General features: G+C 36.7%; 4 protein-coding genes and 1 non-coding gene across 6 annotated transcripts; 3 read left to right on the top strand and 2 right to left on the bottom strand.

The window, feature by feature from the left end:
• Positions 1-24,346: 24,346 nt before the first annotated feature.
• On the top strand, positions 24,347-58,164 carry xrn2 (5'-3' exoribonuclease 2). Of its 2 annotated transcripts, none has more exons than XM_065256574.2 (31): positions 24,347-24,554; positions 26,232-26,359; positions 26,442-26,553; positions 26,667-26,778; positions 26,901-26,959; positions 27,233-27,322; positions 27,404-27,476; positions 27,570-27,620; positions 27,916-28,073; positions 28,161-28,235; positions 28,823-28,956; positions 29,045-29,102; positions 31,767-31,874; positions 31,962-32,006; positions 32,633-32,776; positions 32,859-32,900; positions 33,071-33,165; positions 37,840-37,975; positions 40,052-40,159; positions 40,312-40,401; positions 40,672-40,744; positions 40,843-40,926; positions 41,038-41,135; positions 41,369-41,448; positions 41,576-41,632; positions 45,192-45,260; positions 45,370-45,498; positions 45,749-45,900; positions 54,679-54,739; positions 57,704-57,825; positions 57,931-58,164. In XM_065256574.2, exons 1-31 carry the CDS (start codon positions 24,480-24,482, stop codon positions 57,936-57,938), a joined length of 2,826 nt encoding a protein of 941 aa, XP_065112646.1. In that variant the 5' UTR covers positions 24,347-24,479; the 3' UTR covers positions 57,939-58,164. The 2 variants fall into 2 exon arrangements, with proteins under 2 accessions (XP_065112646.1, XP_065112645.1); XM_065256573.2 differs by having other exon boundaries at positions 57,704-57,836.
• An 885-nt stretch (positions 58,165-59,049) lies between these two features.
• On the bottom strand, positions 59,050-61,279 carry nkx2.4b (NK2 homeobox 4b). Its single transcript, XM_065255790.1, has 2 exons — positions 60,565-61,279; positions 59,050-59,969 (listed from the first exon to the last, which is right to left on the bottom strand). Exons 1-2 carry the CDS (start codon positions 60,905-60,907, stop codon positions 59,395-59,397), a joined length of 918 nt encoding a protein of 305 aa, XP_065111862.1. The 5' UTR covers positions 60,908-61,279; the 3' UTR covers positions 59,050-59,394.
• Positions 61,280-67,870: 6,591 nt separating this feature from the next.
• On the bottom strand, positions 67,871-70,441 carry nkx2.2b (NK2 homeobox 2b). The gene is made up of 2 exons (XM_065255791.2): positions 69,460-70,441; positions 67,871-68,678 (listed from the first exon to the last, which is right to left on the bottom strand). Exons 1-2 carry the CDS (start codon positions 69,650-69,652, stop codon positions 68,182-68,184), a joined length of 690 nt encoding a protein of 229 aa, XP_065111863.1. The 5' UTR covers positions 69,653-70,441; the 3' UTR covers positions 67,871-68,181.
• A 5,107-nt stretch (positions 70,442-75,548) lies between these two features.
• Positions 75,549-78,373, top strand: pax1b (paired box 1b). Its single transcript, XM_065255799.1, has 5 exons — positions 75,549-75,558; positions 76,395-76,994; positions 77,331-77,449; positions 77,902-78,097; positions 78,288-78,373. The coding sequence occupies exons 1-5, from the start codon at positions 75,549-75,551 to the stop codon at positions 78,371-78,373; spliced, it is 1,011 nt and encodes a 336-aa protein (XP_065111871.1).
• A 27,696-nt stretch (positions 78,374-106,069) lies between these two features.
• LOC135738598 (U5 spliceosomal RNA) lies at positions 106,070-106,185 on the top strand. The gene has a single exon (XR_010528717.1). It is a non-coding gene; the product is annotated as a U5 spliceosomal RNA (small nuclear RNA).
• Positions 106,186-121,896: the final 15,711 nt, after the last annotated feature.

Genomic DNA, 121,896 nt, shown 5'->3' with positions numbered 1-121,896 from the left:
AGTGCTATAATTGGGTCTCCAGTGCTTCTATCAACCTAGAAAATGTGAAAAAGTTCAACCCAGTAACTTAGTTTTGGTAAACATTCTCTGCAAGAATGGGAAAAAATAGCTCATTGAAATTTGGCTCTCCTTGTGATGTCATAAGGGGATCTTATTATAATAATACCGCCCCTTATTCTGCACTATCCAACCACAGCACTGACATTTAGTGCAGAGATCAGCTCATTTGCATTTAAAGGACACACCCAAAAACAGCACATTTTTGCTCACACCTACAAAGTGGCAATTTTTACGTGTTATAATAAATTATCTGTTTTGAGCTTAAACTTCACATACATACTCAGGGAATACCAAAGATTTATTTTTTATTTATTCACTTAACTTAAAAAAAAGTTGTGAAATGCCCCGTTTAAATGTTGATGTTAAATCCACTACTGTATTATTACTGAGTAATCCCTTACTTTACTTTTTCAAAGAAAAAATTATTCAATTACAGTAACTAATAACTAAGTAACTAGTTACACGAAAGACTGGATTCAATACATTAATCTCATCCAAAATCCCTCAAAGTGTAGTTTAATATGTAAAATAATGTGTAGTCTAAACTGTTAAAGTCCCTGCGGGAGTGGCAAACTCAAATGAAAAAGCAGATCGCCTTCCAGAAAAATCACGGCAATTTGGCAAGCGTTCAGAGAGACAGGCAGACAGACACGTATCCCCGCTGAACTCTCCGCCCTCATGGGCCACGTGTTACTTCATACAGGGAATTTTCCACTCGGCCAAGTGGATTTCGCATCATTTGTGTCAGTTGGGTTTGTGTTACGGCACACGTTAATCTCTCTCTCATCAGTGTGACGAGTACGAGGCACTTATGGCAGATGTCCATTAGCAGTCGATCAGCAGGGTCTGTCTCTGTAGGGGCTGTCACAGCTCTGAGTCTATGTGTGAGCGCTTCTTACCGACCCGCGCTGGTCCTGTGGAGTCGTCCCTCGCCCCACGAGGGCGTCTCGGACACAAGCTGCTGTCTCCCCCCCACCATCACCTCGGAGATCAGGAACCCACTTATCCTGCCACGCCATTGTCTGTCGTGTCCACACGCATCTGTTCTGCTTGGGCGACACGCTCGCTGACAGACAGCCTATTGTTCCTGCGGCGGGGTGGAGGACGCAGTCACAGTTTGGGGTAATTGCCCAACCCAATTAGTTTAAGACACACGCACGCAATTGCTTTTTAATTAAACACAATCCTAATGAGCAATCAGGATCGACCAATAAAAAGACAAATGCAAAGAATTCAGAAAAACTCAATCTTACATTTCTGAAGATTTTTAGTGCACAGCTATGTAGTTGCACAGAGATCTGTCTCCTAGAAACGATATGACTATTAAACTAATTCATTTTAAACCTGCCATATCTCTAAAAATGTTCGGAATGTGTTCATATGTGACGAAGGCCTGTCAAAAGATTAATCCTGATTAATTGCAAACAAAATAAAAGTTTGTTTTGCATAATATATTTGTGTGTGAACTGTGTGTTATCATTTTGTAAATATGAACACACATACACATGCATGTATGTATTTAAAAAACATATATACACTGTCAGAAATAGGGATGCACCGATAGGATTTTTTTGGGCCGATACCGATTTAAGCAGACAACATCTGGCCGATACCGATGCCGATATTAAACACTTGTATACAATACTATACAGTTGGTCTATTAGCTAGTTTATTTCTGCATCAAATAATTTTTACTGAACATGGATTTGATCTAATTAACAACATAATAAGAGAGGCACAAATTAAGCTAAAACAAATATAATAAGACAGCCTGACAACCTTCAAAGGTGGTTTTTGCTATTCAGCATTTATTTTATTAACAACATTAACTCATTTTTTTTACATATAACTGATTTCTTTATGCGGTTAATTAATAAACAATCGGTATCTGCCTTTCTCGAGCTATTGCCGATATGCCGATGGTTTCAAATTCATCAAAAATCGGCCGATAAATATCGGCGGCCGATACATCGGTGCATCACTAGTCAGAAAAATAGGTACAAAGTTGTTCCTTTTTTTGTTGCTGGGGTGGTACCCTAAAAGGAACCTTTTTGTACCTTTATGGGTATAAAACACATTGAAATGTTGTACCTTATGGGGTACATTATTATACTCTAAGGACCTATTGTGTACCTTAAGAAACAATTTTGTACCAGTTAAATTTTAGGAAATTTTTTTTTTTAAAATGTACCTTAAAAGGTTCAAAATAGATCCTTAAGGAACAGTAATGTACCCCAAAAGGTACAACATTGTATTATGTTTATATACCTGTAAAGGTACAAAACGGTACCTTGGGGTACCACCCCAGTGACAAAAAACTTACAGTTTTGTACCTTTTTTCTGACAGTGTGTATATATGTCATAAATATTTTTTTAAATTTATACATGCATGCTTGTATTTATTTTTAATAGTTGCACACACAAATATATTATGCAAACACAAACTTTTATTTTGTATGTGATTATTCTTTTGACAGCCCTAGATGAGGACGTCTTGAAATAGACAGAAACACCCAAGCAATATACTGTATATGCTATCATTGAATGTCTGAGGTTTTTGATTTCTAACTATGAACAATAAAAACAAACTAAATAAGAGAAAGGACTAAAGATGGAAAAGCTGATCTTGCCTAATCCCAGAATGTGTTGCCATGGATTCTGTAACCTGATAATGTGAACAGACTGTACCATCACTGTGGGAATATGGATGGGCGTCTCAGCTCAGGTCGTCTCTGAACCCCTCTGGACCACAGACATGGACTGCTGCTGATAATGAGCACCAGAACCTGAAGACAATAAAAAAAAAAAAAATCACATATTCACCATAAAATAGTTCTTTACAGAATTTAAAAAGCAAAGGGTTGATTTACCAGACAGGGCATATTCTAGTCTAAAATGCATGAAGTGCTTGACTCTTCATTAGTTTATAATTAGTAGATGCATTAACTCAGCATTAGTGCCCGCTGAAGTAAAGAAAAAATGATTTATGGACCCTTATTATAAAGTGATAACTGATATCTGGATGACCAGCGTACATGAGAAGTGAATTTATTGGATAAAGAGTTTCTGTATCTCTCCTCGTGACAGTGAAACATCTCTTCAGTTTTTAAACTCCATTAAAACTCCATAATTCTTTGATCATCTGTGTCCATTTCCAACACATCCTCATCCCATGGATGTGTCAGGGGAAAAAAATCACAAACTTTCCATCACAATATTGCCCTTTTCACACAAAGAAACACGGAAAATGCATTCGGGATTTGTCCGGGATTGTTGATTTTTGGATCAGTCACATTGCCACTGATTTTCCAGGATTCACATACAGTAAAGATCCCATAAAGACACATGACGTATTTTTTTCCCCAGCATCTGAAGTTTGCTAATTATCTGTGATTTCTCTCTGAAGAAACCACGCGTGTGCATTAGTTTATGACAAGATCATAAGGATTTTGTTTCTGCCTCTTCACACAGAAGCGATCCCAGACCATTTACAGGACGTGTTTGTGTTCAACCTCTCTGACTATTTTACAGAAATTGTCTGGGACCATGTGATTGGGGTTTATAAAACAGGTTGTGACGGCTGTTCTCAGAGACCTGGGAAGGAAAATAATTGTAAAAAAACAAATAACACAGGTGAGCTGACGATGAGATGGCACACTACAGGTGTTGAGGTCAGTGAAGGTCCAGGTGACCATCTGCCCGTGTGAAGGCTCGCAGAGATCAGAGAGGACACGATAGGGCGTTTTCAAGCTGAATTCAGTCGAGATTAAAGCAAAACCTGCAGCGGCGTGCCAGCAGTGATGAGAACAGACAGACTGACTGACGGACAGACAGACAGACATCTAACCGAAACAGATCTCAGTTCAGTTAATGGAACCACACATCTCTGATCAAAGAGGTGTGTGTGTGTCACCAAAATCAATCTTCTGTGTTTTTTCCTCACGTATGTTACATCTGCTTAATGTCTGGACGTGTCTACTGTACCTGCACAAACAACCTGATGCCACCAACACACACACAGAGAGAGAGAGAGAGAGAGAGAGAGAGAGAGAGAGAGAGAGAGAGAGAGAGAGCGAGAGAGAGCGAGAGCGAGAGAGAGAGAGAGAGAGAGAGAGAGCGAGAGAGAGAGAGAGAGCGAGAGAGAGCGAGAGAGAGAGAGAGAGAGAGAGAGCGAGAGAGAGAGAGAGAGAGAGAGAGAGAGAGAGAGAGAGCGAGAGAGCGAGAGAGCGAGAGAGAGAGAGAGAGAGAGAGAGAGAGAGGAGAGAGAGAGAGAGCGATAGAGAGAGAGAGAGAGAGAGAGAGAGAGCGAGCGAGGAGAGCGAGAGAGAGAGAGAGAGAGAGAGGAGAGAGAGAGAGAGAGAGAGAGAGAGAGAGAGAGAGAGAGAGCGAGAGAGAGAGAGAGAGAGAGAGAGAGAGAGAGAGAGAGAGCGAGAGAGAGAGAGAGAGAGAGAGAGAGAGAGCGAGAGAGAGAGAGAGCGAGAGAGAGAGAGAGAGAGCGAGAGAGAGAGAGAGAGAGAGAGAGAGAGAGAGAGCAAGTAATGCATTAAAGCAGGGGTGTGTTTGTACATTAAGGTCTTCTGGGGTTTGTCAATACAAACTCAACCTTTAGTACTCATTAAACATCAGTCTCTCTTGTAACACTTTCCTTTGTAGTTTTTTTGCTTTGCTAAAGGTACAGAAGATCTTTTGTGTGCTGTTACATTCTTGGACAATGTGAATAAATAATATACAATATAAACGGCGACCTGGAAACAGTCTATAATAAATAATTCATTGACAGACATATTGATGCTCTAATGTTTTTTCATTGACATGATGAATACATTAACTCAAAAGAGAAGTTTTCAGTGTGATGTGAATATTAGTATATTTTTCCACATCATATATCGTACAGATGAAAGTAATTAAAAATGTTTTTAAGGCATCAGGCACTTATTCGAGGGTTATGCTAAAACCAAGCCAATTAGAATCAACCTCCTGGATGTTTTGTGTCCTAAGGGAGGATTATATTTAATCCAGGCTTTAGAGAGTGACCTACCTCAAAATAATCTCTAGATTAAAAACACAAGCGTTTCATTCAGGGCTGTTAGAAATGTCATCTATAACACACAATAAGCACTATAGACAGGGTCGTCATTAAAATGTACAGGGTCCAGGGTAACAAAATGTTTATGGGTCGCCCCCTTCTCCCCTGGGCCTAATGAGTATCTCTCCATAGTGGCCCGCCATCATTCACAAACGTAGCAGGACTTTAGACATTCTTTAGCAGAAATTCATTACAAATACATGTATATTACGCACTTAAATAATAAATACATATATACACGTTATTATAATACATTTATTTTAAGATGTGAATGTGAAGTATGTGAAGTTTTAGCTCAAAATACACCACAGATAACTTATCATAAGATGTTAAAATTGCCACTTTGTGGGTGTGGGCAAAAATGTGCTGTTTTTGGTTGTGTCCTTTAAAATGTTAATGAGCCGATCTCTGCACTAAATGGCAGTGCTGTTGTTGGATAGTGCAGATTAAGGAGCGGTATTATTATAATAAGATCCCCTTCTTACATCACAAGGGGAGGCAAATTTCAATGAGCTATTTTTCACATGCTTACAAAGAATGGTTTATTGGGTTGATCTTTTTCACATTTTCTATTGATAGACGCACTGGGGACACAATTATAGCACTTAAACATGGTAAAAGTCAGATTTTCATAATATGTCCCCTTTAAAATCAATGCATAAAACATCACCAGCTCTGCACATCAATTCACTTCTGCCTGATTTTACCTCACACTGCGACAAAGAGGAAAATAAATCCTTATCTGGTTCTGCTTTGTTTGTCCTCTATCAGCATCTGCCACGCGCCCGGGTAGTTAAAATCAGGGTAGTTAAAGACAGCACACCTTTACTACAAACTCTGTAAACCTGCTGTACACCTGCAGGAAAATCAAACCAATTTATCTACCCACATTTTAACAGCGTGCTCGGACAAAACTAACTTAGATATAAATAAATAAACAAAAACTTTAGGTCATACTAGGGATTGATAACAGCATCTGACATACAGTATGCAGAAATAGTATATCAGTATTTACTTACTTACAAATGAACGGATTTATATACTACTGTTTACATACGGTTAATGAATAGGAAAGAACAAGAATCTCTCTGTACAGGTGTGACACTCACAAAATATCTTTAAATAAACATGTGTCAACAAAGACTACATTAAAATGACATCACATGGTGAATACGGTCAGGATGAAATCAGATTTTTTTAATACACATTCCTGGATCTATCTTGCATGTTTTTCCAAAAACCAAAACTGTGTAAATAATCATTCCTAATGCAATAATCATCTACAGCTCTGAGAAAACCGTCTTGACATCACAAATCCCTCTTTTCGGTATCCAGTCAGACTAGGAAATATTCCAAATGTGCAAACAATGTGAATATAAAGAAGAAACAACAACATGTATATTATCAACCTGTCTGTTCAGAGGAAAACAAAGGCAGAATCTGGATGTGTGACGTCTCTTAAACTGGCTGAAGACTCAGTGCTAATGGTAATGAAAAGGCTGCACCTGGTTTCTTCATGTAGCCGCTCTGCAGGTTCTCATGGTACATCATGCCAAAGATCTGATCTCTGCCAAAGCCTGATAACATCAGACCGCCTGCGTCTCATCCACACTCAACCCTGTGGACATCATCATGACAATTAAATTACATTCATCAGCCATTCAAAGGTGCAGGACACTAAGACTTATAAACATCAGATCTATAAAAGTTCATCGAGAACAATAATGCCAGTGTCTGATGATTATAATTGTTGATTATTAATGATTTTGGATAAAAGCAACTGCTAAATAAGCAAATGGAAGAAAATCTAAAATAATGTTTCTAAGGGCAATTACAAAGAAAAATGACCACACTCTGCAAACATGACAAGAGTATATCATGCTGTTACTGTAGGTAAAATTCACTCCAGTGTTTTTAGTTATAGCGCCCTCTGGCTTCATAAACTCATGAAATGTGGCCAACAAACTGTTGAGGTGTTTTCTACCCATTTACATCATCAAACGCTGCATTCAGATCAGTTTATTTTTATTATGAGATTATGACATAAGCAGTTAAAGTGCAGAAACAAAAAACAATATGATATTAAATTCATAATGCTCAATAATAATAATAATAATGCATGTGCAATAATGCATTAATCACAATGCAATGCATAAATGTTTCTGTATTGTAGCATCAATAAAAATTAATTATTATTAACTAATTAATGTGGAATTGAACTGAATTTAACTTCAGCTACTTACAAATTTTTAAACAAAACTCATCAGATCAAAAACCTAGACCTACAATAAATCACAATTTCCAGTAGTCAGTCAGTATCACTCATCTGAGTCCATAGAGATAGCTGTATGTAGATCCGTAAACTTCAGTCATAAAGTAAAAATACAAAAGATAATAGATTCAAATAAAATCTTGACTCTATTTTTCATGGTTTCACATGGGATGACAGCAAAAGAAACAATTTGGGGTGGCACACAGTCAGGCAGACACATTGAGCAGCACCTGCCAGGTGCATGCTGGGATACTTTAGACAGGGTAAGAATGACACTTGCTGTTAAAGAAGGTAATCCAAGACTGAAACCAGTGAGACTGAAAACACAATCCCAGTGTGATGTAGTGACCATTAACACACTGACTGCTCTCATAACAACACTGAAGATTTGGGTCTCTAATGTGGTAAACACAACAACACACACTGAAGAAACATTATAGAAATGTGCATTACAATTAAATGCAGTGTGATTTTAATAAATGCATGAATATTAAAGAGCGTCAAAACAAAGTATATGTGATCTCGATGATTTTTGTTCAGAGCAGGTGGTTGATCTCATGTTGTTACAAACCTGTATGAATGTCTTTGTTCTGATGAACACAAAGGAAGATATTTTGAGGAATGTTTGTAATCAAACCATTCATGAGCCCCATTCACTTCCATAGTATTATTGTCCTACTATGGAGTGATATGGCTCTAGCTTGAATTTAATACAATGAACACTTTATTTGATACTCTATTTAATTGATCTCTGTTTGATTCTTCCCCTAGGCTTTCCTTATCTCTTATTTTTTTACGATTTTTTCTATTGTACTATGTACATAATTGTGTAATTGCGTTATATCAATGCTGTATTTATTGTACATCTGTACAAATTTGTATACTTTCTATGACTTCAATAAAAAGAAGGCAAAGAACTAGAACAATAGCGCCTCCAGCAGGAAAGGTCAGGAATTGCACTTATCAATATCAAAATAAAAGTCCCACCGTATAATTCTCTTTCCTCCAGCAGCCTTTTATACAACTTTGTCTTTATTAGCTTAAAGCATAAAGTATACGAAACACAAAATCACTGAGAACCTTCAATCACTGAGCATCTTTAATAAATAAAGGTTTGTTAGTCCTTGCTCTGATTAGAAACACATGGAATTGAAAGAACTGCAGAGCAAGAGTACTTTTGAGAGCTGAAGACTAGTGACTTTTTTGAAGACAGAAATGGCTTTATTCTTTTAAAAAAGGTAAGACTTTGGTAACGTGGTTAATTTTTAAACAATTACCTTTTCACTTGGTCAAAACAAAGGCGGTTGATATTTAATTTTTGTTCAGATGTCGTTGTTTGTAGGACGCGACGTAAAATAACAGATCCATCCCCTCTGTTCACATCAGAATCATCCGCGCAGAGAAAGTACCACGTGAAAATAGATCCGCGTTTTTATCATTTTATGTTTCACACAGAGATGGTGATAAAAAAAGCAAAACTGACCGATTTCAGCTTGTTTTCAGCTTCAATAAGAAGTGTTTGTTACTTTGACGTCAAACGGTGATTCTGTAAATTCGATTAGGGATGCTATGCTTCTCGATGAATTACGGTGAAATGCCGCTACATCCAAAAGCCAGAGGGCGCTCTGGTGCAGAAACTCAATATGTGCTGTAGACGAAGAACCATTTACATACGCATCTCTATTTATATCGCTGTTCTTCAAACCTTTTAATGAAAATAAACAATATGTATAATGATTATGTTAGACGAGTGTTGCTTTTTCAAATGCATGCTGTAAAAAGACTCAAAATAAAACTTTGATTTCAGATTGATAAGAACTTTATGATCAAAAGCTGTGGTACTGTGAATAAAATCGGTTGTGCGATTCAGAATCACACATGTATTGTTAGTGTATATCGGCATTTATCACATCCATAAATTCAATATCATAAGATTGCATGATTAGTCGGATGCGACTTCTGCTTAAAATGAAGACAAAAATACCTGAACAACGGATCTGTTGAACACATGCAGCTCTGCTACTACAGAAGCCGTTTATCGACTTTTCTCGATGATACCCACACTACACTACCAGTATCCACTCATTTATATAATGTGCAATGTCTATCTTTGTGACAAACTAGTAAGTAATTGCTTTTATGGTTTAGCCATCTGCAGTTTCCTTCAAAACAGACAGAATGTTAAAGAGAGGACACAACCTTTTTGGTCCTTTCAAGGTTATGCTTTAAAGGTCGATGAAAATAACATTTTGAAGGACAATTATACATTACTAAAGGGTTTTCCTGGCTGTATATTTGAAAAGGATGTCTTTGAGGTCACAGAGGTCAGAAATAAAGGCTTAATTGCTTCAGGACATCTGAAGGTCAAACTCATTAAGTTGTATTTTGCGATTTCAGGACATTAAAAATAAAAGCATGTAGTTCACTCTATTTAAATCATTTGAAAAGTTAATGACCTTTCCTTTCCTTTGTTTCGTTTTTTTTTTTTTTTTCTCAACAAAACACCTGCTCATGAGACAAAATGTTCAATGCTCACTTATTTGTAGGTCGCCTTGGATAAAATGAACAAATGTAAATGAATAAGTATTTGTCAGAAGCTTTTTATTTAAAGAAACTTACCTCTGATGAAGTTTATACCTTTGTATACACAGTAAGTTGTGTAAATAAAGGTGAGACAAATGAAGCACTAATATCACCAACTTGTATTTTTTATTCATGTCCAGGTGAAATCAGTATTTTCATCGTTTGTGTTTATCAGTTGTTGATTCTGTGATTATGTCAAATCAATAAGTGAACACAGAGCTGAGTTCAGTGTGACCACTAGGAGGCGATAGAACCTCCAAAATAAATAAACAACCCTCCATCTGTTACAATGTTACAGTTTTTCTCAGTCGCTTGGGTACATTTCTCGAATCATACTCACAATTTGCAAAACAGTAAGTGCATTTCTCAAAACAATTCGTACAAATAGCAAAACACCATGGATAACCTGCAAAAGCCACTGTTTTACTCAAAATCCTTAGTTCATCTCTCAAAATTAAATATCTGTGTCAATGAACATGTCAGTGCCATCAGAATAACAAGTCCTTGTGTCATTGTCTACGGATAAGACAGTCAAATTGTTTAGTCATGTTGTCATTATAACAGTTTACTCTGTTCTGATGTAAACTATGGCTAAAGATTTGATGACAAGTATTGTAAATTGTAAGTTATACCTTAGTCTAAGTTATGTGGGAGTTTGATTGCAAGAGACTGGACAAAATTTACATTTACGCTTTTACTGTTTGGACTGTAATTGGTTGACAGACCATGTCATAATGATACAGAAAGGAAAAGACAGCACTGCATAACATAAAAGTAGAAATGTAAACAAGGGACAATATCTTTAGGGAAAACTCTTCCACCTCCTGACCCAAGAAGCATGTTTGGCTAAAACAAGGCTAAATTTTGGCTGCCAGTAAAAGTCTAATAGACGTCTAACCATGACCTAAGAATAGACGATGTGTATACTTAAAGAAATGAAAGCAAACACCTTGAAAACCTGTTGACTTTGCTTACATGTTGTAATATCATACATCTTCAAGTTATTTTGGCAAAAATGGCATGTAACCAAATTCAAGGTTATTTAGGGTAGAAGTGGGTTACTATTGGGTCTAGTATAGTTAGCCATCATTTCAACGTCTCGGTTTTTGCTTGCTAGGGGGACATTTCTGTCTGTTAGAGAAAGTCAAGATTCACCTGCGAGCAATTTACCAATTCAGGACAGATTTAGAAAAAAAACGTCTAATGGAAATGTATGGAAATATGTTTGACCAAACCCTGTATTATGAGAACTTGTTCAACCATTTTGCATGTAAAGACTTATACTATATGAACCAATGCCTAAATGTTGTGTGGAGTGAGACTATTCAACAGAGACCCATTATAATACATTTTGATCAACATGACATAAGCAACTGATAATGTAGGAAAAAGCAGAGAATTGTACATAATCATTTGCATGGATGTACCAAAACATTTGCAACTTGTTCAAAGAAATGAGAAACTGCTTTTTTATGTGCACAAGTGACACAATGATGTGAGAATTGAACAAGCAGTTTTGAGAATTTCAATTCTGATCTGAGAATTGTACTAAAGCGACTGAGAAAAACTGTAAAATGATTTACTGCATATAAATGTTTAAGTTGAAACAACGTAGATTAATGAGTCATTTAACTTTTTGTTACAAGTTGCTATAAATTATAAAAACAAAGTTGTACGAACTTTCATACAACTTTTTTATACCAACTTCTCACTAGTCAAAAAAGTTTAAATGATTTGATAATTGAAGTTGTATGAACTTAAATTTAAGTGCAACAGGAAATGTTTATCAAACTGTCTGACTGACATAAGTGACCACTTAAATAAAACCAAACAAAATAATTTGATTATAAATTAATTATTTAAAAATATAGTTTATAGAATATAGTTTATATTTTTTTTTATGTACTGATTTTATTGTTTTAAAGAATTATAATTTTTATTGTGTTTATTGTATTTGTATGCTTCTTTTTACAGCACAAAAAGGTCATAGATTCAAACCCAGGTAATACACACGCTGATAAAAATGTATACCCAGCAACGCACGGAAAATATTTTGGATGAAAGCGTCTGCCAAAATGCATTATGTATTTTCTATAAGAAGTTTATGCTATTATTAATCTTTTTTATAGTCCATTCCTGAATAAGACTTTATTCCTGAATAAGACATTATGTGTCATTTTAACAGATAATTTGTGTTGTTTTTTTGTTTAAATAAATAAAAGGGACAACACAAGATGTGACAAAATGTGTTGTTCCAATAATAACACAGAGATGTGCCTTAACCAGACACAAAATGTGTTTTAACACAACCATTTTGACAATATTAGAAAGACTGGTATGACTTTATAATAAGGGTCCATGAATCATAATAATGTACTAATACCCAAAATGAAGTCTTACTTAAATATGAAGTAATGCTGAGTTAAGGCATGTACTAATCATAAACTAATGAAGAGTCACCATTAACTACAACATGACTCATCACTCAACGCATGAATTAATTAATACATTAACTAAAAAACATGTCATGTTGTAGTTAATGATGACTCTTCAGTAGTTTATGATTAGTACATGCATTAACTCGGCTCATGCTGAAGTAAAAATAAATGTCAGTTCATTGTGATTCATGGATGTTTATTATAAAGTGTAACCAAAAGTTCTTTACATTATGATTTTATGTAGATTATAGTCACAAAATGCCTTTGGCTGGGTATTCACAGACTGGGTCACATTTATCTAATAAATGAAAAGAAGTCTTAAAGAATAATGTGTTGTTCGTTAGAGCAGTATATCGTTTTTTTTCCAGGCTGTTGTAGTGAGAAAGTTTTGCTTGTTGTCTGAATAATGTTGTGTAGGTTTGTTTGTGTGGGATGTGAAGGTGGACACAGTTAATGAAAGAATACTTCACTAACACTTTCATCCGCGTCTCAATGACAAAGTCTTCAAATGTAAGTATCATCTTCAGCCTCAATGAATCATGACTGCATCTAATGTAATGAAAGTGTGGCCACATCAAATAGAAATGCATGTTATCACAGCATATGTCAACTAAATGTTTGAATAAATGACACCCTAATGAGGCGAAATTAATTTGCCCCTAAAGACCCTGAGCCGAAGCGCAAGTACACTTGACGTGCTCCTCAAATTTACAGTGCAGGAAATATTTCAGCTGAGAATACGAGTGTTTGTAGGATTTCAATGGATGAGCTGGAAATAATGAAGTAGAGGCTCTTCAACAAATAATGATGAATTCTGTGTTTTTAAATCGGGCAAAGATCACCGTGTCCTTTCTGTGAGGAGCTAAACTCATGAAAACAGCTCACTGTTGGGTTGAGATCTTTTGTATTACAGTATGTGTGCAAACTAAATAAATGAAAAGCCATTGCATACATAAACCTGTGTGTTTTATTTGAGAAGTGTTGAACTGAAACCGCAAGCTTTTTCACTGGCTGCCCTAAAACTATGGAAGAGTTTGCCACCAAATGTAAGGCAGGTCAAACACTTTCCATTTTTAAATCAAATCCTAAAACCATTTTTATAGTTAGCTAGCATTTGATGAGAGCTGTTCTTTTATGTTTCCTATTTTTATTGTATTGTTGTTTCTGCTTGTTGTATTGTCTATTTTATTGTTATTTTTATGTTTTCATTGTTAAAACATATTTTTATGTTTTCATACATATAAAGTGCTCTTTAAATAAACCTGAAGTTGAGAAACTGAGAATATCCAAGCAGTTTATTATTCAGATTTATACTTTTGCTGCAAATGTTCATAACCATTAAGGGCAGTTAATACTTGTTAACTTTTTTTCAAATTGCTACTAGTGCATTAGTGTTTGGTTTTGTGTTAATAATTAGTTTTTGTATTTTTAGATGTTAAGGTCAGTCCATTTCATGTCAACATTTTGCCTGGTTGTAATAGAAAAGTCTGACATGTTTGGAGCATAAAGGTAAGACTGAATATTCATCTTTATATTATAAGTAATTAATAAAATCAAATTCTGTAAAAACTTCAAATCCAACTTCAAAATCTTCTCCTCACAAAAGGAACTTGAACAAAGAACTTGAACAAATTGTTTAACAATTTTCAATATTCTAAATAAAAATGTGGGTTTTTTTTGGCTGGACTTAAAATTTCTAATCTTTTTCCAAAATGTGTCAAAATGTTTCCCAACTTTCCAAACTGTAATCTGAACAAACTGTTTTACATTTAGGCAAAAGTTCCCAGCATGCATTGCAGCATGTTCAATTATGCGATTAATGTTATTAAAACGGATTAGTGTTGAAGTGTTTGCTGTCTTTATATTTATACAGCAGAGATGTTGTTGGCAGGTTTTAGGTGAGCTTCAGTTTAATCTTATAAAGATGCAGCTGTCTCTCACTGGGATAATAAAGACGTCTCTGCTGTAACCTCCAGGTGTCCAGGATCCTTTCAGCTCTTACAAACACAGAGCTAAAAACAGGACAAAAAATGAGAAACAGTCGGGGTGGGTTCATAAAGAGCAAAAAAGATAATGAGTGGCAGATGAAACACACACACACACACACACACACACACACACACACACAACCTTCTGTTGAATGAAGACTTTTTGAAACCACAACTCTCTGTGTCTTTTTCAATAGATGTGAATCTCATTGAACTCTTATGGTAATCGTCTCCCATGCGACTCTCTTGGGATTTTGTGGCAGTCTTTTTCTATTAGCTAAAAATAGAAAGTCATAGGATGAGCTACACACTAACATCATTTTGTCAGTAAACAATCCTGTGAACAGCTTGACTTCTCATAGTGTTTCCCTGTGGGTGTTTGATTGATAATGATGTTGTGTGCTTTGTCAGTGAGATGGGATTTTCTCTTTATAAACTCTTCAGGCATATGTGATGAGATAACTTACAAACACTATGTACTTACACCCTGCTTTTTTACAGTGTTAAAAAGCAGGATTAAATATTAAAGGGGATATCATGACAATCAGACTTTTTCCATGTTTAAGTGCTATAATTGGGTCTCCAGTGCTTCTATCAACCTGGAAAATGTGATAAAGATCAACCCAGTAACTTAGTTATGGTAAACCATTCTCTGCAAGCATGTGAAAAATAGCTTATTGAAATTTGGCTCCCCTTGTGATGTCAGAAGGGGATCTTATTATAATAATACCGCCCCTGAATCTGCACTATCCAACCACAGCACTGACATTTAGTGCAGAGATCAGCTCATTTGTATTTTAAAGGACACAACCAAAAACAGCATTTTTGCCCACACCTACAAAGTGTTAATTTTAACATGTGATATTATCTGTGTGGTTTTTCGAGCTAGAACTTCACATATGTACCCTGGGGACACCCAAAGATTTATTTGACATCTTAAAGTCTTGTGAAATGTCCCCTCTAAGATTAACCGAGTTAAGGTCTGCATAAAAAAAAGAATGTGTTAATGATTTTTTTGAGTAATGCTCAACAGCAGAGCATGTTAACTCAACTAACACTATCTTTAATCGTGGACATGATAGGACATAATAATCATGATTATCTTATACTGCAAAGACGAGTGACACTGGCAGCAGTTTAATACATAAGGAATAATTGACGACGGCCGTTGAATTATAAGAAAATAATGCACACCCAAGGTGCAATGTGGCACGACGCGAAGCGGAGTTACACCGTGGGTGTGCATTATTTTTAAATAATTCAAAGGACTGGAGTCAATTATTCCTCTTATACCACGGTTACCACAAACATTGCTCTGGTGCCTATTTTTAAGACATTTGAAAAGTTAGGTGTGCGGTTATCAGCGGAACATTTCTCAGCCAATCAGAATACAGCATTCAACAGACCCGTGGTATATAAACTATTTAAAGGCATAGATGAATAATAAGAGTAACACCAACTGGGACATTACAGTCCAGATGTACACCCCAACATTAAATTAATTACAATGTTGTTACAATGCTACAAACAAAATTGTGACTGCTGAGTTAGCGCTATACTCTAGTTAATGCTAGTTAATGCTATATGCTAGCATTTAGGCTGAAGTTCTACTATTGACGTTATAGTTATGTTTTGCAGGTCCATAATGAAAAAACACAAACTTACCACTCAGAAACGTCCATTAACAATCTCCAAACAATTGATTTTTCCTCAAAATCTGATACAGACTCCAACATAAGATCTGTTTACACACACACACAGAGCTACTGAAGGAGAAACAGCCAATCAGAGCAGAGCTCAACATTATTATTCATGACCCTTTCAAATAAGATAATAATAGACCATTTCATTATAAAGGACAAATTCATGGGTTGTAAATGGCCATGAAAAACTGACTATGGGTTATTTTGCATTTAATAAAGACATAAACTTTCTGTGTAGATATCAGAGAAGAATTTACAGGTTATTACAATACATTCTTTGGCACCTTTAAAGGTAAACTACTACTGTATATAGCGAACATGTGGCTAATGTATGATACAGTTTTACAACTTATGAAAAATGTGTTTTACTTTTTGTTAACATTATATGATCTACTGAGAGGTTTATAAAAAATTCATTTTTTATTTGATCATATTCTGTTTATTTCTGTTCATAAAGTTTTAGGAAGACCTTAAAATGTTAAACATTTCACAAAATATTTTATTATTTTATGAATTGATAGAGTGCTGTTTGATTAACAATCTTCTGTGCTTAATATCTTATTTTCTAAAGGTTTAGGTCTTTACAAATGTACAGCATGTGTGTTCACGCAGCTATAGGAAGCACCTCATTCCTTACATTGGTCTTATAGATGAGTTCAAGCACACAGCACCTGCCCTTCATTTAATTTCTCTTCAAACATATGTTTTCATGAGCAGGCCTGTGGCAAACAATAAGGCGAGCATACAGGTCTCAGGGGTTGAGGGTATATCTGTCTCTAATGAGAGCGCTGGCTGGCTTGTTAAAGGGCCAGTTCAGGGTTTGTGGATGAAGGCCAACAGGAAACAGACTGGGCTAAATGAAAATCTCTCGAGTCTGACCGTACAAAGAGTTCTCCTCTGATGCCTTTGCGCTTTTGTTCGGATCTGTTTACACTGTCTGCTGGTCAGGAGCGTTGGTGGTCTGCCCCCTCGGGTTTTACAATCACACGCACGACTCAGAGAGCTCTGTTGTGATCAAGAGGAGGGCTGCATCTGCAGGTATTTCACAGTTTGTTACCGAATGACATTTCATCAGAAGAGTGAGACGTGTGTACAACTGTTTATAAAAAGTGTGTGCACTCTTAGGATAAAAGATACAAGTTGTCATTGGGATGATACCTTTTATAAAGGTCATAATATGGACCATGTTGGTACAGATATGTACCTTTAAGGTACCAGTATGCACCTTTTAAAGGTGGGGTGCACGATTTCTGAAAAACGCTTTGGAAAAGTGAGTCAGGCTGACTACCAAAACACACTTGTAGCCAATTAGCAGTAAGGGGTGTGTCTACTAAACGGCATCGTTGCCTGGGTTGCGTATGTGTGGGGAGGGTCTATCAAATAAAGGTCCAGATTCTGTTGTGGTAGGGGCGTGTTTGTTTAGGTGATTTCAAATGTCATCATTGGCTTTCAGAGATCATGCACCCTGCCTTTAAGTACAAGAGTGCCTTTTTTTAAAAGGTCCCACCCCAGTGACAACTTTTGTACCTTTTATTCTGAGACTGTGTGCATGTGTACCTCACCTGATAATCCCTACGGTGTGGGGACTATGTCCGTGCAAAATTAGTAATACTGGTAATTATTTGACATTGTGGGTCTTGCATGGGAAACAAGCTTATATCATACAGAATTATGGTTTTGATCTAAATTAGCAGAAAGTTTTCCATGTTTTGTGATCATTTTGTTCTTTGCTACAGAGAGAGCAGATGAAGCCCATTGTTTTCTTTATCTAGAGAATAGACAGAGGTTGACCCTTGTGTTAGAAAGCATGCTGCAAAACACAAACACTTTTCAGGATTTCTCAATGTCTCCATTAGCCCATCCTACTTTAATACACATGACATTTAATGAACTTTGTGTTGCCAAATACATTTCATACCAGTATGAGAATGCATACAAGACAAAGACATGATCAAATAGTTTAGTAATATAAAGTAAAGCTATATAAAATATATAACTGGTCCTAAGGTTCAATTTTCTCTTTGTGAGTTCAAACCAGTGCATAGATTAATTGTGCATTAGGTTTGTCGTTATGAACAGAATAAACACAAACCTAAAACAATAAAGCAGATGTGCATTTTTGATAATAATATTTTTGCTGCTCTGCTTGGTGATGCCGCTGGCTCAGAAGTGTCACTTGTCATCTGACACAACAGAGATCAAATGATGATAGCGCAGTAAAAAAAATGCATAATTTTTGTCAAATCAACATGTATTTTTATGCTACTTTAACTTAAAAAAGTATGAATAAATTTTTTTTTTTAAAGTTATGTCAACTATTTACAGTAAAAAAGTAGGTTGCTTGAATTGACTTGCAAAACCAAGTTGTTTTAACTTAATGCTGCATTTTTTATAGTGCATCATAGGACATTCAGAATAACACTGTCAGTGTTTATTCCTCTCAAGAATTTCTGCTTGACAAAAGAATTGCGTCCACTGAATTCCCTCTTTCAATTTTCAGGCTAAACGAGACTTCAGGACAAAAGCACAGGTACATGAGAAGGTTTTAATAAGGAAAAGCTTTTTATTAATCAATGAAACTTCTTACAGTAGACCGTATACTCACTGAAATTACAGAAATTGAGGTCCTGGTCCAAGTTTTGGTAACATTATAATGACTAATAAACTGTTTAATGGATAGTTGTACTAAGCAACAATTTTTTTTTTTTTGGTATTAAACAATTATTACTCTTTATGGAAGTATGAAGTGTTTTATATTGTAATACAACCCCAAAACAGAAAAAGTTGGGACACAGTAGAAATTGTGAGTAAAAAAGGAATGGAATAATTTACAAATCTCATAAACTTATATTTTATTCACAGTAGAATATAGATAACATATCAAATGTTGAAAGTAAGATATTTTGAAATGTCATGCAAATATTGACTCATTTTGGATTTCATGAGAGCTACACATTCCAAAAAAAGTTGGGACAGGTAGCAATAAGAGGCCAGAAAAGTTAAATGTGCATATAAAGGAACAGCTGGAGGAGGACCAATGTTTAGGAATGGGAATGTTGTCCTATTCTTGTCTAATACAGACTTCTAGTTGCTCAACTGTCTTAGGTCTTCTTTGTCGCATCTTTCGCTTTATGATGCACCAAATCTTTTCTATGGGTGAAAGATCTGGACTGCAGGCTGGCCATTTCAGTACTCCGATCCTTCTTCTATGCAGCTATGATGTTGTAATTGATGCAGTATGTGGTCTGGCATTGTCATGTTGGAAAATGCAAGGTCTTCCCTGAAAGAGACGACGTCTGAATGGGATCATATGTATCTAGAACTTGGATAAACCTTTCAGCATTGATGGTGCCTTTCCAGATGTGTAAGCTGACCATGCCACACGCAATCATGCAACCCCAAACCATCAGAGATGGAGGCTTCTGAACTGAGCGCTAATAACAACTTGGGTTGTCATTGTCCTCTTTAGTCCGGATGAAATGGCATCCCAGTTTTTCAAAAAGAACTTCAAATTTTGATTCGTTGGACCACAGAACAGTTTTCCACTTTGCCAAAGTCCATTTTAAATGAGCCTTGCCCAGGGAAAACGCCTGTGCTTCTGGATCATGTTTAGATATGGCTTCTTTTTTGACCTACAGAGTTTTAGCTGGCAACAGCGAATGACACGGTGGATTGTGTTCACTGACAATGTGTTCTGGAAGTATTCCAGAGCCCATGTTGTGATTTCCATTACAGTAGCATTCCTGTATGTGATGCAGTGCCATCTAAGAGCCCGAAGATCACGGGCATCCGGTATGGTTTTCCGGTCTTGACCCTTACGCACAGAGATTGTTCCAGATTCTCTGAATCTTTGGATGATATTTTGCACCGTAGATGATGATAACTTCAATCTCATTGCAATTTTTCTCTGAGAAACTCAGAAAACTATTTTTCGCCGCAGCATTGGGGGAATTGGTGATTCTCTGCCCATCTTGACTTCTGACAGACACAGACACTCTGACAGGCTTTTTTATACCCAATCATGTTGCCAATTGACCTAATAAGTTGCAAATTGGTCTTTCAACTGTTCCTTATTTGTACATTTAACTTTTCTGGCCTCTTATTGCTACCTGTCCCAACTTTTTTGGAATGTGTAGCTCTCATGAAATCCAAAATGAGCCAATATTTGGCATGACATTTCAAAATATCTCACTTTCAACATTTGATATGTTATCTATATTCTATTGTGAATAAAATATAAGTTTATGAGATTTGTAAATTATTCCATTCCTTTTTTACTCACAATTTCTACAGTGTCCCAACTTTTTCTGTTTTGGGGTTGTAGATGTGTGTTTCTTTTTAGGCCTATATGTATTATATAAGTATATTATTGATTGAGTATATATAAATATATATAATAGAAATCTCCTGTGTCATCTCAACAATGTCTCAAAGCAGATATGCCAAGATATCAGAAGCCTCTGATGTTATTCACATTAATACTGCATTCTTCCTGTATTTTTGTCTACAGAGTAAAATCTTGTGTGATAGCAGTAATCATGCATTCAGTTTTTTGTCTCTGTTTCCTCCATCAGACTTTGGCTAAAACTCAGTATTATAAGTGGAGGATGTAAAATGAGCTAAAGTAGCCTGTAGATGCATGATAAACGCTCTCGGAAAATGTTTGACTCCCTCTTGTGCTGAAGGCTAACGGTAAAATGTGTTTATTATTAAACTCGAGCATGGCAGATCCTCACCCCTGGCATCTCTATGCTAATGTGCAGGTAAGAGTCCTTGTTCTTTTGTGTTAGCGGGCACAACAGAGGCCGCCTGCCAATGCGGTGTCTTGCTTTTAACTGAGTGCTTTTCAATTCTCATCAATTTAGCCCAATTAAAGCGTTTAGCCTACAGGGAGAGGATTTTAGAGCCACGTTACAAAGGCACGCTTTTCAATTAAGCTAAAGGAAAAAGATCCTGGCTTGACTGCTGATCTGATATCTCCTGACATTTCTGTCCTGTATTCTATTCTTTACTCAGCAATCCAACATTTTAGGCCTTCAAAGCAAACATTACTAAAGTGACAACATTTTAAATAAATACATTAAAATCTAAGCATAAAAGTTTGTTTGTTGAAGGCATTATTTTGTCCATTATTATGTTTTCAAATGCACAGTCAGTTTGCCAAAGCACGAGCAAGGTTTATGTGACATGAGAGACCTTATATCATTTGTGTCTGATTTGCTTGACATTACTTGCAAATATTTTAATAAACACAAATCCCGACTGTTTTTAATAATCATTTATTCTGGATCCAAACAGAGGTAATTTTCCATCCCAGAATGCAAAGGCATTGTTCAAATCTGAGGCCTGGAATTGAGAGCAATTATCCTGTTGCCATAAAGTGAGCATTTACTGTGTATCTGTACTCAATGGAGCCTATTATTTCCATCATGGTTATTATCAAAATATTTTTCTCATGTTGCTGAAGACTACGAATACAGCAGGATGTTTTCATTAATATTGGTCAAACTGACCTCCAATATGCCCCTGTTATATATGTTTTTATTTCTAGTTAGCTGATGCATTGAATTTAGTTCAGCAATTAATCTGTTCTGTTGGAAATGTTTGATTTGGACAACAAATCGGTACACTGTAAAAAAAATTTGCTGAAATTATGCAGTTGGTTGCCAGTAACTTACTGTAGAGGAAAAATACTGAAAATGTTTCATGTTCAGAGATTAATGTTAAAAAAAACACTAAACCTGGATTTTTTTCAATGTGATTTGACTAGGCTTATCTGATGATGCACAATGTTATTCTTATCAAGCTCAATAAAGCTTTATTATAATGCACTTGTTCATTTAACATATCTGAGAATATGTTAATGAGGATCACTGCTAGAGGATAACAATGCTAATTGTGATTGCATATGAATGTCAGTTGTGTTGTGTTGGATTGCTTTTCATTATCTTTGCTAAACAAAATCATCTTGAGTGGGTCTCGTTTGTAAGGCGCTCTGAAAAAGGCCTGCGGTTCAAGGCCTGCTCTCAGCCTCGGGCGAATAAATTGATTAATTGTAGCGTGTGAATTAAGACCGAGCTTTTCATGTGTTTGCATTCCAACTTGTAAATGTACAAAAGAGAGAGAGAGAAGAGGATATTGGTGGAATAATCAGACACATCTCTCTGTTTGGAGTGAATTTAATGCAAATGATGTTATTCTTATCAGAAGGAGCTAAACATTACTGGATGATAAATCTTAAACCTTTCATTTGGCTGATAACGTTTTTTAGTAAACGTATTTAGATAAACATTGCTGACACTATTGTGAAATCTTTTATGAAGCTTTCCAAAATCAAAAGGAAGAAATCATCAAGTCATTATATTTTTAGTCAGGAATTGAGGCCATTAGTATGATTTTCATGAGATGTGTTGATCAGCTTAATATGAATCACATGCCAAACCCAGACTATAATGCAACTAAAACATAAAAAAATAAACCTTTTAGTTTGGGACTATAAGCCCTGTCCGGAAAACTGCCAATATTATAGGCCAGTGGTTTTCAAACTGGGGGCCGCGAGATGGTGCCAGGGGGGCCCCAGTTTTATGACATTTTATGAAATACATTAATTTATCATGAATTCTGTGTAATTAAACCTAAAAAAAATAAGGCTACGTACCAAAAGCACTTCTTTTTTATATAATTTAATGGGTTTTTTTTATTAAAATGTTGAGTTTTAGAACAGTTTTTTGTCACAAATTTTCTTTGGGGGGCCGCAAAGGAATGCACCGTACACAAGGGGGGCCGCATGCTGAAAAAGTTTGGGAACCACTGATATAGGCTACCTAATTACTGCAAGTAATATAACAAAGGCAACATCTGTGTTATTATTTTATCTAGAAAAATGTTAACAGTTACAATCATCCGTATCGGGCGATCATGAAAACAAAAATCGAGCATCCCTACTCATTAGCACATCCCTGAAGATTCAACAAACCAAGTTTCTTTTCCTGTGTTCATATCATATGTTTTTCTTCATGAATGATCCTGTGTTTTCATCTCTCAAATATTAGGAAAACATCTTTACAGAGTACAAATTTACTTTATTTCCATTAAACTACACATCATCTCTGTTGACATCTGATGTATGATCCAGCACCACACGGGGGCAGACAGACTACAGGAGGACAGATGAGATGCTGATGTACAGTGTGATGTAGACACAGAGGTTAATGTCAATAATGTTTATTGTATTGTATCATGTTTAGACAAAAGATTATTTTATTATGGGTGCATCCTCAAAATCTTTTTAGTTAAAAATATTTACCTATAAATATAGTCAACTGATTATATAAAGATGTATGCCAGATTTTCTTCAAATTGATTTATAGCAGATTAGTTGTTGGTTTTCTCCTGTTATAGGCTACTGGAAAGAATAGGGGTGAAATGAGTTATGGTCAATGTTTATGAAGATTTAAATATTGCATGTCTCTAGTAACAACATTTATAATACACCCCATATTTAATTTATAAGGAAGAATGAAAAATGTGGTTCCAGAGACTATAATAATAATAGAAAAACATGTTTGGATCATCTATAGGGCAGGCAAGATCTGACTAAAGAAGAGATTGCACATTGGACTAAATGAGGTCTTTATCAGCATCTCTATGTGATTCATTTACATAAATGTGACTCAGTGTTTGTCTGATAAGAGGAGATGTGCAGCTGGTTTCATGTATGTGGATCCTGTGAATGTGTGCATAGCTCAAGAGGAACTGAAGCACAAGGACAGCATTTACATCAAACAGCTCTTGAGAGAAATCAGCTGAATACTTCAGGTCTCTGCCGTATGTAGCCTATATATGATGCTCATTTGAATAGAGATTTACAGGTTAAAGCATAAATAAACCAACGTGTATTTACTCATCAGTTATGTAATTAGATACTTTTGCAAAATGAGCACTAGTTAAAATTCTCATCTTCACTCCGAATGTAAAGTTTTAAATTCATCCAAATTTCACTTGTTATTTTGTCATTTGAATGTTTACACGCTTATTAAAAACAAAACATTAACATAGCTTAACCTAGTTACTTTTTCCGCTTATAAATTCGACATATGCTTTTTAATTTAAAAAATTGTCAGTATTATTGTCTTATTAATGTTTTATTAACAATCCTGTGAAGTGTTTCCTGTGTCAGCCTTCGCGGCGCTGTGTTGACATCATTTCCGGATGACCCGGAAGTGACGCACTGTTAGCTGCTATTTACGAGCATCTGCGTGCTGCGTATTTGGATTCAATCACAAATCTGCGTGTTTCACTGTTTTTAATTCGTTTTTAATCCCGGGTTTTTGGTGTATTTTACGGGAGATGGGAGTCCCCGCATTTTTTCGCTGGTTGAGTCGCAAATATCCGTCGATTATTGTTCACTGTCTCGAGGAGAAGGTGAGACTTTCACTCGTTTATAATACATTTTCACTTCAAAACAAATGTGTTGTAACGTTACTCCAACTTTACTTCAGCTCTTTATATGCCTGTATTTATTTTCTCTCTCTCGGTTTGTTTGAGTTGGATGTGTGACGCTGTTAAATTGTATTTCTGTGTCTCAAACCTCTTGAACTGCATCTAGACAAATAACTGTTATTCAGAGGATAATTCAATATGCGTGTTTTTTTGTAGGGATGCAACAACTAATCGATAAAAATCGATAATGAAATTCGTTGGCAACGAATTATCAAGCACTGCTTTTCACCTCGTGACCAGCTTGATTTTAAGCAAGGCAGCGTTGCCAAGTCCTCGGCCTTTCGCGGAAATTTTTTAAAGGGGTCATATGATGACATTTTTTAAAAGATGTAAAATAACTCTTTGGTGTCCCCAGAGAGTGCATTTAAAGTTTAAGTTCAAAATACCCCACACATATTTTATTATAGCATGTTAAAATTGCCACTTTGTAGGTGTGAGCAAAAATGTGCATTTAAATGCAGCAAGTAAAGCAGTGCATGCCAGCAATCGAGGAATAAAACAAAGCCACACCGCGTTAAGATCACAAGACCGCATACTTTTTGATTGGAAAAGAAATTTTAGCAATAAGAAATCAAAGTAAAAAAATAAAAAGTAAAATCTGTAAATATTTCTCCAAATGTGCACACTTTGTACCAAGACCCCTGTAATTACAATAAATGGGAGCAGAAATAAATTAATAGGTATGTCCTATTTTATTTGAAATGTCCAGCTGTTTAACAAAAACTTAAACTTTATCTTGCTAATAAGAAATGCTAAAAAAAAGAATTTGTAACATCAACAGGCAAAATTTATTTACCAGCACATCTCTGAAGACTCAATTTAATTTATATTTTGACATTTAAAGACATTTTACTATTTTAAAACTGCACTAACTTTTATTTAAGGCTTAAAATATGAAAATCAAAAAGATTATGTTAGTAAAACTCTGTAGTAGTGTGTGGTTTTGCACCTTTAAAAGTACACTTTTACACATGAATACCCTAGTTTAGAGCCTTATTTAGCTGTAATATGGAAAAAATATAATTAAATCGTTTTTATCCGGTTAGTTGATCATTATGAATTAAGCACGTATGAAGATAATTTCATTATTTTTACAACGCAATGTAAACTTTATATTAAACATAACATGAGCATTCGTCTTGTTAACGAATTTGAAATGATGATGTGCTGACTGTGGCGTCATATAGACTACAGAGACAAGTAAGATCTGCTTAACTCAACGGTAAATTTAATTTCATCTCAAATATCAAACAGTTCGTGGTCTCTATCATTTAAAACAATCACAGCAAACAGCAAGTGCAGGGTTTATGTACTTGTCAATGCTGCTCACAAACGTGAGATGTATGTAAATTTGCAGGCGCGGATTCCGTTTGGCCCTGCTCATTAAAGCCATGTACATGGGCAGCTCTTTAGATTTGTGATATTGTATGACCAGACATGTTGCCCAGATACTGACTGTATGTGGCATTCTGTCTAGGTAAGAAGTTCATTAGGGTTTTTTTTTTTTTTGACTGTGGTGCAGGAGTCACTTTGTTTAAGTTTAAGCATTTTCCCTCATGACAGACTAATTTCATATAACTCTTTTTTTTTTTTTTTCAGGCAAAAGAGTACAATGGAGTTAAAATCCCTGTTGACACCAGCAAACCTAACCCAAATGAAGTGGAGTTTGACAACTTGTATCTTGACATGAACGGCATTATTCACCCCTGCACGCACCCTGAGGATAAGTGAGACCCTCTTTTATGATCAATCTTCATTAACCGTCTTATATTAAAAACATGTTTTAAACTCACGTTTTGTGGCTTGCAGGCCAGCACCTAAAAACGAGGATGAAATGATGGTTGCCATTTTTGAATACATTGACCGACTTTTTAACATAGTTCGACCGAGACGAGTTCTTTACATGGCAATCGACGGTGTGGTATGTATCTGTTTTTTTTTTAATAATAAATAAAAATATTAGCGCACACTTGAAGTATACACACAAAAAAGTGGACACTGAGTTCTTATGCTACTGATGTTTATTTTTTCCAGGCTCCTCGTGCCAAAATGAACCAGCAGCGATCAAGACGTTTCCGTGCGTCTAAAGAAGGCGTAGAGCTCACTGAAGAGAAAGAGAAAATGCGAGAGGAAGTTATTAAGAGAGGTTAGAGACATGACCTCTGATTAACCAACAGAAGATGAACATAAATGAAAAACATGATTTGAACTTCATCAACTTTACATTTCAAATGAAAGCTGTGTCTCATGTTCTTCTGTTTGTTTTAGGGGGTTACCTGCCGCCTGAAGAGATTAAAGAGCGTTTTGACAGCAACTGTATTACTCCAGTAAGTGTGTGATGGACCTCTCCTCTGATAGCTGCTCATTTATTTCTGTATTATCCAAACACACACTGTGTTCTCACATGTAGTTATATACTGAGATGTCAGCGTTAATCAATGCATTACATTTAGGGAAATCTGCCTGAAATCATTCAAATTCATTCTCAGCCCTACAGACAAGTATTTTTAATGGGGAACATGATTCATCATCACAGCCCTATTATTTAGCATATGTATGTATATTTATGTAAAGATTTTCTCTCTTTGTTTTGTGTATAGGGAACAGAATTCATGGATAATTTGGCCAAATGTTTGCGCTACTACGTTGCAGACAGACTGACCAATGACCCTGGATGGCATAGTGTCACAGTAGGTCTTACGACCCCTCAGTTCAATTGTTTGTTTTTTTCTACAGTACAGTAAAGTAAATCTGTGCTGTTTGTCTTGTAGGTGTTTTTGTCAGATGCAAGTGTTCCTGGAGAAGGAGAACATAAGATTATGGATTTCATCAGAAGACAAAGAGGTAAAGCAAACTCACAATAAGCTCTTGCTGTAAATAAAATCTAAATGTCTGTGTTAAAAAAAATAATGTGTCTATTGTGTTTATCTCTTTCAGCTCAGCCAAACCACGACCCAAACACACATCACTGTCTCTGTGGAGCAGATGGTAAGTTTTAGTTTTAAAATGTTATAGAAATGAAAAAAAAACACACGGTCCATCTGATTCTTTGAAAACTCCTAATAAAATAATCTACTGCCTTTGTGATTCTGTCTGTGAAATTCAGTCTGAAGTATATATCATATGTAATATAATGATAAGATGAGCATCAAAATGTGATTTCAATCTTCAATCAAATAGTGGCTCTACCTCGGTTATCTTGTTTTCATAATTGTTTGAATCAAAAATCTGAAATAATTAATTACACAGTCGAGTTTGAATTTCATGTTTTTTGTCTCTTCAGCTGATTTGATTATGTTGGGTTTGGCAACTCATGAGCCTAACTTCACCATTATAAGAGAGGAGTTTAAACCCAATAAACCCAGACCCTGTGCCCTGTGTGGACAGATGGGCCATGAGATTAAGGACTGTCAGGGTGTGGCGAGAGAGAAACAGGGCGAGGTAACAAACATGGCCTCTCATCTGCTTCATTTACACAGATCTTTACCTCTTCATGTTCGTCACCTGTCATTGTGTTTTCTTTCTCAGCACGATGAATTTGCAGACTCAATTCCAGTGTCAGAGCAGGAGTTTATCTTCATTCGACTGTGCGTCTTACGAGAGGTGTGTTTCATTAAATCAGTTTTTACACTTGTTTTTATACACTACTGTTTTACTTGATAGGGTAACTTAACTTTGGGTGAGTTAAAGTCTATTTAAGAGTGCTGTGGAAACTTTACAGGGTTCCCATGGGTCATGGAATTGTGTAATGCCTTTTTCCAGAGATTGAAAGTCAGGGAATTTTTTTGTCCAAGTCATGGAATATCAGGGATTTGTTTGTTGCTTTAAATTTTAGTTTGCATTTATCAAATTGTAATCCGCTTGTTAAGTTGTGACATAAGGAATGCTACAATTATGACTATAATTTTAAAAACCATTTATTGGCATTGTTTATTCATTTCACGCATTTAAGCAAAACCAAAAATTGTTAAAAACATTTATATACTACATTATCAGGCTCACTTCATCTTAATGAAAATTCAGCTTTTTAGTCATGGAAAAGTCTGGGAATTATACATTTGGTTTAGAGTGGGAATCCTGTTATTAAGTTTAACCTCTCAATAGATAGTCTTCCTCATCATTGTATCTCTCTTAACTTGAAAACTGGTCAGTATAGTTGTTGATGTCTAATGTCTGTTGTTTCTCTGCAGTATCTGGAGAGGGAGTTGACAATGGCCAGCCTGCCGTTCCCCTATGACTTTGAGCGGAGCGTGGATGATTGGGTGTTCATGTGCTTCTTTGTGGGAAATGACTTTCTGCCTCACTTACCGTCTCTTGAGATCAGGCACGCACACACAGAAACACATTTATTCACCTGTCGTTTAGTGTCATCTTCTGAGGTCTGACTGTAGTTTGTGTCTGTCTCCATACAGAGAGGGGGCCATCGATCGACTGGTTGGCATCTACAAAGACGTTGTGCACAAGACTGGGGTAAATACATGTCCTTGTATATTCACCCTATGTGTAAACAGTCAGCTCTGTACATTTAAAGGATTTATTAACAGCTTGCACCAGCACTGTTAAAAACTACCATACTTACAAAAACTCGCAGTGATCAGGGTTCCCACGGGTCCTTGAAATCCTTGAAAGTTTGTGAATCTGGGGGAAATAATTCAAGGCCCTTGGAAGTTTTTGAAAATATCCATACATAGATACAGGTCATTGAAAGTGCTTGAATCTATTTTATGCAAGAAGTTTTCTGGAAAAAAATCCCAATTATTCCCTGTTTAGTGTAGGATAATATCATAAAAATTCAAGACTTTTTAAGCACACGTGTTAAACTGTTCACTTTAAATGCTTATATCTTCTGTATGTGAATGTTGATTCATACTAAAATGCTTTTTTGCATAGTTGTGTTTGACACATGAAAACGTCTCGGGTTACGTATGTAACTGTTGTTATCCTGAGAAGGGAACGAGACGCTGCGTCTCTCTTGCCATACTTCCTGCGTCCCTGTAACACCGTCTTTGGCAATATTTCAGATAGCGATATACTTCCTGGCTCCCGCGTCACCCTGTCTTTGTCGTTAAGCCTCACCATTGGTTGAATTTGATATACACATTCAGACACACTTACCCCTGGAGGCGTCCCCAAAGTGTCACCGCAGTGACACAGCGTGAGTTCCCTCGAAAGGGAATTGTAACAATGTATCTTAAAAGGTAACACGATGTAACCTTGCTCTCACTTGAAATGTGTCCCCACATTTAGTCCTTGAATTTGAAGTTAACTAAGGTGTGGGAACCCTGCGTGATAGATTAGCACTGAAAAGGCATGCACACATTTATTTTGGCAACTGGCCTTACTGCATGTGCATTTGTAGGAGTTTTCCTTTCAGATGTAAACATTTATGTGAGGAGAGTAGGGTTTCACGACAAATCGCATGTGTTTGTCATGCATATCTTGTCAGTGCCGCGTCCTTGATTAGCAGTAAATCGCCATCACCTGCTTTCAGATGTAGCAGCATTTACTACACAAAGAGGAGAGTAGTTAAATGAATAACACAACGTGATTTACTAAGATTTGCGCTTGTCAGTTAACTGGTATTTGCATCATTATTTAATGCCTAAATAAAAAGCATGTCTTAAACCCCACGCTCATTTGCGCAGCTCTTGGTTCTTTTGGTTATTACGGAAATTAGATTTTTTTGCACCTTTCTTTTTTGCCTTTTATTCTTTTTCAAATATAACAAGTATATAAAGAAATAATACAGACAAAATTTAACAATTAAAATAATAAGAGGAAGGAGGGAGCAACAGACATGATAGCAAAAATATAGTTTGAATGAAAAGTAGAAAAAATAAAGAGGTAAACAAATAATCCACATAAGTGACATCTTAGTATTTACATGACCATTATATTTCTTTCATAAGATCCAATATTTTGGAAAAGGTACAATCCTTTTTTTTGTGCCTTGTCAGTAAATCATAATATTTTGACCCGTTTTAGTAAATTTGGCCCTAAATGTTTTGAGTCGATCAACTGCTCCATAAATACCATGTGACTGACTACATCCATCTTCATTTTACATTCATTTTACTTCATTTTCCCCACTGACGACTGCAGCTTGTTAACCGAACATTAACTGTTAACTAAAACATTTTAATTATAAATTATCATTGAGTTAAAAACCTTAAACCGCTGTCTGTGACCTGGTATAAACAATACAAACATTTGATTTAATTTGAACGTGCAAACAGCAGCATCAGATCAACAACAGAACCAGGATTCATACATGATCAACATGTCATTATCAAAGAGCGCGCGATCAGTCCAGAGGAATAATATTCAAAGAGCGTTGATTGAAAGCGAGACATCGACCACAGTGGCCATTTCTAAAGCAGGACATATTTCAAAATTTTTTGCTTTTGCGTCTTTCTCTTTAAGGAAAAAGGGAGCTGTTTATGTTCAGGGTCTAGGACCGAGGTGATCAGCGAAGGTCTGTCAGGACCCACGTGACAGACAGACCGGGTCATCTTGTGCTCACACATGCATCTCCATACTTAAGCACAGTCACACATGCAGTACAAATGATTTCTCATACAAATGATTACTTTACCAGACCGTCAGGACAGCAATAATTCACATCATTTACAGGACATTCACAAATTAAGGATAAAAAAGTGGCAAAATGTTTGTAGGCACGTGCCAACATGCACTCTGCGTTAACATTTTTCTCTGTTAACTGATAATAATCTGTCATAAATTCTTACCTTTGGTCAACCGGTCAATATGAACATCCCTAGTCTGACACTTTTTTTTTTTTTTTACAGTTTTACATTCAACTCCCAGTAGATCAACTGCTATAATGTAGATGATTCGCAGTTCAATGGATGTTATTTGTTTTATCTGAGTGCACATCTACTCTTGAATGATTCTCAATGGATAAAGATGCTTTCTGACAAGTCTAATGGTGTAGCTACAGGCACTTACCAGCAGGGGCTGACTGGGTCATGTTAACCAGCTTAACCTTGACCCCTCAGTTAGCCTCATTTATTGATTTAATTTGAATTGCTTATAGTTTCCTTTTATACAGATTACAGATGATCAGTTTTATTCAAAAAGGGTTTAAAATGTTCATTATTTTGTACTCTATAGGGCTACTTAACAGAGAATGGCTTTGTGAATCTGGAGCGGGTGGAGCTCATAATGCAGGCCGTCGGTGTGGCCGAGGACAACATCTTCAAAAAACGCAAAGACGATGACGTGAGAGCTCTCGAGCTGTTTAATACTTATATACATTTACAGTGAAGTGTGATTTAACGATTCATGTTGAACATTTGTTTTCTGCAGGAGAATTTTAAAAGGAGAATGAAGGACAAGAAGAAACGGATGAAAGTATGTGGAACAGATGCTGTGTTTGTTTCTAAATGCACTTCTACAGGAAACCACATTAAGAGCTTTTGCCATGAATCCTTTAAAGATGTTAACACACAGCTCATTCTGTAATCTCTTTACAAGGTCACTTAATTCAGTTTACAGCGGTTGAATAGTTTATATCTTGACCCTGTACAGAAGCAACTCGTCATCATTAGTGGTGCTGCTGAAATAGATCAGAATGCTAAAAAATAAAGTAGACATATATTTGATTTTGTGTGCATGAAACATGGAGCAACAATCAAACCTTTTTTTTATATCTGAAACATGCACAAATTGAGAGTTAAAACCTAGTTAGAAATGATAAGGATCGGATTTACACTAAATTAACTTGGTGAAAAGTAACATCTAAAAAAAAATAGTTAACAGCAATATTTTCAAGTATATAAAATATTTCCACATAGAGACCCATTTTCATTTTTTTCATTGATTGTACAAAGTATGTACGGCGATCACACTGATCAAGACAGTGAAACTAGTTTAATGACTCGTTTAGATACACGTACCCAGCACTAATAACTACTGTAGTAAAGAGTATAAATAATGTTTAAACTAATAGACGTGTCTGGTGTCTAATCTCTTGTCAGGCAGAGCAGGGTCCAGCGTTTGTTCCCAGAGGTCAGTTTGCACCTCAGGCTCTGGGTGGCCGCGGCAGACCGATGCCGGTACAGAATGCCAGACAGACAGCGTATGAGATGAGAATGCAAGGGAACCGAGATCAACGTAACCAGGTTTGTCTACACACCTTTATTATAAGAGTTTATTTTGTGTTTTGTGCTCGTGTTTAAATCTTCAGATCTGTTTGTTTTCCAGGACGCAGCACAGTCTTTGAGGGCCATGATGAGAAATGGAAAGGCATGTATAGCTCTCTCTATCTGTCTGTGTGTGTGTGTGTGTGTGTGTGTGTGTGTGTGTGCGTCTGTGTCTATCTTTTGGTATAGATTCTGTAAGAGGTGTGTGTGTGTGTGTTAAACTGCATTTTGTGATGCTTTTTAAAAATAAAATGTTATCACTGTGCATTATAGACCCCAGCTGGACCCAGTAATGACATGGACGGTCGTGGTGTGAAACGAAAGGCAGAGGACAGTGACAGTGAACCGGAACCTGAAGATAACGTCAGGTAAAATGATTGATTGTAAAGCACATCCTCCTTAATCCTCCAGGTATCTTCTGTTGATATAGTGAGGATCAGCAGATTAGACAACTCCTTTATGTAGCTTTTATCAAGAATCACAGCTAAAAAATCTCTGCTTCCCAGAACAGATACCCTAACGTTCCCTGCTAGTCTCGAGAAAGGTATTCTTCACGTTTATAGAACGTTCCATCTAGGTTAAGCGGACCTAACCATGTGCAAACATTAGGGTAACCTTGCACTACCTTATACTTCAACAAAGTATAGAGGACTTATATTGACAGATAAATAAACTACCATACTTTCCGGACTATAATCCGTACCGGAATAAAAGCCGCATCATTAAAAAATGTGTCATTAAGACGAAATAACATATATAAGTCACAGTGGACTATACTTCACATTTATTAAAAAAATTATTTGACAAAATCCAGGCCGAAAAACAGACATTTAATCTTGGAAGGCAAGTTATTCAATTAAACAATAGCAGACCGAACAGCAGGCTGAATAGATCTCTGTACGTTAAAGTAATATTATCAGTTATTTAAACAATAAACCATAACATACAGAACTTACCTGGAAGGTTGAATAGTCTAAATTAACCGAACAAGCCAACTAGCTTGAAGTTCGCATACTCGTCATTCCACATTACTGAATTGCGTTACATAAATACAGAAGCGGCTGTAGACGAAAATGAAGTCTCTTGCCTCATAAATGTCAAAATGATTTCATACTGACTTACAAACCTGACTATAAGGCGCAGCACCAGCCAAGATATGAAAAAAAAACCGTGGCTTATAGGTCGAAAAATACGGTACCACTGTTTATTTTTGATACAGCAATATAAAGCTTCTCCCTTCCATCATATTCTCTTCATAAAACATGTCAAATCAATCGGAAATGATTAGAATATATTTTTTTTCATACCCATTAAGTTAACATTACTAAATGAAGAATTCACTAAGTAAAAGTTAGTCTTTAAAGTTAAACGAAATAAAAAATATTTCACTTTAATGGGTCTTACCACATAAGTTTAGCTGCCTATCTACATTTTTTTGTCAATCAAAAGCTTCTTAACATCATATTCTCATCATATAGACGTGTCTAATAGATTGAAAACCCGAAAAATATGAAATATATATATATAACTCAAATTTTAATGTGTACATTTATAAAGTAATGCGTTACTTTACTCGTTACTTCAGAAAAGTAATATTATTACAAAATGCGTGTTACTTGTAATGTGTTACCCCCAACACTGTGTGTGTGTGTGTGTGTTACTAAATGACAAAAGAGAGAAGAAAACGCTAAAACAATGTTAGGCTTTGTCCACACAAAGCCGGTGCATTCCCTATCCGATCATTTTTTTTCCTCGTTCTACAAAAATAATCCGTAAACACGGAACCACGTTGTCTCAAGAAATATCTGCACGCACACAAAACCACTGAAAGCGGTGTAGTATATATGCCAGACCAGTATGGGGCGCTGTAATTCTGCCACAGATATACACTATACACGGAGAAGAAGACTTTGGGCATGCGCATAACCTTGTGCGCTGTATACGAACCAAGAGAAGAAAAGGCAAATGCAACAACTTCAACAGCAAAAGCGGAGTCTTTCTCCTGGTTGTCTTCCATGGTGGATCTAAGAGCATGTGGCGTATGGTGTTGTCCATTATCGCTTGTTGCTCACAACAATTGCATAGAAGCAGTAGATGTTGCTGTAATAAAGCTAGTAGGCTTATGCCTGGCTCACACTACAGGATTTTTAAAATCCTGGCAGATTTTGAAATCTGGTTGCAGCACACACATAAAGAGAATCTTGTCAGATATTCTTCTCTAAAATCTTAAACATGCTCACACTACAGGAATTTAAAATCCTAGTGCATCACACACTACAGGATATTATTAGGATTATCTTGCCAGAGCAAGCACTTCACGTCACCTCAGGAGAAGAGTATATTAAAGGAATGAAGATTATGATACATTTATTATGATTTCTTTTTAAATATTTACAAAGTAGCAGCTTTCTTTTTGAAACCTAGGTGATTTCTCCTCCTCAGCTCTTGTTTATGAGGCAACAATCATGATATGTTTTAAGGATGTGTTATGCAGGCAGTGTTTGAATGCATACTGTATAGCACCAACTCAAGTCTAATCCTAATGCAAGATTTATTTAAATTTAAATACATCTATTTAAAAACAAACATATTTTTAATATAATTGGCTAGCTTATATATCATTATTTTTTGCACATTTAAGAGTTATTATAAGTGATCTAGGCTATTTCTATTAATGCTCTGTTTTCCTGTTCCTTCCTAACAAGAATATTATTGTAGGCTAAGCGTTAAATGACTGATGCTTGGTTAAACTTGTTTTGCACTGTTGTTTGCATTATTTAATTCCACTGTATATATACTACTCTGCAGTGATATTATTTTGTAGCTATATACTATGTGGATTCTATTTTTGTTGTTTATTCTTCTGAGGCTACTGGTCTTTGAGAGCTTATAAACAAATTTTATTATAGTTTTATAATGACAGTAAAGTTTCTATTTTATTCTATTCTATTTTATCTTGCAGTGTAGGGTCTAGTGTTTAATTCGGTATTTACATTACCAATGGTTTTGGACAAATATGTCATTTAATGTAAAACGTTGTAAGTGTCGATATGAGGCGCATTAGATTCTCAAGTGTGCGGTATTTCAGCAATCAGTGCTGCACTTGGGTGAGGCTCAAGCGGATCATTTATATTTCGAACAACTAATGGCGTGATAATGTTTGTTAGTACATATCCTACATGCCGGTGAACACTGAACAGCAATGCATGCATGATGACCTTAAATTACTTTTATGGTTATATGGTCATACAGATAAAAACTTTGTGCGTCTGTAAAGTAATATTTAAAACATGATGCGCTTTCTGCCGTCTGCCCCATCGGGTTCTGTGCGTTTGTGGAGCGCGTCACAAAAAAGAACTGAAAATCGTCATATCATTTTAAATTCATTTTGTTAATAAGCTAATTATTTAAGTGCAACTTATTTCGTGTATGCCTATTTATTTTATTAAATTTCCTCTATACACATAATAGCTGCAGGTGCGTGATGTGACTGACCATCATCATGTTCTGTTGTTTTTAGGATATTTTAGATAGCCTAATGTTTATGACAACGTGAATCAAGCAAGGAATTAATTTCTATAGTTTAAATAGTCTGTCTGCCCCAACGAGCTGCAGTTGTGGCGGAATGAGTCCGGCTGCGCTGTCTACCCGTACAGCAGCTTGTTTCGCGGTCCCGAAAGCTGTCAATCATCTCCGTCTCTCAATGATTATTGTGAAAGTATGACGTAATTATGCGGATTTAAAATCCTAAATATCAAACATGTTTGATAAGATCGGGGCGGCCCCGATTTGCTTGAGAGCATATCGGAAGGTGTAAGTTTAGATTTTTAAACGTCTCACATTACAGGATAATCTGGGCCGAACTTCGGAGCCGATCAAGGTCCGTTGCCCGATTTTCCCTCGGATTCTCGGGAGGGGAAAATCGGGGTAAATTCGGCCCGATTATCCTGTGGTGTGAGCCAGGCATTAGTAGCTTCTGTAGCACGAACACAATCATGTAGTCCGCCATTATTGTTGTTGCTGTTACGTGTGATCCTGCCGACACATGATGTGATGCCGTTTTCGCTTCACAAAATTTACGGATTGGCTGTACACACGAAACCGCAAAGGGTGTCGATTTCAGATTTATCCACTTTAGGACCAGTTTCCAAAAGTAGCGGTTCCAGTCTCCCAAAATGTTGGATCTGTGTGGACGAAACGCCAATACGATAAAAAATGTATACGTATACAGTGATGCGCGTCTCCGTGTGGACAGCCCCTTAGTCTCTTAAAAATGAACGGTGGTTTAATTTTACCTGAATCCTTGCTGGAGGATAGAAGCAGAGAAGCGTGTGCTTCAGCAGTGGATCGTGCACTAATAAAGGAATATAATGGATTTAATTTCCTCAAAAAATTTGATGGATAACTTTTAGTGAATTGACATGAAGGCGAAGTATAACAATCTAAGTAGAGCACGTATAGCAGCACTAGTGAACACACACGGAGCAGTGGGCATTCACCGCGCCGCCCCGGTACCTTTACCAAGTTACCATCCATTATCTTAAATAACCTGCAGGAAACCATATAAGAGCATTATGGGAACGTTGTGTGTTTGCTGGTATGTTCTGAGACCGTAAGACTGATTGGTAGAATAATCAATCAGGCCCACTCGCCAATTGTTGACATCATCATCATCATCATCATCAATAATAATATATGTAATTTTTTTTAAACTGCACATTGCTAACAGCTACTAATACAGATAAGATTTGAGCGATTAGCTGTTGTGTTGAATTGGTATGCATGGAGGTTTTCTGTGTCCCTGGTGAGCCGCTGTAGAGGTTTACACCACACAGATGCATCTCCTCTCTGATTATGCGAGCAGGATTTCCACAGCACGTCAAAACATCCACCAAGGTGGAAAATAAGTTTCTCTTTGCCTCTTAACGCTTGTCGCTCTGGGCAATTCTCAAAGGCGTGCACATGCATAGAAGTGAGGCTGGGTCCTGTTTATTAATATATATATATTCAGTCTGAGATTGTAAAGACTGCGTGTTTCACAGGTTATGGGAGGAGGGCTGGAAACAGCGTTACTACAAAACAAAGTTTGATGTGGACGAGACGGACGACGAGTTCAGGAAGAAAGTGGTTCAGTCGTACGTGGAGGGGCTGTGCTGGGTGCTTAGGTACTATTATCAGGTCAGTAACAGGTACACACACACACACCTTTACACAGGTAACTGTGACTTAAACATCATCCAGAGGGTGTACGTGGGAATAAGTTCTTGATCCGATCAGTCACGTCTGGGATCAGACAGCTTTGTTCGGTGTTTGTCGTACTCTGTCAGCTAATTTGTCTTCAGCAGATCTCACTCTGATTAGAGATCAGTGTTGAGGGATTTGTGTGCAGTAATTGAAGATCTCACTAAATGCACGGCCTGTGTTCACGCTGTGTGTTTGGCAGATGAGAGCGTCCCACAGGGAGCACTGAACAGATTCTCTCTGCTGTGTCAGACGTGTTTCTTCCCTTCTGTTACACACACGCACGCACACACACACACGTGCACACACACAAATACACACGCACACACACTGTTGCATGGTAGATGATGGGCATTACTGCTGTGTGTGAGTGTTTAGGTGACAGATATCTGCATGACTTGTTTAGCCACATGAGTATCATTTCTGTTTCATCCTTGACAGATTTACATCTTAAACCAGGGCTCGCCAAATTTCAAAATCCCTGGTAGCCCTTCGGGCAGGGACTCAATTTTTGTTAGCCTGGAATGAATAAAAGTAGCTCAAATAAAAAACATTGTTTAATGTAGAATATTGATCAATTCTGGATTTCCATGCAAGCCAAATGTTCTTGCCCATCCACTAACTAATTTCCAAGGTTTGTTTTTGGTTAGCCAAAAAAAGTTTTCTTTAAGAAAATATTATGTTATTTTTTTGGTTAGTTTAACATTTCCCCAAGTTATTTTTAGGTTAGTTCATTACTGCTGCTCCCTACACTTTGCAAATGGAAAGTGAAAGTACATGTAAACACGCGCGCGCATTCAAACTTGATTTTAATACCCGATGCCCAAATTACATACAGGGGCGGTTTCCCGGACCAGGATTAGCTTAATCCAGGACTAGGCCTTAGTTTAATTAGGAAATATAACTAGTTTTAGCAAACATGCCTCACTAAAAACATTACCTGTGTGCATTTTGAGGTAAAACAAAGGGCCCTGATGTATTTAATATATGTAAGTGCAAGTTGTTTTCAGTTTGGAGAGCTCTTAAAAGTGTTTAAGTCTAGGACTAGTCTAATCCCTGTCCGGGAAACCGCCCCTCAATATATTACCTAATTAAATCTGAGCCCAAAATGCAAAAAACATTAAAATATTTGTCTAATGTAAAAAATTCTAAGATAGCCTGACGGGCAGGGTGGAGACACATTTTGGTAGTCCGACAGGAATTCACAATAGCCCCGGGATGTCGGGCTAGCGATTTTGTGAGCCCTGTAAACGGCTCCCATTTCAGAGCATTAAGCATGGTGGATTTTTATATCTGGGTATTTAATGTTATGCAGGGACACACAGAATATTTTTACAGTGGTAAATACATTTTATGGGAATTAGTTGGATATTTATATAATCTATCATATACAAACATGAATAAACATTTTGTTTGGTTATAAGCAGACATGCATGCAAGGGTAATAGAAATTTTGAAGCATGAACTGAATTTGCATTAAATCTTATCGTTTTAAACAAAATATACTGCAAGATTTTTTTTAACTACATTTTAAGTTGCACGTTATAGCCAACTTTGCAATTTTTTTCTAATTCCCACTTTATTCCCATTATTTTCTGTTAATTCATATATATTCCCATAATTCCTATGGAAAGTTTCCAGTCTTTTTGGCAACCCTACTATGTGACTCATACTCATGAATGCTTACACAGTGAATGGGTGCGAAAAGTGTCACTTCGAGTCGATGCAATGTTAAATGTTGATTTGATTTTTATATCATTGACAGAATTATTAATATGTTAAGAGTTAAATTCTTTGAGGTCTTCAGTAGGCTGATCTAAATGTCTTTTTGAGTGTAAACACTACATGAAATGTTGACATTGTGTCTCAAGGTTGAATGACGGGATAATGGACGACGCTTAAAATGACTTTGATTGATGGTCTTTGGGAATCAAGCTGTAATGGAAGATGTGTTTAATGTCTTTGTGAGATACAATAGATGCACTGAATGTGTGTCTTTTTTTCCTCTCACAGGGTTGTGCGTCCTGGAAGTGGTATTTTCCATTTCATTATGCACCATTTGCCTCTGACTTCAAAGACATCAAGGGGATGTTCACCGATTTTGAGAAAGGGACTAAACCGGTAATTTCAGAAACACTGATGACAAACTCACTTTACTTGACATTGTTTTGGGGCAACAATAATATACTTATTTTATATATTCTTATTTAAAATGATTTATGTGTTTTGTGTTGACACTTTATTTAGTTTTATACTGATGTCTTTATGTACAGTTTAAGCCTCTGGAGCAGCTGATGGGAGTTTTTCCTGCCGCCAGTGGAAACTTCTTGCCGACAACATGGCGAGCGTTGATGTCAAACCCTGTAAGTTTACGTCAAACCAATGAAATTAGTTCAGCTCACATTTGCAACTAGTTTGACTTGATTATGTCAGTTTGGGAAATAATGTATGTGAATTAGACATGACAGGTTATGTTTGATTTTGGAATAACATTAGAGCCACTATAAATATGACTATGTTATCAGTTTAGACAATTCAAATTAAGTAAAGAATTATTTGATATGATTTAGTTTAATAAATTTAAATTGATATTGTGTGTGTGGCTGACATGATTCTCTCTTCATCTATTTTAGGAATCTTCCATCATTGACTTTTACCCTGATGATTTTGCCATTGATTTAAATGGGAAGAAGTACGCCTGGCAGGGTAACCGATCAGATTTACCCATCACAGTCTGATAAACAACACTTCACCGTTTATACTTCTGTTTGAATTATGATTTGCTCGACTCCTCATTTTTTTAGGTGTTGCTTTGCTGCCATTTGTTGATGAGCGGAGGTTACGGGCAGCGTTAGAGGACGTTTATCCTGATTTGACCTCGGAGGAGGGTGAGAAGAGACAAATACTTTGATATTCACATTAAGTGTGTAGTCCTTTCAGAATGGAGTGTGATTTAAAGACACATTATCAGTGTTGATGTGATCTGTGGTTGTTTTCAGAGCGGAGGAACAGTTTAGGAAGTGATGTCATGTTTGTGGGTAAGGCCCACCCACTCTGTGACTTCATATGGGAACTGTACCGTGCAGAATCTCATGAGGTAAATAAAGTTTTTTTGTCTCTTTTTCTTATTTTTCCAACAGTCATAGTTCACTTTACATTTGACATGTGTACTTGAGTAGCCAAACAAACAAACCAAACTCATGACTCGGATCAGCACCAAAACCTCTAGCGTGTTATAAACTGGATTAAAATCTTCAGATTCAGTTTATGAGAAGAAATGGAGCGGACTGTCTCATTCAAACTCTCTTATTCTTGAATCTTTTCTTTTAGGACACTGAGATCCCTGCAGAATTTTGCCATGGAATCCAAGGTATATTAAATCTAGATGAGGCCCCTATTCTACCAGATAAGTAAGGAGACCATCTCTGTTTTTCTTCATGTGTTTTGTGTCTTGTCTTTACCTGGCCCGTGACTATAAAGACACTTGAGACTAAAGCTTAGCAAATCATGTCAACCTTGATTTTTCCTTTTTTCCAGACCGGTGCAGTCGCCCATCCCAACACTGAGAGACATCGCCACCAATTCTGCCATTGGGTAAGACTTACATTTACAGTACATATTTTCTGCGGTGATTTAAATGAAAATAAAAATTTCTGTAGGGCTGCATAACAATTAATAGCAAGTAATCGTTTGCAGAATAAAAGTTTTTGTTTACATCATATGTGTGAGTGTGTGTATAATGTATAATAATTATGTAACACACACGCGCACACACACACACATATATATATGAAGAGTTTGGTTCCAAAACGCAATAAATCCATTTTTACTAATTTGGATAAAAATGTGTTTTCTATACCAAGAAAGTGACAAGATGAAAACCACTATTTTCTGTTCTAAACTTTCACATAGCATCTTTAGATTATGAAAACATAAAATATTTAAATCCATAATTTGATTTTTAAAGATTTAGTATAAAAACAAATTATTTTTTTCCACAAAATGCAATAAATCCATGACAAGTTTTTTTCAAACTGCTATAAATCTATTGAATCAATATATAAGTGTGCATTCATCTTTACCGTGTTATATTCATTTAGTTGACTAGTGGTATACACTGATTGAAAAAAAAACATTAATGGCATTAATCAAAACGCTTAATTTGTCTATATAGTCATTGCTGCGGTTATACTTGACGTCATCACTTAACATTTTTTACAGCAATAAGCTGTAAAATGTTTTGGTCCTGCTCGATTTTCGTTGACTTTGAGTAAAATAATGAAAAGTTTTTCATAAGATCCTCTGAGGTCAATGTGTTACCATGAGAGAATCTTGATGCTGTCGGAAGAAACAAGCCCCCATTTCCCGAGTGCCTCTTGCGTAAATTATTAGATGTTGATGGCTTACGTTTCTTTCCCGTCACAGAAAACAACCACAGGTTTATCAATGCCATCAAAGTATTATTTTGTTTTTGTTTGTTTGTTGATCACAAAGTACAATTTAGTAGATGAGGAAAACTATCATTCTGTGTACTCAACGCGCCACCATTGTTTGTTTACAATGCGTGGAATTGTGCGCTGTGATTGGTTGAGCGGATTTATTGCATTCTGTAGAAAAGGAGGAATGGCGTTTATTGCGTTTTGGGGAAAAAGGTAGAAAAGATGACAGAATAACACGGCTAAGATGGGATTTTGCGTAAAATTAGGAATTTACTTTTAAATACTGACCTGATATAATACTGATTTTGGCAGTAACTCATTTAAAAAAAATGCAGTTTATCACGTTTTGGAACCAAACTCTTCAAATATAGACATGAGAAATAAGTATGTTTGTAATATAAATGATATATAAACATTAAATGTATATACACATGTAAATATATTAATGTAAATATTTCTTACATTTTGTTTTTAAGTGTGTGGATCCTGCTGGATTCTTTACATTTCCCACTGTGATGAATAAATTATAGGGATGTAACGATTCAACCGTGTGTCCCATTAAAAATGCCTGTCTGAAATTGATTCTGATTCGCAAGGCTGCGATTCTTTGTTTCCAGGCTTTCCGCGGAGTCATAAAAAGTCATAAAATGTCTTAAATTCAATAATAAAAATTTTAGGCCATAAAAAGTCATAAAAACATCCGGATTTTCCATACAAGGTCATAAATTACATTTAGCCACGTCTTAAATTTATATACTTGTTCATTCATTGTTGCCTTTCCCCACAAAAATGCGCTGGTGGCGGCATTCACTCGTTTTGCCTGTTGTAGTTCTGTCTGAGGAATCTGGGTGGGATAATCACAGCGTACCAGGACTACAAGGTCCATGCGGCAGTGCAGCAAACAGACTTGTCGGAAGTACTTCAGAAACCCACGGCCCCGCGCGAACTCCGAACTCTCGAGGGTCAGCTTAGTTGAAATCTCCGGTGCTGCGTCCGAAACCGCCTACTACATACTATATAGTACGCGAAAAGCAGTAGGCGAGGCGAGTAGTATGTCCGAATACATAGTATTCGAAAAACAGTATGCGAAAAGTACCCGGATGACCTACTACTTCCGGTTAGATTTTGCAGTGTGCATACGATGGACGCTTCACTATCCCATGATGCCCCGGACGAGGAGTTATCCAACGAAGAAGAAGAGGCACGCGGCTGTTTTCGCGCTAAAATGACACGACGTGATGACGACGTATGTCACGTGATGTAACAACATGGCGGATGTAGTACGTCCGAATCTCATTCATACTACCAGGATTCATACTATACAGTACCTACTGTTTTAACGCCAAGTAAGTAGGTACTTCATCTAATTCAGTACCTACTATACAGTATGCGGTTTCGGACGCAGCCCGGGTCTATCACAATATGAAACTTAAGTGTACATTTAATGAGCTATGGCTTGAAGACGGTGCGTTTAGTAGTTGGCTCAAACCATAGCAAACAATCGATATCAAGCCTATTGCACACTGTGTAAGAAGCAGGGTTCTAAATTAACACCCGCCAAATGCGGGTTGAAATTCATTTTGGCGGGTGTTAATAAAAACTTACTAGCCAGTTTGGCCGGTGATGCATGAGGCATTGCATGCATGATACATAAAGCTCGTTCTTGGTCATTTATCCCTCTAGCAGTACTTCCTACATTTCCCATGAACACTGTGCCGTAATGCTACGTGATGATGTTTCATACGCCAATTGGCCGCACGCAGTTTGCAGCGAAACCAGGTCATAAATTTAAATCATAATGGTCATGAAAAGGTCTTAAAAAGTCTTAAATTTGACTGAGTAAACCCTGCAGAAACCCTGTGTTTCATGCACAGCTTGTGCGTGTACTACGGCATTTGGTCAGTAGGAAGTCCTTATCAATCTAAAATCATAACGAGTCAGAGTCGTTTATAACGTGCATTTAAAAAAGCAACACTCGTTAAACAAAATCATTTAAAATATTCTTTACCATGAAAATACCTGAAACAATTTAAAGAACAGCGATATAAATATTCCTATAGACATTTCCTGAAATAGCGTTTGTAATGCTACTTCTTCTGTGGCACAAAGGGAGTTTCTGCACGGGAGCGCCCCCTGGCGTTAGGATGTGCCTGGATTTCACCGTAATTCATTCAAATTCATTCATTGAGAAAACGCGCATTTGCACGGTTAATCGTTACACCCCTAATAAATTATTTATCTATCAATCTTGATGTGTAATCCAAATGAATGACCGCTAATTTGATTTACACTGTTTACTCGATTCAGTATTGAAATTGATTCATGTTGATGGATTTCACTGTTACTGCCTGATTCAGATCATTAATGTTAAAAAAACACTTATTTTTTTTTTTATCCTTTAGTTTTACTCATTTGTGTCATATGCAGACATAGTCTTGTTACAGATACAGACTAGTTTATTTCAGGAGGAACCAGGGTAGATTTCTAGTCTTAGACCTTGAAACCTTGACAATGTGCTGCTAATATTTGCAGATTTCTTTCGAGGTCAAAGGCTTTGTAAAGTTCTAAGTTGTTCTGAACTAAAACTCTGGACCGATGCATTTAATGTGAAGGCTTCTGATATGAGATGTTGTGCATACAGGCTCTTACAAATTACCAAATGTCTCTCTTTAGTTCAGATGTTCAATACTTGTGCTTTCTTTCTTTTTTGGCAGAATCAAATTCAGGGATCCACAGTTTGCTGCTGATTATGTGTTCAAGGCTATTGTGTTGCCAGGGGCAAAGTAAGTACAGAATCTTATATCACACACACAAAATACTGGAGGAGATTTGTCTCTCTTACCTCAAACATCCTTCAACCCTTTTTTAAATGGAAATAATTTTGCTCTTCAGAATCCCTAACAAGGTTTTGAAACCAGGAGACTGGGAGAGGAGTAACAGCGGCCAATGGAGACCTCAACTTGGGTTCAACCCGAACCGTCAACAAGCTCACCTGGGCCAATCAGGTTTCAGAGCGCTGAAGTAAGTCTTGAAATAATAAAGTACTATCTAGTGTGATAATCCTATATTCATCTGCTTGATTTTTTTGTTTTAGTAATGTTAGTGGAAACGTAAAATAATTCATCATAAAACCTGCAAATGAAACATCTGTTGAGTTTAGTCCTGAACAATAAGAGGTCAATGTTGAGGAAAGGAGATATATGCAGATTAATGTTCTTTGTTTCTAAAGCTTTTGTTGAAAACATAATGTTGAACTCTTTTGGTTTTGCAGTCACCACGTGAGCAGAAATCAAGGTCCCGGTCTCTATGGACCCGGTCCACCACACAGGAGTCAACAGGGCGGTCAGTTCAGCAATACCCCACCTCCTCGACACTACGGTCAGGGAAACTATGGTCAACCACACAGAGGCTCTTCAAACCAATGTAAGTTTTAATAATGATTCAAGGAGGTTTAATGCTGTTTCATGTATTCTGATTTAACATGCATTAACACGTTTAAGGAGATGTAATCCTCATGCTAAACAAATGCAAAGTGTCAAAAAAGCAGTCGAGCGTGAGATATTCCCCATATTCCTTTTATGGGCACTTCCTTTGGAAAAACACGCCCACATGTCAATCAGAGCGATGACGCTCATTAGCATTGTTCCAGACATCACTGCACGTGACAGATTTATTTTATATCAAGACTCAACAATGGCATGAAAGAAGAGTGTTTTTGGATGTAAGGAGAATAATGACTTCAGCTTTCCAAGTAAGCCAGCGGCGTTTTGTGTGTGTTTGTTTAACGCTGGATTTTGTTGAAATGGGGTGGTCTCAACTGGGTCATGAGTCGCAGGCGGCAAGTTAATTTGTATCAAATGTTTGTGTTTTGTTGGCAGTCGGCACATAACTGCACTTAATGTAAACAACATAAACGTGTATTGAATCATAAGCTATCTAGAGATAGTGGGATAATGGTTTGTGTGTGTTGCTTGCTCATGACTCCATCCTCCCACTTCAATAGGTTTATTATGGATTGCTTAAAAGCGCGGTGCATGATCTATGAATGCCAATGTTGATATTTGAAATCACCTAAACAAACAAACCCTACCCCAATAGAATCTGGACCTTCTTTTGATAGACCCGCTCCACACATACAGTATGACACGCCCCTTACTGCTGATTGGCTACAAGTGTTTTGGTAGTCGGCTCCACTCCCTTTTCCAAAGTGTTTTCAAAAATCATGCACACCGCCTTTAAGACATGACGTGCAGTCTTTTTTTGTGCAATGCTACTTTAGCTTTTTGATTGGTGCTTTGCAGCAGTTAAAGTTAAGATATCTGTAAAAAAAAGAGCACGCACTTAGGAAAGGTGTGAAGACACGTGTGAGTGACAGAAAGTTTACAGCTTAAATTTCACTCAACATTCTCTGCGGGTCAAATGCATCCCTTCAGTAAGATCACGGATCAACTACGATCCATCACGATACCTTCAAAAATGCATCAGAATTGATATGGAAGGTGCTGTAAAATATCAATACAGGGTTCCCACGGGTCCTTGTAACTGTTGTTCCCTGAGAACGGAACGAGACGCTGCGTCTCCCTTGTCATACTTCCTGCGTCCCTGATAAACTTACTGACTCGCGCGCCACCCTGTCTTTGTTGTTAAAGGCACACAAGGCAAGTCTGAGTATTATTTCTCTACTAGCTCCCCCTAGTGTCTGGGAGTAAATGCGTTCTATATCTAAGACTATACGAGACTGAAGGACACCGGGTCGGATACAGCGAACTTGCAAGTGGGGTATTCTTCCTACAGACGGTAGGGGCGGGCGAGAGAGTCTTCATTCGTCATGTAATGAGTCATTTAACCATATACCGACTTACGAAGATGATTTATTAACATAAAAATGCTGCCTTGTGTCCCTTTAAGCCTCACCATTGGTTTAATTTGATATACACATTCAGACACACTTACCCCTGGAGGTGTCCCCAAAGTGTCGCAGCGCGAGTTCACTCAAAAGGCAAATATAACAATGTATCTTAAAAGGTAACACAATGTAAGCTTGCTCTCACTTGAAATGTGTCCCCACATTTAGTCCTTGAATTTGAGGGTGTTGGACCTGGAAAGTCCTTGAAAGGTCCTTGAATTTGAAGTTAACTAAGGTGTAGGGATGTGACGAGATCTCGTGCGACGATTAAATGTGTATCGCGAGATTTGTTGTGTAGGTGAAATTCTGGCCGTTTCTCAAAAAAAGGCTGCATCCTTCGGAGGTCGCATTTTTAAACTGCATTTACTTCATAAAGACTGTCTTTTTAGAGACTAACAATTATAAAGTTTACTAATAATTTAGTTAATCGCAAATTGTTGTAATATGCTCACGACTTGCGAATGTAATGCTCAGTTAATGATCTGAAATAAACCTTAATGACGTATGCAGCCTGCATATGCGACCTCCGGAGGAGGCAGTTGCAGGCGCCTTTTTTAAATGATATTCTATGGGCATGGAGCGTTTGCGCACTGTTTATGCGCGCTGAGCGCCTTGCGGTTTTTGCCGGCGGCCGCAGCACGCGCCTTTGAAGGAACGCTGAGAGCGGAGAAGCGCCCGACGTCATTCGCGTCTTTCCATTGTCCACTCGAATGAGGGGAGATGCGGGCCTTACGTTGTGGTGATGAGGGAAGTTTACAGTTGCTTTGAAGAACCGGACTCCACTCGCTCACTCTCTCCTGCGTGTTTGTGCACCTCTCACCCTCAAACAAGGTCAGATCAAGCATCCTCTTTTTAAAGTTTCTGCTAATATGACAGTCAACAGCAAAAGAGCGCACGCTTCAATATTTGATTGACAAGACAGCTGACTAGGTGGTTGCCTAGCAATATTAAAAGCCGCGTCGACACGCACTGCTCTTTTTTTTTTTAAAGGCAATGCGTCGCGCCTTGCGTTTCCAAGCGTTTAAAGCGTGGTTGGTATAATTAGCCTCTTACAGTGCATGCATTATATTCTGTCTTTTACTGCATTTGCTTTTTTGTTTGGGTTTCCAATAATGTTCGTTTGGGAGCTCGTATGAAGTCTGAGACGTGTTGTGTTTTTCTGTAGATCAGTGTCAGATGTGAAGTCTCAGCAGATTAAACCATCACAGAGTTTACATGATTTAATGTCTGCATGTTCATTTCTATTGTAAAGAAATGGACGTATATTAAATATTCAAATGGATTTAAACATTGTTTGGCTAAAAAATAAGCGTTTTTTTCCCGTCTAAAGTGAAAGTGAAAGTGAAGATAGCATCCGAGAGACGAGTCTACTATCGCCCCCTGCAGGCATTTGTTATAATATATACATAATGCTATTTATTTATAGACCACAAATGTAATGTGTTTGTTAATGTAATGTTGTTTAACGTAACTTGGTTTTAATACTTTATTTGAACCAATTATTATTGCATCTTCGTTATTATGTAATTTTAAAGGCTACTGCTCACTTGGGTCTATTTTTATTACCCAAAAATAACAAATTACTTCATTATCAGTTAGTAAAATAATTGTTAGGGGCAGTCCTTGATTAGTTAAAACATTTAAAAATAACATGATTTCAGTTTCTTATTCATTTATTTTATCGTCTCGTTCTCGTGAACCCAATCTCGTGTCTCGTCTCGTCTAGTGGATTAAGTGTCTCGTCACACCCCTACTAAGGTGTGGGAACCCTGTAAATATTTTGAACCCCGCACTAGTTTGGACAATATCGCCCAGCCCTATACTCTTGTATACACATGCGTGACTTGTGTCAGTCAATCAATACAGTACAAAAATCCACCGGTGCACATACTATTCCAATGATGAAATTGGTTTTATGCACTGTATGCGGACCCTTGCGTATGTGTAAACAGTGAAGTATACACAGACATTAATAGATATGTGGCAGTTATTCTTTTTGAATGTAAATCTTTTTATATTTATTTTTTAAATAACAGGAATGAAAGCATTTACAGTGTTGTGTTACAGTCGCACATCTCTTTGTGTCTGTGTGTTTATCAATATCTTTCAGTACTGTAGTTACACTATCGAGAGAGACACACACACACACACACACACACACACACAGTACATTGAGCATCTGTCTGTAGACGTCGGCGTTGTCCTTCGAGCTCCTCTCTACGCTCACTTTGATGTGCCAATTTGCAAGTTGATGAATAATCTCATCTGTGGGCGAGTGGTAGCCGCCCTGCAGACACTTGATGCAAATGGAGGTTTGGGGTTGGCGTTGATCATCGCAGCTCTTCAGTAGCCCGTGTGTGCTGCGGCCCGACGCTGAAACATCCAATTAAACATACAGCCCACTGACTGTCCGGACACACGCTTCAAGTGTCTCTGAATAAAGCAATCAAAGAAAATACTCAAAGTGAAACCCTAGTTCACCAATTTTCATTTGAAATTCGAGATTAAATTTGCATGTTTTTTGACTACGTAGTGTTTAAGAGCTAAAATGATCTGATGGTATTTAAATCATCCATACATGATCATCTTATTTACTTGTACTCACCCATCGTTTTTCCTTTTTGAGTAGGGCACAAAACAATGTTAATGTTTCTTATATCTAAAGCTTTATATGCTATTGGAGATACCAAATAGGCTTGCAAATTTCTGGGAATTTTCAAGGCTGGAAGCTTTCCATGGGAATAAACTTGAAAATAAATTGCATAGTTGCCTATAACAGGGAACTTAAATGTAGTAAAAAACATTTGCAAATTTTGTTTAACACAAGAAGATTTAATGCAGTTTCAGTTGAATTTCTATCCTTCAGATGCACACAGCACACGGGTTACTGAAGGGCCATTAAGGCCACACCCCCTGCATTCTTCTATTACATGCACAGATCATTTCTCGTTGATTTCTTTGAAAATTTATGAGGTTTAGCTATCATGTAGCTCGCTCAAGCTGTGATTCTCTGTCTTCATTCTGCTAGTCAGTTTTTATCATACAGAATTACTGTACCACCTTAAACTAAGATTAATGTTTTTAAAGAAAGTCTCTTATGCTTATGAAGCCTGCGTTTATCTGATCAAAAATGCCTGATGTGCAATGTATGCAACTTAGCTAAGAAATAGAGATGAACTCACTTAAGTCACTTAAGTTAAACTGATCCATCAAATCCTGTCCCAATAACGATGTAGCTTTGCATGAATGAATGAATGAATGCTTGCTAGAATTAAAAACGCTGAATTAAATTATTTATGCTTATTAGTAGCCTCATAAAATCACGTTCATATGGCTGTTCACTTACCGGGTTGAAGGCTGAAATGCAGCCACCACATTTAAATAACTTTTAACAAGATTTACTACATTTACCAGATGATAAACATTATTTGGTCTGGTGATATTAATGAATTATTTATTTCCTCTGCAAGCTGTCGCATAGTTAATGTGTGAGTAAAAGCCTAGATAAACGGTGCTTTGTCAGCCATTTCATAAACTAGAACAACAAAATATGAATTATTCTGACATATAAGCTGTTTTGTATGTTCATTTCCTGACAATGTATTATTCCAGTGATATTATTCATTAATATTAATATTATTCTTCACTCTTTCAGACCTTTATTTATTACATTGTATACAAAGAGGGGTTTTGTTCAATTCAGTAGTAATTGTGTCAAAAACCGTAGTATAAGTAAGGAATAATTGACGACTGGCCATTGAATTATAAGAAAATAATGCACACCCAAGGTGCAATGCGGCACGATGCGAAGCTGATTTATTTTCAAACAATTCAAAGGACCGGAGTCAGTTATTCCTCTTATACCACAAACATTGCTCTGGTGCCAATTTTTAAGACATCTGACAAGCTAGGTGTGCGGTTATCAGAAATTAATGCATACCCACATAACCCTTCTCAGCCAATCAGAATACAGCATTCAACAGACCCCTGGTATAACAGTAAGTAAAAGTCGGTTCAGCATATCTATCGGTTGTCGGGCACATAAGCATTCAAATATTTGGTATCGGTTATAAAAAGTCAACAACACATCCGTTAACCAAAACACTGCTAAACTTTATTAATCGCTCGGCCTCATGCATCCAAACCTCTTCCATAACGATTAAAGTTTTATGACAATGATTTTATTTCTTAAGTAGTTTAAGAAGAGCTTGTTTATTGTGTATATAATCTGTTGTTGTGTGTTTGTGTCTGTGGACCACAGAGAGTAAAATCCTGGTTAAGTTTCTCCAGCTCCTGCAGTGTTCGATGAATGCAGATCTTAAGAGATGAGCTCAAGTCTTTTGTTAGTTTTAATCAAACCAGCTGGTGTCGTGTATTACAGTCCTGTGCTCTTTATTCTTTAGATATTGATCATGTGTGTTGTAGAGGTCCATTACAGAGTTCAGTGTGTGTGCGTCTGTGCTCGGGGAAGTTGTAATCCCTGTGTTAAGCTAATGAGAACACCGTTTACTGTTGTGTTTTAATGCGTAATCCTGTTTGGGCTTTGTGTCAACTGGCTTTAACTTCCCAATATGCAGTCTGCGGACGGTGTAGTGGGTTTATAAAGAGCAGTGATTTCTTCTTTGGTTTGATTGAATGTAAGATGAACAGAGATGAATTAAGGACCGATAATGGGTCTGTAAGTGGGTGGTCCGGTCGCTCTTTATCTATCTGGTCATTAGATCACACGCTGGATTTCTGAGGTGTTTATTGGGTACAGAATTAAATGTCTGGGCCAGCTGACAGGATTTTGTTCAGTGATGACAATTAAAGCAGAAAATAATTGGACTTGTGCGCATTTACAATGGAAGTCTGTGGGGTAAACATAAAAATATAAACTAACTGTAAACCAGTTGTCTTCAATTATTCTTCGAGGGCCAGATTTAAAAAAAATTAACTGATGCAGGCCAGGCTTTTACCCATATTTTTCACATTTTATACATTTTTACTTATTATTATTATTATTATTATTATTATTATTATTATTATTATTATTATTATTTAGTAGTATTATTTAGTATTTATTAATGTTATAACTTGGTTTTGTTACTTTTTGTTACAGGTCATATATTAAAAAAACAAGATCTTGTATCCAGTATTTTGCCTTTTAATTCCTGAAAACTCATATTTTCTTACTTTATAATATTTTTAAAACAATTGCAGTTTAAGGCTTCAGTCACACCAAAAGCGCTTTAAACGCTTGCAAACGCAAGGCGCGACGCACTGCCTTTTTTAAAAAAAGGGCAGTGCGACGCGGCTTTTCATATTGCTAAGCAACCACCGAGTCAGCTGTCTTGTCAATCAAATATTGAAGCGTGAGCGCTCTTTTGCTGTTAACTGTCATATCAGCAGAAACTTTAAAAAGAGGACGCTTGCTCTGACCTTGTTTGAGGATGAGAAGTGCACAAACACGCAGGAGAGAGTGAGCGAGTGGAGTCCGGTTCTTCAAAGCAACTGTAAACTTCCCTCGCCACAACGTAAGGCCCGCCTCTCCCCTCATTCGATTGGACAATGGAAAGACACGAATGACGTCGGGCGCTTCTCCGCTCTCAGCGCTCCTTCAAAAACGCGTCCGCGGCAGGCGGCAAAAAACCGCAAGGCGCTCGGCGCGCATAAACAGCGCGCAAACGCGCCCTGCCCATAGAATATCATTCAAAAAAGGCGCCTGCAACTGCCATAAACGCTATTGGTGTGACTGGCCCCTAACAATGCAAGAGCCAAATGTCAATAGTTCAACTATGAACATTGCATTAATAAGTGTAAGTGTAAATAATCGCATGTATTTTTGTATAGCACTAACTGAAGCTGTTAAACAACTTTTGTTTATAACTGTTTACAACATACAGTCAGTCTTCTAATGACTGAAATTGCACTTATCTGTTTTCTGTATTAATATTTTAAATAAATATATAAATATATGCTAAACCTCCTTTAATTTTACACTACAATCGGACACGACTGTCGAAGTTCGCCCCCTAGTGGCAGTTGTAATAAAATTTCAGTTTAATAGTAAATCCATGTCAATGTGGAAGAGAAGCTTATACCTTTAATCTACAAATATATTTATAGTTAAAAATTAGCTTGTAACATTATTGTTATAAAAAAGCATAACATACAAACTAGTGTAATCACAATAACTTATTGCGAAATTTAAAAATCAGTACCGATAGTATTCAAACTGATGATGTGCTGCAGTCACAATCCTGTTGGCACCGCTTCCGACTTTCCTTCTGGTTTATCGTCCATTATTTATCATGTACAGTATAAAGGCGGCTTTAAAATGACCATGTTTATTTTAAATCAGACAAAGATGACCGGCTGGCCGGATGAAGACGATTGGACATACGTAACAATGTTTTGTATGATGCACATTTTTAAAAAGTTTTCTCTTTAGGGAAGCTCATCTCTTACATGGAGAAAAAACCCAAAGTAATAATTTCATAATTCATCTTAATGACACATTTGGGAACAAAATAGTAAATTTCTTTCAAAGCTTTTAGTGCACTGGTCATAGATGAACTATTGTAAATGCATATTTTGTTTGATTTTGTGTTTCAAAATGATTTTTTGTGATTAAGCCCGTCACAGATTCTAGATCAGAAACATTCCCATTCCAAGCCATAAAATCCCATCGGCTTCCGAATACAGAATCGTTTCTTTCTCATTATGTCTTCACCTTCAATCCCACGTTTGTAAATGACAGCTTTTTTTCTTTTGGACTGAAGTTCTTGTCTTTGTCTCCGCTTCAGTCTCTATAAAACAAACAGCTCGGTCCTGCAGCTGGTGATCGCCTTGGCAACGGTGGATTGGAAAGAAGCCGCTTGATACTTTTTTTAAAGTCTGTCTTTGTGAAGGACCTGCAGCTCTGGAACTAGAGCACTTGAGTCGGCCACAGCGTCGGCTGATGAATGCTTATTTCATTTAGCACCGCAAGAAATGCAAATGTGGCACTTTTGACATCCCTCCCCCCCTCCACCTCCTCATCCTGGCCCTAAATCCTGTTCATATTTACTGAACAACACAATTCAGTTCAGCCCGTGTTTCCTACAGCGGATACAAACTAAGTCAATCAATTGTGTTTTATTTATTTCCAGTCTATTAAGGAAATGATTGATTTTTTAACAGATGGATATAAATGTAAAGACCCCATAACCTTTGTATTGCTGCTAACACAATGGCATGAGTATGAAAACCAAGCGCTAATATGATTTAATAATACAGATAAATGAAGTCATCGTCCATTTTTCTGTTTTCAGATTCCAGTCAACCTGGGTTTAATCGTCCTCCAACACCAGCAAACCCAGCACCATATTCAAGGTAAGACAGATAATGTAATCTCCACACGAATAAACAAATCTAAGTCACCATCCATTATTATATAGAATAAACTTCAGTCAATAAAAGACATCTCCTGTGATGTGTCCCAGTCGTCTTCCTGACCCGTATAGGATACAAGTTATTAATGTTCTTCATGTGGGGGCCGGACTGGAATGAGTTTGTGTGCAAGCTAAACAAATTCTCTCTTAAAGAGATCTGCAGGATTTAATGAGGCAGCACTAATGCCGTTTCGCTTCAGTTTTTCTTGTGTACAGGGGCCACTGGGGGCCGCACAGACTCGCCATTGATTCTGGCTCCAGACCACTTCAGAGACTAATCAGCTTCTTTTGGGTTGAGTTTTTAGGCCCGGGAGCCCATTGTGGCCCTGTGTCACCTTAGGTCAGTAGTTATTAGAGAGGAGTTTCTTTAACCGATCGGGAATGAAATGCATAAGGAACCAGGAGAAGGGATTACGGATTCCTCAGGAAGATTGTGACCGGTTTCAGTAATGAGGGATGCTGCTGTGTCTTTAGAAACTCACAGATGTTAGGAAGGTCACTCACCTGCTTTATATCCAAACGCATGTTGAAGACGTCTTAACGCGTACGCAAGGAAACAATCAACCTAACTACATTTCAACCTAAAAATAAAATCTTTTTCTTATATGATCCAGGGAAGGGATTTTTGGGATAATGTAGATTAAGTTGTCATAAGATAGTGATTCAAATTTTAAGGTAGATCATTGTTTTTTTTTTTTTTTGATAGGCTCAGCTTCAACTTAAAATTCAGTCATTTTCTCATCCTCATGTTGATCTAAACCTGCATGAATTTCTTTATTTTGATGAACACAAAAGAAGATATTTTGATAAATGTTGTTAAGCACAAAGTTGATGGTACCCATTAAATTCTATTGTATTTATTTTCCTACTATGGAATTCAGTGGTTACTCTCAGCTGTGTGCTTATCTTCTTTTGTGTTAATAAAAATAAAAGAAAAACTCGTACAGGTTTAGATCAACATGAGGATGAGAAAATTACAGAATTTTCTTTTCTTTTTTGTGATTTATCTTTTTAAGTTAGTTTAGAAATGAACTTTAACCATTTACAATCAGCAGGAAATGATTTAAAAATATCTGTTTCTAATAATAGACCAATTTCGTGTTTGCAAACAGAGATGACGTTTTTTGTGGGCGGAGCCAAACTGGTTGCAGAAAGTGACTGCTCCGCAGTAGGGTTGTGAAGTGTTTTAGCATTAAACCGTGATTTTTATGGATCCGGTGTTCTGTCGAAGTCTGATTCCTTTATGTTTCCCTTTAGTGCAATGTTTCTTATAGCGTTTTAATCACATTACGTTTATTTTTTTAGATAGATAAAAAGTTTAAATGGCTTGGCTACTGATATGCATGTATGTAATGTATATGTATTGTTCTTTTTTGCTAAATCAAATATTTTTACAGTCTGAATCGCTAAAGTACATGTAAAAGCAATACTATCATGTATTATATATAATAGCGATTATTAAATATTTCATAATTTTCCTGTTTTTTATTATTTCTTCCTTAATAAATTATAATTGTAACATGATAAAAGCGCTATAAGAAACACATGGAGGGAACAGACTTCGACAGAACACCGGACATCTCTACTTATTTTCTATTCTAATTATTAAAAGATTTCCAGATGATTTCCTCGCTCCATTCTGTCCGTTTAAGGGCTTATTGTAATCATAAACACCTACGTTTATCTTCAAATGATGTCTTTGACGATGGTATTCTATAAAAATGAAAGCCATCTTTTTTGGCATTCTTATTCTGACACTTAACAGCACAACCGGACATTTTCCAGTGAGTTATCTTGCTCTTTTCACTCGTGTCTAATTCATTTCCACTGTTTTTCTGCAACCGCATTGCGCGCGCAGCTTGCAGTGACGTAACTGTGACGTCTACTCTAAATTGGTCTATAACAAATAAGTTTACATGACTTATAGTGCAGTTATATTTTGTTTGTTTTTTATGTTTGTCTTAACAACAAATTTCACAGTTTTTCTTTCCTCTGACATTGTTAAACGCAGTGATGCTGTTAAATGAGTTCTAAGCTTGTGAAGTTTCCGAGCAAAACTGTCTTTGACCTGTTACCTTTTCTCTGTACCCTGAACCTGAACAGTACAATGTAGTTATTTAAAACTGAAAACTGTACTCAAACCACTGAAAAAAGTTTTTTCAAGTTAAAAGACGTGTGAATGTTTAACGATTTGACCAATTTGAGTTCCACAAACTCAATTAAAATGAGTTAAAGAATTAAGCTAACTTAAAATCTGTATTCATAACTTCCAAACAGCCTGATTTTAACAAATAATTACAAACTTTTGGTGGTTGTGATGAGTTTTATGGCATCTGCCAGTTAAGCTAAGAAAGAGTCTGGCACTGCAAATTTACTTCAGTTTAACAATAAATCAACATGATTGGCTGGTGAGGTTCCAGTTCCCAGCATGCTTTGCATGAGCCTGCATTACGAAAGTGATATCTTGTGTGTTTTTTTAATAATGAGACTCACTGGTGTTAAACATTCATTCATGTCAGAGATTAAGAAGAGTTTGCTATTTTTATTTTTGTGTTTCTCATTATTCAGAAGTGTTGTCCCTGTGCTTAGGCTGTACTGTAGGTCACATGTGTTGTTTTATCATATAAACTACAACTGTGTGAAGTCATCACTAAACTTCGTCTCTTTACATATGAGTCACATTGTCTGTTTCTGTGACTTGTGAACAAATAAAAAAATAAAAGGTTTGTTTTACCCCAAGTAGTGTTTAAGTACGCTATACCTAAAGCTAGCAGTTTATATTTAAGTTTGGATCAATTGTAAATATTGTTTAAATGTTTTTAGGGAATTGGTTTCCACAAAAGATGTATGTAAATAAACTCAAAGGTTTAGATTTCTCTGAACGTTTTGTAATTTGATCTGACAGGTATCAGCAGGGATCTCACGGGTGGGATCGATCGATGCAGTCTCAGGGTGCTGCACACCAGCAGAATCTTCAGAGGGGCAGAGGAGGTTGGGGGCCGCCTCATAATCAACATAACAGGAGAGGTGGACAGCAGGTCACATATCATGCATCACTTTATTTACAAATGCATTTTCCTTATTGTTTTAAGTTTTATATATGAAGCTCACAGAAGTCTTTGTGTCTTTCAGGGGTTTAATTCTGGACAGGAGTATGCTTTACCTCCACCATCCAGACGTTACAAGTGGAGCTGAACGCTTATCTGAACGACTTCAGAAGTTATTTTGTGTTGAAAACCACATTGTCTTTTTTCTGGCACTCTATTTGTTTGTAAAAGTTTTTTCTTATTTTACTGACAGTGTTCTTACGGAGTGATTTTTAAGAATATGCCTGTAAAACCTATAAAATACGCAGGTGACACAAGACTGCTGTGTTTGATGTTTTTATTGTTATTTTGGTTGAATTCTTGGTTCTAAAATATTTGTTTTAATCTCGATCTATTTATAAACCCTTAATTTGTAGCTGTGAGGAGCCAGATCAGTTTTAATATTTTAATACTGAACTGAATATTCATAGTGTGTTTGCTGTCAATTATAGATGCAGATGGACATGAGAGTCTGATTTAAAATGAGTATTGAATTAATTTCGATCAGACAATAATGGACTGAAACGAAATGTAGGAGAAAATCTGCAGCATCTGAGCAATTACACTTCATTCATTCGCCTAAATTTAGTACAATGGGGCAACTAAAAAATAAAGGTCAATACACGCAGAAATGGTTTAAATTAGGCCTATTTATAAACAAAAGGGTAATTGGGCAATCAAATGGAAAATACTGTATTGAAATGTTTCAACGAAATAGTTTAATTTACTTTTTGTAATCGTGTTTAATGGCTTTTAAAAATCGCGCTATAATTTCGCTTTTTCTTTCAAAATTGTGAAGTCATAAAGGGGCACATTTAAATTCAAACCATACAAATAATCTTTCTAAAATTAATTTATTGGTTTTATATTTTCGAGCCGATTATTTGTAACTCTCTTTAATGGGCTTATTGTGTAAATAAAGTTTGAAAGTAAAAAACACGATAAATAACTGCAGTTGGGTTGTTTTGATTTAAGCCTTCATAACTAAAATAAATACTTCATAACTAAAAAATACAACTAAGTAGCACAATATTACATCATTAAAACATGTTTTAAAAACTTGAGTTATCTCGTTTAGGGACCAAACTCTTTAAATATAATTAGCCTACTGTAGTTTATTTTGCTCTGTCCAACCTGAGAGAAACGAATAACATTTGCACTTAAATTGGTTTATTGTCAAATTCGCATGAGCTCTTTATCTCACACATGTGTAGCATTCATGTTTTTCATTTAAACTTACAAAAGACTTGAATAAAACAATCGTCGTCCATTTTGTTAGATATTTATAAACAACATTTCTTCATCTACAGCTTGTATTTTACAAATGCAACACAACTGATGTTTGGTGAATCCATCATCACCTTTTTTTTTTAGGTGTTCAGTCTCTTTCATACAATAATCATCAATCCATATCAACAGATGAGCTCCGCGTGTTTAAAAACCATTGAAAAACCGCGTGTCTCTAGAAATTCAGTCTGTCTTTGCACGGCAGCAGTGGATTTGTGGAACATCACCATGTTCTGCCGTACAGCAGGTTTGAGCTCATCATGTTACTGGTGTACTCCATGAGCGCAGCATCAGTCTGAGAGATGTTGTTCATCAGAGGTGGACTCGGTGACATCTCATCTAAATCCTCCGCTGAAGCTAAAGTCTCACTGCTCATTATCTGCTGATGGACAGCTGTCGGTGTACTGGAGCCGTTTTGACACGGTTTACCGTCTTTAACGAGCACGGGCACGGCGACGCGCCTCGGCGACTGTTGCGCGCAAAGGTTTCCGCTGGTGTCCTGCTGTTGCACGGTTTTGTCCTTCGCCTGGCGTTTCATTTTGTACCTGTGGTTCTGGAACCAGATCTTCACCTGGGTCGGTGTCAGGTGAATCATGCTGGCCAAGTGTTCTCTCTCCGGAGCCGACAGATATTTCTGCTGTTTAAATCGTCGCTCGAGCTCGTACACCTGCGCTTGAGAGAAGAGAACGCGACGCTTCCTTCGGGGCGCAGCGTGTAGAGTCACCATAGATTTACTCGCGTCCATTCCTGATAAAGTTCCCATGTTCATTCCCGCTGATGGGCCCATAAACCTGGAAACTTGAGAACAGAACAGGCAAATTACTTCTATTGTTATTTTAGTACTAATTTCATTATGATGATCTATATGCTATAAGAAAAACATTTGTGCAGCATATAAAATGCTGGATTGTAGGGTTAGGGTTACAATCCAGGTTACATCCTAACCCTAACTCCTGAACAAATAAATTAAACTTGTTCAAATTGTCCAATTATCAATATTATATCAATTATTTCATATCAAATATTATGTCAATATTTACATTATGTCAATTTAAAAGGCATTTTAGAGTGTGTGGAATTTGTATATCTATTTTTCTATTTCACCTTCTGAAACAATTTTACATTTCTCATGTGTTGGTAAAATGACAGTTAAAAGAAAACTTGGGTTGAAACAACCCGATTTTACTGTAAATAATGTAGATATTTCACTCAATTTTTGGGTTGAATCCTAGCCTTTTTTAATACAGCGTTTTGAAGCCTATTTAACACACTTTTCCAGGTGAAGTAGCTATTACAATCATTTAAACTGTTGGTTATACAATTAAATATTTAAAAGTTTCGTAGTTATGTAAAATTATTTTGATTCTGATTTCTTTCTGAAACAATAACTCACTTGTTGGATATCTTGGCTCTGGGTTCGAGCCGTACCAAGCCGTCGCCGTCGCGCCGTTCCTCATGCTCTCCTGGTATGAAGGCAGCTCTCCCATGGTGCCAATGGTCCCGTTGCAGTAGCTTCCCATTGCGCTGTGTGAGAACTGAGAGTGTTGCATGTGATAGGCGTTATGGCTCATGTTGTGCTGCTGCAGGTTTGACTGAGACACCTGAGTCTGTCTGTACAGAGGAGACGCCAGGCTCGCCGTGCTCTCCATGCCTGCAAACTTCTTAAAGGTCTCCTCGATCGGGCTCAAAATATCGCTCACTGAGAAAGGAGTTGAATGTTTGGGGCTCAATGACATGGTTCAGCTCGCCACCGAGTTCGCTGAAGCTGCCACAAGCCCGTGGATGTGCGCGCAACCGTCAAATGTCCGTCGTGCGTAACCGCGCTCTCTGATCGCCTTGGAGAGAGAGAGAGAATCCTGGGCGCTCTTATTTCTGCTGTATTCTTTACACACTGTAGATTTACGACAAACATGATGGGCGGAGCAATGAGCCGAGTGAGCCATTGACATCCCAGCAGAGTAATTGAAGAAAATACTCACGAACCAAAAGATATCCAAAGAATGTCATCGCAACGCTTCTGTTTACAAATCTGTATGATTTTGAGCTTTAAAGTGGAGTCCGCTTTTACGTCAATCTAAGCTTTTACATTATCATAAGTGATGCTTTCTATCCGAATGTTCTGTTTAATCATTCACATCCAAACATCTTTATACAAACTTGAGTGCACAATTTAAGATTTAATGCAACAAAACCGGACGACGAGTAGAGTGAAATAAGTCCCAGTTTCAAGCATTATGATATAGTTTATGCTGAAATCAGAGAAAGAAAACATTTATTTGGTTAGAAATTACAGCACCAAACCATCAATAATAAAATGTTTATGAACACAGAACGAATAAATCTCTATGGTAAAAGGAAAGAAGTTACTCTAAATATTCTGTCTCAAAATAAATGGTGTAAAATTAACATCGAAGACTATATTCCCAGACTAATCCCACAGTTTACCAATTAACCCTACAAATGTTATGAACCCTTTGGTCACATTAATATATGATTTGTTTCAGTAGACATCATTTACATTCATTCGTTTGTCTGATGAAATTTATAAGATGTTCTTTTTAAATTTCTTCTTTCGGTGTATGCAAATGAAAGAACCCTTAAACCCTGTTTAATATGAAGCCAGAGGGTTTGGCCAAAAACCAGCAGACGCAACTCTGAGCTTTCAGCTCCCCAGACCGACGAGAGAAACTTGGATTTTAGGTTTTAAAACACATTTTTACGAAGAAAAGGAAACATTCTTTAATTCTTCTGAAAGAATTTCTGCATTTACATCATTGGATCTCTATGAAGTCATATGTGCAGGTTCGCAATGAACACTCAGATAATCACAGAAAGGTAATGAAGTATATTTAAGTCTTATCTTTAAAAAGAAATGCTTCGGATTAGTTTTCTGAAAAACCTTTTATAAACAGAGGATTGTTACAGCAACGATACATGAATAAGAAAATGAACGGAGGAGTTTGCACAATACAGATAAGGACTGAGCATTAATGATTCAAAGCATCAAATGTTTTTCGTAAATAAATGAATTTTCTTTGTTTCTGTCGCATTGGAACAGATCTAAATACAGAGCAAAGAAATCAGAAAATATTTCATTTAATATTTGACAAAAACGAAAAATAAAAACTCAATATATTCACAATGTAATGATCTAAAACTCTGAAACTGTTGCATTATTTCCCAAGAAAAGATACCAGATTTGGGAAGTTGGGTAGGGGGTTGATGTAAATGAATGATAGGGTTTATCTGAAGATTTAAATAACCAAACTGGGAACTTCATTAAAAAAAGAATTAGATTTTGTTTTCAGACAGAAACATAAAGGAGAAAGGATGTTCAACGATACAAAAAACTAAAGTATTTATGAACATTTATTTCGATTTCATAATTTTAGCTGAATATTTTAAGTTGAAGCTGTTTTTTTTGTCAAACTGAATACTTAAAAACTTTGTTTCTGTTTTTCATTTAGCTAAATCTGCCATTTGTGACTACAGTCCGAATAATAAACAATGAAAATTTCTTTGTTTAATTTCTTATTCTCGGATGGTGATTTTTCAGGTGTGTCTCTGTGAAGGACGCGCGCGTTCAGTTTGAGATGAGGTGAAAGGTCCGACACAGCACTTCAAAAGCTTTTCTTCTGCAGTCTCCTGCAATTAATGCCATTGAAAGACTGAAATGATGCTAATAGTTACAGGCATGTATGAGATAGAGCTCGTTTTTAACGACGCTATATTTAATAAAATTATGTGTGAGGTAAAGATTATTTGAAGAATTCCCTGCTGTGGTTTTAAATGAGGTAAGATTTGAACTACTAATAAAATGCATAGCCTTTGTAGCTCTATGAATGCATCTTATTTATAGGCTTGATGAACAGTTTCGTAGTAAAGTGAAAACCCTTTGACCTTTAACATGATGTGATTTTTAATGGCATATTAAATAATATGAAATCCAAAAATCTATCTGTTCTAGTATATTACGTCATTCCTTCATTTGTGTTACGTAGATATACTGTATATGATAGCTGGAGTGCGTGGCACAGACGCTTTTAAACGCATGTGGAATAAAGACTCACTATCAATTATATTTAATAAAGTAAATGGGAACAAAAATATAATCGAGAAAATATAAGACTATTATCATATCACTTTGAATTTGTAATAATAATAATAATAATATCACATCTTTAGCTACCCTCTCTCAGTGTATTTGTATTATTATATTTGCGAATTTAATAACCGGTAATAAACCAAGGTAAAGTAGGATTACAATGTTCCAGCTTTATTAGTAATTTGACTAAAATTGTTGTTTTTGAAGGCGTTACGTATTTTCATAGTACGAATATTTATGTTTCTTGTGTCTTTAGGTTTTTTCTTGTTTTGATTTTTTTAACAGTGAATAGTTATGGAAAAATGTAAACTTTGCACATTAACAGTTCGTGATCGGTGAGTAATAATACATATATTTCTTGCTCAAATAATAGCGCATGTGTTTAATCCATAGTAAAGTGCAACTAAAACACAAACAATCAAAACATTTATTTTGTAACTAGACAACATGACAAATAAAGTCATTTTTGTTTTAAATTATTTTTTTCTTAATGATCATTCTGGCAATGCATATAGAATATGAGAATATTAAAGCCTAAATTCGAAAATTTATCTGAGTAAAATATAATGTGAAATATGTTGCGTTTACTTGATAATGAACGGAATTATTAATTTTATGTTAAATATTATAAATAAGAAAGTTCAGTACATTAACACACAACTCATTAACAACATATTTTAGATATTTTTATTCATGTATTGGTATTGGATCATGGTTAAAAATATTAATCATCAATTCGAAAGATGACTTCGTAAGTTGCTAGTGCCGCAGTTCTAAATCTACTAAAACCTCATTATTATTTAAATAATTACTGTTTTTTATTATTTTGCAATGATTGCACTGAATTTCTCTTGTATGTGGAAAAAAATTAAAAGGGATGAAAAAGTCCAATAAGAAAATCATTTAAAAGTATATGGAGTAAGTATTTAAAGCATTGAATTAAATGATTTAGGTCTACTGATTAGAATTTATATTAAACATGAAAACATTCTCTTACCTGAATCATTTACACAATAATAGTTGCATGTTAAGCCTATAGCTTTTTGATTCAAACAATGCCACTAAGCCCGGAGCTTTGATTTGACATGTGATTTGGCATTAAGGGTATCTGATGTTAATAAACATTTCTGGAGAATAATTGATTGTATCCAGTCAGCTAATAATGATCAATTCAATGATGCATAACTTCCTAAAAAAACAAGTTTTTTAATTCGAATATGTCCAAAACACAACAAGATTTTAAGGCCATGTTTTCTGTTGAATTCTGATGTGACCTCTTATCTTCTCCCCCTTTTTAGTTCACCTACCCATACCCCCCCCCCCCTCTCTCTCTCTCTCTCTCTCTCTCTCTTTCCTCTCTCTCTCTCCTTTTTTTACCTGAAGCAGCAAATGTCTCTCTCCCGTTTAAATGAGAGGGCGGCACATGAGGCCAGACAGCTGAGTGACCCACTCTGAACACTTTAAAAATGGAGTTCAAACCACCTGGCAACTCCACATCTCACCCAGTCAAAGCCATCAAAGGCAGAAAGACTGATGATAGATTTACATTTACACATTAGCAGACAATTTTAACCAAAATGACTACAAGGTAAAGCCTACATTTTTTCATTATTTGTGTTACCTCAGATTAACCCAGACAGACTTGATTTATTTTTATCTGAATATGCTTCTGTATATTTTGTTGAATCGATTAGTAGGTCAGTGGGTTACTTTTTTAACTTAAGGAAGCATGGAACCCTGATGCATGTGTCATCTTTAACAGTTGCTGAACCGAGCAGATGTTTGTCTACAGAAGAGCACTTGAGAAAACTTAGTGCATTCAGGTACATCCACACAGAATCACAAAATCACATCTGACTCTCCACAGAGATGTTCAGGTTCAGTAAACACAGTCACATCTTTTAAAAAGAAAAGTTCTGCATCAGCAAAATCAAAACTGTTGGCATCACTTTAAAACTCATGAGTCAGAAAAGTGACGCAAGATCTGAGTTTAATGCCTGGGTTTGAACAAGCAAATCAATCTGAGATTAAGTTTTTAAACAAAAATGGAAATTTATAGTCATTTTCCTAAACCAACTGGTGATATTTTGAATGAGTTTCTAATGGTTGTTAAATTTCACTATACAATCATTTTACTTTAAATATTAAAGTAAACTTTGTATTAAATGACCCATCTTTTATTTATTCTATTATAAATAAATTGCAGTCAAAGATTGCGTTTGCTTGATGACATCTGGAACTTTTAAACTACAAACATACTTTAGTCTTGTTTACAGATTAAAACACTGTAACAATGGTCACTTTATTATGATTATTAATAATCATAATGCTGGATGATATGCGGTTAAATGTGAGGGAAAGCAGCACTTTTGCTATTGAACCCTGCTGTAGGGTAAAACTGTTCAGACATATCGCCACCTGCAGGCTAAAGAAAATATTTATTTTAATAATGTGCACCTTTAACATTTAAACCGACTTATTATTTTTAAGCTGTTTAAAAAAAGCAAATGAAGAAAATTCTACTCCAAGTTTTATGACACGCTGAAGGCACTGTGACGTCACATCCGTCCACCCCATGGTGAACCTGACAGCAGAAGCCTCGAAAATGAAAGCATGCATGACTGATGTTTTTATTGAGGACAGACATGTAGAAAAGATAAAAAAAGTGTTTTAATCGCTACTAGTCAAGATCCAAACAAATCAGCACGTGCTTCTCTTCGTACTAATGAGACTTTATGAATTGTTATGAGAGATGTTGGGGTGGTTACGCGGACAAGGATTATTTTAAGTGAGGACTAGGCCTTGGTTTAATTAGGAAATATAACTAGTTTTAACAAACATGCCTTACTAAAAACATTACTTGTCTGCATTTTGATGTATTTTAAGATTTTTTAAGAAGTTGTTTATTTTAGTCTAGGACTAGTCTAATCCCTGTCCAGGAAACCGCCCCGTTATGTTTATATGTGATGTATCAAAGACTCAACGTAATATTCAGTACACCAAATGCAACAAAAATAGTTTACTGTCTATAATTAAAATCTCATGTCGTCCCTAAAAGTTTTTAAACATCTACTCTGGATTTAACTGGCAAGTAATAATTTTAGTCTTAGACTAAAACAGGTTTGAGCTGTCTCAATTGAAAATAACTCGCACAGATCTTAAAATAAGCCAGTGCCATTGATTTGTCTCAAAATACACATCAGTAATGTCTTTTTCTAAGGCAGATTTATAAGTATAATTTAACTAAGGCCTAGTCCTGTGAAACCAGGCCATAGTAATCATGGTCTTTAGTCAAAATGTAAAGTTTAAAACATGTTTTTGGTATTGGTGATTATACTGTTTGCAAAACCATGGCTTTACTACAAAACTGTTAAACTTTATTTACTGTAGCAAAACCACAGTGGTAAAGGGGACATTTAACAAGACTTTTTTAAGATTTTAAATAAATCTTTTGAAGTCAGATTTTCATGATATGTCCCCGTAGTAACCATGTTTTTTTTTTTCATTTTGTAGTAAAACATGGTACACTTTCATAAGGGGGAACTAAATCCTAAAGTACATTTAAACCTCCAATTGGTGGATGAGGAACATAGGAATTGTATTTATTTATAAAAAAATTCAATTCAATTATTTTGATAAAGAAAAATGCCAGGGATTTATATGTTTTGGATTGCAATTAAGGTAAATATAAATGTATGTATTTTTGTGCAGCCCATCATCTGTCACCAGTGTTAATGACGGATGACTTTATTTTAAAAGTAATACAAAAACTCTATCATATGTGTTACTCGAGGTCGCATTAATTTGTCCACTTTTTACTGCTTATATTAAGCAACGTGGGAAACATGCCAATGTGCGCCAAAGGTTTAATGTAAATTCAATACATTGGTTAATTTGCATTTAGATTCGTTTGGATTAGAAAAACATTTTCTTGTGTTCTCAGTAGGCTTCTTTAATTGTTTGAATATGTTTTGGTTGTACTTTTATGAATTAAATGTATAATTATTCAATACATTTTCCCAAAAGTAGTGAGAATTTTGCATGACCACCCCATAGTCATAACTATTGTTTCTGTCAATGTAGGCTTATTATTGTACAATGATGCCACCACGTGGTCAATAAAGAGAATGCGTTGCGTGCGTGCGTGCGTCTGTTGGGGATTGGGTATAAAATATTAACTTGGTTTGAAAATAACCTTAAAAACAAAACATATTTTACAGGATAAAATGTCTTTGGTAGTGGTAGTTTCTTTTGAAATTATTTAAGGAAGGACTTTAAAAGACTTGTTTGTACATTTGGGATTTTACAAAGCGACTTTTTTATGCATATAACCGGTGACATGTTGTTGAAACAAAACATTAAGTCATAAACTAAATAATATCTAGGACAAGCACAAGCACTTATTTAAAAAAGATAAAAAGACAAGTTTGTGAAGATCATCGTCTTCTGTAAGGTGTTTAGAAGAAAAATATTTATTACTTTTATTAGTCAGAATAATTTTAGTATGCTACCAAAGAAATACGTTTATATAATTTCTCAAAAGGTTAAAAATCAGCTTTTTAGATAAAAACCCAACGGAAACTAACAATAAAATCATTAAAATTTTAAACAAAACACAGTTTTGGTGGGCATAAATAAATCCACAGTTTACGAAAATTAGCCATGGTTTTACTACAGCTAAAAACATGGTTACATTAGTAAAGCCATGATTTTGCTAATAGCAATCAATACACAAAAACCCCCATCATGGTTACTGCACTTTTACAAAAAAAAAAAAAAAAACACATGGTTAATTTTCTTATGGGGAGTGAATATCCTCTTCACATTTAAAACGTTACAGATATTTCTAGTGACACAATAAACGAGGCAAAAAGAGAACCGAATTCCAAAGTTTTGTAAAATTCTTCACGACCACGGCTGGAGGTGCGACAGATGATTGACAGCTGTCAGATGCGTCATGATATTGGCGCGTATATTATTACTGTGGTGTATCTGAGGAAATTGTTTGATGTTAAAAGACGAAAATGATGAACTTGCTGGAGCTGAGATGTCCGGCGAATAGGGAAGATGAGTCGGCTTGTCGTCTCTCAGCAGAACGCAGGGTGTGGAGAACATCAGACATCTCGCGTCTGTCTCCGACCGGGCCCTTTTCACTTTATACCGATGGTTCTGGAACCATATCTTCACTTGTGTCGGAGTTAATCTTAACACTTTAGCGAGCTTTTCTCTCTCTGGAACTGATAAATATCGCTGTTGTCTAAAGCGTCTCTCCAATTCAAAAGTTTGAGCTTTTGAGAACAAAATTCTTCGTTTGCGTCTTTTCTCATTGCAGCTATGCGAACTTTCTGGCCCATCATGAGATTCATCTGTTGACACTTCTGCCTTTAAACCCTCTGGAGATGCTGCTGGAAATAAATTAATATCATCACTTTTAATAAACGTAAAGCTCTCTGTTATTTTACACTGTAAAAATTCAACATATATGTTTATGTTACTTTAACTTAACAATTAAAGTTAAACAATTTCAACTTGTTTTTCCACATATGACAAGTAAAATATGAAAATAGTAGGTTGACGGTTTTTAATAATGTGAAAATAGTTGCAACCAAATTGTTTTAAGATCATGATGCATTTTTTTACAGTGCAGATTGTAAAACTGTTGCTATAGTTATGCAGCTGTTTGCCAGTAACTTACTGTAAATTTAAATGCATGTTATTTACTGGCAACAGTTTTTTTTAAGTTAAACGGATATTAAACATTAAGTCTTTATCTTTACAGAATAAAAATATAAAATAACAGCCTCATGCAAAGCATTCTGGGAAACAGAAATCATCATCAAAATTGTTCCGTTTTTTCCTTCAGATTTTGTTTCCCAGAGTGCTTTGAATGAGGCTGTTATTTTATAGTTTTATTCTGTAAAGATAAAAACTTTTTAATGTTTCACTTAACTTTAAACAAACTGTTGCCAGTAAATAACATAAGTTTAAATCGACAGTAAGTTATTGGAAAGCTCCCAGTGCTGTCATTTCTACAGACATTTTTATAAAGTAATAGACTTTTAATTTTTTTATCAATTTTTTTCTAGCGTTGTACTTTTGGTCAAATCTCGACTATGAAACACTTTAATGGTGTTGACAGCACCAGATAGCAAAATACAGGAATTACATATATAATAATCTTACAGGAATATTGATGGCCACATTGAGGTTGGAGCCAGCGCGTGTTTCTGATGGATGTCTCCTGCTTGTCTTCAGATTTATTCTCAAGTTCTTCATCTGCCTCATCTTCAGTGTCTTCAGTCACTGATCCTTCGTCTTTCGTGTCCGGGAGGTTTAAAATATCACGGACAGAGAATCCCGAAAGTCCCTTTGACATTTTCCAAACAGATTTATTGTGGAAAATGAAGAATCTGGGAAATTATGAATGAAGATCCGTCAGATGGGACAGCACATGTGATCCAGGCTCACAGATAGATCACAGATGCTCATCAGTCCATTAGTCTTGTACACGTAAGGTCGCTGATGAGTTTTGGACCTGAAGAGAATCTCCCGACGGATCTGTGAAGTCAAGTGTTTGAGTTCAGTCTGTATCACTGGAGCATCAGGAATGGATGAGAGAGATGAGGTGACACGACTACACCCCCATCCCATTTACATATGTGAAGCGCCCGTCTCCCAAATCGGAAACTTAAGGTTATAATAATAAAAAAAAAGAAACAGACACATTTTACATGTTGAGGTGTGATTGGTTGGAAACATTTCATCTCGGATAATGAACTGTTCAACTGTTGTTGAAATGAGATTGTTTAAAATCACAAGTGGCCATTTTATGGGAACCTTCTGGGTCAATATTTTGCTTAGAGCTTAAGTCAAGTGCCAAATTCATCAAACCACCGACCCAGATTTGAGAACAAGAGCAAAATCTGCTGTTACTGACCTCCATTAGTGTTAGTGTTAGATGGTCATTGATATTTGTGTAGTGCTTAAAAGCTTTTCGTTGATGATACAGTCAGATATTTAATATTGATGACACTGCACACAATAAATCGACACATGATATTTTTCTTAACATCATGCAAAGCGTTTGCTTTAGATATTCACGTCATCTTTTGCATGATTCGCGTGCTTCTTATATTATTTTGATGAGGTTTGCAGTCATTCAGAAAATAATTTACCTACGAGAGATTCATTTTTGATTTTACGATTTTTATTAGGAATGATTATTGTTTTGATTTGAAGGACTGTAAAACATTCAATTGCATATGTTTTGAACAATTGTGAGATTTGAAATGGTGTGTGTGTTTTCTCCTAAGACAGTATGTGTTGTGAATGTCCTGCATGCGTCATGGGTGGTCGAGCTGTGCAAACACATCTAAACCAGCAGCTTAGCTCTGGACAATGAGGCAATGAAAAGCTCCTCCTGGAAGTTTTTGTGCTACATCAGGTTTTGCATTTATTTGGGGGCGCAGAAATAAAGGTTGATTGACGCCACAGACAATGCGGCAAACTGACAAAATAAATGTGAGTTTGCTTCTTGTTGTCATGGTATTTAGAGGATCTCAATGAACGATTTCTTTAGTCATGTGCAGAGCTTTGGACTGCCTTATAAATAATAAATCAGATGTTCATTTTAGAGTGAAATATTTTAAAGTTTTGTGTATATTTATTATTATGCCTATAATGACTAATTTACTAGGCTACGTTAATACAGCGAGATTACAGTTTATTGTCTGGTTAAATCTACAAACGCAATAATAATAGAGAGAAAAGCAAGATTATAAAATATATTGATAAACTTGAAATAAAGAGCACACTAATGGCATGAATTTGATTATTTCAGGACTCATGTTGTTTAGGTATAAGAGTGCCATCTAGCGCACGCGTGTAATATAACCAGAAGGGCCGTCAGGAGGATCCACAGTATATATGTTATGCTAAAAAGTAATTTTTCATTTATTTAAAAGTAGCATTTAAAAAAATCAATTTGGCAATTTTACGAATCTTTTCATAACCACTATTTAGCAATATTCCTGGACACAGTCTCCATGTTAGGCAGTGGTTCTCAAACCGTCTGGCCTGCGCTCCCTCCTTTATATAGGGTGCATCCTTTCACTGACCCTCAAAACATTGACATAAAACACTAACATCAAAACAATATCATATACCATTATATTCATATATTAAATTATACAATGTAGCGCTGTTGATAGCTTTGATAACACAGAATTAATGATAAATTAATGCACTATAAAACTATAAAAAGTAAATAATATTTATAAATCACAATTAACCCAATCTTTGTGTATGTAGGTGTGAATCGACTGAGCTCAGTGCTGGCCTTGACATCACACAGTTATTGTTAATATGATAAATCAACACACATCTGACCTACACCCTAAGCACAGACACTACACTGCTGAACAATGATAAACACAAAAATAAAATAGCAAACACTTCTAAATCTCCAACATAAATTTAACACCAGTGAGTCTTTCTCTTTAGTAAAACCACATATCTCTCATCACGCAAAGCATGCTGGGATCTGGAAATCCTCCTTGTCATATGCAGTTTGGAGGTGTACAAACCGCCACACACCTCAAAACGAGTCTCTGGGAGTTATCTTTCACAAATAAGACTGAATAGTTGTTTCTGGTTGTGTTAGATCATAAATCTATTTTGATTTGAGTTGGCAACTGGAAGCAGACTACATATGCTGTAGTATATGCACAATTTAATATTAGTGCTATAAAAAAGAATGCAAACTTTCACTCTTTGCATGTCAACTTTAAAAACAGCCTGCTGTTTGACAAACTTATGCTCAATAAATGATTAGCTTCCTTAGCTTGCTCATCAGCATACAATGTGCACAAACAAACCAATACATTACAAACATTTTTACAGTAGCCTACTGTCACTACAGTTCTCGTTTCCTCTCTTTTCCTCCCTCTTGTGGTGTTGTTTGAGATTCTCAGTGCTGTCCTGGATCATTGTTTGATTATTGAGTGTAAGTGGAAACACAATAAAAACATAAAGAAAAGAGGGGAAAGGACATACAGGCTATTGAGCATGCTTAGTCCTGGCACAGAATAAATGCTTATAACAGGTTAGGACTACATTTTGTGTAGTTGTGGAATGTGTAGTAAAAGATTAAAATTTTTAAAATCAGGTGTTTTTTGCATAATTGCTTTAACAAAATTTATTGCAAAAGGATTTTCTGTAGAAACATTATTAGTCTATATTGTGTAGAAAAAGACATTACTTAAAATAGATCAGTGGCATTGTTTCGTCTCAAGATGCACACCAACAGTATTGTTTTTTGTAAGGTTTGTTTGTAGTACTACTTAAATGTTTCAAGGCCTAATAAAACCGCCCCTTTATTAGTCAAATAATAGTCTTTTGTTTTCAGTTAATGCAGCTTAATATGATTCGTGAAGTGAGGTCTGTCTGTTTTATACATTTGTTTTTAAATTTGTCTAGTTGACAATTAAATATACAACTTATACATACAACTCGCTTCTTTATCAAATAAATATAGATTTTACCAGTATTAACATTAAAGTAATTATGGTGGTTTCCCAGACAGGGATTAGACTAGTCCTAGACTCAAATAAATGTAAGAGCTGTCCAAACTGAAAACAACTTGCAATGACATATCTTAAAATACATCAGTGCCCTTTGTTTTGCCTCAAAAAGCCCACAAGTAATGTTTTTAGTAAGGCATGTTTAAGATAAACCTTGTCCAGGAAGCCACCCCTAAGTGTAATAACTTTATGGGGTGGTTTCGCGGACAGGGATTATCTTAAACCAGGACTAGGCCTTAGTTTAATTAGGAAATTTAACTTGATTTAAAATTCATGCCTTACTAAAAACATTTCTTGTGTGCATTTTGAGGCAAAACAAAGGGCACTGATGTATTTTAAGATATGTCATTGCAAGTTGTTTTCAGTTTGGACAGCTCTTACATTTATTTTAGTCTAGGACTAGTCTAATCCCTGTCCGGGAAAATGCCCCTATAAGTTTACTTAAAACTAAATGCAATACTAAAATGCAAAACTATGTCTGTCTGTCTCTTACTGCAGTATTTATTTAAATATATATGTTATTTGTGATTTATGGGTAGCATGAAGTTAAAGGGATATTTCACCCCAAAATAAAAATGATGTCATTATTTACTCTCCCCATGTTGTTCTAATCCTGTATGAGTATCTTAATTCTGTTAAATGAAAAAACAAAATATTTTTGATAAATGATGGTAAGCACACAGTTCCCATTGACTTTCATAATATTTTTTTTTCCTACTAAGTAAATGGGTACCGTCAACTGTGTGAGTATCACCATTAAAATGGTAAATGGACTGCATTTATATAGCACTTTTAACAGACCTATGGCCATCCAAAGCGATTTACAAGTTTGCCTCACGTTCACCCATTCACGCACACATTCATACACCGACGGTGGTGTCAGCCATGCAAGGCATCATCCAGCCCGTCGGGAGCAGCTGGGGTTAGGTGTCTGGCTCAAGGACACCTCGACACTTGGTCCGGTGGAGCCGGGGATCGAACCACCAACCTTCCGGTTTGTAGACAACCTACATGAACCACTGAACCACTGCTGCCCCATTAGTCCAAGCATCTTCTTTTGTGTCCAACAGAAAAAAGAAACTACATGTAATCTATACGTAAATCTCTTGGACTACAACAAACACACGGATTGTAGGCAACAGTTTACTTCCTGGGATTGGTGATGTAGTTAAGACCGACATTATCATAATTCCACCCGCGCTTCAGACTCACAGCCTGTAAGTTAACTCCAGTTAGCATTGAATTGTGAGCGAATCTTTCAAACATGGTAAGGAGCGTCACATTTCCAACTGATGTCAGAGGTATTCAGGCCAATCACAACATACAGATTAGCTGGCCAATCAGGGAGCTTTTCAAATGATAAGTTTTGTAGAAAATCTAAGTTTCAGGAAGAGAGTGAAATCTGCAGCTACAAAAATGTACATTGTTTTTTTTTACCATAAAACATGTGAACACATTGTATAATATAAAATACACAAAATAACCTTGTTTTTAGCAATGCAATAGGTGCACTTTATTAGACATTTGTGTCTTGTACTTTTTAATTTACTTTTCTAAACTTTCACACTTAAAATTACCAATCTGCTGGGTTGTTTCAACTCATGGTTGATTGACAATAACCCAGCAGTTGGGTTAAAACAACCCAGCAGTTACTAACTACTTTAAAAGTTTATGAGTTTATTTATTTATTTACAGTCTACTTGAAAAGCAATCAAATACACTAAGTGACTAATTGAAGACTTTTTATTGAAAAAATCTGCCTCATCGCCATGTCTGAGATTCTTGTGATTCAAATGATGTAAACCCTTTAAGATAAAACCAACACACAGCAGGTACAATTAGTGACCCTTTTAGGCATTTTTTGGACTTTTTCAGGATGATAAGGGGTTAAAAACCACTGTACTACTAAGGTCATTCAACAGAGCAAACAATTTTACTGGACGCTTGTCATACCTAAATTACCCACAAGAGGTCGAAATTGTACTGTCATACTATGTGTCTTTGCCCAATAATAGCTATAAAATATACATTTAAAGGTCGAGGCAAAATGACATTTCACCATAACAGTGTGAAAATGTAAACATTTAATGAATATTAACCATGACCCTAACCCTAATGTCTACAAAACGTTTAAATAAATCATTTTTCTCCATTAAGACTAGCACCTAGCCTATAAAAAAGCTCTGATGTCTTGGAAGTGACATGAAATAATCGCAGTATTAGTATTTATTATTAGCATACTTCCCTTTATTATTACTTATAACGTGCTGTTTTAAAATTATTTAATGTGTCAGAAAAGGATAGTTAGCAGCATCTTGCATTAGTGCTTTTCATTTTCTAAAATAAATAAATCTATAAAAATATTTATTAAAGTTGTAGCTTTTTGCAAAAAGTCGTAAAAATGCAGAAGAGTTTTGGGCGCACATATCTGAACTCATGAGAAGGTGGAGCCACGCGCTGTCTAGTAAGATTGACGCTCGTGACGCGTCAGATTGAGCGCGAGCGACAGTCTGCTCAGAGTGGATCAAAGTTAAGTTAAACCTGCTCTGTTTGATACTCACACACTCGAAATAATTAAAGAAGAAGAGGACAATCCGAGAGAGACACAGTAAAACCTCTTTAATGGTTGAAGGGATTACGGCAGAAGTGTTAAGAGGTCAGGAAGCACGATAGGGAAATATCACAGTCACAATGCAAATGGGTGAGTATAGCCTACCTCTTGTTTACCATGAGGATTAGAAAAATGAATAATACAATGCTCCAGATGAACGAATGAATTAACTGTGCTTATGACCACTAAACATAATAAAAATAACAATAAAGCAGCAGTAATATCTTTAGTTTAAGTCTTCGGTTTGTTCTGTTTTACACTGTAAATAAATAAAAAAATGCAGCATGAAGTTAAAACAACTCTTTAACTTTTTTTTTAAAGTCAGTTCAACCTACTATTTAAAGTTTTGACCTGTGATAAGTTGACATAACTTATAAAAACAAGTTATATTGGTTGAACTTATATTTTTATGTTACGTGTGACTTATTTTGTTGATTTGATAAAAATGCTGCATTTTTTACAATGAAAGCTGCAGAAAATGCAGAAACAGCTTTTAATAATAATTGAATATGCAGTATAGCTACCTGCCTTTGCTCTCTATTGGCTTTTAAAACTGCAATGTTCACTATAGGGGTTTCAAATAAAACCAGCAAGGGCTTTTCTTTAAGCCACATTAAAACCATCAAAAACTGTATTGATTCTTTCTTTTTTTTAATACAATTTCGTATTTTCGTACTTACATAGAAATAGTGTGCCGATGTGACAAATGTTATAACAACATATGATAACTATATCTAGACTGTTTAAGATCAACAATAGCCCACAGGAATCTCTTGATAAAAAATGCTTTTTGCTGAACTTTAGATGTTGATGTGTAAATCTCTTATTAGGCTATTAACAAAAGCAATGTCACAATATACATAATTTTGGCTACTGTAACTATAGAGTAAATATCTGAACTGAATATACAAAGTTTATTTTTGCAGATCAAACATACGGAGAAGTGAATCAGCTCGGTGGTGTTTTTGTGAACGGTCGGCCTCTGCCCAACGCGATTCGGATCCGGATTGTTGAACTGGCGCAACTGGGAATCAGGCCGTGTGATATCAGTCGCCAACTGCGGGTCTCCCATGGCTGTGTGAGCAAAATCCTGGCCAGATACAACGAAACGGGATCCATTTTACCCGGAGCCATCGGCGGGAGTAAACCCCGAGTCACGACTCCAAACGTAGTGAATAGTATAAGGGATTATAAACAGGGCGATCCGGGAATATTTGCTTGGGAAATCCGCGACAGGCTCCTCGCAGACGGAGTTTGCGACAAATATAATGTGCCATCTGTGAGCTCCATCAGTCGCATTTTAAGAAACAAGATTGGGAATATGTCTCAACCGAGCCAGTATGACAGCAAACCGTCTCCACCTCAGATCTCCTATAATCCCGTCTATCCATATTCTTACCCGAACACCATGTCTCCGACCGGGTCCAAACTGGGAAGTCCACCTGCTGTCAGTCTGTCCCGGGCCTGGCCCTCTGTCCACACCGTCAGCAACATATTAGGAATACGGGCTTTTATGGACCCTGCAGGTATGATCACAGTAGATTCACTTTGTTCTTGCACAAATGTAGACATTTGAGAATTTACTGCTTAATTCTATTTATTATCATAATAATAAATGATTCATTTTTTTAACTTTATGCCATATATAATTTTTACTGAACGGTCGCATTCGATTGTTCTCCATATTCTGGTGAAGAGACATTGAGGAAGTTATATGGAGATAAACATTTGAAGTACATATTCGACTGGATTACATTAATGTTACATTAACCGTTGAGTATTTCACTGTACGATGTGAATTTGTTCGCTGGAGTTTTAGTCCATCTAAAAACTTAAACATAGCCTATATGATTTTGTTACAGCCATTGCTGGAACCGAGAGTTATCAGGCGAAAATGGAGGACTGGAGCGGAGTTAACAGGCCTTCATTCCCCTCCGTTCATGGAGTCGATAAAACAGACACTGACATTAAATACAACCAGGTGAAATGAATTATCTCACCTTTTTCCGTTTTTCTAAATACGTTTTTCTTAATTAATAATCAATTAATTACTTTATTTATTTAACTATGCAAGCCTTGAAAATAGTTTTTTATTTATTTCAGACGTAATTTATTATTATTATTGTTTTATTAATTTCTCTCTTTTTAATTACATTTACTCTGTGCGTTTATCAAACGCTTTAATCCAAAGCAATTTAAACTGCTGAATTTAAACTATGTTGTTGTGTTAAATTGAATCGAACCCACAACCTTTTGCAGAGCTATAACGCAATGATCTACTGCTATAGTGACTTTACAAGTACTTTGGTTGCATTATATTCTTTATTTTATTTTTTTTACATTGTTTAGTTGTAGTGCAAAAATTAATCTTTAATGTTTTTATAACTGTAGTGCAAAAGAAACACAAAGTAAAATTATATATTTTATTTTTAGGCTTCATCTAATTTATCCGGATATGTTCCCGCGTGTGCTTACTCCGCCACTAATCAATACGGCGTTTACGGTGCGGGAAATTACGGGCATCACTGGCAGTCTCAGAGCGCGAGCCTGACCCATCCAAACACCGGAACCATGATACAGAGCCCGAACCTGCACACAGCTTTAACCTTCAAACACTCGACCCGAAACGGTAACATAACACACAACTGTAAACAAAAAAATAAAAATTTCTAAAGGTAAATTTGTTTTTAAATAAGCTTACACAAAAGAAAACATTATTATAGATCACACTGAGATAATTATCTTTCAAAAACTGCTGAAAGACCCCATTACGACTTATTTGCTCCATAAACACTCCTGTATTTTGACTCTAGTTGCAGACAGAAAGAGTCCGCTGGGCAAACATCAGCACGAGGCGCCGAGCAGTGTTCACGGCCTCGCGCTTCCCGCATCAGAGTCGCATTAACACCGAGACCAGCAAAGAAATCAATCCCCCCATCCATCTGTGATGCATGTTCAGTCTGTAAGTTATAGAAAAATATATCACGAATACACCAATAGGAAAAACTGGGATAAAAGCTGTGGATATCACAGAGTATTTCTGCAATATTTGCAGTAGATTTTATGTTTTTTAGCTGAATAAATGTAGTGACAGACTTGTTAATGGGTTTTCTCTGGGTTATTTTTCTGTTAATAATGCAACATTGTTAATGAAATGAAATTTTTGTCTGTACACGTATCTATTTTTATAATTTCATTTTTGCGTAATAAAGGCATGTGGAAATTAAAAGGGACTTTTTTCGTAACAATATTTCTAAAGTTTACAGAGAGATTAAACAGGAGAAAATTGTTTACATGAAGATTTGCGCTGTCATGCCCACATGCCAACATGTTTACTAAACTACAATCTTAAATAACTTAACCTTAAGACCTTAAATACAGTCTCATTAAAAGCCGAAACAAAGAAAATAAATAAGAACAAATGATAAATAATCGAACAAACTGAAATAACAAACGAATTCACATTGACAACCGTCAAAATTATCTCGTAAGCTGTTTTTTTTTAATTCTAGCCCGTAAGGAATAGTTTATAATTCAAAGTTTAGAAAGATGAAAATATACTTCTTAATATTTTTTATAGATTTAATCTGTGCTTAATTCATAATATTATTATTGACAATTAATTTCCCTTTTTGTGGATTTTATTTATAGTTTAATAGTTTCGCTTTCGTTTAATTTCTCGTTAATTATCCTGCACCATTATATTATATTATATACCAAATCATATTGTTCATTAAGATTCTTAACACATTTGAAAATAATACTAATTATTTTCTTTTCATCTTTTCAAAAGCAAAAACGCCATAAGTTAGCAGCATTAATTTCGGCACTTTATTCTATTTTATTCTTAATGTTAATTCTAAAGCCATGTAAGGGCTTTAATAATGTGGGTTTACTTTTGGACACATTAGATATACATCAGTTCAGGGATAGTTAAATCATTCACCTTACAGAGGGAACTGATTAAAGTGAACTCAATATAGCTTGAAGATGTTTCTTAGTGAGTAAAACTCATTGTAAAAAAACGAACAAACCCCTGCATGTCCATGTGCCCTATAGTGCAGCTCTTGTCTAAAAGTTATCTAGATATCTTGTAAATGTAATGTTAGGTTCAGTTTAGATGAAGGCTGTGTACTAATAGGTTACACGTCATCTGAACATATGTGGGCATCCCATGAAATGCTGGTGAATATTATAAGAGGAAATATCAAATAAAACCCGGCACACCCTGAAAACAATTTTCTTGGGGAAGAAGTTGTTTGATTCATTATAAGTGCAGACAAATGTACCGGTTCTCCTCTCCTGCCTCTGTGTGTTTGTTTGTAGATGAGAGAAACATTGCTTCTTATCTGCCCTGCCTAGCACTTCTATACTCTTCTGTCTTATTTACTCAGAGCTCATCTATGTGTTAGCCCGGGCATGTTCAGTAATGTGAGATGTTACATGGTCCAGTTGCAAGCGGCTCTGTGTGAATGAGATAAATGTGCTGAGATAAATTCAGACCTAAGCCATCAATAATACACAACTCATTCACCTGTCACATCAAAGTCCTCCTCATTCTGATGAACTCAAATGTGAACCGGATCCATTTACACCACATTGTAAACATGCATTTGTTCAATTATTTATAAGTGAGTTTTAGAAAATATATAACAAAAGTCATGATGTAAAATGTGTACTAATCACATTAAAGCCAGTTTGTGGCTGACCATAAATGTTTTTAAAAGCTCATAACATATTTGAAGCAAATTCAGATCATGCTGGAATAACAGAATCATGAGGTTTGATGAAGTGCATGCTGTTCTTAAAATAAAAGAATTGAATATTCAGTCATTCTAATCTGAGGCGTACATTTACATTATAACAATTTAATTGAGCACTTTAATTGTTATTGCAAAATTAAAACATTTACCACCACCATATATATAGTTTAAAAAGCATTATAAGTTTAAAATAATTATTCAGTTGTTGTTTTGTTGTTGCTTTTAAGGGTAAAAAGAAATACATCAAATTTGTAAAGAGTTTAAAGGTGACATAGAATGATTGAACGGAGTATTTATCCTTGTTCTGTAAGTGACATGTAGACAAAAATGTTTTTGTTTGGGTCTGTAATGCCTTAGAAGCTTCCTAAAAACCTCTCTCAGATAGCTCTATTAGGGTGGGGGATTTTAAACAAGTGGTTTTGCAACTATTTGGCTCCCCCTACTGGCTTAACTTGCAGTCTCATTACTGATTGGCTGACTTTGCTGCCACTCAAAAAATGTAGCCAATTATTTTAAAGTGGAGGGGCAGTTAGATGCCTGTGATGTCATAAGCATCAGTTTTTCAGATTGGGCCGTTTTCTGGCTGACATTTCTAAAAGAGGAATTTCTATGAGACTGAGATGTTTAGCATGTCTAGAACTTTTTGTATGTTTGTGAATGTGGGTAGACTACCATTATTCAACAAAGACAAGATAAAAATGGTTTTTCATTCTCTGTCCCCTTTAATCCATCTTTAAACCTCTGGTTCATCAGTAATGCTGGAACACATAAAGAGAGAGAGAGAGAGAGAGAGAGAGAGAGAGAGAGAGAGAGAGAGAGAGAGAGAGAGAGAGAGAGAGAGAGAGAGAGATTTGTCAAGGTTAATTATGGACTATTATGGTACATGCTTTGGTTTATAGAAACAATTTGGACTTTTGTTAGTTATGATTATTTTCCACACCTTGGAACATCACTAATTTCATCCAAGTCAAACAGAATTAGAGGCGGATCACGGCTCTCTTTCAGACTTCAGGCTTTAATGTCTCAGTCTGCGCAGACAGCAGGCGCCATAAGATGCACTGCAGTCGAAGCGTGAAACCACAGCCTGACGTCTGCGCAGTCGCTGCTGTCTTTCTTGTATGGCTACCTTTCACACACTCACTGTACCACACACAGTCAACACTACACACACCGTACACTTCAAAAAATGCTGCCTTGTACAGGTAAAAATGATTTAACCCATTGCTGGATAAAACACAACACTTGGTTAAAAATCACCCAATGCTGGGTTGGTTTGTTATAACACAGCTGTTGGGTTGAAAGATCCAGAAAATGACTTTAAATTTGAATGAGTTACCTTTATCAATTGAATGAATCCTGTTGTGGAGCTTCATTGGAAATGACATTCATGTCACCTCTGAAGTTAAAGGTTTCTCTGTTTGTTGAGCACTTCAACATTGTGTGTGTGTGTGTGTGTGTGTGTGTGTGTGTGTGTGCGTTTGGTCATCTATTTCTATCATTTGGTCTTGGTTTTCAAACCCAACCTGTGTCTTCTAAACAGTTTCTGTTTTAACAACGTGCCATTGTGGAAGCCTGTGGTTCTGATCCAGCTACAAGCTCAGCATTTCTTGTGTTTGTTTGGCTGGAATGGAAGCAGATTTATGAAAGATGTCTGAACTGACTGACCTTTCAGAAGCCCAGTGTATGTTGTGTAGACATAGAGAATAGAAAATCAGAGCTTCATCTGTGTAAATTGTGTTATAAGGTCAGCACTACTATGTCGTAGTTTTAATGGTAAGTTCAGAAAATGTTGGATATATAACGCTTGCAATGCTACTCATGTTAAGAGTTATTTGGACAATTTTGTGAGTAATGCATAAAAACTGTTAAAATTTCCTCACAATCTGAATTCACAATACTGATTTGCTGCTAATAATTTATATTACTGTAACATATATTTATATTTTTATTCTCAATGCGATTCACTCTGGGATCATTTTAAACACTTTTTAAAGTTAGCTCATTGCGGCTGTTTTTCTTTTATCTTATCCCAACTAAATAACAATTGGAGTATTTTATGGATTTTTTTGCCATTAACATATTTACTTTTGTTAATACAAGAGTATATGTTTTATATAATTACATAATAATAATAACTAATTTCTAGATTAATAGCCTAATATTCAAAATTTCTTTTAAATTAAAAAGTTCAGTTAAGCTAGCCAAACTTTTAAAAGTCTTGTATCATATAAACAGTGGTTAGCAATAATAATAATAATAATAATAATAATAATGTAGGCTAGGCTGTTGTTGAATAGAAAGTTTAGATAACATATTAGATAATATTTAATATGTGTTTATATTTTAGCAGTCGTAAAATGTATGAACAGTTTTTCTATGATGTTTATCTTTCCTTATGAAAATAAATCATATGGTTTTACTATACACATTTAAAACAGAACATGCATGATTCCTGTTAAACTGGTTACCACAAAATAAACACGGCTTTGCTACAAAAAACATGGTTAGTTTTCGTTAGAGTAAATTAATTCAGGTTAGTTTGTTTTATGCACGTGCAAATTAAACCCAGAGAGCATGCACACAGCAGGTGTGTGTGTGTGTGTTTGTGTGTGCGTGTGTGTGTGTGTGGTCGCCATTTTCTCCTGCTGCAACTTGTGTGCTTGATCTTGGATATTTGTTTTTGTTAAAAGTTTAGTTTTTATAAGCATTGACCTGCCTCTTTCACAGAACAACAATAAAATTACAAAAATTTCAAAATTAAATAAATAAAAAAAGTTGCACGCATTTAATGAATAGTTATTCTGATACATACATTCATACCCTGTAAAAAATGATGCATGAAGTTAAAACAACCAATTCAACCTACTTTTGGCTTGTAAAAAGTTGATATAACTTATAAATCCAAGTTGAATTGTTTTTTAGTTAACGTAACATAAAAAATTCAGTTATTTGACAAAATATGCTGCATATTTTTTACTGTAAATATACATTTATTTTTTGTTATGTCTTAGTATCATCATGATGTCCTGTGTTTGTTTACATTTACTGTATCATCATCTTCATCATCTTCACCTCTTCACCGCTGTACTGATGTGAGTGACTGATAGTTCACAGTGGTTAGTTAAGCAGCCTTAGAGAATTAAGAGTCAATGCCCGGAGAGAAGCTGATTTTACCCTGCTGTGCCACACACTGAGACCTCTTTACTTCATTTCCCGCTTCACTTTATCATCACGTCTGGCAGCAACTGTGAACAATTATGAAAGACGGCGTACACTTTTACTCTCTACAGAGCAGATCTAAATGTTTCTGATACTGGCTGAACAAACAGACTGCTGCTGGTTTAATCTGCAGTTGATCTGTGCTGAAACAACACTTTCTGGGACTTTACATTACTACAGATTTTCCATAATGTAGCTAGTGTTTCATATAAAATTATTATGATTATATTGCTGTTTTATTTCAGTTAAAATCTGCAGGTTTGTTTGCATATTGTTTCTAAATACAGCACTTTAAATAAATTCATTCATTAATTAATAAATTCACTTGATGATGAATAATTTTTTTCTAAAGAGAAAAGTTTTGTGATTTTGTGCACTCATTTTGTACTAAATATACAAAAAATTCTTCTTTAGTAAGATGTTCTTAAGATTATCTAAGTGTACTTATTTGTGCTATTTTGAATGTGCTTTAAGTAATCATGTACTTGAACCAATTCCTATATAGATTTTTAGCACATTTTAGTTAATATTCGTGGTGTCTCAAAATAGCACAAATAAATACACTTAGAAGAACATCTTTAAAAAAATACTACAGAAGAATTTTTAGTATATTAAGTATAAAATTAGTGCATGAAAATAGAGCAATTATGGAAGTGTACTTCTTTTTCACTTGGGAAGTCTTCAGCTTTATTAATATGATTTTTAGTAATAGTAATGTTCACCTGTTATCCAGTTATAGTTACAGCATTAATGTGTCTTCAGAGGTTAAGGTCAATGTTAACAGCATGTCCTCAAAACCAAAGGATTCATATATGCACCGGTCCTTAAATCTCATTCTGTTCCTTCTCCTGTGAAATCTGAACCTTGTGTGTTGACAGACGGGTGAATGTGTCTGAAACACTCCTCGCTCTTAGAGGATCTTTAAAAGCTTTGCACTTAATCCCTTAACTAAATATCCTAAAATGATTTTGTCTCTTCAAGTGTTGAGGGTTTGCATCTCCAAAATCTCTGGAGATTAAGAGATCAGAATCGCTCAGGTGGACAACAGCGAGACCAAAGACACACACAAAGAAAAATGTTTCTCCTCAGTTTATTTACTCTTTTATATCTCAGGAGATTTATACTGTAGCTGCATTTCATTCTTCAAGTCCAATTTTACATTTAGTGACACACAGCAAAGGTACAGATAAAGTACAATACTGAATAAATACGATTGCCGATCTCTCAGATTAGTGTTAAATAAAAGCAGACAAGCATTGTATGAGTTTATACTGAGATCTCTGACCTTTGATTGTGTGGTATCTATGAGCTATCAGAGATATTAAAAAGATATTGTTTGTGATTTATGTGATGTCAAGAGCTCACAGTAAGTCTTCTTTCAGCTCTGAATGGGTTTCTGCTGTGAGGAGATGAGGGTTCATTCAGGATCTGCGGTACATGAGGATGTTTTCAGTCCTTCTGGGTGGTACTGTGGATTCCCTCAGATGCAGATAGCATTGAAAATGTGTAAAGTCAATGTGTTACAAAAGAAAAAGAGGAAGAACAGGAGATATACATGTGCAGGCAGACTGTGTCTGCTCTCTTAAGAGAGACTTATCTACATTATTTTACGTTTCATTTTTTTTTTGCGTTTAAAAATTGTAATTCAGATGCATGTGGTTGCTTGCATTTAATGCAGTAACATGATGGAGATTTCTTTGACCTTTAACCTTTTACAGAAATAACATTCACTGTAAAATTTGCTGTACACTGTAAAAAAAGTTCCATAGAAATTTGCAGCTGGGTTCCCGGTAACTTACCGTAGATTTAAATTTATGTTATTACTGGCAACATTTTGTTCAAAGTTAAATGAATATTAAACATTTACAAGTCTTTGTCTTTACAGAATAAAACTAGAAAAACAGCATCAAGCAAAACATTCTGGGAAACAAAATGATTTCTGGTTCCCAGAATGCTTTGCATGAGGCTGTGTTTGTATAGTTTTATTCTGTAAAGATAAAGACTTGTTAATATTTAAAATGTATTCAACTTTGAACAAACTCTTGCCAGTAAATAACATAATTTTAAATCTACGGTAATTTACCGGCAACCCAGCTGCAATACCATTGTAATTTCTACAGATTTTTTTACAGTGTAGTTACACAGCTGTTTGCCAGTAACTTATATAAATTACAATAAATTTTGTTCTGAAAAGTTTGTTCAATGTAAAATATTAAACATTACCAAGTCTTTATCTTTATACAGAATAAAATGATAAAAAAATAAAGCATGCACAGCTGTCTTGTAAAAAATTTTTTTGTTTCCCAGAAACGCTTTGCATAGTGCTGTACTATTTTCTGTAAAGATAAAGTCTTGTTAATGTTTAATTTTCATTCATCTGTCAGTAAATAACATCCATTTAAATCTACAGTAAGTTACTGGCACACAGCTGACAGTAATACCGTCATTTCTACAGACATTCTTAAGAGTGTTTGCAATGATAGGACTGAAATCATTTTGTCTTTACTGTGTGGTTTTCTGGTTGAATGTTAGCACAAATATTTAAAAATGTTTAAAAAAGCCATGAGATGACAGAAAGTCAAAGTTTGAGCTCATTGTTTAATTGTTAATCTAACCAATAAACTAGCCAATAAGAATGAATGTTTTAATCATTTGAAAGGTTTTCAATGAGGCATTTTGTTATTTTTTCCATTTTAATGGGCACACAGCACACATTTGACTTTCTGCATTGGTGATGTTACGACAGACCACCCACTTCTGCAGAGAGAGAGAGAGAGAGAGAGAGAGAGAGAGAGAGAGAGAGAGAGAGAGAGAGAGAGAGAGAGAGAGAGAGAGAGAGAGAGAGAGAGAGAGAGAGAGAGAGAGAGAGAGAGAGAGAGAGAGAGAGAGAGAGAGATGAAACTGATTTTTTGGTTCACAAAAGTGTAACTTGTTTAAGCTGATGGGAGGTTAATACTCCTAAAATCATAAAGTCAAATGAGTTTTCTGTCTATGAAGGTAAACAGAGGAAGAACGCACGTGTCTTAATCTTCTGTTAAGTGTATGTTGTTCCCTGCACATCTGTTGAATTTTCACTCATGCAGACTGGATTCACATTAGTGGAAAAGAGCGATTTGTGAATCTCCAATAATGTCTCAGAGAGAAACTATTAACACATCTTTTATCAAAGAGAACCATGAACGTTTAATGATCACAATGAGACATTTAATGTATCGCATGCATTGACTTTACACTGAATGGATTTTGAAAGCCAGAGTAACAGTGAAGTGCACATCAGAGACACTGTTATAGAAAGCAATCGTGTGTGAAATTCATTTCTTAATGTCTGTGGGAGAAGATTTGATTTCATCGCATGAGCTCTCGATCCAAATCAAACATTCTTACTGTCTGTAACAAATATTAACTGAAGAAGACAAAACATGAAGATCTAGATTAGAATATACTAACCAACCCTCGTCTATGTATATTGTGTTAGACTTGATGAGACTATTTCCAGTGCACTTATGTATTGCTGTTCTTGTGTTGCTATAATTGATTTTATTTTTTACCTCGTTTGTAAGTCCCTTTGGACAAAAGCGTCTGCTAAATGACTAAGTATAAATGTAAATATGCAACTATCACAACATGAACGCATCACACAGTGTCATTTGAAAGTTTTGCCTCATGAATGATTTAAGTATTGAATTCACATTGAAGATTGGATTTGTGTCACTTGTTTTAATGTCAAGTTTGAAACGCAAAAATATCATTGCTTAGATTTGATGTCAGCAGCCCTGGTTGAACCTGGCTGTGATCAAACACTTAATGCAAATATGATTTAACAACAGACCAGACTTCGTTTAAGCAAGACTCATGGTGACGTGTACAGACTGGACATCACGTCTCACAGAACGAAGACTGTCTATGAGCATTATACTCATGATCAGATCAGACACCACTGACACAACCAGCTGGAAACATTAAAAACAGTTAGCTATAATAGGAGCAGAAAATATTGCAACCTAACTAAACCAGCTGTTTAAAGCAACATCAAAAGCTAGATAACCGCTATAACTGGATTAAAATGAAACTAACTGTAGTGATGATGTTATCCTCAAACCCACATCTTTTTATTAGGTTTTCCATTCAATGACTATTCCTCCTAATAAAAAACAAACAAACTTCTGTCATTTCTAATTGTTATGCAAGAGAAGTTTAAAGTAGAAAACACTTCAGAGACAACAGTAAATATAATCACATATCTTTCATTGACTAAAATACTTAAGTATGCATGGTTTGTTTCTACTTTAAGAGAAAATCCGTGAGAAGAGCTTTGGGTTCATCTGAACTCAAATAAAACATCCTCATGTTCATGTTTGTCTCGTATAAAAATCAAGTTTATTCAACTTTCATGCGTGCATGTGTGTGTGTAGAATTTACATTGTTGTTATAAATGAATATAAATACAATTCAATCATAATTAAACAAGAATTAAATAGAAAATAATAAAATCTTTATTCTTATTGTACACAGTACAACGAAGTATAAGTTGTGACATAAAGAATACAGAAAAAAATTAGAAATATCAATGTAAGAACACAGCACATCGACAGACATTCACGCTGCAATTTTGACTAAAGTATTGCACATTATGAATTATTTAAAGGTATTGTTTAGCACAGTGTTGGGCAGTGGTAACAATTCTGTATACTGTGGGAATATATTATATATCTGTATATTTGATTGTGTGTTTGTTGTGTATCCATGCACTTTCAGTGTTAATGTTTTTATTATTGCAGCAAAAACAGTGAACAGTCAAACAGAAAGTAAAGTTATCTTCATAAAACAGCAAACCTAAAATAAACATTGTGATTTAAGATAGAAAGAGCTGAAAATAGAAATTCTTTAAAATGCCTTTTTTAACTCACACATCTAACAAACATCATCAGACAATCGATTCTGTTACAGATGAAAGCAAATTACAGATTGAAAATTTGTTGTAATTGCTCAGATTAAACGGTTGATAGCATCTCTCAGACCTCCACCCACTACAGAACGAGTCTCAACCATTAAATGGGACTGCTGGAGTGTTTCACTTTGATGTTGTTGCTTTGGAGAAATGACGGCTCTCCATTATGGGCAAAATTAGGGTGGCAGGCCAACCGGGAAGGCGCCGTGGCTTAAATGGGCAACAAAACAGAGATGTAGGTAGTCGACTAAACTCTTGGGCTACGTGTAACTATCATTACTCAGAACAAGTGCTTATTGATTGTTTTTCAAGATAGACAACCCACCCTGCATGAATTTCTCAACCCTGGTCCAAACTAGTCACCATCATGATCTTAAAGACAGCCAAAATAAAGAAACCACAGGGTCACTAACAATGGTGCTGCTCATGGGTCAGGTTGAGATGTCAAAATAATGTTTTCAGAAAAGTTCATTTAAACCAATTCTCTTTATTTACACACTTAAAACATGCATGCATGTTTCTGTTTAAAAAGCATCCATTTTCTGCTCATGATCATATAATGATTTAGTAAAAGTGAGTTATGAAAAGAAGAAGATTTATCTCTGAGTAAATAAATATTGAGTTTGGCTGAGCTGCTGTGTAGTCACAGACGGTTAGAGAGCACTGACGCACACCCATCAACACAACATCATTTCACTCAAACAGATAGGAAGAATATTTGATGACCGTCCACAATCCTGATCTCAGGACAGGAAGATAATCTCATTCATTTAAAGTGACGCTTGAGTAACTAAACATTTCATATATACAAACAAAACAAACATATACAACATTTACATTGTCTAACTTAATGCAACTTTTCAACACACGTTCTGCAAAAAAAAAAAATATATTATTATTTTCAAAAGTCAGGCAATAATACAGAATCTGATGTGACTTACAGTTGTATATGTAAGGGATAATGTAGAGGCAGCCGGTAGTGAAGGGGCTTATTTCCCAATAACTACCGGCTGCCTCTACATTATCCCGCTTATTACACGGCTACTTGCCACATAAGAAAAAAAACTGGACATGAATATGAATTTGAAACATTTTATTGGCATATTTGTTTTAAATTAACATTTTTATCCTTCCGCGAAACTTTGCACAGATGCATAAAATGATCGTAATACCTTATTAAGATCCTCTGCTTCATACTTGTCTGTCTCCATTTTTTTTCTCTTTTAGCCAGTATTTGAGAAGTTTTAATCCCCATTTTGTATTTTTGTGTGTGTTGGCTTCGTAGCTGTCATGCTCTATTTTGTCAAGTTCAGTCTCAGTAAGCTCTCTGTGTCTTGTCGTGGTTGTCGAGTGTTTGTCACAAGATGGCGCCAAACAGACAGTAATCTTTATTGATCTTTATTGGCGTGGAGCGATTTTACTCGTGCAAGTAGTCCGGCTATGCGTTATTATTTTGGAGCGGTTATTATTTGAAAAGAACGAACCTGCAAATGTCCCAACTGACCAATCAGAATCAAGCATTCCAGAGAGCCGTGTAATAAATTATTATAATCCATAGAGTATGTGTGTTTCTATAGATTTAAACCCATGACCTTTCTGCCGCTGCTAAAACACAATCTAACCCTAAACCGAAGCAACAATGGTTTAAAAATAGAAAAAAGCAGTACGTGACAATGACACGAAAACAGGAACTCGTTATACGATCAAGAAAAAACGTGGAAATTCGTGAAAATATCACAAAAAAGGATTGAAAATGTACGTGACTGTATCACGAAACCTTGTGAGACTGGGTAGCAGCGTCACAGGATTAAGTGGGTTTAATATCAAAACAATACTTTAAAGGTGCAGTGTGTAGATTTTAGCAGCATCTTGAATAAGATAGAGAAGCAACGGTACAGTTCACAGTTCAAACATGTCTCTGTTTGAGACGACGTAGTGACAAACCCGCTCTGTAGAGCAGTTTGATAGTTTAGGGCAAAGGAGACACGAGGTGTATGGATATAAAAACGTCTCATTTTAAGTTAATAAAAACAATACAGTTCATAATGTAAGGTTTATATACATCACTTATACCACGGCTCTGTTGAATGCTTTATTCCATGGGTGTTGATTAATCTTTAAAATGTCTTAAAAATAGCCACCAGAGCAAAGTTTTTGCTAACCGTGGTATAAGTGAAATTATTGACTTTGATTATTGAATTATTTGAAAATAATGCAGCACAACGCAAAGCGGGTTTGAAAAACTATCAAACTGCTCTACCACCTTGGGTATGCATTATTTTCTTATAATTTAACAGCCCGTCATCAATTATTTCTTACTGATTATATAGTTATGTTGGCCTAGATTATATTGCATTGCTGTCAGAAGATCCTTTTAAAATGTACAAAATGCACCTTTAAAGGGACACTTCACTCATTTGCATTAAGCTTTGTATAGTTAGAACCCCAGACATGTTTTTGAATGGTCATGCATCATTTCCTGAGACAGGAGAAATACAGATTTCAGTGTTGCACTTCCTTCTTTCAATGATGTAAAAATCATCATTTTGCATCATTGAAAGAAGGAAGTCCAACATCTTTGTTAAAGGAAGTGAGACTAAAAAACCCCCTTTTCTCGGTCAAATGGGCACCAAATTCTAAATGTATGTAACATTTCGACTACAAATATGACGCACTTGCAATAAAGATTAATGTTTCTCAGGTGAAATGCTCCTTTAAAGCTTAATTTTTACACGTTAGAATACTTCAAATGTTTATATTTCAAGTGTATTTTATATTGTGAATTTCCTCTGATTTAATTTTATTTGATTTTATTTATAGTGTGTGTGTGTGTATCATGCATAAATATAGAAACAGAACAAATTTCTGTGAATGATGCTGAGAGTATCTGCAGATCTTTACAGCTGTAACGTGAGGGTTCGGTATGTAGTGGTAGATCACTCTTTAACACAATAAACAGCAGACGGGAGACGGAAGACTTTCTCAAACGGCACCTCTTTTACTGAACACCGTCAACAACAACAACACTTCCTCCTCAACCCCTTACGTCACTCCCACTAACCAATCAGAGGCTAGAACGTAGACTGATATAAATCAGTAAAGGAATCAGAGAGGCAGATTCGGCAGAATATCCTAACTGCATTAAATACTTAAACATATGTAAATAATTAACTAAACATTGTAACTATACTTTCCTTAAATTAACTCAAATATGCATCATATTAAATAAGCATTACAAATATGAAATTCACTTCTAAACTTTACATTTTCTCCCCCCCCCCCCCCCCACAAAAGAAACGTCCCCGTTTCTCATCAAATAAACATGGAACTGTTAACTACAAGAACAAAGCAATAGTGTCACTCAAGAATGTAGTCCTGAAGATATCTGGGAGGTACCACGGAACGTTTCCCAGGGCGTAGCACAGAACCAAGAGCTGGAGGAGAGGAAGAGGAGACAATGTCAAACTGGCATACTGGGCCACATGGGGGGGCAGAACCAGACTGAGCTGAAGGAGATTGGGATTGGGGCTGTGGCCGAGATTGTGAATGGCCAGTAGGAAGAACCACTGAGGGGGTACTGCGGCACCCAGATAAAGTGCAGCTGTTTGTGGCTGTGATCTTTGAAGGCCTAAAGGGCAAGGCACCTGACAATGCCGTCACACGAGGAAGTTGAGACTGCAAAGAGCCACATGCAGATGTCTCATGTCTCCGATCAGGCACTGGAGCATGATAGGGTCTGAGACGGTTGTAGTGGACAATCTGGGATTTATCAGACTGATCCAAGAGGTAGTGAATTCTGTATGTCACTCCCGGAGACTCCACATCAGATCCAAGGCACTCTAATATTTCAAAGGGGCCTTTCCAGTGAGGAGCGAGTTTTTGTTTTGCTGTAGTGGGGTCATTCAACCAGACAAGATCTCCCGGAACATAGGGAGTGTGCCTAACACTCTTGTCATACTGTTGTTTCTGCTGATTGTGAGCACAATCTCGGTTCCATGCCGCAGAACCGAAAGCGGACTGAAGTTTCTGCGTCAATTTTGCTGCATAGTCAGCAGGAGAACCCGTAAAAGATGAAGATGGTGTACCGCTAGGTAACAGTATGTTGACAGGCATCCTGGCTTCATGGCCATGTGTGAGGAAAAATGGTGTGAAACCCGTTGTAGAGTGTGGGTTGGTATTGTAAGCCAAAGCAACTTGGTTGAGGCAGTCATCCCATTCCCCAGGCTGCTGGAGAAGTGTCTTGGCTAACTGATCAATAAGTGTCCTGTTAAACCTCTCAATCATGCCGTCACATTGTGGATGATATGGGCTGGTTCGTGTTTTCTGCACGCCCAGCAGGTCACACAAATGTTTCACCAGGTCAGATTCAAACTGACGTCCCTGATCTGTGTGAAGCATTTCCGGGATGCCATGTTCACAAATGAAGTTTTCAAACAGACATTTTGCCACCGTTAGGGAACACTGATCTGGAATGGCATAAAGGTTGACATACTTAGAGAAGTAATCTTGGACAACAAGCACATACCTGTTGCCACGACTCGTGATGGGGAGCTCCAGTATGTCAGCAGCAACCTTTTGAAATGGCTCAGTAGCAACAATTGTTTTCATTGGGGCTCTCTGATGAGGTGTGGGACTTCGTCTAGCGTCACATGGCGTACACTGCTTACACCACATCTTGATGTCGCGTGACATAAAGGGCCAGTAACACAGCTGTTGAGCACGTTTCAGGACCTTGTCAGCCGATAAATGACCAGTTACAGGATTTCCATGCAACAGCTGCAGAACAGTGTCTTTCAAGGCATGAGGGACAATCAGTTGATGGACCACTGATGCTGTGGGTGGGTTGAAAACTTTACGGCAGAGTACACCATTATGAAAAATTAGTCTATAGAACTCATGCCAAAGTACTTTCTCATCAAGTGTGCGTTTTTTCATGCGCCAGTATGGTGGTTTCTGTCCCTTAACAGTCCAGCTAATAACCTCTGACAGTATGGAGTCTTGCTGTTGTTCCTTCTTAAAATCTTCTTCAGAAAACTGAAGCACAAATGTGGAGAAGACAGACTGTGGAACACACTGTGAGGAGGGTGGAGGAAGCTGGGGTCCAGTCAGGTTACACCCAACTGGCTTAGTGGCAGTACTGCAGAGGTTGTGATGTACAAAACTGCCCGGACTAGACAGACTTACAGGACTAGAATGTGTCTTCTCAGATGGTGAATTACCAAGAGCACTGGAGGAGATGCTCTGCTCGGTTTGTCCGATGTCAGCAGGGCGACGTGACATTGCATCTGCATTGAGGTGACTGTGGCCATCCTTATGAATTACAGTCCATTCAAAAGGATCCAGTTCAAGAGCCCAGCGTGCACGACGACCAGTTCTGTCATTGTCAATGGGTATTTTTCTGAGACCCAGGAGAGGTTTGTGGTCAGTAACAATAACAAAGGGCTGTTTGTAAAGGTAGTGGCGGAAATGTCGCACGGCCCAGACAATGGCCCAGAGTTCTCTGTCATATGTTGACCATTTTCTTTCTGCTTTTGTAAGAACATGGCTAGCATACGCGACCACTTTTTCTTGATTTCCTTGTCTCTGAGCAAGCACAGCACCAATAGCAGAGCCTGAAGCATCTGTGCAGAGGGAGAATGGCACTGTAAAGTCAGGAAATGCCACCACTGGAGGGTTTGTAAGGGCATGTTTCAGGTAAGTGAAGGCATCCTGACATTGAGAAGTCCACTGAAAAGGTGCATTCTTTTCTGTGAGTGCATGTAAGGGGACACTGTGATGTGCAAAGCTTCGGATGAACTTGCGGTAATATGAACAAAGTCCCAGAAAGGCTCTTACTTCTGTAGCTGACCGTGGGGTAGGCCAGTTTTGAACACTTTTCACATTATGTGGGTCTGGCTGAATACCGTCTTTGGAATAACATGGCCCAGAAACTGTACCTGATCTCTGGCAAAATAGCATTTTGAGGGGTTCAGCTTCAGGCCACTTGTCTGGAATCTGGAGAGAATTTCTTCCAAGTGCTGGAGATGTTCACTGAAAGAGCGACTATAGATGAGAACATCATCCAAATACACTAGGCAGGTTTTCCATGGGAGGCCACGCAGTACCATTTCCATCAAACGCTGGCATGTGGCTGGAGCATTGGTCAGACCCATTGGCATAACTTTAAAGTGATAAAGGCCACTGCCTGTTGTGAATGCTGTTTTTTCACGGTCTTCCTCCTGCAGCTCGACTTGCCAATAGCCATGTTGAAGATCCATTGTAGAGAACCAGGCAGAGCCAGACAAAGCATCCAGGGCGTCGTCAACTCTCGGAAGAGGGTGGGAATCTTTGATTGTCACCGAGTTAAGTTTTCTATAGTCCAGGCAGAAACGCCATGTGCCATTTTTCTTGCGCACCAAAACCACTGGCGCAGCCCATGGACTATAGCTTTCTTCAATGACATCTGCCTTTAACAGGTTTTCTACTTGAGTCTGTATTTCAGCTCTCTGTTCTGGTGTCACTCTGTAGGCTCTCTGTTTAATTGGTATGGCCTCACCAGTGCGGATTTGATGCTTGATGATGCTCGTGCGACCTCTGTCCTCTGAGTGTTTACTGAATACTGCTGAGTATTTTTGAAGCAGTAATTTCAGCGACTGGACTTGGGAAGGGGACAGGTTGCTGTCATTTATCTGGACAGATGGAGCTAAATCATGTAAGGGGGAGGTTGCAGACCCTGTTCCTTCCCCTGATATAAAGTCGACCGATGAGACCGAATGAAACTCACCCAAGTGTTGACCGGAATGCAGCTCGACGTCATCTCTGGAGGGATTGAGGATTCGAACAACAGTTGTGCCATTCTGAACCTCACTGAGAGAGTGTGCCACAATGATGTCACACGATGGGTTGGGCATAAGAACACCATAATAGTCAGTTGGCATGGGAGAAGCAGGTGTAGCTGCAGACACACAGGCTGTGAGCAGGGTTTCACTCATAGCTGGAATCTTAGTGGGCGCTAGAACAGACACATTACAGCAGGCAGCCACTTCATGTCCTTTGGGCAAGAGAGGAATTTTCATGTCCCAAAGTTGCAGCATTTTATTGTTAATGTCAAGGAGGGCATGGTGTTTCCGCAGAAAATCGAAACCAAGAATGACTGGTTGGCAAGCACCTCTGAGAATTTCAAAGTCCTGTTGCCATACCTGATGTCCAAGTCTGATCCCAATCGTTAACTTGCCTAAAATGTCCAGGCACTGTCCATCGACTGAGCGAGCTGGCAGAGCAGAGGGTGTCATGGGGCGTTTTCTTAATGCTGGGTGAGAGTTACGAAAATCTTCACTCACAATGGAGACAGTAGAACCAGAGTCAATTAACTCTTTCCCCGCCATTGACGAGATATCTCGTCAATTAAGAGAAAACGCTTCCCCGCCAATGACGAGATTTTCCGTCTTTCCGCAATACCGCTATTATCCACCAGGTGGCGCCCTTCCGCAACTTTTTAAAACCGGAAGTATTGCCCTATGGCAAGCTGCTACATGTCCGTGTCTGTTTTAAAGATCGCGCTGAATGGGATCTCTATGAAAAGTCCTTCATAAAAATGGAATTATCTCTGCTTTTTGCTCAAAATATGGTGTTTTTGCAAAAACCTACCCATATTCAAAAGCTGATTGCAAAAGAACCACTAAAGGTAGGATGAAACGGTTTTTTTTGTTTGAAAGCAGAGGGTCTGTTCTTTCATTTGGTATATTGTATGTTTATATATTTAAAGAAGAACATTTTCTGGAAGGCATTAAACTTTGGTGAAAATCATGAAAAACGCTGGCGCTGGCTGGCAACTTTTTTTAAAAACGCTGGCGGTGAAAGAGTTAAAGTGCACACTTCAATGCCCTCAACAATAGCCAAGATTGTAGAAGAGACAGAATCATCAGAGTGTGAGTCATTCTTGTCAAGCATTAACTTGGGGAAATCCGTCTGGGGCAATGAGACAGTAGCTGATGTTTGCCCCTCAACAGCAGCTAATGGAAGTTTCCCTGACGGTTGGATCCAGAGTGCGAATATCTTTCAGGAGACTGGAAACGAACACTGCCTCTAGCGTGTGGGCTGGCATCTCTGTTCTCCCGTGGGGACGGACTAGGACTGCGTCTATATCTGTTTGTATCATCCTTGTCATGGTGACCATACCTGGAGTACTGATAGGACAGGCGTGAGGGAGAGCGATACCGATCACGTCTGTCACTGTCATGCCATTTACAGTCTCTTTGAGGAACAGGGGAAGGAGGACCACGGTCATAGCTGGACCCTGAATCACGACCATGACACTGCTCAGGTAAGTAAGCATCCCTGCTGTGTTGTCTGCTATGGTAGGGTTGCGGAGAGATACTGCGTGCACTGTATCGAGCATCCTTGGAGGAAAACCGTTCAGGTTGAGAGTCCAGACGCTGAACTAGGTAGTTGTGTTTCTCTCGTAACAGGTGTACTTCACTTTGTAAGCTGTTGACAGTAAGAGTCAGCTGCTCGACCGCATGCAGAAGCTTATCATCAGTAGGTTTAGGACGAACCATAGCAACCTGCTCCGAAGATTGAGTGTGCGGAGACCCCACAGTGGTCAGTTGGAGCGCTGCACGTGCCCTCTCACAGCGGCTGGCGATACGCAAGGCATCCTCAAGATCCTCCGCACCCATCTCATGGATTTTTGACTGAAGATTTGGGTCCAAGCCAGCAACAAAACGGCGAAATTTTTCACCCTCCAGTGCATTGTGATCATAATTGGGAAAGGCTTCTAATACAAGACGAGTGATGTCTGCACTGTACACATCCAAACTTTCACCTGGTCGACGAGGTCGAGCATTCACATGTGTCTGGAAGAATGGCAGGGAGTATATTGGTCCAAAAACATCCCTCAGTTTCTCCTTTACTGACTCATAGTCCTTCTGGATCGAAGGCGGAAGGCTGTCCCAATAAAGAAATGCAGCATCTGCTAAGCGAGTAGGGAGAACAGAAGCCATCACCATATGCAGATCTGTATCAGTTGAACTCATAGCCTGCACTGCCACTTCAAAACGGCGAGACCAACTTGTGAATGATTCAGTCCCATCGCCTTTAAATGCAGGTGGAAGATCAATTTTCAGGGCACTGGAGACAGCGTGTGTGGCAAAAGAAACAGCACCTGTCGATGTAGCAGCCGCAGCTAGCCGTCTGTGTGAGGGAGGAGACTGCAGCCCAGCTTCACTTTCATCAGCCGATATGGTGACAAAATGTCCAGTTCAAACTCACAAAAAGCTCTTAAAGGAGGAAAAAAAAAATAAAAATAATAATATATACCACAAAAGTCCAGTAATGTCTCTACAGGCAATCCACTGCTCTTTAAGAGTGTAAAATCCAGATGGCACAAAAAAAAAAATGAGCACATCCACCGTTTGTAGGATTAAAACTCACAAAATGCGCCAAGTCCACCAAAATAACACCACGCTGCCACCAAATGTAACGTGAGGGTTCGGTATGTAGTGGTAGATCACTCTTTAACACAATAAACAGCAGACGGGAGACGGAAGACTTTCTCAAACGGCACCTCTTTTACTGAACACCGTCAACAACAACAACACTTCCTCCTCAACCCCTTACGTCACTCCCACTAACCAATCAGAGGCTAGAACGTAGACTGATATAAATCAGTAAAGGAATCAGAGAGGCAGATTCGGCAGAATATCCTAACTGCATTAAATACTTAAACATATGTAAATAATTAACTAAACATTGTAACTATACTTTCCTTAAATTAACTCAAATATGCATCATATTAAATAAGCATTACAAATATGAAATTCACTTCTAAACTTTACACAGCTAAAGCTGAGATTTCCTAGCCTAGAAATCTAGACGCACCCTAGCGGCCGCAAAATATATTTGCTGCCAGGGTTTAGTCTAGGCACTCACAATACACTTAACCGGTCCAAAAACCAAAATTTGGTCAGGCCAATCACATCGTGTGTAGCGTCTGTGGGGCGGGCTTAACATGATGACGACAGAGCTGCAACGGTTCCTACTTGAAAACAAAGAATGGCTGCTGCTGCTGGCGAACAGCTATCTTTTGAAGCGGCTTTGGCCGCGACTCTGGAGGACTGGAGACTTATGTTTTTCTTTGAGAGAAGAGCAAATAAACCCTACTGAAGTCCTTTTTAAGCAAGAAAGATGTGTTTGGAGTTTTGCCGACTGGTTACGGTAACTACGTCACCTTCTTCGTTGCTCTGATCCGTCATAGCGCTATCCTATTGCGTGCAGAGGCATTTTGAGGGACAACCACTGATCTATATAAATGACTGGATTGCGCATGACGTCACACTTGTGAAGCCACCGCGCCGCCATGTTGGTATACCCAAACGTTCTATTAAATCAATGGACGTTATCAGATTTTAATGATAAAACATCACTTTACTCGTCTTCGTTTTAATATGTGAAGTTACCCTGTACATTATTACAACACAAACGTTCAAAGCATGTAAATAGTTATTTACTGAAAGTTGTACATTTTGCGTTTTAATCAGTTATTATACATTCATCTTTATTACAGTATATCAGATCAGCAGACAGACCGCAGCATATTTAGTATTAATGACAATAAACGTGCTCATTCTGAAATCTAAATAAATAATCATGCTTTGTACCGTATGTGCATGCAATAATTTGCTAGTTTTGTAATTATGTTGTAAACTTACAAGTTACCTAAACTTATTTAGAGAAATAACGCTGAAAAAAACTTTATTTATACCCGTGTCATTAACAAATGCAACAGACGCACTCACTTAACGTTTTTTTATAAATCCATTATCCTGCCCGATTAAAACATAAACATTGTAAATAACACCAGAATTAACAAATAATTAACGTACACATATCCTAAAAATTAACCTTGTGTAACTGATACGCTGTAAAGGGGGTAAATTTTGATCATGATTTTGAATGGAAGTCAATGACGCTCTCTGCCGGTTGGGTATACCAAGATGGCGGCTCGAACTCTGCGCTGGCTTCACCTCACGCAGTTACATCAATCGTTCTATGCGCAATCCAGTCATTTATATAGATCAGTGGGGACAACCTTATATCCCGCCCCTTGCATTGAGCCGTTTGTGTGAAGAGTTGCCAGACCTTACATCTTGATGTAGGTCTGGCTAACCAGGCTAGAGATTTCCCATCTTTTCTTTGATTAGCTCAGATACGCAGATACAAGAGTATTTCTGCTGGGAGTTATCTTACACATGTTGTTGTATGTATACTGTACACATGTATGTTTAAGTTACTAACAGGCTGTCAAAATATTTGTGCTACTAACATGTCATTATGGTGACAGATCAGTTTGACAGGACGAGGAACTGAATTTAGCCCATGATCAGATTAAACAGACGTTTTCGTCTATACTTTATATGTACCAATCTGCTGTGATGAAGAGAAGATCAGTTTACTGTAGGGGTTTTCCAGACACTCATTAACAAGAGAGATTGTTTATGTAACTCTTGTAATCATTTGGGCTGTTTGTTTCACATTCAGCCATCGGGCCAAAACACTTTGGTAATGAAGCCAATTGAAGTCAACTGTTTGTTTTCACTCCGTCTTATCAAAGGATTTAAGAGTAATTACACCTTGATCCAATTGATATTAGATTTAATCTGACTGCATGAAAACATGCCAAGAACCCAAACTCATTTTAGTCGTGGGTGGCACATACACTAGAAAGTCTTTAGATGCAGAATGATTCATGTGTAAAGTGTTTGCTTTTTGTCTTTCTCGCTCTCATTTGTCTATGATTTAAGATACATTTAATGACAACAATGTTCTGTATGAAATATGAAAATAATAAGGTCATTAATATTTAGCATTGCTGCACATAAATGCATTAAGATTTTATAGTTTACTGTGCAAAACAAACAAAAACATTCTGTGCAATAAGACTTATGTTGTGAAGTCTTTAACAAACTGTAGGATTAACACTATTAGACTAAAAGAAATGTAAGAGCTGTACAAACTGAAAACAACTTGCACTGACAAATACATCAGTGCCCTTTGTTTTGCCTCAAAATGCACAGCAGTAATGTTTTAGTATGGCATGTTTCATGTTTGTTAAAACTAGTTATATTTCCTAATTAAACTAAGGCCTAGTCCTGGATTAAGATAATCCCTGAAACCACCATCAAATCTTTTTTAAAGTTCTTAATCTGATTTTATGATGAACACATGGACTGATTGTTTGAAGCAAAAAAAAAATTAAAATTAAAACTGCAACAAAAAACACAAAAAATGTCCTTTCTAGTCAGGCAAATAAAACATTTCAAAAGTTTTACTGCTTCTTAAAGTTACAGGTGATAACGATTTTTTCTTCTGTTTTCCTCTGCAAAAAATGATTTTCAAGAAAAAAAATCTTAGTATTTTTGTCTTGTTTTCAGTAGAAATATTTAAAAAATTCTTAAATTAAGATGCCTTTTCTTGATGAAAACGACCCAAGAAAATAAGTCTATTTTTAGACCAAAAATATCAAATTTAAGTGATTTTGTGCATAAAACAAGCAAGAAAATCTGCCAATGGGGTAAGCAAAAAAATCTCGCAAATTTTTCTTAAACACTAAATTCAAGAAACATTCAAGAAAAATTTGTTTTGCTTGTTTTATGCACAAAACCACCTAAATTTGATATTTTTGGTCTATAAACTAGACTTATTTTCTTAGGTCGTTTTGCTCATCAAGAAAAAGCATCTTAATTTAAGAATTAAGAATTTGTTTTCTTAAAAATAATTTTTTTGCAGTGTAAGCATGTAAGAGTTATTTAATAAGTGTGTGTGAGAGAGAGATACAGGTTATGTGTCTTTATTTAACATCAAGACCATCATAAAGAATGACACAGAAGTGATTTTATGCTATAATGAACAAAACCACACATAACTTTCCTGAAGAGAACATTCATTTGACCAACATTCAGACAAAGATCATTAAAAAAAAAGTTAACGAGAAAATAAACTAATTAGGATCAGGAGTCAGGACAGACAACGAGCTTCAGACTGATGATTCACCTGCAGTCGATTAAAGGGTAAAACAGCGCCACCTGCTGACGGACAGCATTACTGCAGGGCAAAGACTTCTTCACAAACCCAAAAACATTTATCTATACTCTAATGAGATGAAGCCAATTGTTCGTTTTGTAAATGAGTAAATAACAAAAACGTTTTCTTTCAATGTGAAATCAATAAAACACCTTTATTTACAAACATCTGAACAACATATAAAGCCTTTATGCAGACCACATCATTTGTTAAACATCATATGCTGCACATATATGAACATTTCAGATAAACAGATGTTGTAGTCTTCAAAGCATAAAATGTGTCTTAGTGCGACAGCATGGTGAAACTCAATGCACAATTAACATGTCTGGAAGAAACTTCTGGAAAATCATTTCACTTAGATCTGCCTGAAATCCTTTAGCTCTTCCTCCATATCATCACTGCCATTAATCCTCAAGAGTTCAGCAATACACAACTCTGTGAGCTCTTTATTATCAATAATCTCTTTTTAAGATTTGCACTTTGTAAGAATATTTCATGAAAAATGTCAGATTATCAATAATTTAAACAGAATTATGATGACTGGAGGTTCAAAAATGAAAGAATGTTAAAGTTTAGTTTGCACTTTTCTTCAGTGTGTGTTGGTGCGTGCGTGTGTGTGTGTGTGTGTGTGTGTGTGTGTGTGTGTGTGTGTGTGTGTGTGTGTGTGTATGTGTGTGTGTGTAATACACCTGCAGGTACAGCCATCTACAGCCTGTGGGGCCGAAGCTCGACGATCGGCCGGGGAATTGACTGGAAGTTGTAAAAATAGATGAAAAAATCCAGAAAAAGAATTCATTCTCATTTGGCTGTGACGGCGGTCTGGTTTTCTTGTCCCGAGTGAATCCCCTACAGCTGAAATCACTGAAGATGTTTGTGTTTGTAGGGAAAATAGCACATCTATCATTCATTTTGGGGCTCGTAAGAGTGCAGCGTTTCCACATTTGACAAACTGCTCAGTAAAGCGGCTTCATGTTACACTGCTTTCCAAAAGACTTTTCCCATTCATTTCACAGAGTCAAGCCATTTTATCTGCCTCCAAATGATTATCAAATTCATTTTATATTAAATACACATGCAGAAATATAGTGTCTGATTAAGTTTAAGCACTCAAAGTTATAGAAAGTGTTCAAAAGAGATGACATTGAGAAAAGCTTTGACACTTTATCCACAGTGACTGACAGAGTTTTTCTCATGTGCCCAACCCATGAGCTCCCATAATGCAAATCCGTGTCAACTGATCTACAAGAACATAAGTTATTACAAACATATCCATAGATTCATTCATTGTGACAAAAAACAAACAAACAATTTATTCAATTAAATTTATTGATGGGTTCTTCTCAGAAAGTTACATCAACATATACTCTACATCTTCACCAAATGCTAAAGTCCCAGTATTTATTTTTATCGTCTCAGTTTGTGCCGTGAGTCTTTTAACTATTTAGACCTGAACCTCCAAAACATACAAACACAGATAATCAAGTAGAATGTTGTTGAATGCACAGACGTGATGTTCAGTATTTCCCCAGATGATATCAAGACCTTTTGAGTTTTTTTCTGGGTTTGTGTCTGCTGGTGGTCTGATCTTCCTGAGTCTCGAGTCCCTCAGAGGCCATAAATTGCTCAGATGAGATGAAGTTCTTGTGTTCTTTCCTAAACTGCTGCGTGAAATCTTCATGGCTATGTTTTGACAGCCCGATGCTTTAAATCACGGTTTTATGACGGCCAGGGAAAACGTGTCCATGTTCCTGGCGCTGATTTATGTTCATTGGAGTCTGGAGAATATGATCATTTGGCTTTAGCAGATGGATTGAGAGATAGCAACGGCTTCTGTGCCAAACTCTCTCATCTGCTACGCAAATGTAGTCCACATGCTTTAGAAAGGGTCTGTGACGTCTCTGTTCGTCTCCTCAATGTCATGTGTAAATGCTGCATCTCCAGGTTTATGTAAAACAAATTAACCACTGAAAAGATTCATGTTAATTTCAATATAAATACATCATAACACGCTGGAGGAACATTGGACCCTACGCTCTTCTCACTCCTGTAGTGAACTGAACAACAGGCCAAATAAACTACACAACGTTTTGGGTCATAAGTTAGCAGATGTCCATCTGAAATTTCTGAAAGGTTTCATTGAACTCTTTTAATGCTTAGGAACACAAGTTTAGCTAATTTGTTATCTGAAGGCTTTGAATTCTCATAGCAGACTTTCCATCCTTTCTCACTTGATGGCCAAACGTATCTAAACATCTCTGCGTAGACTTTAAACATTGTGTGGTTGGGGCATTGACCCAACTCTATTTCATTGCACACATGTCTTCCCATACTGTCCAGCACACAGAACCACAGCCTGGAAAAAGATTTCAGCGGATGGTCGGCCACCCATGTCTTACCTCACACCCTTTGGCCCTGATCCTGTGAGATGAGTTTTCCTCACCAGCAGACAGACAGTGAAACACAGCTCATCTTTCTTTATACTGATCCTTTATTAGAGAATAACTTCATATATAGTTCAACATTACAGTTTAACAGTACATTTGACATTTTAACAATAGTTGTGATTATGGCCATTTTCAGCAGAACTTTTACTTTGCAAATGAATTATTGGAGCTTTTAATTTTAGCATTTACAAACCTGAATGCTTTGCAGATGCATAAGAGAAACATTTTAAATACCCATTGTGTTTGAGAAAACAAATATTTTCAACCTCGTCTGGCTGTTTTTGAAGTGAATATTCAATACTGTAACCAGTTTTTTCTCTTAACTTAATTTTTTTAACTTTAAGTTAATTTCTGATTCCCTTATATGTAGTGTTGCCTTAACTTATTTGTATATGTTTTCTAAAATGTTCAGTTGCACAAAGAGCATAAGACTTACACTTCACTACAGGTTGTATATGCATATAACTCTGTATGTGACAAAAAATCTTGAATTCTATCAGTTTACATTGATCGTCCAAAACAATTTCCTGTAATTCAGAGTTCATTCAGTAATATTCTGTGCTGCTGCTTTATACCACACATTTAGGTTTAGCCCAACTAACTTAAAAAATATAATTTAAAAAAATTGTGCTTGTGTTTAGACTGTAGTGATACAATTGTAATAATGATATGTGTGTGTTTATTCACTCAATGAGAAATAACTGTACTGAGACCAGTCTCTTCTTACTTTCTCGTCAAATTGTGTGTTGTATAATAATATATCTGTTAAAACATACTAAACAGTAAACTAAGTTAACAGCCTGTGATCTATTCCCATAATTTAAGCTAAATAAATAATACATTTTTTAAATGTAGGTTAAACATTTTAAGTAATTTTTCATGCTAAAATCAAGACGATTCCACAAAAAATAAGCCTTTACTTGGAAATATTATTACACATCATGTTTTTACAGTGTTTGATAAAGGTTTCCTGTGAAGTATTAATACTGTATTTTTTTGGGTGAAAATGTGACATGTTTTGTCAAATATTTTAACCCATAATCGAAATGTTTCCTATAACTCATCAATTTTTATCAACCCACAACCCCCCTGCTATCCCCCGGTGAACCACCAGGAGCTTACAAACCCCAATTTGGGAAAATCAGATTTAGGCCACAAAAGTGTTTTCTCTGTTAAACTTCACCTGTTTGTAACAAAAGACGAGACAGATGCTGACTTATATCAAAGATTGAGGAGGTGAGTCTCATTTTTACGGATTAAACTCTGAATGTTGAGATGTTTATATATTTTAATCCACTGAAAAGATCTTTACTTGTTTTTAACGGAACTGTGTTGGACATTCGTGATTTTGTGCGAATTAACTGTACTTTAGTGAAAACAGATGACATGAAGATTAAGTCTAGTATCATTACACTATTTCAGAATCGCTAGTAATAATAATGACAAGAGTAAATTCAATGTATTTGATTCATTTAACGGTTTAGCTGTAATACCGCTTATCGCCACTATGTGTCAGCAACTAAACTTAATTTCTTGTTGTAAAAATGTTTATTCTGTCGTGTTTTCTTGTTGAGATAAGAATACAATCACATTTCTTTTTTTAATTATTATTAATTTAGCATCTTTTATCCAAAGTGAATTAAAAATGACATAGCATTTAACATTTTGTCAACGAGCTAGTATAAACTACAGTTTGCCATGTAGGAAAGGTAAAAACAAAGAACAACAGAGTTGAATAGTTTATTTTTAATAACTCACTTATCACTTATAGTGTGTTTAATATTATTAGTATTATGATGTTTATGGCGACCTGTGTATCACTGTATTATTTTACCTGAGAACATTGCTGTAAAGATGCAAAGTCATTTACATATTAAGTAGAGGCGTGTGTGAAGGGGGCGTGGTGTTGATAACAATCCGGAAGTAGAACTTGTACCCACAATGCAACGCAGACGCTTGCTGTATTTCACACAGTTTTTTTAATAATCGTTTTCCGTTACTTTGATGGATTTGTAGTTCCACAATATAGTCATAATAATTTTAAGTGTCTTTTGTTTTTTTCTGTCATGTGTTTAGTGTTAATGTATGAGATGAGGATGTTCTCACCGGTCTGGTGAAGAGTGTTTCTCTTTCAGACTATCTGCCTGCTGTCAATCGTTGTCAGCACACTCATGTTTCTCTTCAGATCGCATAAATTTTTCGCCTTTTACTAAAGATTTCCGTGGAAAGAAACACTATGAGTATTCAGTAATTTTTCGATGCCCTGCTGAAATGTGGGGCTTCTTAATTTGGTCAAAGAAAACAAGAAAACTGTTGTTAAGGTTTAGTCGGAATGTCATTAGAAATCTGCGACTTAAAACTGATATTAGTTGATTCACGTCCCCTCTACTGTTATGTTACCCAGACAGGGTTTAGTTTAATCCAGGACTAGGACTTAGACATTGTGTAATACAAAACATGCCTTACAAATATTACTGATGTGGATCTCGAGACAAAACAATGGCACTGATTTATGTTAAGAAGTGTCAATGCAAGAAGGCAGCTCAAACATGTATTTTAGTCTGGGACTTGGATAAACCCTGTCCGGGAAACTGCCCAAAAATTTTCCAATTGTGCTTTTATTCGGCATCAGTTCGTTAAAGGAATAGTCCATTTTCTTAAAAGAAAAATCCAGATAATTTACTCACCAAGAAGAAATTATGTTTTTTGAGAAAAAACATTGCAGGATTTTTCTCATTTTAATGGACTTTAATAGAGCCCAACATTTAACACTTAACTCAACACTTAACAGTTTGTTTTCAACGGAGTTTCAAAGGACTCTAAACGATCCCAAACCAGGCATAAGGGTCTTATCTAGCAAAACGATTGTCATTTTTGACAAGAAAAATAAAAAATATGCACTTTTAAACCACAAAACTATATTATCAGGGGTGTATAAAGACCTGTCATAATATGAACTGTTATGTGTTCCTTACCTTAGAATGAGATGTTTTTATTTACGTACATGGAGGGTCCCCTAACATGGAAGTCACCATTTTGGGCCGCCATGTTTCTACAGAAGCCCTTAACGGACAATTTTTTTTTACCAAGTTGTCTCAGACGATGACATGTTTGTCTGGTGGTGGCTACTGTGGCTTCTCTATGTGTTTCAGAAGCGAGGGGTGAGCAGTGGACTGAGCTGTTGGTTGTAATTCACAACCTCACCACTAGATGCCGCTAAAATGTACACACTTCACCTTTAAGCATATATTTATATTGCTGTTCTTCAAACATTTTCAGGTATTTTTATGATAATGAGCAACATGTATAATGATGTTTGATAATGGTTGCTTTTCAAATGCATGTTATAAATGACTCAAATTTGTAGTGATTTCAGATCGATAAGAACTTAGTGATTAAAAGCAGTAGTACATGAAATAGCTGTGAATAATAATGGCTGTGCGATTCAGAATCATTATCAGACATGTATTATTAGTGTATATTGGCATTTATTATCACATCCCTAATTGTGTCTTTGTGGAATATCAGAATCAACTTAAAATGCAGTTGCTTTACAGATTTAAAGAAACCACTGTGATGTGTTTAAGTCTTGATTTAATGAGTTAAGTGTAATGCTGCTGTCAGACACTAGATGGCAGAAGTGTAAAACTTGTAAAAAGCAGCAGATAGAAATGTATAAATCACACTAGATATCCTTTAGAAACCAGAATAAATATGACCAAGGCCTTGCTAGATTATCCATACATTTCTATTATCAAGATATCCTTATAAATGCTGAAGGAAAAGTTTACTCATATTCTCTCTCTCTCTCTTGTGTTACTTTAATGAATGTAGATCAATGGACTCCAACATGGTGCCCACAAGCACATTCTATTAGCCTCAGTTTTAATATTTATTTATTACATATTTATATTAGCTTGGCTTCTTTTTACACATTTTAAACACTGATAAAACAAGTAAAATAAAATAAAATCAACAATAAATCATAAACACATCTGTAAATAACTGCATGGATTTTAAATTAAATTTGATTTATTTAGTGGTTTTCACATCTGTTTAATTGTTTCAAAGCAGCTTTACATGAATTAAAGAAGGAGAAAGCACAGCGAAAAATCAACAAAAGTAACAAAGTGCAGCAGCTAAGATTAAACTACACTAGTGAGTGGAGAAATAATGTAACGTATAAAAAAGAATTAAGGTAAGCTTATGTTTTAAGCAATTTTGAGTGTTACGTGGTTGTTGGTGCCAGACGGGCCGGTCTGAGTATTTCACAATCTGCTCAGTTACTGGGATTTTCACGCACAACCATTTCTAGGGTTTACAAAGAATGGTGTGAAAAGGGAAAAACATCCAGTATGCGGCAGTCCTGTGAGTGAAAATGTCTTGTTGATGCTAGAGGTCAGAGGAGAATGGGCCGACTGATTCAAACTGATAGAAGAGCAACTTTGACTAAAATAATCACTCATTACAACCGAGGTATGCAGCAAAGCATTTGTGAAGCCGCAACACGCACAACCTTGAGGCGGATGGGCTACAACAGCAGAAGACCCCACTGGGTACCACTCATCTCCACTACAAATAGAAAAAAGAGGCTACAATTTGCACAAGCTCACCAAAATTGGACAGTTGAAGAGTGGAAAAATGTTGCCTGGTCTGATGAGTCTCGGTTTCTGTTGAGACAGTCAGATGGTAGAGTCAGAATTCGGCTTAAACAGAATGAGAACATGGGTCCATCATGCCTTGTTACCACTGTGCAGGCTAATGGTGTAATGGTATGGGGGATGTTTTCTTGGCACACCTTAGGCCCATTAGTGCCATTTGGGCATCGTTTAAATGCCACGGCTTACCTGAGCATTGTTTCTGACCATGTCCATCCCTTTATGACCACCGTGTACCCATCCTCTGATGGCTACTTTCAGCAGGATAATGCACCATGTCACAAAGCTGGAATCATTTCAAATTGGTTCCTTGAACATGACAATGAGTTCACCGTACTAAAATGGCCCCCACAGTCACCAGATCTCAACCCAATAGAGCATCTTTGAGATGTGGTGGAACGAGAGCTCCGTGCCCTGGATGTGCATCCCACAAATCTCCATCAACTACAAGATACTATCCTATCAATATGGGTCAACATTTCTAAAGAATGCTTTCAGCACCTTGTTGAATCAATGCCATGTAGAATTAAGGCAGAAAGGGGGTCAAACACAGTATTAGTATGGTGTTCCTAATAATCCTTTAGGTGAGTGTATTAGATACTGTCTGTATTATAAAATTTCATGGGAATTGAAACATTTAAATATATTCAAATTAGAATTTAAATATAAAATAAATATAAAAATAAAGCTTTTCTCACACAAAACTTTATACTTGGCAGATCATTTTATTGAAATTGTTCAGAGCACTCGAGCTAAACATTCTGTCAGTGTGTTTGCTGGGCCTGTATCCTCTCTTCTGTTAAGGTATATTGACTTTATATGATCCAAATCATTGCTTGACAGCCGTATGGATGAAGGAGAGGTCATGTTGTGACCAACAAAAAAATAGCAAGCAACATGAGGGTGAGTAAATAATGACAGAAGTTTCATACTGAGGAGGACTATTGACCTAGATAGCCTTTAAGGATATGAAATAAAATGATATTCATGGAGGACTGCTGTTTTTATTTGTGTGCTTTTGACGTAAAACGAGAGCAGGAGAAAATAAGAGGGTTTTTTTTTAGCTGTAAAGCTACAGTGGAATGGAGGCCAGACCCTTGTGTTTATGATTTACAGAGTATAGCCACAAGCCGCTGTGCCTGCAATCTATTTTCAAGATAACAGGGAATTTCAAGCGTTGCTCCTCAGTCTGGTTGTCATGGAAACATTGCACATGGTTTGTACCTGCTGCTCACATCGGCTTTTCTGAATGCACATGAAGATGCTCTCGTTTTTCACACTTTCTGACAGGATTTGACCTTTGCACTTATCATTTTTCAAACGTACGCATGGTTTCATCTTGAAGGAAAACAAAGGTCTTGTCAGGAAAAGTATTTTCCTTGTGCAGTTTCATAAAGATTTAACAGTAATAGATATGAACATTTCATTTCACCTCAATCCTGTTCTACCTGCACCTCATACTGTCTCTGGGTCATAACTTTTTGTTTCCATATGAATCTGTAAGTGAATCTCACAAAACATCAGCTCGTGTTTCGCCACAAAATCAAAAGGGAGAAAACACAACCAAAATTTTCAATTGAGAAATTCAAGCTGTGCACTGTTTTTACTCGTTTTATGACAATTAAGTAAATTCCCCCACATTATTATTATTTGTTTGGTTTAACTTTATACTTTTAGGGGCGGTTCCAGACAGGTTTAAGATTAATTCAAGACTTTAGTTATCAGTTATTTCAGGGCATTTAAGTAGTTTTTACAAACAAACCTTACAACAAATACTGGTGTGCATCTTGAGACAAAACAATGACACTGATACACTCTTAAAACAAATGGCACTAAATAGCACTAAAAGTGGTTCTCTGGCTTTTAATCATAAGGGAACCATTTTAAGTGCCATATAGCACCTGTGTAGAACCATATCTGGTGCTTTATAGGTGCTATATAGCACTAAAAATGGTTCCCATGATAATGAGCTTTTAGTGCTATGTTAAGATAAGCCATTACAACATGTTTTTAAATGAAGGCAGCTCATGCATTTTAGTCCGGGACTAGGATAAACTCTGTCTGGGAAACTGTCCCATAGTTTATTTTATTTAGCTCATCGCCTGAAGAAACCTGCATGCTCCTGAATGGTTACTAAGGTGTTATGCTTTTCCTTTGTAAGTGATATATGTAGGATATATTTTTAGGACCCTGTGAAATCTATTTACTATTTCTCAAATTCCATTCTTTCTGTTTTATTTTTTTTAAATTCTGTTTTATATATATGTTTTTACTATACTTTATTAAAAATAGCATGGCAACAAACTGATATTCACAAAGAAGTTATTGCTTTAAAGATAACATAAAGCCTACAAAAGGTGCAAAATTCCATGAAATGAGTATAGAGTAAATTCTGTTTTCATATCTGGATTCTTTGATTCAGTCTGTGTTTTCTGCAGGTTTTAAAAACATTTGATTTAATTTGTAATGTAGTAGGCTACCACCCGTGGCCTGAGGAGGCGCTTGCTTATCAAGCAGTTATATTTCTGACATTACTATTCCTTCCAGTGCTTATAGTGGCGTAGCTGGAGATGTGCACAGGGTGAGTTAAAGCAGATTTAAAACCCTGAAGGGTGTTTCTGAACCCCACTGTGAAGAGAAACATGCAAATCGGATAGAAGTTAAGAGTCAGTCAGTAAGACGATCAACTAAAGCAGAGCTAATCATATATTTCACACCATTTCATCTGTGTGGCTATAGCAAAGACCAGACTCTGTCTGTAAGTCTATGGGCAGTTCTTCCTTCATCTCAAATATACATTTCAGTGTTTATATTACTAGCCTTCCGCTTTAGCACCAATGTGAACCAAATCTGGATGGTATCAGCAGTGAATCTCTGAGATATGTTTAGAAAAAGCTTCTGTATAAAATCTTTATTTATTCAGCGGATATGAGACGGACATCTGATATATGAGGGCACAGATGAGTGTTTATCATGAGATCAAGCATGTGTACGCACAGATTTGATTGTAAAGTGTGTATACGCAAAAATCCACAGCCATATTTATAAAAACTGTCTTTGAGGTGGAAGAGTGCTAAGAGCCACGTCAGGGTCTGAACCGACGTACTCACTTTTGCTTGTCCGATTGCTGCAGGTTTTTGGAAATATAAGCCATTCTTGGTAAAATATTTAATGTTTTAATATTGACAAGCGCTCTTTTATATGTCTATGACATTATTAGGCATAGATCTGAAAGTGCTCAGCTGCGCAGAAGTTCAATGTTCATTTGCGATTTATAGATTTCACATCTGAAAGAAAGGGGTACGCATGTTTTCTGTGCATACGTTCAGTTTATGAATCGCACGTATGCATTTTTTGCTAAATGATCATAAGATCAAACGTAGGATGGTTTCTATGCAGCATTTAATACATCACCATCCCTGATCTTTCCTTTCAGTCTCAGATTGAGTCGTTTCATTCGAACGGCTCTCTCTTACTCAAACTGTCACGTCTTGTTTCTGACAGATGAACTGAGGCAGGCAAATTGTAAAAGTCTTCATTCATGAAGTTTAGTTTGAGTTCTGTTTCACAGTTAATCAGCAGATCCACACTGAAACCATGAAATCAGCGCCACGTTTGATGTTCATGACATGATATTTGTGAGTGAAGTATTTATTTATGACACATATACACTGGTGAAATAAAGTGTGATGCATTAACAACACAACGTATTCATAATAATGGGAATGAGTCATACATTCTTCTTAACTAGTACACTCTTAACCCCCAAAAAAGCATTAGTTCACAAAATTATCATTTACAACAAAACATCATCAATAATATAAGAGCTTAAACCTTATTCTATGAAAAAATTTTAATAATCAAAATATTCAGGCACAAATTATTATGGGTATTCCTCACAACGTGCTAGCAGTGGTGCTGAGATATGATGACTTCAGACCTGAATCTGATGTTTCCTGCAGTGATATTTTATCACACAATATTACACACACATTTAAACTCGGCTGTGGTTCAGTGAATCATGAGGTGATTAACCCATCGAGCCGCTCTTGAGAGAGAATTCATCTTCTTTATCTTCATGATGAGCACGTGATGATGTCATTGAGTCCATCAACATCACTGTCTGTATAATCATGAATATTGAAATAGTGGAGATCAGGGGACCCATGTGGTCCCTTAATTGTGAAGAAGAGTATAAATGCACCCTCTGTAGTTATGTTTTAGTCTAAAGCACTTCTGTGTTTTCTGTCTCTTGTGTTTGATGAGTGGTTAAACTGTCAATGTGTTTATAATCCATAACCATGGCTGTCTGTTTGCTAGTTCATGTATTTACCTTGCTAATCAGTTACCTTTGAGAAATCTCAGTCCCTGTGCATTCTCACACAGGTTCAGAAATGAATGATATATTGTGCTCATTATTGTTTACATCAGTGAATAAAACAATGGAGACTCTTGATTCATTTTCTGCTACACTGTAAAACATAAAAAGTTGACTTCACTTACATTTTCAAGGCAACTTGCTGCACAGCTTTTTTAAGTTTACTCAACTCTCGGATGATGTAGTTCACCTAACTCAATTTACTGAGTAATATCAACTTAAACCAACAAGTTGAACCAACTTAAACTGATTACTGTAGGTAATAAGCAAATTTCTATGTTTACTCAAAAAGTGACTAAGTTGTGTAAAGAGTAATTTAGTATATCCAAATTCAACTAATATACATGTTTTGGGCTGTCGGAGTGTACACAGAAAGGTCTCATAAACAAAGTCTTTGTCTGACTTAGCCCTTGCTTAAATCAGAGACCTTTTTTGCTGTGAAGCAACAATGATGCACGTTAACTCACTGTGCTGCCCTCTACACTGAACACACACTTCTCAATCATGGTAACAATGAACAAATATCATTCTTTCAAAATTACTCTAAATACAACATATAACTAACATTAACAACATACCAACATAAAAAAAGCCAGCAAACATTAAAACAGTCATCTTGTTTTGGTAAATATTAACCAAAGAAGTGAACATGTCGCAGTGCATGCTGGGAACCATTCCAATCATTGTTTTTTTTAATTGCTTGTTCAGATTACTCAGTTTGGCAAGTTGGGTGAATGAATTGGACAAAAACTTATATATCTAAGTCCAGTCAACAAAATAATATTTGTTAGCTGAATGATTATGCTTTTTTCATTCAGTGAACACAAAATAATGAATTGACACCCTTCAACAAAGAAATCTTTGTTCAAGTTACTTAATTTTCTTTGTTGAATGAACATTTTAAAGTTGTATTTTTTACAGTGTAGTTTCTCTAATGACCATTCAAACACTTTTTTTTAGCCGTATTTGCCAATTATTCTCAAATCTCAAATGTTTGCATGAAAAAGCATGCAAAAACTGTGATAAAACAAGCATAATATGAAATGAATTGAAGCGATTTAGTTAAGACATGGTCCATTGCCCCCAATATATTTCTTCATTAGTTTATGTAACTATACATCAGTAATGATTATTTGAATGGTTGTGCAATGCAAGTTTCATAAAGTATGTTAATATGATACACTTGTACTGTACTCTAAAATATTTAACATGTATTTGTAACCTATAGAAAAACAAGTTGAAATTGTTTATCAAGTTATGTTGATTTTTCAAAAATGCTGATTTTTTTACATCAGCGTAAGCACACGAAGGGTTTCTGTCACATCACAACATTGTGTATTTAAGACTTGCGTTCCTGTAGCTCAGTTTGGATAAAGACAAAATGTATAACGTGAATGCGGTGTTAGTCGCTTTTGATAAAAGCATTGCCGAAGGTTGGACCACACTGAGACCTCTTGCTTGTAACGCCTCTCCAAAGCTTACATTGCAGTTCAGTTTATTTCCTTCTCTCTTTTCACAGTACATATTGTTTCAAAGCAGCTTTACCTGCCGTGCATGAAAGGTCCAGAGCTGAGGAGAAGCCATTAGATCAGACGCAGCATCTGCAGATGGAGCTTCAGGGTGCCTGAGGATAAAAAGAAGAGACCTGCGGTCTGCAAATGTCACTGGTCGATGTGAGAAACCTGTGGAGCATCATGTGCTCTTGAAGCATTTCATGAGGAACTCAATACACATGTAAAACTCACACGCAACGTGCTGTGTGGTTGCTAAGGTGTTGAAAGTTACAGGTGTTGAGTATGTTTTAGATAGATTTACAGACCTCTATATACACTCACCTAAAGGATTATTAGGAACACCGTACTAATACTTTGTTTGACCCCCTTTCGCCTTCAGAACTGCCTTAATTTTTCGTGGCATTGATTCAACAAGGTGCTGAAAGCATTCTTTAGAAATGTTTGCCCATATTGATAGATTGATAGCATCTTGTAGTTGATGGATATTTGTGGGATGCACATCCAGAGCACGAAGCTCCCGTTCCACCACATCCCAAAGATGCTCTATTGGGTTGAGATCTGGTGACTGTGGGGGCCATTTTAGTACGGTGAACTCATTGTCATGTTCAAGGAACCAATTTGAAATGATTCAAGCTTTATGACATGGTGCATTATCCTGCTGGAAGTAGCCATCAGAGGATGAGTACATGGTGGTCATAAATGGATGGACATGGTCAGAAACAATGCTCAGGTAAGCCGTGGCATTTAAACAATGCCCAATTGGCACTAATGGGCCTTAAGTGTGCCAAGAAAACATCCCCCACACCATTACACCACAAGCAGCAGCCTGCACAGTGGTAACAAGGCATGATGGATCCATGTTCTCATTCTGTTTACGCCAAATTCTGAATTCAACAGAAATCGAGACTCATCAGACCAGGCAACATTTTTCCAGTCTTCAACTGTCCAATTTTGGTGAGCTCGTGCAAATTGTAGCCTCTTTTTCCTATTTGTAGTGGAGATGAGTGGTACCCAGTGGGGTCTTCTGCTGTTGTAGCCCATCCGCCTCAAGGTTGTGCGTGTTGTGGCTTCACAAATGCTTTGCTGGATACCTCGGTTGTAATGAGTGGTTATTTCAGTCAAAGTTGCTCTTCTATCTACTTGAATCAATGTTTTGCCCACAGGACTGCCACATACTGGATGTTTTTCCTTTTCACGCCATTCTTTGTTAACCCTAGAAATGGTTGTGCGTGAAAATCCCAGTAACTGAGCAGATTGTGAAATACTCAGACCGTCCGGTCTCGCAACAACACCATGCCACGCTTAAATCACCTTTCTTTCCCATTCTGACATTCAGTATGGAGTTCAGGAGATTGTCTTGACCAGGACCACACCCCTAAATGCATTGAAGCAACTGCCATGTGATTGGTTGATTAGATAATTGCATTAATGAGAGATTGAACAGTTGTTCCTAATAATCCTTTAGGTGAGTGTATGACACAGCAGTGGTAGTCTGTTTACCAGGTTTGATCACTTTAAAAGCTTCTAGATTTTTAGGTGGTGTTAATGTTTGTGTGCTTCCAGACGGAAAGCTTGAGTTTTTTAAGGTCCTTTGTTTATAAAATTCATGTATGAATTTACCATTAATGAAGCAGAAGAAATAAACCTGGAGGTGTCAGAGAGAACGGAGAGGTTTATGGTTTCTGCACAACAGGAGGATGTTGTTCTGTAACATCGTAATGATGAAAGCAGACACCTGCATACAGAGAGAGATTATTCTGACTGAACCTGAACACGTTTCCTCCAGGATGTCGCAGGTCATTATAAAGTGATAAATGAACCATTAGCATCTCCTGTTTTATTTTTTGGTCATTTGTAAGGCTGAACCTCATCCGTGCACCTGCATCTATCAGAAAGGGTCCTGGCGACAGTAATTGCTGACAAAACCAAAATGAATTTGTGATATTAACTTAAGAGTTTACAGTTTGTGTGTAAAAGTGAACACCATCAATGGTGTTTAGATTACAGCAATTAAAAAATGAGTCTGTTTGCATATTTAGGTTTCAGAATTTAAATATAATTTTATCTTAATTAAGCATATTGATAAACAGACACTTGCTGTTTTGGTGTAATGCAGTGCTCAAGTCAACTGTTTCTGTCTCTAACATTAATAATGTGCTTAATGAGGCTTAAAGCAGCACAGTTGCCCTCAGGAGCAGAGTTAACTACCCCTCATTTAAACCATATGCTGAAATACAACATCATATCATAACTCACAGATACTAAAGCATGTTTTATTTTCCACTGATTTATGGCAAAGATTCAGAAAAGTACCTTACTTCAGATGACATCACTAATCTTTAGATGACCTCATTGCCTTTCAGATGATCTCACTGGCTTTCAGATGACCCCACTGGTCTTCAGGTGACCTCATTGGCTTTCAGGTGACCTCACTGATCTTTAGATGACATCATTGGTTTTCAGGTGACGTCACTGATCTTTAGATGACATCACTAGGTTTATGATGACCTCTGATAGACCACATGTTTAGCTGCCTTCACTTTACCTCTGTTTGATTTGTAAGCTATCAATCATTTGCTTACCACAAATTTTCCTTTTGAATGAATTTTGAGATCTTGACTTTTGTTTGCTTGACCTTTTGTTAGCACAGTTTGAGACACTGTTAAGAAACTCTATATGAGATGCTTGTAAGATTAGTGTGTTCCCCAGATGAGAAATCCATATGATTATGAATGAAGAAATTGTGTGCATGTGATTGTGTAATTGTAGCTAGGATAGTTTCAATCAGAGCTCTGTTTATAGGTGCTTTGCATCAGGTCAGAATAGATGAGCACATGAGGCAGATCATTTTCCTCCTCTAAAGAATCTCATCTGGCTCTTCTTCAAAGGCTAATTCATTCATGGCATGTGCCGCAGTGGGCAGAAGGCTTTTATCTCCCTGAAATGTCGCTCTGTTTGTGTAACTAACAATGCTTAATCTTTATTCGCCACACATAAATAAATGAATTAACTTGAGCTCATCAGGGCCACATGAAGATGAGAAGTAAACTGTCTTGTAAATGCTCAGTACCTCGCAGCAATAACAATCCTGATGTCTGTGACCAATGTGAGAAAAAAAACACAGAATTAAGAGCACATGAACAGAGAGGCAGAAATTCAAGCCTGACGTTATCTCTGCTGACAAAATAAAACCCTGCCGGGAGCTTTTAAAAACATTATGAAAAGAGATGCATTGCTCTAACACAAAAGTTTATTGTGAACTTTAGCATCTTCAGATGTTTTATTCATTTTTCATTTTAAATCAAAAAATAAATAGAAACATCTTTTTCATTTTTTATCTGTTTCTGCTTGACAGTGAAGTAATTAAACTGAGATTGAATAGAGATTTATTATTGTTCTCTTGAATGAAATCTCAAAGTCTCAAATGTACTCAGGTTTCCTGATCATATTCAAGCCTTCAATATAGAGTAGAGATTATTTTAATAACTCTACTATATTCTTACTGTACTTAATAAAGTTATTCACGAGTTCTTGCCAACTAGTCTTTTTCCCATCGCTACACTTTCATAGAAAAGTCCAGAATGTAAAACCGTATGTGTCTGCACTGTTGATAATAAATAGAAAAACACATTGAAAAGCGTTTGAGAAATGCCGAATTTGAGATAGCGAGGATTGAGGGGAGAGAATATTTATTCACTTTAACGATGAAGGCCCTTTATTGACATTTCTAGAAATCTAATAATCATCTGGCAAGCCTGTGAGAATTTCACAATGCAATTTCAGATGAATCTTTGGAAAGATACACACATATAACCTGTGCAGACCTGTGTCTCTTCTCAAAAACCTCACACATTTTCTCTGTCTGACGCTGGTCTTTCAATGGAAAGAGATGCATTGAAATCCCTTATACACGACACTGATTTCAACTGTAAATGAAAGTATGTTTGGCTGTACTTTTACACAACAATGGTGTTTTAGGATAATAAAAATGCAAAACCAAAAAAAGTGCAGTTTTAAAGTGCAGATTTGTGCAAATAAACTACATCCAGTAAACATGAATCTGTGATAACAGTGATGTGATGCATATGTGCCACTTTTATTGTCCTGATTGTTTGTATTCATCACTCTGTAGAAGATTGTGTATGTTCGCAGGCTTGTAGTGCTTCTTTACAAAGGAAACATGGCCATCTTTGGATTTAGTCATCCTCATGAATCCCTGTCAGATCACATAAAATATTTCAGAAACGCAAAGTAAAAACGTGTTTTTTTCACTATATAGTAGTTGTGTAAACATATAGCCTAAGGGTGCGCTTACACTATTCAAACCACCCCCGGGCGTGTCTGACCCCCAAAGCCTGGTTCTCTTGACTAGTTTGATCACTCTGTACCATGCCCAGGCACGGTTAATCGTGTCCTGGCCAGCTTGTAGGGGTGGGAAAGGTTTGGTTGGGTTAGCCCTAATATAAGTTATTGAAATGACAAAGAAATTAACATGATTATAATAAGCATTAGTCACAAGTCTGAGTTTTGAGTCCGCTGGTGTGTAAATCACTTCTGAAGATTATTACAGTATCATGTCTCACTGGCCATTGGCTAAAAGAGCTTTAGTAAGCAACTCTCGTTCTTCACATTTAAATGAAAATAAAATCATTCATGAAGGTCTGGTCTATACAGTCATGTGACCCTCAGAGAGTCTACATGTTAAAATAGTTGCTCAGACTGATCTCCAGATCCACTTCTTCAACAGGACACCCTTCACTTTTATTTAATATCTGCCAAAGAGAGTAAAGATCTCACAGAAGATCCCTCGCTGGTCTCAAAGATGCACTGAAATTAAAAGAAGGTCACACCTTTTCTTCAAAATCCAACTTGAATCCCTCAGAACATATCAGAAAGAAATAATATTGCTTTGGACAGGCAGAAAGGCTTCTTAATGGCAGAATAATGATGTTAGCGAGGAGAAAAGCTTTTCATGTGTGGCCGCCGTCGCTCTTGCAGCAGGAGGCACAAATTAATACGTCTCTTTCAATTCTTCTGTCTTCTTTCTTTCCTCTCTTGTGAAAAGAACTGTGGAAAGTGAAATAAAGTTTGTATTCTGTCTCTCGTATAATTGCACACAAGCACTCTCTGTGGTCGCTTTGGGATCTGCCTTATTTCCGTGTGCAGCGCATGCGGCCGCTGGCCGAACCCGTGGGGAGTTTCACATTATAAAATGCACTTGCTTAATAGGTAGTGCTTACATACTGATATTGGAAAATAGGTTGTGTATGTAGGAACAAATCAATAATAGTAAATGAGTGCAGAGAAAGACAAACACATCGGCGTAATGAGCGCAGCAGGGAGCGAGCTAACGGCCGCATTGATTCATTAACGTCACGCCAGAATAAACATTCAACTGTAGAACTGCACTGTGCACACGCAGGTGACTACAGCTCACTCAGATGCTCACTACACTGCTGGGGGTATTGTTGAGGTGTTCTTGGTGGTTTCTAGGGTGTTTTTAGGGTGTTCTTAGCGGTTGCTAGGGTATTGTTTGAGGTGTTCTTTGTGGTTTCTAGGGTGTTATTAGGGTGTTCTTAGCGGTTGCTAGGGTGTTGTTTAAGGTGTTCTTGGTGGTTGTGTGGCTGTTGTTAGTGTTATTGGTTGTTGCTAGGGTGTTGTTATGGCATTCTTGGTGGTTGCTAGGGTGTTGTTGAGATGTTCTTAGTGATTGCTAGGGTGTTGATGAGGTGTTCTTGGTGGTTGCTAGGATGTTCTTAGGGTGTTCTTAGAGGTTGCTAGGGTATTGTTTGAGGTGTTCTTTGTGGTTTTTTAGGGTGTTATTAGGGTGTTCTTAGCGGTTGCTAGGGTGTTGTTTGAGGTGTATTTGGTGGTTGTGTGGCTGTTGTTAGTGTTATTGGTTGTTGCTAGGGTGTTGTTATGGTATTCTTGGTGGTTGCTAGTGTGTTGTTGAGATGTTCTTAGTGATTGCTAGGGTGTTGATGAGGTGTTCTTGGTGGTTGCTAGGGTGTTGTTTGAGGTGTTCTTTGTGGTTTCTAGGGTGTTATTAGGGTGTTCTTAGCGGTTGCTATAGATTGTTGTTGAGGTGTTCTTAGTGATTGCTAGGGTGTTGATGAGGTGTTCTTGGTGGTTGCTAAGATGTTCTTAGGGTGTTCTTAGCGGTTTCTAGAGTGTTGTTTAGGTGTTCTTTGTGGTTTCTAGGGTGTTATTAGGGTGTTCTTAGTGATTGCTAGGGTGTTGATGAGGTGTTCTTGGTGGTTGCTAGGATGTTCCTAGGGTGATCTTAGTGGTTGCTATGGTGTTCTTAGGGTGTTCTCAGCGGTTGCTAGGGTGTTGTTGAGGTGTTCTTGGTCGTTGCTAGGGTGTTGTCGAGGTGTTTTTGGTGGTTGCCAGGGTGTTGTTAGGGTGTTGGCTGTGTTTTTGGTGGTTGCTAGGGTGTTCTTAGAGTGTTCTTATTGGTTGCCAGGGTTTTTGTTGAGGTGTTCTTGGTGGTTGCTAGGGTGTTGTTGGGGTGTTCTTGGTGGTTGCTAGAGTGTTGTTGAGGTGTTCTTGGTGGCTGTGTGGCTGTTGTTAGTGTTCTTGGTGGTTTCTAGGGTGTTGTTATGGTGTTCTTGGTGGTTTCTAGAGTGTTGTTGAGGTGTTCTTGGTGGCTGTGTGGCTGTTGTTAGTGTTCTTGGTGGTTGCTAGGGTGTTGTTATTGTGTTCTTGCTGGTTACCAGGGTGTTCTTTGTGGTTGTGTGGCTGTTGTTAGTGTTCTTGGTGGTTGCTAGGGTGTTGTCAATGTGTTCTAAATGGTGGATGATCTTGTTCTGAGACTCCAGGCATAACTTAATAACCCAAACATTCTGAGCAGTATATGCCATCAGAAGTGATGTGCTCTCAGCTGTGTTAATCAGACAGATTCATCCTCAGCTGTGATCCAGATCTGAATTGTTTTAAGAAAAATAAACATACTGAATGAAAAGCAATCCCTGTGGATAAACTCTCTTTGACCCTGTCTGATAAACGCTGCATGAGTCAGTCAGATTCATTTTCACATCACTGGTGAGAGAAACGTCATTAACAGCTCATGAGTTTGATTCTCTGGAGTCATACATAGACACATCCACTGTCTTCAACACTTCTGTAAAACACAGCATCAAGACAATACTTAACCCAACATTATTATATGTTCATATATCAAATACCTAATCTGAATCAATGAATTTAAATAAATGATCAATGTAAGTGATTTGTAGCAACAATTACATTAAATAGAAAAGTACATGTACATAATGTAAAACATCACCAGACAGAAGCATAAAATATGATGAAATGTTGTATTTTCTCTTGTCATGATGGAACAACAGTTTGAAGAAAATCTTTTGTTTTAAAAAATCTCTTGTTAGTTATCTGAATTATTTCACATCTGGATCAATCTGCCAGACATTTAAAGGAAACTC

Source organism: Paramisgurnus dabryanus, chromosome 12 (genome assembly GCF_030506205.2).
Source record: "Paramisgurnus dabryanus chromosome 12, PD_genome_1.1, whole genome shotgun sequence".
Classification (NCBI taxonomy): domain Eukaryota; kingdom Metazoa; phylum Chordata; class Actinopteri; order Cypriniformes; family Cobitidae; genus Paramisgurnus; species Paramisgurnus dabryanus.
Note: the sequence above shows the minus strand (reverse complement) of the source record. Positions and strands in the feature narration are given on the sequence as shown.

Bases quoted from the DNA above. Each gene is read 5' to 3' on its own strand.
- xrn2 (XM_065256573.2), top strand. From the start codon at position 24,480: ATGGGAGTCCCCGCATTTTTTCGCTGGTTGAGTCGCAAATATCCGTCG. The intron at 27,323-27,403 runs GTAGGTCTTACG...TTTGTCTTGTAG, and splicing joins CTGGATGGCATAGTGTCACA to GTGTTTTTGTCAGATGCAAG. The intron at 54,740-57,703 runs GTAAGACAGATA...TTGATCTGACAG, and splicing joins AACCCAGCACCATATTCAAG to GTATCAGCAGGGATCTCACG.
- nkx2.4b (XM_065255790.1), bottom strand. From the start codon at position 60,907: ATGTCATTGAGCCCCAAACATTCAACTCCTTTCTCAGTGAGCGATATT. The intron at 59,970-60,564 runs GTGAGTTATTGT...TCTGTTCTCAAG, and splicing joins AGAGCCAAGATATCCAACAA to TTTCCAGGTTTATGGGCCCA.
- nkx2.2b (XM_065255791.2), bottom strand. From the start codon at position 69,652: ATGTCAAAGGGACTTTCGGGATTCTCTGTCCGTGATATTTTAAACCTC. The intron at 68,679-69,459 runs GTAAGATTATTA...TATTTCCAGCAG, and splicing joins ATGTGGCCATCAATATTCCT to CATCTCCAGAGGGTTTAAAG.
- pax1b (XM_065255799.1), top strand. The intron at 77,450-77,901 runs GTGAAATGAATT...TTTTATTTTTAG, and splicing joins CTGACATTAAATACAACCAG to GCTTCATCTAATTTATCCGG. The intron at 78,098-78,287 runs GTAACATAACAC...CTCTAGTTGCAG, and splicing joins CAAACACTCGACCCGAAACG to ACAGAAAGAGTCCGCTGGGC.